The following is a 123,458-nucleotide window of genomic DNA, read 5'->3' on the forward strand; positions in this document are numbered from 1 at the left end:
GCTGAGAGTAAAAAGCAAGCGGGAAATGGTGGGGCCCGCTCAGCTGGGTAAGGACACCACTAGCAATTCCGCCCCTCTCGTGGACAAAAAGGTGAAAGGGTTTGCTGTAATTGGGGGGGCGGAGAGACATGGAGGAGGCCACACTGTCCTTGAGTAACTGAAAGGCTTGAATAGTGTCCGGGGACCACTGCAAAGGGTCAGGAGCAAGGTTAGCAGTGAGTCGGTGGAGCGGTTTGCTTAACTCCCCACAGGACGGCAACCAGGGGCGACAGAAGCCAATTAATCCTAAGAAACCTCGAAGTTGTTTCTTGGTGTTCGGTAGAGGGCAGTTTTGAATAGTCTTTATGCGGGCTGGGTCCATTTGTCTTCCCTCTGGGGTTAACAGGAAGCCCAGATATCGGACCTTCTGTGAGACCCACTGAATCTTTTTAGGGTCTACCTTGTGGCCTCTGGTGTGTAGGTATAATAAAAGTGCCTTACCATCGATGCGGAGGGCAGCTTCTTCGCGATTACCTAATAGGATGTCATCTACGTATAGGACCAATGTGGATCCCTGCGGACTGGTGAAACCTTCCAAGTCGTGGCGGAGGCACTGGCTGAAAATCGTGGGGCTGTCTCTGTAGCCTTGAGGAAGTCGTTGCCAGACATAACTTTGTCCCTCCCAGGTGAAACCAAAGAGATACTGAGAGTCTGGGTGCACAGGAATGCTGAAAAAAGCTGATTTTAAGTCAATAACAGTGAACCACTCAGCATCCCAGGGGATTTGGCTGATGATAGTAGCTGGGTCAGGAACTACTGCATGAAGAGGGACCACATACTGATTAACAACTCGTAGATCCTGTACAAAGCGCCAACGAACAGGGTCTCCGTCCTTTTTAGGAGGCTTTTTGACAGGCAGTATAGGGGTGTTACAGGGAGTGCGCTGAGGGCGGACTAGCTTTTGTGCAATGAATCCCTCGATAATGGGGCGGATGCCCTCCCGGGCTTCCAGCGACAGGGGGTATTGAGGGACTGACGGGGGGGTTAAGGAAGGCTTCACCTGAATCCTTACGGGCTCTGCCAAAAGGAGCAGGCCAACATCAGTGTCAGAAATTCCCCAGAGGGTTGGAGGCAAGTCAGTGAGGTCAGGGGAGAGAGAGGGGGGTGTTTCCCAATTACCCTGAGTAGGGGCCGAATCTCCTAACACTGTCATCAATAATCCTACCCCTTCAGGAGTGCAGGTTAAAGTAGCCTCAAGCTTACAGAGTAAATCCCGGCCCATCAAAGGGATCGGACAAGCTGGGGAAAAAAGAAAACGGTGAGGAAAACATTTATCAGAATAAATAACATTCAAAGGCAAAGTGAGTCCCAGAGACTGTGGGTTGCCCTCCACCCCAGTTGCAGTTTTAATCTCAGAGGATAGCCAGGGAGAGGGGGCATGATTTAAAAGAGAGAAAGTAGCCCCAGTATCAATGAGGAAAGAGACAGGCAGTCCCTGGACTAAAAGGGTTAAACGAGGCTCTTTGCTGGGAGGGGAGAAAGTGAGAAAGGAGCCGCTAAAGACATTAAGGAAATAAGACCATCACATTGTTTGCCTTCGCCCCCGGGGTACCGTCATTGAGGAGGCTGAGTTTGCTGCGGCTGCTGCTGTTTCCCATAGTTGATCCAGGCCTGGGGAATGGGCTGAGCTGGTGGTGCAGGGGTGTATTCCTCACTTGTGTAAGCATCTGCGGATGCAACCAGACCCTCTGGGCGTCCCCAGGGGCATTCACGTTTAAAGTGACCGGGCTGTCCGCACTGAAAACAATTTCCTGATGGCTGGGGTCGCCAGGACCCTCTTCCCCGAGCACCCTGGAATCCCCTGCCATGGCCACGGCCTTTGCCTTGAACACCGCCGTGAAAAGCTAAAGCCATCAGCTTATATTTTTCCTTTTTCTCTTTTTTTTTTTTACTACTTTCCCTTTCTTTCTCCCAGGCAAAATCAGCTACGTCCAACACTGAAGTGACTGACTCACCTCCCCAACCAGGGCGAAACTTTAAGAAGTAATCCCTTACAGGGGGCACCGACTGATTCACAAAAAACGAAATAAGAGTAGGGTGGTCTGCTTCTCTCTCAGGATCCATCTGAGTGAACATTCGGGCCCCCTCCAATAGCCTCGACCAGAACTTTCTGGGCGGCTCATCAGATTCCTGCCGAATCTGCATGAACTTAGCCTGATTAGGCGAGCGGCGAGCCATTTCCTCGAGTCTCTCTAACAATCGCTCTCGATCTGTTCGCAGCTGAGTCAGCCTTGGCTGAGTCCAGTCTAGGGGATTCCAGCCAGCGGCCAGATCCCGCCTATCCATCCAAGTAAGATTAACTGCATTGCTATCTCCCCATGTCCTTTCTGCCATTCACAATCTACTACGTTCCTCTCCGGTCAAAACTCTACTTAACAACTGATCCACATCCGTATAAGTAGGATTATAACTTAAAAACAATCTTTCTAGAAGTTCTATGATCTTTCGGGGATTTTCCCCAAAAGACCCTGACAACCGTCCCCACTCTTTCAAATCCCATTCTAGCCATCCTTTATATTCCACAATATTAGCATGTTGTAACCGTCCATCATTGCCCATATAAGGTTGATCGTGCACCTGTAAAGGCATCTCTCTAACTATACTTTTATTACTCGCAAGAGATTTGACGGGGACATCCTCTGGGCTATCCTCAGGGGGGGGGCATGCACCCTGCTGTATCTGCTTGGATATTAGCCTAGTAACTACTCCTCCCGAGGTTTGCCCCTTCATTTCCTCCTCATCCTTCTGCAGAAATTCCAATCTGGGATCCTGCAGATTCCCCTCTGCTACATGGAGAGAGTCCCCCTGCGGAGGAATAGGGGCAGGTGCAGAGGGGACCAGCTGACGAGTCAAAACACGCCGTGGTCTACACCCTTCATCGAAATAACCTGGAGGGGGTTCACGCTCGGGAGAGTACCTGACTGCCATAATTTTTAAAGATTTCCACAGCTCTGCTGCTGTGTCCCAACAAAACCAGTAACATAACTGTCCCGGATGGTCTTTTTCGATCTGGCTCTTTACTCCTCTTAAGGCAGCCTGTTCGAAAGAGCCATACGAAGGCCACCTCATCTCCGGGTCGGCCAATACCGCGGTATACCCAGTCCAATTCCTTACACATAGTGTGTACAACTTCTTCCTAGACATTCCTGTCTGTACTGGGAGTTTCCCTTCGTTCCATAACTTATTTACAATCCCCAACGGACTCTCAAGAGGCACGCTAGTCCCTTGACCCATGGTGTCTGACAGGAGCCCTCCAACTGGCGTTTACCCTGCTGTCCAATACACGACCCCTCAATATTGAATTGGCTGGGAGAAATCTCCTGTGGCGCCTTGCCAATTCATATATGAGTGGTCTGACCACTGGACAGAGGTACTGCACCAGAAGGAATCCCGGACGAGCCCCCAAATTGTTAGGTAAATAAAGCAAGTCCTCACTCACCTCTCCAGCACCCGAGTTCGTGCGGAGTTGGTATGGGGCACACAATTCTGTCAGAGACCAGACACCAATGCGTTGATCAACGGGCTCACACTAACCTTAGCTCTAAAAGCTTTAGACTAAGTGTGGCCCCTTTATTAGGGGTGAGCATCAATATTTATACACAGAAGTAAACAAAGTGATTAACAAAAGATAATGGTCATGCATAATCAATCAAGATTTTACAGGAAAAGCAAGTTAACAAGTAAATGCATAGAGATAAAGGCTAATGGCTACTTGATAAAGGGGGTGTCATGAGTAGTTTGCAGGTCAGTGTTTTGTTCAAAAGGGTTCAGGAAGGATTATGCAGAGACAGCCAGTCTGGGTGTGTTTTGGCTCCCCAAAGTTTACCAAAAGTTTAGACCCAACAACAGGGTGCTCCCCCAAGATACAGAATGTCACTCCTGCTGATGTAACTGCTCCCCTACACTGATAACTCCAGCTCCATGAGAGGTGTAGAGTCAAGGCCAGTGCAGTTATGTTGATGTAATGTTACTGTGTTGCCTAAGTTGACTTTTACTGGATTTCATGAGCCATTCCACAATACCCCACTTAAGACAGTACAATAAATACAAGCACTCTGGGGGAGGATGTGCACAGCCAACACACACACAAATTATGTCATTATTACGGTGGCTGTTTACCGACATAAGTTGGTTCAACTTAATTTTGTGGTGTAGACATGGGCTGAGGTAGTGTAGGACCACATAAGTATGAGAGACACTTTGCAGCATGGTCTTAGCTACCTAGTAAATGCTGCAGTCAGGCTGAGGACGCTGAAGGCTCTCAGACTGGACTCCCTCAATCACAATTTACAGACCTTATTCAGTGCTCCTTAGCATGACTGAGTCTGAAAACAACACTCCTCCTTCCTTTAGAACTAATCTACCAAGCCCTGGTATCCTACTCTACAACACCACTCCTTTCCATCAGCGCACCAGTGAAGAGCATGCGCCATGAACTTGGCTGCTATAAATCAGCCTGACTCATTCACGGCACTGGAGCTGTGTGGACTTACACCAGCAGAGGATCTGGGCCCATAGATCATTTCTGTCACCCACTCAGCTCCAGTCCCTGCTGCTACAGAACAATGGAGCTTGATTGCTTCCTTGGGGGAGGGATAGTTTAGTGGATTGAGCATTGGCCTGCTAAACCCAGGATTGTGAGTTCAATGCTTGAGGGGGCCATTTAGGGATGAGGGGTAAAAATCTTTCTGGGGATTAGTCCTGCTTCAAGCAGGGGGTTGATTAGATGACCTCCTGAGGTCCCTTCCAACTCTGATATTCTATGATTAAGACACCTCATTAGCTAGGAGCTTTGCCTTTCTTAATTCACACCCCTGTACACCAGGCTAAATCATTCTTCCCTCTCCTAATGTGTCAACACCCTTCAAATAGTTGCAGAGCATTGTCATGCTATCCCTTAGCTGTTCCTCAGCCAAACTCTACAAATTTAGCCCTTTTAATCTTTCCTCCTACGTCAATCTGTCCAGCCCTTCCAGTGACTGTCACTGTTTCCCTGCAGGTTGTCAGCAGGAAAAGATACTGAGCACATAAACATCCCCTGAGATCTAAACCCGTCTCAAAATGAGCCAGGCCCATTTCCTCAGCTGCTCTTCCCCATCACACAGGATCCGCATGGAGGTTAGACCGCTTTCAGCGAGGTGGAGCAGAAGATTGATTTAAGCAGGATCTTCACCATGCTCTTGAGGCACGTAGCTACAATGTATGCTTGGAAACCACTCATCTGTTGCAGAAGTGCCACAGCAAGCATTATGTGACTGTTGTCACAATTCACCTCCTCTCATACAGGTGTCCCATTTCCTGATAACCACAAGTGCCACGCTGTCTGCCCAACTTAATCGATAAGATTCTCTCACAAATCCTGCAGCCTTCTGTAAATCCTGCTGAAGGAAGCAGCAGCACTGTCTAGCACTTACAAAACTGCAAATCAGACAGCAAGGAACAGGACTACATGTCAGAATCCTCCCATTGTGTGCAGCCATCACACTAACATTCCACCCCCCCACACCTCCGTGACCTCTTTCCAAATGGCCCAAAGAGCCCCATAGCTGCAACAGCTGTCCAGATTTTGAACTATCTGCAACTCATCATTAAGAGCAATGCACAAGCAAACATAGCTGCTTGCCAAGTAGGTTCTACAGCTGGAGGTAGGCCCTGGGAGGTGGAGAACACCGTACCTGCCCTATCTCTAACATTAAACCACTTCATGGGTAAGTGCACAAGCTTGGCTTTGATCTCCTAAGCAGGGAGGAAGATAGGATCTGTTGGATGTTTCCAGTTATGTGCAAAGGTCCTAGAGACGTTTATGCTTAGCCTCCCTTAAAGCACCCATAGGCAGGACAGTGCAAAGCTCATGTTCCAGTTAGCTCAGCTTTGGAGAGCAAGAATCAGTGCTCAGTATGAATATCTCTGATCTAAGAGTCATAACATGCACTGGACATTTCACTTCAGTTCTGGGCTCTGAATAAAATAATATTTAGCACTTATCTTTTCTCTCCAACAGACTTTATCTCAGTCAGTGGCTCGCAGCCTTTCCAGACTACTGTACCCCTTTCAGGAGGCTGATTTGTCTTGTGTACCCCAAGTTTCACCTCACTTAACTACACCTCTACCCTGCTATAACGTGGTCGTGTGGAGCCAAAAATCTCACCTGCGTTATAGCTGAAACTCTGTTATATCAGGGTAGGAGCAGCAGGGCTCCGGCGATGATTTAAAGAGCTCTGGGCTCCAGCCGTTGCGGGGAGCGCCGGGCCCTTTAAATCGCTGGTGGAGCCCCGCTGCCACAGCCCCAGGGGTGGCAGGGCTCTAGCAGTGATTTAAAGGGCCCGGGGCTCCCCGCAGCAGCCGGAGCCCCGCTGCTAACGCGCTATACGCGAACCAGTGTTATATTGGGTCGCGTTATAGCAGGGTAGAGGTGTACTTGCTTATAAAATCAGACATAAAAATACAAAAGTGTCACAGTCACTAGTACTAAAACATTGCTGACTTTCTCATTTTTACCATAAATTATAAAATAAATCAACTAGAATATAAATAATGTATTTACATTTCAGCCTATAGTATACTGAGCAGTTTAAACAAGTCATTGTATGAAATCTTAGTTCGTACTGACTTCACTAGCACTTGTAGCCTGTTGTAAAACTAGGCAAATATCTAGATGAGTTGATGTACCCCCTGGAAAACCTCTGCGCACCCTCCGGGGTATGTGTACCCTGTGTTGAGAACCACTGATCTAAGTCTTGAAACTTCTCTGCACTAGGTCGGGGAAACTGAAGCAAAAGAGATGAATTCTACTGTCCCAAAGAACAGCCCAAAAGGTGAAAACTAAATTAATTTTTTTTTAATTCAGGTTAATAATGGCAGGTGAGGAATTTCAAAAGAACCTAAGGCAGTTAGTCACTCCAGATTCAAAGTGTGCCTACCTCCCTTGTCAAGTATCAGAGGGGTAGCTGTGTTAGTCTGGATCTGTAAAAAGCAACAAAGAGTCCTGTGGCACCATAGACTAACAGACGTATTGGAGCATGAGCTTTTGTGGGTGAATACCTACTTCGTCAGATGCATGTGATGGAAATTTCCAGAGGCAGGTATAAATATGCAGGCCAGAATCAGTCTGGAGATAATGAGGTCACTTCAATCAGGGAGGATGAGGCCCTCTTCTAGCAGTTGAGGTGTGAAAACCAAGGTTGCAGGAACTGGTTTTGTAGTTGGCAAGCCATTCACAGTCTTTGTTTAATCCTGAGCTGATGGTGTCAAATTTGCAAATTAACTGAAGTTCAGCAGTTTCTCTTTGGAGTCTGGTCCTGAAGTTTTTTTTGCTGCAGGATGGCTACATTTAAATCTGCTATTGCGTGTCCAGGGAGATTGAAGTGTTCTCCTATAGGTTTTTGTATATTGCCATTCCTAATATCTGACTTGTGTCCATTTATACTTTTATGTAGGGATTATCCAGTTTGGCCAATGTACATAGCAGAGGGGCATTGCTGGCACATGATGGCGTATATTACATTGGTGGATGTGAATGAACCGGTGATGTTGTGGCTGATCTGGTTAGTTCCTGTGATGGTGTCGCTGGTGTAAATATGTAGGCAGTGTTGGCATCAAGGTTTGTTGCACGGATTGGTTCCTGAGTTAGAGTTACTATGGTGCGGTGTATGGTTGTTGGTGAGAATATGCTTAAGGTTGATGGTTTGTCTGTGAGCGAGGACTGGCTTGCCTCCCAAGGCCTGTGAAAGCGAGGAGTCATTGTCCAGGATGGGTTATAGATAACTGATGATGCGTTGGAGAGGTTTTCGCTGAGGCCTGTAGGTAATAGACAGTGGAATTCTATTGGTTTCTTTCTTGGGCTTGTCTTGCAGCAGGAGGCTTCTGGGTACACCTCTGGCTCTGTTGATTTGTTTCCTTATTTCCTCGTGTGGGTATTGTAGTTTTGAGAATGCTCAGTGAAGATCTTGTAGGTGTTGGTCTCTGTCTGAGGGGTTGGAGCAAATGCGGTTATACCTCAGCGCTTGGCTGTAGGCGATGGATTGTGTGGTGTGTCCAGGATGAAAAATGGAGGCATGAAGGTAGGCATAGTGGTTGGTGGGTTTTCGGTATAGGGTGGTGTTAATGTGATCGTTGCTTATTCGTACCATGGTGTCTAGGAAGTGGACCTCTCATGTAGATTGGTCCAGGCTGAGGTTAATGGTGTTGAAATTGTGGTGGAATTCTTCCCGAGTCTCCTTCCCATGGGTCCAGATGATGAAGATGTCATCAATGTAGTGTAGGTAGAGAAGGGGTGTGAGTGGACGAGAGCTGAGGAAGCATTATTCCAGGTCAGCCATAAAAATGTTGGCATATTGTGGGGCCATGCAGGTGCCCATAGTGGTGCCACTGGTCTGGAGGTATATATTGTCACCAAATTTGAAATAATTGTGTGTGAGCATAAAGTTACAGAGCTCAGAAACCAGTTGTGCTGTGGCATCATCAGGGATACTGTTCCTGATGGCTTGTATTCCATCTGTGTATGGGATGTTTGTGTAGAGAGCCTCCACATCCATGGTGGCTAGGATGGTGTTTTCTGGAAGATCACCAATGCATTGTAGTTTTCTCAGGAAATCAGTAGTGTCACGGAGTGTTGGTGGCGTAGGGTCTGAGTAGAGAGTCCACATATCTGGACAGTTCTTCAGTGAGAGTGCCAATTCCAGAGATGATGGAGTGTCCAGTGTTTCCAGGTTTGTGGATCTTGGGTAGTAGATAGAATAACCCCGGTTGGGGCTCTAAGGGTATGTTGATTTGTTCCTGTGTTAGTGTAAGGAGTGTCCTGAGAAGATGGTGCAGTTCCTTAGTATATTCCTCAGTGGGATCTGAGGAAAGTGGCCTGTAGAATTTGGTATTGGAGAGTTGTCTGGCAACCTCCTTTTGGTAGTCAGACCCGTTCATGATGACAACAGCACCTCCTTTATCAGCCTCTTTAATTATAATGTCAGGGTTGTTTCTGACCTCCCTTGTGTGCCCTTGAAATTCCCAGCCAGAGAGTGTAGAACGGCACTGAACCAAAACCCCAGAGCCCAAAACATCTGGACTTTGTGGGGGTTTGAAAATACAGCAAAGGCCATTTAAATTAGAATGATTGACATAGCACCCAAAAGTGTGCTTGGAGCTTTACAGGCATATGAAAAAGACACATCACTGCCCCAAAGCACTTACAATCTACGGGACAGATTTTTTAGAAGTTCAGCAGCAGCTGCCTTTGTCATAAGTGGGGGATTCTGAATTGTTCCTCATAGGAGCTGAGAACTTTTTGGAAAATCTGGAACCTATCTCTATGTTTTATATCAGCGGTGTCCCTTTAAATATTGTCTTCTTATGTTAAGGTCACAAAGCAATGTTTCGTGAACAGGAAATGCAGGGAACTCTAACTGTTATATTTAACCCAACAGCGGAAAAGTGAGTTGAGCAAGAGAAAGAAAATGTCAGATCATGCCCGAGCCAGGTTGATGAAACATAACAACAGAAGCAGCACTCCTCCTCTGCACTTACTATGCCAACTTACCGCAAGAAATAAAGGAACCAACTCACTTCAGAGAAGGTGCCCTGCACTTTGCAACGTCTGAAACCCTCTCTCAGAGGCACTGCTGAAAGGTAAGTGCAGTTTACACCTTGGTTGCTTTTTTATTCCTGAGGCAGATTTAGCCCCAAATCTGCTGCAAAATCCTGAACTGATCTACTCTTCTGCACAAAGAAATTGTTTCCATGTTGCTTAAAAAAAAGTTTGTGTAACTTGGCTCCCAATTTGATTTAATCAGGGCTGGATTTTTCAGGGGTGCCAAACATTTCCAAAATCAGGCCCCTAGTAGAAATGTTTTGATCTTGATATTAATGGGCTCATGCAAGCGTCTCAAATGCAATCAGTCATCTAACTGCTGCGGCTGAGTTAGTGCACGTCTTGCTACTTGAAAAACCCAAGTAACAACCAGAGAGATCCCAAACCCACTCTGCTCTTTAGCTGAATAGGATGCCTCATGAGTCCTCTTTGTTGTCAGGGTAGCTTGCCTTTCTGCTTGTCACCCCTCTCTCCCGTGGATAGGTATCGGTCCAGGACAGTTCAGTAAGACCAGACCGAGGAGGCAGCATACTCTGGAGAAACAAACAAGAGCTTGGGAGGGTGTCCAGTTCTAATCCTGGCTCTGTCAACCATCTGATGTGTGACCTTGGGCCCACTCAATTTAGGTGGGATTTTCAAAAGCTTCTAAGGGAACTAGGCACCTAATTCACTCTCCTTCACCCAGGCATCTAAACCCCTTAGGCATTTTTAAATGCAAACTCTTCCCCAGTCTGTGCCTCAGTTTCTCCATCTATAAAGCAGGGATAACACTAACCTTTCCCATCTACTTCACTGTGGTGGTGTGAAGATAAGTTGCCCATAAAGCCCATACAGCATGCCTATTTGCTAAGTGTCATTAAAGCCACATGACCTGATCTGCTGTAGAAGCTTCTGTTTCATTTCCATTATGGGCAAAAGACAGATTCACATCACAAACCACCCAGAGTTAGGAGTCAAACTCTGTGGACTGGGCCAGACCTTAAATAGCAGTGTTGCTTTCCAGATCGGAACCCTTTTATGTTGATATATTTTTAGGGGAAAGCCTGTAAAAATTGGTCTAAAAGCGCCTGTTTGAGCGATCTTTATTTTAGTTTATAGACAGTTTTCTGGCCTGGTAACTCATTTCCTATGAAGTCCGGATGCTTATCAGCATCTTTGCCTAACCATTACAAAACACACAACATGCTGAAGTTAATGTGCTATCTCACCCAGACCCACCTAACCTCCCCCTCTTAGTGTGAAACGGTTAACTCCTTTAGTTCCCATGCAAATATCATTTGTTTAGAACGAACAGAGAAGAACAGCCTCTGGGGACAGCCTCAGGCAATGTATAATGAGAGGAAGGGCAGCCTGGGGGGTAGGGTGCTAACTTGTATTCAGGAGCTCAATTCCCTTCCCTGCCACACACATCCTATGCGACCTTGGGCAAGTCACTTATGCTGAGATTGTCAGAGGTATTTAGGTGCCTAACTCCCATTGAAACCATAGTCTCTGTGTGACTCAGGGTACACCTACCCTGCAAGAAAAACCCTGCACCAGCAAGTCTTAGCGCTCAGTTCAACTGATTTGAGCTTGTGCGATGAGGCTAAAAATAGCAGCCCAGACATTCCCACTCAGCCCGGAGCCCAGGCTTTGAGACCCACCTCTCTTGCCAGGTTTCAGAGCCCAGGCTCCAGTCTGAGCTGGAATGTCTATGCTGCTATTTTTTTAGCCTGTAGCACAAGCCCGAGTCAGTTGACCCAGGCTCTGAGACTCGCTACTATGGGGTATTTTGCTGCAATGTGGACGCACCATCAGTTCCCCATCTGTAAAGTGGGGATAATTATTATATCGAGCTCTTATCTAGAGCTTTTCAACAGCAGATCTCCAAGCACTTTACAATGGAGGTCAGTATCTTTATCCCTGTTTTACAGCTAGAGAACAGCATTTCCCTACCATACACGGACATTGTGAGGATCAGTATATCAAAGATTGTGAGGCGCTCAGATAATTAGGGTCATGGGGCTACAGCAGGCTCTAAGACAGAGGGGCTCTGAGCAGAGGGCTCTGGAGACTCAGAGCCACAGTTCTGCCAACACTGATGCACACACTCAAAGTTCAGCATGTAAGTTGTTGTAGGATGGGGGCCCAAAAGGATGCTCCCTCAGAATTTAGGGGGAAGCTGTATCTTTTGTAGAACTTCTCCTATATTTCAGAGCAGTTGCTTATGTTTTGAGATGGCTCAGAACCGTGAAGCCCATAGGAGGGATTACAGAAGAAGAAGGATATGCACAAAATGAGCAAAGATTAACAGCACCATCAAACTAGGCAGAGGCTTAATCTTATCTACTTTCTCTATACCACTCATGATTTTATAGACCTCTATCATATACCCCCTTAATTGCCTCTTTTCCATGCTGAAAAGTCCCAGTCTTATTAATCTCTCCTCAGACAGAAGCCGTTCCATACTCCTAATCATTTTTGTCGCCCTTTTCTGAACCTTTTCCAATTCCAATATATCTTTTTTGAGATGGGGTGACCACATATGCACACAGTATTCAAGGTGTGAGCGTACCATGGATTTATACAGAGGCAATATGATATTTTCTATCTTATTATCTATTCCTTTCTGTCTTATTATCTATCCCATTATGTTTGCTTTTTTGACTGCCACTGCACATTGAGTGGAAGATTTCAGAGAACTATCCACAATGACTCCCAGATCTCTTTCTTGAGTGGTAACAGCTAATTTAGACCCCATCATAGTATATAGGATTATGTTTTCCAATGTGTGTTACTTTGCATTTATCAACATTACATTTCATCTGCCATTTTGTTGCCTGGTGACCCAGTTTTGTGAGATCCTTTTGTAGCTCTTAGCAGTCTGCCTGGGACTTAACTATTTTGAGTAGTTTTGTATCGTCTGCAAATTTTGCCACCTCACTGAGTTTACCCCTTTTTCCAGATTGTTTATGACTATGTTAAATAGGCCCAGGACGGACACCTAGGGGACACCACTATTTACCTTTCTCCATTCTGAAAATTTGAAAGGCCCCTGCGTGGCCAAAGCTTACAAGGAGCACAAACAGGATTTGAAGCCACCTTTGCCCCATCCTCGTCATCCCTTCCCCAAGGGTGGGAATGGACCAATTGAGAATCAGGCCCTCAGAATCCACATGATGCTGTAACCCTCATCTCTGCTATCCCCTCTCGTTAAGTCAGTCTAAAGCTAACCTGTCAGCTCTTTAGAAAGGAACCTTCCATTGTAACTTTCCTGCTTTATCTAGCACATATTCGGGGGCGTTAACAGTGAGCATAGTTTATAACGACACCATGAGATCAGCCTCTTGGTTTTGCTTTAACTTTCAGTTTCAAATCAATCTAACAAACTCAAGATAAAACTCCACCCAAACTGCCCGCTTTTGACTCGGTTGGGGAGCTGAAGCCACCAAAATTCCATGTGGACTCTCCCAGCGTTGCCTACTCTTGTGAATCTATCACAAGTCTTGTGATATTTGGTGTTTTTCTGACTGCCCAGCTCCAGGACTCTGTGATTATTATGTGAGAATCATAGAACTGGAAGGGGCCTCAAGAGGTCATCTAGTCCAGACTCTGCACTCAAGGCAGGGCTAAGTATTATCTAGACCATCTCTGACAGGTGTTTGTCCAACCTGCTCTTAAAAATCTCCAATGATGGAGATTCCACAACCTCCCTAGGCAATTTATTCCAGTGCTTAACCACTCTGACAGTTAGGAAGTTTTTCCTAATGTCCCACCTAAACTGCCCTTGCTGCAGTTTAAGCCCATTGCTTCTTGTCCTGTTCTCAGAGGTTAAGAAGAACAATTTTTCTCCCTCTTCTTTGTAACAACATTTTATGTACTTGAAAACTGTTATCATGTCCCCTCTCAGTCTTTTCTTCTCCAGACTAAACAAACCCCATTTTTTCAATCATCAATAGGTCATGTTTTCTAGACCTTTAATCATTTTTGTTGCTCTTCTCTGGACTTTCTCCAATTTGTCCACATCTTTCCTGAAATGTGGCACCCAGAACTGGACACAATACTCCAGCTGAGGGCTAATCAGCATGGAGTAGAGTGGAAGAATTACTTCTTGTGTTTTGCTTACAATACTCCTGCTAATACATCCCAAAATGATGTTTGCTTTTTTAGCAACAGCGTTACACCATTGACTCATATTTAGCTTATTATCCACTATGACCCCAGATCCCTTTCCGCAGTACTCCTTCCTAGGCAGTCATTTCCCATTTTGTATGTGTCCAACAGATTGTTCCTTCCTAAGTGGAGTACTTTGCATTTGTCCATATTGAATTTCATCCTATTTAATTCAGACCACTTCTACAGTTTGTCCAGATCATTTTGAATTTTAATCCCATCCTCCAAAGCACTTGGAACCCCTCCCAGCTTGGTATTGTCCACAAACTTTATAAGCGTGCTCTCTATGCCATTATCAAAATCATTGATGAAGATATTGAAGAGAAACCGACCTGGAACTGATCCCTGTGGGACCCCACTCGTTATGCCCTTGCAGCATGACTGTGAACCACTGATGACTACTCTCAGGAATGATTTTCTAACCAGTTATGCACCCAGTTTATAGTAGCTCCATCTAGGTTGTATTTCCCTAGTTTGTTTATGAGAAGGTCATGTGAGACAATATCAAAAGCCTTACTAAAGTCAAGACAGACCACATCTGCCACCCCCCCCCGTATCCACAAGGCTTGTTACTCTGTCAAAGAAAGCTATCAGGTTGCAGCAAAGAGTCCTTTGACACTTTATAGACTAACAGACGTATTGGAACATGAGCTTTCATCATATTCACCCACGAAAGCTCATGCTCCAATACGTCTGTTAGTCTATAAGGTGTCACAGGACTCTTTGCTGCTTTTACAGATCCAGACTAACATGGCTACCCCTCTGATACTCAGGTTAGTTTGACATGATTTGTTCTTGACAAATCCATGCTGACTGTTATTTATCACCTTATTATCTTCTAGGTGTTTGCAAACTGATTGCTTAATTATTTGCTCCATTAATTTTCCAGGTACAGAAGTTAAACTGACTGGTCTGTAATTCCCCAGGTTGTCCTAATTTCCCTTTTTATAGATGGGCATTATGTTTGCCCTTTTCCAGTCTTCTGGAATGTCTCCCGTCTTCCATGACTTTTCAAAGATAATTGTTAATGACTCAGATATCTCCTCAGTCAGCTCCTTGAGTATTCTAGGATGCATTTCATCAGGCCCTGGTGATTTGAAGATATATAACTTGTCTAAGTAATTTTTGACTTGTTCTTTCCCTATTTTAGACTCTGATCCAGCCTCATTTTCATTGACATTCATTAAGTTAGACTTCTAATCGCCACTAACCTTCTTGGTGAAAACCAAAACAAAGAAGTAATTAAGCACTTCTGTCATTTCCACATTTTCTGTTATTGTCTTCCCCCCCCTCATTGAGTAATAGGTCTACTCTGTCCTTGGTCTTCCTCTTGCTTCTAATGTATCTGAAGAATGTTTTCTTGTTTCCTTTTATGTCCCTAGCTAGTTTGATCTCACTTTGTGCCTTGGCTTTTCTAATTTTGTCCCTACATACTTGTGTTATTTGTTTATATTCATCCTTTGTAATTTGCCCAAGTTTCCACTTTTTGTAGGACTCTTGGCTGTCATTTTTTTAAAATAAATTTTTAGCCCTGACGGCAGACGTGACAAGCTTGGGAACATGACCTGAGTGCACCTTAAACCTCTCCCAAGATTATCAAATTTATATATTTAAAATCTCATTATTTTTAAGCCAATTTCCTGATTTTTGGTGGCCTGACTCGGGGGGGTTGAACTCCCGTGAGAGGCAATGCTACATTCGTTTCATTCTGAAGCCCTTAGCAGAGCCAGTTTCACTCTGACCAAACTCACCTAACAGTTCAGGAACCTCAGCAAAGCTAGCCAATCCTAAGCTGTTCATTTGTACGCCACTAAGGCCTTGTCTACAGTACAGGGAAAAGTTGATTTAAGCTATGCAATTGGAGTTACGTGACTAGCGTAACTCAAGCTGACATAGCTTAGATCTACTTAGTGCGGGGGCTCTCCCAGCGACTCCCCTTACTCTTATCAATCCGGTGGAGTACAGGAGTTGATGGGAGAGCAATCTGTGGTCGATTTAGTGGGTCTTCATCGAACGCCATGTGTCAATCCTCTGGTAAATGTAGACAAGCCCTAAGATTCACAGTGTTCAAAGAGAGAGGCTGAAGCAGGGCCTTGGGCAATGGGACCAAATCAGGGACCCTCTGGATACATCTACACTGCAAAAAGAGAAAAAAGCCAAGCCACAGCAGCAAGTTTCAGAGCCCAGGTCAGCTGACTGGGGCTTGCACTACTGGTCTAAAAACAGCAGTATAGTTATTCTGGCTTGGGCTTGAACCCAGGCTCTGAGACTTTTCCCTTCACTGGATCTCAGAGCCCAGGCTCCAGCCCCAGTGGGAACATCCACACTGTCCAAGTCACTTGACCTAGGCTCAGAGACTCGCTGCCGAGGGTTCTTTCCTGCTGTGTAGACGAACTTGCAGTCCTCTGTCTGTGTCGGCAGAGTGGTAGGATGGTCTTGGGAGCAAATCATTGAGCCTGGGAGTCAGGAGATCTGTGTCTAATTCCTGGCTCTGCCTTGAATGTCCCGTGTGACTGAGCAAATCCCTTAGGCCTAGGTTTGCCAGCTGCAGTGAAGAAGCCACTGGGTTGAGACCTAGAGACTCACACAGGGACCACAATCATACGGTGACATGCTCTACTCCAAACTGATGAGGACCAGGTCTGCACTGGACAATCAGAGACTGTCCCACTGCCAACCCTCAGCCATTCAGTCCCCATTAGTCTATTCTAATTCAGACATAGTCCATTCCCCTTTTCGTCACATCAATAGCAAAACAGGCTTGTCCCCCCTCTCAGTGTAAGAGTTCTATGACCCTTTGAGCTAATCTAATTAAAAGCCCGTTGCTAAGAGAACTCGAGAAGATGAAGGGGAGCACGGTTCCCTCTGATTTCTCTCTTACACATTGAAAGAGCCATGGAGGAGCAGAGGAGGCCCAGGAAGCTGGGCTCAAGCCGACGAAAGCAGCTGCGAGATGTGTTCGGTGGTGCAAAGACACCCTCGATCCCGGAGGAGGAGCCGTTCCCACCTGAAATAATGGAAAAGATTCAGGAATTCTTCCAGGAATGCGACAAAGACCAGAAAGGTTTCATCACACGTGCCGACATGCAGGTAAATTGCAGGTTTATGCAATGAACTCACTGGGCCAAGTTCGGGCATTAGTGAAAAGCCCATAGAAGCCAAGGAGGTATAACTGAGAGCAGGACTGCCCTGATGGACAGCATGTGGGAATGGAACTCAGTTCTGTTTCTGGGTCTGCCATTGAGCTGCGGTGGGAAAGTCACATTGCTCTGTGTCTCTGTTTCTCCATCTATAAAATAGGGAGAATGCACCTTCCCTGCCTTCATAAAGCACTTGGAAATCTAAGGTTGACATGTGCTATGTAATTATTAATCATTATTGTGTTGCAGATATAGATATATGAAACTATTAATCATATAATGTCTGGTTCTCTAAGGTATTCTGCTCCCCTCAGTACAAGTTTAGGACAACTAACGCTGCTCAACGTCAGGCCATGTTCAGCAAATCACCCAAGTAAAGGCTGAGCCAAAAAAACATTGAGCAAGGGAGGCCATGTTGGCTTGTGGTTAGACCAGGGGGCTGCCACGGACTCACGGTTTTGGCAAGTCACATCATTTCATGCCTCAGTTTCCCCCACTGTAAAACAGATCTAAAACAGGTCACTAGCAGAGCTAATAAATACAGGAGGCCCTTGGATGGACAGTGCAAGGGAAGGGCAAAATGTAACCACTGGTTATTGTTCAGCTTTGGTCTCAATACTTCACACTTACAGTGTCTATTTATTAAGGAGCTTCCAGTCTCAATAGAGAAGGGGAGAACAGAGGCACAGTGAGGTGAAATGACTCAGCATATCACTGGTGGAGCTAGGAATTGAAGTCAGGCCTCCTGAGACCCAGGCCAGTGCCCTGTGCACTGGATCAAGGTGCCTCTCTTGAAATTAATGGTGTAAAATGGTGAGGAAGTGGAATCAGGCCCAAGCAATACGACAGACCAGATTTCTAAAGCCGCGATCACACCTCGTTGCTTTAAGCACAGTGCCTTCACAATGGGCAAACAGGACCCTACACCTGAGCTCCTTCACAAAGTCAATCACATCTCTATCTAATCAAACATTTGCACTGGTTTTAGAAACTGAAGAAGGAGGATTTCCCATGCAATGCAGCAGAGCTGGAGCTGGTCTTTGATGGTCTCGATACCGACAGGAATGGATATTTAACTACGGAAGAATTCACCACAGGGCTCAGTAGGTGCCACTTTACTGCCTTTCACTGATGGGACATGGGAAATTCATCAAAGAGTTAATACTATAGCGATACAAACAACAGTGATCAGGGCTGGCTCCAGGGGTTTTGCCGCCCCAAGCAGTCAAAAAAAAAAAAGCCACGATCGTGACTGTGATCGCAATCTGCGGCAATTCAGCAGGAGGTCCTTCGCTCCGAGCGGGAGTGAGGGAACCTCCGCCGAATTGCGGCCGAATACCTTAAAGTGCCGCCCCGCTCAAGAGTTGCCGCCCCAAGCACCTGCTTGGTAAGATGGTGCCTGGAGCCAGCCCTGACAGTGATGATCATGGTAGAAGGCTTGATGCTGCTCCCAGTTTAAGGGGCATGGATGGACTCTATGGCAGTGATTTCAGAACACATGCAAAGACGCAGCCCTCAGTCATGCTCTTCAAAGCCTCAAAAGGCTAGTGAAGATTTAAAGTTCACTTACCACAGCAGGGTAACGCTTTGCTGCAATGATTTTATTAATGCCCAGAGAATATTTGCCAAACTCTTCAGACTTGCTAGCTGTCTCTTTCATAAGAGCAACAGGCTTTTCCCCTCACTTAGCCCATTATCCACGCCATGTGCCTGACATGCCCACAGGCTGCCCCAGGTACACAACATAGTACTCCTTCTGCTTCAGGTGCCTGGACTCCCTCGCATTGCCCATGTGCCTCGAATGCCCAGCATGGCACACCTACCCAACCTTGGGCGTTGGCCACCTGCTGCGCAAGTAGCATGGCTCACTGGCCCAAACTTGCCTGCTGTTCTAGGTCCCTGTTCAGAATGTCTTCCCATAATGCACCATTTTCTTCCATTCTAAATCTATCAGTCAATCCAACCCAAGCGTGACTGTGCCGGGAAGCTGGCGAATGGTCACTCAGCTGCTCCCTTTTTTTACATGGGGAAGGTGAGACTGATGTCCTAGTCTGACAGTTTGCTTCTCCACCAGCTTTCTGAAATGACACCCTGGGCTTCTGAATCAGGAGGGCTGATTTTCAGAGGTGCTGCGCATGCAGAAACCAAAAGGAACTGCGTGTTCCCAGAGCCCCTGAAAACCACCTTACATAGGCATCTAAAGGTAGATTTAGGTGTCTAGCTTTGAGCACCCACATGGGAAGATGTTGGCCTTGGTGCTTCACTGTTGTATTGCATCCGGCCATTGATATAGTTTTGGTCGTCTATTGGCAGAACAGTTCCTGAGCTTGCAGACCATGACAAGGCAGCACAGGAGGAGGAAGACAGCTTCCAGGAGGGTGTACATGTCCCGCATGGACTACTCCTTGGAGGAAGCAGACAGCGAGGAAAGAAAATGCTTCAGAGCGTTCATGGACCAACTGGGAGCAGAAAATATCTTTGAAGAGTAAAAGTGCCCCAGCCACACCTTCATTTAGCACCTAGCAGGGGGTTCAGGGCTGGGATGGGGCTACATGATATTAGGGTTAAAGCTTGTGAGAAGGGTGGAATCCATGTGTAACACACTGGTCAAGCTCAATTCCCCATACAGGCTACCATGTGTGTGAATCTAGGGAGTTCAGGAATGGCTTAAGGCCACCTTTGCCTGCCCTCTCCATCCCTGCTCCAAAGATAGGAACAGAGGAACTGAGAATCAGGCCTTGAGCATAAACACAATCTTACCACTTGTCTCTATGGGAGGGTCATCATCAGGGGTTGAACTTGGGATCTCCAGCTTCATGAGCTCCTACTGCTTGTGCTGAAGGACCAATTCCATTAACTCAGAGGCAGTAGCAGACTCAAATCTCTTACATGGCTTGGCACCAGAGAGGGACAGAGACACACTTGGCCTGTGTACTACATGTGTTATTATTGAATCCTTCGAGAAGGGCATGTATCCCCCCCTTAGCAAGTTCTGCAGAGTACCCCAATTCATAGGCACCAACTTCATTGGTGCTCCGGGGCTGGAGCACCCATGGGGAAAAATTAGTGGGTCCTCTGCACCCACCGGCAGCGAAGCTTCCCTCACCCTCCGCCCCACCTCACCTCACCTCCTCCTCCCCCTGAGCGCACTGTGTCCCCGCTCCTTTGCCTAGCTCCCAGTGCTTCCTGCCACCAAACAGCTGTTGGTGGCGCTTAGGACTTTCCAGGAGATGGGGGGGAGGAGCGGGGACACAGTACTCTCAGGGGAGGAGATGGACAAGAGACAGGGTAGGGGCAGGGATTTAGGGAAAGGGGCTGGAATGGGAGCAGGGTGAGGGCGGTGCAGGGGTGGGGCCATGGATGGGGGTGGGGTCGAGCACCCACCGGGAACAGTGGAAGTCGGCGCCTATGCCCCAGTTCCATTCCAGGTCCATGCTGCTGATGGACTGTCACTATGGCTGTGGACAAACTTTTCACTGAGACATTTTGTCCAATGAAAATTGACTTTTTGAACAACACAAACATTTTTGTTTTGCTGGCGATCACCCAACTCTTCAACAGCATGAACAGTTTCATCCAAAAAGCTGGAAAATGTCAGGAAAAATTTTGAATGAGCAAACAAACATTTTATGTTGGAAACTTTGGTGGAAAAGAAAACCCATTTTTAACAAATCCAAATTCTCACCCTTGCCCATGTTCTCTATCCACAACCCTTTCCTCTAGCCTTCAGCAAAGTCCTTTAACAGACTTTTTCCAGTCTTTACAACCCATCTGTCCACTTACCACTATGGCAGTGATACAGTGGTTCAAGAGACAAATTAGCAATCAATATGACCTAAAAGAGCCACAGTCATGTGAATTCATTGTTTCATTTACTTTTTTTATATAGCTCTATGTTATTCTCACAGCAAAATGACTGACCAAGTATTCTACGACTGCTTAACAACACAGTAAGAGCATCCCAGCTGGTTAATTACTTAGATTGGTTAATAATTAAATCACACAGGGTTTTAATATCATGTGCTGCGAAGAGCCGCAGGTATTGTTAGGGGATCTTTCCTCACATCTAACCAGCAACTAGACCCCAAGGCAAAGATTCACCCAGCTATCACCAACAGATCAAATCAGGCTCCGACTTTGCTTAGCTTGCAAGACCCAATGGGATCTGAATGCTATTAAGCATGAAACATCCTAGTGCTTCATGCCTGAATGGACAATTCTATCATCTAGCCTGACCTCCAAACAACGTCTCTTTCTCTCTTTCCTCAGTCAGTCAGAGATTTGGAGGCTGTGGGTGAAGCTCCGTCAAGACGAGCCTCACCTGTTGGGGAACTTGGAGGAGTTCTTGGCCACAATGACGCACCGGATCAAGGAAGCTCAGAGGGAAAAGGTGACGTTGGAGCTGACCTTGAACAAGTGAGTGGCATGGTGGGGCTGGCGTGGAGGGATCCGCTTCCACAGACAGAGCCTTACAGAAGGGGAGATGAGTGGAGAATGGGGCTGTGAGAAACAGAAACCAAAGGAAGGAGGAGCTGCTTTCAGCATTCGCAGCTCTGGGAGAATGGATGGCTGCAGGGGTTAATAATCAGCTAATAATTAGTGTAGCCCAGATCAGATGTTGCCAAGGCCTATTTGTTGGCCCATATGAAATGGCCTTATGGACAGATTTCCACATTTCAAAACCACCTCTGCAGCGGGTCCTCTTACTGCAGTAGTGAGACAAAGGATTCAGGGCCCGATCCACCCCCATTGGAATCGATGGAGATAGATGTGTGTCAGATCAGACTCTTGAATGGAGACTGAATGCCCCTCTTACTTCTGAGAGTGGCCCTGGCCCCTGCCAGGTTGAGGTTGAAGCCAGGTTGAGACAAGGGCAGTGTGGAGGAGGAGGAGCTTGCCCAGCTGCTGCCCAAGTTGCACTGGTTCTGTAGGGAAAGAGAGGTCCCCAGGGCTAACGACTGGTCCCCTTTCACCAGTGCTACATTCCCCCAGTGCATACAGACCCATATTAAAGCTGCCTGCTCATTCCCTTGTGCCAGACGGGTCACTGATCACAACCGGGAGGTGCAGAAGCTGTATGAGGAAATGGAACAGCAAATAAACCGGGAGAAGCAGCGCCTGCAGCATGAGGTGGGTTCACAACCCAGACAGGCCTGGTCACAACCAGCTCCCGTGCGTGGCAATGGACGGAGGGAGGTATAGTTCCCTCCTAACTATGGTGGTATTCCCTCTTTGGGGATCCAGCTGTGGGGAGGCCTCTCAACCCAAACTATGGGGTTGGGCTCGAGTGTTCCCCGTCTGGGGCTCAGGTCCATCAGCAGAGCAGTGCTCTCACAGCCTCTCTGGCCTCACGTTTGGCACATGGACTGGGAAGAACTTTGCAGAGGAGCTAGGGATTTGCTCAGGGCCGCCCAGAGGATTCAGGGGGCCTGGGGCAAAGCAATTTCAGGGGCCCCTTCCATAAAAAAGAGTTGCAATACTATAGAAAACTATATTCTTGTGGGGGTCCCTGTAGGACCCGGGGCCTGGGGCAAATTGCCCCCCTCTGGGCGGCCCTGGATTCGCTGCTGGGATGTGGCCAGCTTTGGGATTTGGCCTTTTCCATGGTATTTGACCAGAGGGTTGGACACAGTCAGACCTTTCCTGAGAAAGGGAAGAACAAAAACAGGAGCCAGCCAGGTGCAGGGGAGGGTCATCAGCTTCCCTGCTGGTTGAATAGCCACACCCACATTTCCTGAACATTTGCAAGGATGAGCTGGGGCTCAAAAATATATCAAACCTCAAACCAGAGGATCAGCAGGATCAAATCCATCCACCACCACGAGTAACTGGGCTCAGGCCTACATGGTTCCCTCCTGGGCAGTCGTCCCTGACAGGTCTTGGCAGGGCAGGCAAGCTGCTCCATGTCCCCCACTGCAACTCCCTCCAACCTGTTTAACCGAAAACTTCCCCCAAGAATATACCTGCCAGAATAGGGGCCCAATTAAATGACTCTGCAGAGACTCACCAACCACTCCGCTCTGATGGGTTTGATCTAACCCCACATTCCCCTTTTATTCTTCATCTGTCCTTTGGTTTTTACCCTGCTGCCTTTCACTGCAAACATACCTGTTTCCTTCCACTCTCTGACCCCAGATTGTATCTGAATTCAAAATGCAGGGCAGCCTATTTATAAAAGGAGGCCCTCCCATGGGTGTGGTTATAGTAATTATGGGGTGGAGCTAGGGATTATATATACTGGTCTGATGCTGCCCACAGGCGATCTCAGGTTAGAAAGAGGGAAGACTCTGTTTACTGGCACTCAAAAAAAATCTCTCTGTGTGTTCACACATTCCTACCCTGTGTGTAATTTTTACAACTGTTCTTGGGTCTCCTGGATTTTGGGAGCCAGAATGTGACTTTGGGATTTCTAGAGTGAACGGATTCCTCCTGGGAGGAGAATTGAGGACATAAAGCTGAGGATATTCTTCCCTCACCTCTTGTCATAATATGGAACCTATTTGCCTTTAACAAAGATGGTACATGCACCAACAAAGCTTCCAGTGATTATTATTTATATCCCAACAGCGCCTAGTGTCCCCAGGTGAGATCTGGGCCCCACTGTGGTAGGTGCTGTACAAACACATAATAAAGCAGTTCTGGTCCTGTAGTGCTTTCAGTCTTAATAGACTAGTGGGAGAAAGGGAGTGACATCACATCCTTTTTACTGGAGGGGAACTGAGGCCCAGGGAGATCAAGTGGGTTGCCCAAACTCAGACCTCAGATTTCCTGCACCTCAGTCATGTGGCATCATCACAAGAGCACCCTTCCTATTCTCTCTTCCACGACGATTTGTTTTCAGGGACCCAGCTTCACAGCACCAGTCTCTCAGCCCCCTTTGAGCTGGCTCTGAAGCATGCACCATTCCCGTTTCTGCTGTGCGGTCTGACGTCTCTCCCCGCCCTCACCCCAGACACATATGTTAGTCATTCTTGGTGTTAAACGTATTGTTCAAAATCCCTCTGCAGCCACGTGGATAGATGGCCAACTAGACCCACTCTGTCCAGTTCTCCAGGCTGCCAGGGGTTTGCCATGATGGAGTGTTGCCACCAACCTGCCTATGGGGTCTAAGGAAGTGTAACCCCTGCTTGCTTGGAATGGCACTCTGTCCCCTTCTAATGGTGGCTGAAGCCTAGACCCCTAGAGCTTGATGAGCATGCTACAACCTTGGCTAAGAGAATGATGTATTTTGGCTCATGTAGCAGAAGCTCATGCATTTAGCTCCAGAGATCCAAGGTTTGATCCCCGCTGCTGACGCCCCTTTGTGGGTTGGCGTTACAGAAACAATATTTAACTTTCAGCTTAAGATTGTGGATCAGATCCTCTGAGCTATGCCTGTGGCCCCTGAACATAAAGGGTGAAATTCCCCCCTTAGAGCTGTGCAGCAGCCCTGCTGAAATGAACAAAGCCATCAGGATTGCTCGGTGTACTGAGTTCCTAGTGTGGAGAGGATTTGTTACTCTGGGTAGCATCAGGGAATTGTCCTTGAGTGGCTGGTCATATAAAGAGACTGGCATTAACATTTCCTCTGTGATTCCAGAGTAAAGCAAGAAGTCACCTGCACACCACGGAGGTGCAGAGAGCACTAGACGTTGTGGATGGGGAAGTGCAGCGCTTGCTGGTGGTTCAAAGTGAGGTGAGATGTTCTGTGGCCTGCAGAGGACTCAGTTGAGTTCCTAGAGGGGCGAATGTCCACATCATCGCAGTTTTGGGTGGCAGACAGAGCAGAGAGGGCAAGGACTGCTTGGGCTGCTCCTCATGCAGCACAGCTCCTCTTGGCACCATGCTGAGCACTGTTTCTGTACTAAGATGAAAGAGCAGCTCCTACTGAGTCACTCCACAGAAAGCATCTCCTGTGCCCGCCTCCATTAGCCCAGGCTACAAGTGTCATAACCAGATCCCCGGCCTGTTAGCTCAGCCAATCAAGTCCTGTTCCTCAGGCCCCTTTTATTGGAGCTGGTCGCTGACAGAAGTATATAATACCAAAATACCACATATTAACCCTTTGCTTGCTGCTCGAGTGTCCCAGCTATATCCAGATGCAATGCACTTGCTGTGCTGAAGACCATACCAGGTGTGCTTCTGGGTATGCTAAGCACATCCAAGCAAAAGGCACCTGCTGTGATGCTGAATATTCCAGGCATGCCTGAGCAAAGACACAGAGTTGTGCTTCTAAATGTACCAGACATGCCTGGGCAGAAGGAACCAGGTGTGATGCTGAACACACCGGGCCTTGCAGTGCAGATCTCTGTTGCACAGTCTTGGTCCATGGATGCCTGTGGAAATTCCACCCACAGAACCAATGCAGAATACACTGCAAAGGTCTGCAGTGCAAATCGCCAGGGACATTTTCCCATCCGTTGCACCGTTACCCTCCTGCTGAGTTGGGGTACAATACTGGGAGGCTAGGACATTCCACACTAGTGAATAAAACCCAGGCCTTAACAATCAGCCTCACCAATTCTAACCAAGCAGAGCACTAGCTCCTGGGAGAAGGTAGAAGGTAGAACTGTTTCTCCATTGTGTCATTAGTTTGGGACCCAGCCTTCAAGCCCTGTTTGAAATAGGAGTTGGTGCATTTTTTGCAATGGAGACAGGTGCCTTGAGCTGCGCCAGTTTAGGCCAGTGGGGAACTTGGCCCCAGGGATTGCTCAGTTCATTGTTAACAGGTTTCCACATATGCAGCTGGCAAATCTAACACCCTCCTGCAGGCTCCTTTATGAGTGCCTGAATCTGCCACCTCTTCTCTCCTCCAAGCTCGAGACCCAGTTCCATAGCCTCAGCACCAAGCAGCATGCTGCCACCAGTGAGAACCAGAGGCTGAAAGAAAACAACCAGGACCTGGAGAACCAGCTGCAGCAAATTCACATTCAGCTCCAGGAGACCCAAGGGCATCTGGGTGCTATGAGGGGCAGGATATCTCAGCTTCACGACAAGGAAGAGAGGCAAGTACTCCTCTGTTCATTGGTGGTATCATTCCCTATGGGACACATGCCAAGAGAAAAGTAGTTTACTTATCCTGTGGCTAAGCTGAGCTCCATCCTCTCCTCAGAAGGTTCTCCCAGTGCTGGAGTAACTTGAATCCCCTTCTCTCTCATATAAGAGTCATTTCCACCTGAACACTGCTTGGGGGCTCACAAGAAAAGAAGTTTGTGGGTCTGAGTCCATATCCTAGGGAACAGGTCTCTACAGCATCAAGGGAGGCAGTGTTTCCTAGTGGATAAAGCCCTGGACTGGGACTTGGGAGACCTGGATTCTATTCCTGGCTCTGTCACTGGTTTGCTAGGTGGCCTTGGGCAAGTCACTTCACCTCCCCATGCCTCAGTTTCCCCATCTGTAAAAGGGGAATAATGATAATTACCTTCTCTGTAAAACTCTTTGAGGTCTGTGGGTGAAAAGTGCTATATAAAAGCTAGGTGTTACCATCGTCATCATCACAAAACTAATTAGCTGCTTTTGGGCCAGTGTCAGCAGAGAGGCTAAGGGCTGAATAGACTTCCAGATCACATCTGAGGCAAGGCCCAGTGTGTGGGGAAGATGCTTGCCTAGCTGCTGCCCAGGCTGTACCTGCCCCGTGAAGAGAGCATTTTACCTTCTAAGGCTGTCCCCTCTCATCATTCATATCATATGTTCTACATATCATCTCATTCACATCATACGTTCTACATAACAGCCACTCTTCAAATACATCCCTCTTCCTTTCTGCACCGTCTTCTCAGCCATGCGCTGTGAGCCTCCTGTCTCCGATCTCACCAGCTGTCCCATCACAAGATCAGAACTGCTGCCAATGCAGACAGCAGCACCCTGTGGCAGAGGGCCCATAGTGCAAAAACAGCAGGGGTGTGAAAAGGCTTAGGCGTAGGAGTGGTACATTGTAATTCTTGCCACCACCTCTTTCTATTTGCAGAGACAAACCATTGGCTCAGGCGACCTGTGAGATCCCTTCGCCTTCCCAGGTATCTCATCTGTGCAGGGGGAAAATGATCCTGTTTTCATGCTACAGGTTACGGGGAGGGGATGGGGATGGGGAGGATCAGTTAGCTTCTCCCTTCTCCCATGTAGCACGGCTTTTGCCTTCCACCTCAACATGGCTGCCTCCTCTCACACTGGCACTAACCCTGCCCTCCCACCATGCGAGGGGCTGACCAGCTGCAGTGGCCCCAGTACCACCAAAGACACTGTTTCAGCAAAGCCTTCTGGGACACAGCCATGCTTGTGGTGGAACCTTACCTCATTTTCTGCATTTCTGAAACTAAGCAGTGTGAGGGATGGGTGAGGCCATGTAAGAGATGTACATTGCTCTGAAGTTGCAATTCCGGCTCTCAGGCCCACCCCCTCATCCCAGGCTCTAGGGCCTGAGTTGTAAGGTCAAAGCAATGTCTACACAGCTATTTTTAGCATCCTAGCCCCATCCCTGCTTGCACAAGGCTCTCTCCCAGATGCAGTGTAGACAGACCCATAAAGGGAGTCGGTGTGGCTGACTGGATAGGATCCTGAACCAGAGGAGGAAAGAGTTGGGTTCAATTCTCAGCTCTACCCCTGATGGGCTGCAAGTTGTTTCCCCTCACTGGGCCTCAGTTTCTCCATCAGTGAAATGTGGATGATGATACTGGCCACAGTAAAGCACTTGGAGATTGAGGGGTGAAAAGTGTTACGTAAAAGTATTTTTAGAAGGTCCATTCATCACAATCTGCCTACCAGAGGGACAGGATAAGAGAGTTTATGCTGCAGAGAAAGGGCTGTAGCCAGCACAAGCACAAAGCGATTTTTCCTTTTAAGTTCTCGCACCAATGATGTTTTCTCTCTCCCTTTTCCCTGGCTTGTTTAAGGAAACTTTGAACAAGGATAAAATGTTCTGCTCTGAAATGTATATTAGACTTGGATCCCAGCAGAGCGATGATACACCAGACAGCTCCCGTCAGCCGTAAGTGGCCCAAATGGAGGCGATTTGTTTAGATAAGGCAGGATCAAAGGAGTGATGATTACCTCCCTGGTGATACCTCAGTCCTACTCCATGACATCTATCATGTTCCTCCCATCTGCTGAGGTTCTACTGAAACCCCAGTGGGACACTGTGTTGTACCTAGCACATGATGTGAGGGAACGTTTTGCCCAATGTATCTCATACGCTGAGCAGCACTGGAGGGGCATTTTTCCCTGATGTTCCTTGTATTTGGAGCAAATCTAGAGGGGGATTTTGTGCACTGTATCCCAAGAGAGAGAAGGATGATATTTTGGGGGAGGGTTTTTTGGTGGTTTCTGCATTGACTCATGTAAGATGCTGACTAAGTGGACAAAGCACCCTTCCAGTAGCTAGTCCACAGAGTCCTACTGCTGCCACTGGACAATGGGGTTACTCTTTAGCCCAAGTGGTAGAGGCCTGAGAGGTGGTGCTGAAGAGGTTCTATCCCCACTAACCCCCCAGCACAGGGCATTGTTAACTTACCTCCTTACCTATCTAGCAGTCTCTCTGCCAACCTTTATCCTTTACAAAGCTCGGTTATTTTAATTGGATGCCCGTGATCATCCCTTTCTGCTGTTTTACCTTTGCATCAAGCCCTCATCATGTTTTACCGAAAGGCTTCTTTATCAGTGGTTTGGGCCATTTACTTTTCTTTTAATCTCACCCAGTGCACAAGGGACTAAACAATAATCCCTCAAGCCAGGTGCAATTGTTTTTATTGCTGCATTAACATACATGAGGAGCGAGTAAGATGCCTCTTACCCCCCTGCTTTGCTCCCCATGCAGGGTGGGAGGTGAACTCTGCAGATGCACCTCTGAACTCTGGGTCTGCACTGACCAGGGGCAGCAACCAGGGGTGCATAGAAGGGTTGGGCATGTGAAGGGGACTTTTGGGTTGCTGGACTTAAGAACCTGAGGGGAAAAGGACACTGCCCAACCTAACTGAGGGGGGTCTTTACTTATGGTTTACGTTTATGAACCCTGTTTGTGGTGGTTTTGCACATTAACACTGAGTTACTTCCTTCCTTTTATTAAAAGTTTCTTTTCTACATTCAGATGCTATGCTTGCAAGTGGGGAAGTATTGCCTCTCAGAGGCGCCCACGGGTGAAAGTAACTTACAGGACTTACCGGTACTGCGGAGTCCTGAAGGGGGCATGGCCTCATCCAGAAGAGGTGTGGCCTCAAGATTTAAAGACCCTGGGGCACTGGCTGTGGCTGCGAGCTCCAGGGCCTTTAAATCAACCAAGGGCTCCCAGCTGAAGAGGTGGCTGGGAGTCCCCGCCCCCCGGGCTCAGGGGCAAATTAAAGGGCTCTGGGCTCCGGCCACTGGGGGTAACCCTGAGCTTTGTGGGGCTGGGGCAGGGATTTAAAGGGCCCAGAGCTCCTGTCACTGAGGGGAGCCCCGAGCCCTTTAAATCCTGGCCCCAGCCTGGCTGCCAGAGCTGTGGCTGGGATTCAAAGGGGTCTGGGCTGCCCGCAGCGGCAGGGAGCTCTGAGCCCTTTAAATCTCAGTCGCGGCTGGGATTTAAAGGGCTCTGGGCTGCCCACTGGGAACTCTGAGCCCTTTAAATCTCAGCCGCCTTTTCAGAGCCCTTTCAATCCCCACCATGGAAGCCGATGTGGTCCAGCACAGCGTACCGGACCGGACCAGCTTACTTTCACCTCTGGAGGTGCCCAGGGGTGATGGGTAAATTTCCCAGGTTACTGGGTGAGGACTCGAGCTGGTTATGTGTTGAATCGATGGAAAGGAACCCCTAGATATGGAACCTGGCCCTGGCTGCTGCTGGATCCACCCAGCAGAAAGTTAACATACAAGCACGGCATGCCTGCTCTCTGATGTATTTCACAGCACTGGTACAGTCCATAGAGCTCAGTGCAATGTAGTGTGTTCGTGTGTCCATTATGGCCTTACTTTCTCTCTCCTGTACATAGCATATGCCATTGTGTATTATTTTGCAGGGTGCCGTACGGTATTTCATTTGGTCCTGAAGCTGATTTGGGACAGAGGACAAGAGTGATCTCCATAGAAGAAGACCCCTTCACAGAGTTTATGAAAAAGGGAGAGGCATTCTTCCAGCAGGAACTTTCAGGCCAAAGCTCTTTGCTCAGTGAACTGAATGATGCAATAGCAGCTCTGAACAAGGTGTCTGAACCACAAGTACCAGGGACAGATGACCTACTGCATGGGGATGCTTCTTTACAGCCAGCCAGACAAGGTGGGGATTCTGAGCAAAGAATCAAGCAGGTCAGAGATTCAGAGCATCAGGTGCTCTCAAGAAATGACAATGAACTTAAGGCCCTGCCTGAGGCACTATCAGTCCTTTCCACCAGTCAGGCTACATCCCAAAGAGAGGCTCTTAAACAGGGACCAACTCAAGCAGAACCTCACACACAGGAGGTGAAGCAGGCTTGGGCTTCTGAGCCAGCAACACATGATCAGGCTCAAAAACTCACAAAGAAAGAGGTTGTTTATGCAGAGGTACAGCCCCCTGCTGTTTCAGAGCCAGCAATGCAAACCACCATTCACAAGCAGAACCCGCCAGAGGGAGGTGTTCTCCTGCCAGGTGTATCGCAGCCTGGCATTACAGAGCAGACAGATGAAATTCAGAAGTGGGTATCAATGAAGAGAGATGTGGTCCTTGCAGATGTGTGGTCACCTGCTGTTTCTGAGCAGGCACTGCTGAAGGAAAAGCCTCCAAAAATGAAAGTGCCGGAGAAGATATCTGAGCAGAGAGAGACACCAAAACAGGAGACACCACCAACTTATTTCCCTCACGTGGGAGCCCTGCACAAGGAAGGTGTAGAAAATGAACAAGGAGAAGCCCTTCTCAGAGCAAGCCAGCTGGGGGATACACTCCAGGCCAAGATGCAGCCCCAAAGCACTGGGAAACCAGAAGCAACACGGGCAGAAGAAACAAGAGGAGACATGGATATTTTTCAGCAAGAGGAGAAGCAAATTAGCAGTTTGAAAGTGAATGAGGATGCAACCCCCAAACTGGGAGGCCAGGGATACCAAGCTAATGTGACACCAGAGCAGCCAGGAGGAGCTGCTAAAGGCACCACAGAGACCTGCCCTGATCCAGACCATCTTTATAATGTGTTGTTTGTGGGGGACTCAAATGTTGGCAAAACATCGTTTCTGTACCGGTTACACGAGGATTCCTTCAACCCAAACCTAACTGCTACTGTAGGTAAGAATTCCACAGCTTCCATTAAGCATAAATACAGTCCTGTAGGGACATAGGACTTGCCCTGCCAAATCAAACCAATGATGGATTAAGTCAGGGAATCCAGGAGTGGCCAATTGTTGATGCATGAGAGGAAGGTGAGAGACACACCTCCACATATTTAAGATGGATTTGTACAGATATACCTTGAGCTTGGGTACGTTACCAATCTCAGGCCCCAATCCCGCAGTCTGATCTGTGCATGGGCTCTCACTGGACTCTGCAGCAACAAGGGGCTGGCTGTGCGGATCGGACTGCAGGATCGGTGATAAACATTAAATAAAGTACCCGATCCATTGTACAGGGGGGCAATGGAGCAGAAAATCTCCCTGGTCCATGAACCGGTTAGCAGAACATGCTCAACTGTTACTCTTATTAGTCATCACAAAACTAACCAGACCTTCTTAAATCCCAGCCACTATTCTGGGATTTTAATCTGAGAAGAGACTATTGTGATCATCTAGGCTGGCCACAGAATATCACCCTATCACGCCTGCCCCATGTCCATATCTCATGGCTGAATTATACTGCATTACAAATGTGCTGTATGCCCTAGGAATGGATTATCGGGTCAAAAACCTTTTTGTGGACAACAAGTGCTTTGCTCTACGCCTGTGGGACACGGCTGGCCAAGAAAGGTAAGGCACAGTGCTATATATACAAAAAAGAATGCGTACAGGGAAATACAGCTTTGGATAAGGAAAGCCACATAAATACATGCTCACACAAGACGTTTGAAAGGATAAAGTCCAGATGAACAATAAACATCCAAGCTCATTGGGGCAAGACTGAATTTAGGGAGACCTTTAGTCCCCAGGGCTGTCAGTAGGACCCCTCTCATAAGTACTGAAGGCCAAACCTCGGTACCACTCAACTCAAGGCAAACTCCTGCTGATGTCAGAGAGGCCAGAATTTGACCCTAAATTCACAGATATGTGCGTGTGTATCTACTTAGCATATCAGGGTTGGAAGGAACCTCAGGAGGTCATCTAGTCCAACCCCCTACTCAAAGCAGGACTAATTCCTACACAGATTTTTGCCCCAAATAGCTCTCTCAAGCATTGAACTCACAACCCTGGGTTTAGCAGGCCAGTGCTCAAACTACTGAGCTATCTCAACATATACACATAATATGGAGTGTGTGTATTTACTCTATTTATATATGTATATACCTAGACACAAATATCTGTATGTATTTTGTGTGTTTATCTGTATATGGTAAACACAAAATATAATGTGTGTGTATTTACTCCATGTGTATGCATATACACATACACACATAACTATAATTACCTGTTATCTATCTATAAACAGATGCACACACAGTTAAGGCTTTGCAACATTGTAATAAATTTTGAAATTTATTTCTGCCAAAGCTTTGCAACCCCCTGCCCATATTCTCCCCCAGTTTCACTTATCTGTCAAACTTTGCAAAATGGTGTCTTTGCTTCACACCCTTGCTGGAGGGAATATTTGCATATTTTTGCACATTTGCATTTTCAGTTTTGTTACCATGGTTTTGCACAACCCCTACCTGAAACACACTTTGTATGTACTTGTGGGTTTTTTTATACCTCTGGATTGCTGTTAAAAATGGTGCAAAAAGAGTAAGTACCTAAGTGTAAAAAGCAAAAGTGCTTTCTGACAGGTACCATAGCATCACCAAGCAGTTCTTCCGAAAAGCTGACGGAGTGGTGTTGATGTATGATGTCACTTCAGAATATTCCTTCGCAGACGTGCGGTACTGGCTGAATTGTATCCAGGTAAGTATAATGGGTGAAATCCTGGCTCCACTGAAGGTAATGCCAAGACTCCCAGTGACTTCAATGGGACGAGGCTTCCACCCTATAATTCTTTATGCTTTATTAGTTCTTTCTATCTGAGGATTTCCAAGTACTTCACAAACATTAATGAACTGAGACTCATTTCTCTCTTAAGAGGTAGGTGAGTATTATTATCCCCATTTTACAGCTCAGAAACTGAGGCACGGAGAGGTAAGGTAATATGCCCGATGCTGCACAGTGAGTCAGTGGAGCACTATGGCTAGAACTCAAATCTCTGCTTTAGCTACAAAACCATCTGGCCCATGTGAATGCTGTAACGGAATCAGGATAGGCACAGGGCCAGATCTGTAGCTGGTTGAAATCAGGATAGCTTCATTGAAGCGACGCCAATTTACACTATCAGAGAATCTGGCCCAAAGAGTCTACATGTTTCTTCACTCTGGCTTTCCCTTCCTTTCATGCGGGTGGGTGTTACAGACCATATTCTGCTCTCTGTGACAGAAGTGTAAACTCAGTGATGCTGTTCTCTTCAACTGAGTTACTCCAGATCAGTGGCCCCCAAACTGTAACAACCCATGAACCCCTTTCACTAAAATGTCAAGTCTCGCGAACCTCCTCCTAAAAATGAATATTTCCAGGGATTTTCTCCTTTACCTGAGTATAAATTATAAAAAGCCGTAATCTTGGAAATATAAAAAAAATTATGACATGCTTATTACACACTATTTATTATTAATTATTATTTATCATTACAGTATTTTTATTACATTATGAAAACTCCTCCAAGATCTCACTTTCGTAGCTTGTATCACTTTGAATAAGCCTGTTATAAGACAAGGCTCCTATGTTTCATCAAGGAGTATCAGATGTGAAACAGCATAAAGGTATTTAAGAAGCCAACTCAAAAAGTTCCTCCTACACAAGCATTCAGGTCTTGAGCAGTCCAGGCAAATAACGCTCATTACAACAAAGCTTAAACTTGTTCTTCATAATAATTTTAAAAACAATACTAGCTGCCTATTTAATTTTAAAAACAGCAAAAAATATCCACCTCCCTTTCCATTTCATAAAAGGAGTCTTGAAGTTTAAATCTCAGTGTGATAGATACACTTGCTTTGATCTGCTTCTCTCTTGAAAGTCCAGGGGCTCTGGGCTGCTGGCCCCGTGCTGCCTGGGGTCCCTAGGGACAGCTCTGTCTGCCATTAGGGATTTTTTTTCTTCAAGAACCCCCTGTAACATTTCATGAATCCCCAGGGGTTCACGAACCCCAATTTGGGAACCACTGCCCCAGATTAACCCCCGTGTGATTGGAATCTGAATTTGGCTGGGTAATAAGTCTCCCCTCCTTCCTGGTTTTAAATGCACCAAGTTGAAGATAGGTTCTTCTGGGATGGCTACCCTGGATGATACAGCTGCTATCAGAGGGAGTCCAATGGTAGGGTCATTGGATGCTCATTATTGCACTGGCTTGCTCTGTCTCATGCATGTGTCTACACAGCAGGCGGGAGTTGTAATAGCCCACTTGAGCTAGCACCTAAAATACCAGCATGGCCACCGCAGAATGGGTAGGGGCTCGGGCTAGCCACCAGAGTACAATCAGTCCTGCCTGACTCCTTGGATACCCAGCCCGAGCCACCATAGCCACACTGTTTTTAGGCACTGGTTTGAGCAGAGGTAGTGTGTACAGGTCTACTCACGCTGGGGATTACATCTCCCAGTTGCTGTGTAGACATACCCAGAGACATAATGCCATAGCCTAAGGAACTATTTAAATATCTCTACGAGGCATAACCAGGAAATATGTCTGTCTGTTCAACTAGGAGAGGCGGTGAGCTTTAAGGTACGTCTCTACTGCAGAAAAGGAGTGTTCACCGGCAGTGAAGCCATGGCAACTCGACTTTGAACGCTGGGCTTGAATTCATGATGCTAACCCAAATTAAAGCCGAGTTGTCATGTCTTCATTGCTATTTTAATCTGAGTTAGCTAATGTGGTTTAGTTAACCTGAGTCAAGAACACACCTTTTTTTGCAATGTAGACATACTCTTAGCTGTTGAGTGGGGAACTGGAAACAAGGACCCCTAGATTCTATTCCCAGCTTGGTCTCAAACTTGCTGTTTGCCTCTCAGTGAGGCACTGCACCTTTCTGTGCCTCAGTTTCCCAACTGTTCTATGGGAGAGGGAGGGTTGTGAGGCTAAATTAATTAGTGCAAGAGGCTCTGAGATCTTTAAATGCTATATTCTTAAAAAGAAACACGTAGTCATTTTAGAAGACAGGACCAAATTCTGCCCTGACCTAAACGTCATCAAACCCAACTATACTCAGCCAGGTTGATTGGAGGCAGAAATCAGAGCAGAACTGGGCCACCTATATTTTATGAATCATGTTTAGGATGACTATATTGGTCCAAGAAAATAGTCAAGAGAGGAACAAGGGCATTGGTACTGGGACTATTCATTTTTTGAAAAAGACATAAACAACCCACGTACTTGATGCCATGAAATTTTATCAGCCCTCAGTATCATTATCTAGACAGAGTCACCCATGATGTAATCCCCATCAAACATAGTGGAATGACATAAGGAATGAATTCGACCCATGTCTTATGCTAAGCTAGGAATGCAGATGGAAGAAACATTTGTGAATTTCAACCTATGCGGCTGTATCTGGCCAGATCCTCAGATGGTTTTAATTGGTGTAACTCCATTATGTCAATGGAGCTACCCCTATTTACATTATTCTGCCACATGAGGGTTGGGATTTGCAGTAGCAAGTAACTGAAGAGTGGCAGAGTCTTTCTTTCATGTCATAATAATACTAGCTCTTATATAGCACTTTTCATCCACAGATCACAAAGTGCTTTACAAAGGAAGTCAGTATTATTATCCCCATTTTACAGATGAGGAAACTGAGGCACAGCGAGGGAAAAGGTTACCCAGCAGGCCAGACCCTGGAATAGAACCTAGGTCTCTTGAGTCTCAGTCCAGCGCTCTAGACACTAAGCAAAACTGTTACATCAATATGGGCCAAATTTTGCCCTTGACCACACACCCACAGTTCCCACTGAAGTCAGCTGCAGGCACCTACATGAATATGAGGGCTAAATTGGCCTTATCTCTTATGGGGACAATGCAGTGGTTGCCAAGATGGGTGTTTTAAGAATTCCCTGTAGAACTATACCACTGACAGCCTTATTCTTGTTTAGGGAAAAGTTTCACGGGTTCTTTAATAACCATGAAAGGTCACAGCCTTGATTTTGCATCTCATCCATAAGCTGGCTATAACTGAAGCAGGTGGAAATTTTTCAGATTTTTTTTTGACAATTGGCCACTGGCATTGGCCACTGTTTAAGAAAGTATACTGGGCTAGATGAAGCTTTGGTCTGACCCAGTATGGCCATTCTTATGTTAATCAATAGCCTTTATTCTATCATTCATTTATTTATTTTGTAATAAAGGTTCATTTTTTCTATAGTTTGCACAATATTTTCCTGATGTTGTTTACTGAAAACATTGTCAAAATGGCTATCAACTCTTTTTTGTTTTGATTTGGGGGAAATGAAGGATTTTGAAAATGATTTCTGCAGTTTTTTTTTTATTTAAAAAATTGCAAAAAAAAAGGTTTTTTGTTTTTAAAGAAAATGGATCAGCTTTGAACCCTGAGGAATGGAAACAAAGTCAGTTTTTTCATTAAATGTTTACATTAATTTTTCAATCTACTCTGGGGTCGGTTGGAACTATTTTAACAAACTTCCAAGGGAAGTGGCAGATTCTCCATCTCTTCATGGCTTCAAATCAAGACCAGATGCCTTTCTGGAAGAGATGCTCTATCACAGGGGTTGGCAACCTTTCAGAAGTGATGTGCCGAGTCATCCTTTATTCACTCGAATGTATGGTTTTGCGTGCCAGTAATACATTTTAACCTTTTTAGAAGGTCTCTTTCTATAAGTCAATAATATATAACTAAACAATTGTTATATGTAAAGTAAATAAGGTTTCAAAATGTTTCAGAAGCTTCATTTAAAATTAAATTAAAATGCAGAGCCCCCCCGGACCAGTGGCCAGGACCCAGGCAGTGTGAGTGCCACTGAAAATCAGCTCGCATACCGCCTTTGGCACGCATGCCATAGGTTGCCTATCCCTGCTCTATCATGTAAACCCAAGCCCCAATGGACCAAATCCATGCAGGTCAGTGGGGTTACTCTAGGCTTTGCCCTGATGTGTTCAGAAGCTGTGTAGGGTTATGATTTGAAGAAACTGGAGATCCCATTATGGTCAATGGCAAAACTTCCACTGACCACTGACCACACCTGACCTGCTTCACAGGAAGGAGCAGGAGATGGAGTTGTCATCCTTCTACTTGGTAACAAAACAGACTGTGCCGCAGAAAGACAGGTATCTACTGAAGAGGGTGGACGCTTGGCTAAGGTATGTGAACAGATCTATTGGAGTTTGCCATCCATTTAAATTCTTTCACCATCCTTAGTTGGGGGTCGGGGGGTTTAAAGAATAAAGCAAAACCAAGGCTATAATTAAGCCATGATGACTGACAGGATAGGCATTTCCTCCCATTAATGATTAGTGTGGGAATTGAGGACCTGAGGCAAAGCAGAGAGCCCTTAACTCATCGGGCTGGTCATTAATTGCCAGGAAATGACCACAGAACCATATCTTGTGCCCTCCTGCACCTTGTGTTTTTGTCTTCTCCTGCTGGCCTGTTTCAACTCAGACCATGATCTGGCAAGCTATTCCCTGGCCCTCCTCCACTGAACTGAACCCCAGCAGAGCAGCTTATAGGATCAGGGCCTCAGGCTGTAACGTTTTTGAGGCAGAGAATCTGGCCCAGATCCTCAAAGGTATTTAGGTGTGTAATTCCCTTGATTTCCATGGAAATTAGGCTCCTACATGTCTTTGAGGATCTGGGCCTGTCTGTACCATAACATGCCAGGAACCTCTCCAGCACTATGTAAACAATAAAACATAAAGCAATTACTGACTCATCCCTTTGGAAAGATGCTTTATGTGTCCAAGCACTGATTCTTGTAACAGTCTGTGAGATGGACAAGTATCGCTCTCCTCATTTTACAGAACCTGGGACAGAGAGATGAGGTGACTTACCCAAGGACACACAGCAATTCACTGGCAGAGCCAGAAAAAGAGCATTCTAGCTGCCAACTCTGTGTTCAATCCACTAGGCAGTGCTGCCTCTGTGTATGTCTATAGCATGCCAGGCTTTCCTTTGCCGTTAAAGATTAGCACTGAAGCTGCTGGGGAAGCTGGGTTTCATTCTCAACATTCCCATAACTTAATAATTACAATGCACAATTTTATTCACATATGAATTCTGTGCCACAGCAGCAAGGAGACCCTCTGGGCTGTGCACTTCCAACAGATCACCACCTTTCCTCGCGTAATTAGTCCCTCATGCTTTTTTAAAAAATCCTATACAAACCATGATATTGCTCCAAATGCACCGATTCCCCCATCTTTGGTTGTTTGATGAGTATCTGAGAAAAATCACAACCCTTGCGCTCCACCTGTTTTAAATCTATGCAATCTATGGCTTGAACCTACCAAATAGTTTTGGAAGGGAAGTGCATTTGTGTGTGCCTTCTTGTGTCTTCCAGGAGTGTGAGCTCTTGTTTTATGAATGCAGTGCTGCGTCAGGCGACAAAGTCTCTGAATCCATGATTGACTTCGCCAGGTGAGTGTGCCATGGGATTGTTGACTGTCCTGAATTAATGGGTTGGGTCCTGATTTCCACTGCTCTTCTTCAGCTTTGCATGCTGACGTGACCCCTGCAGCTGAAAGCTGTATATCCCCATGCTCCATAGATAATGTACACAGCTCCTATGTGCCCACCCAGGGCGTGTCAAAACTGGAGCTACACCAGTTTACCACAGCTGAGGATCCGTCCACAGATGCAAAGATAAGATCTGTTCTAGCTGGCACAAGTTTTTACACTGCAGAGTATCAGAGTACTTTCCAGTCATGTATTAAGCAACGTGACTAAAATCAGTCACTTGTTTGTTCTCTCATCCTCTCCCTAAGCAGAGAAGCACGTGCAGTGGCATGGCTTGTTTTGGCAGGGAGAGTGTTGTTTTTTCCTTAAGTATATATGTTGGTCTGTGTTTATGTTGGAGAAGACAAGCTCAGAGAAGTGCATCTTGCACTTGGTATGGAAGTTGGTGAGGTTTGTGATGGTCTTTAGTTCATGGGGGCAGGGCTGGCTCCAGGGTTTTTGCCGCCCCAAGCAGCAAAAAGGAAAGAAAAAAAAACCCCGCGATCGTGATCTGCAGCTCTACTGCCGCCGCTTTGTCTTTGGCGGCTGGTCCTTCACTCCGAGAAGGAGTAAGGGACCCGCCGCCAAATTGCCGCCGAAGACCTGGACGTGCCGCCCCTCACCATTGGCTGCCCCAAGCAGCTGCTTGCTGGGCTGGTGCCTGGAGCCGGCCTTGCATGGGGGAGTTCATTCCATTGTCCTGGCCCACAAAAATGGGCCCTAAATGGATTCTTCACTGGAATGTCAGGCTGAACCTCAAACATTCAGCCCTGAAAAAGCAGATTAACAAAACCATCAATAGTATATTTTTGTGCCTAGAACAGACTGTTGGAAGGAAGAACGGAATAGGGAATACCGGGCCCAGATCCACTTATGCTCCCCCACTAAAAACGTCCAGTGTGACTTCTAGATGCTGCCAATCCAATCCCCTTCTCCCCATCAGAGAATAACACAACCTGAGGGCACAAAAGACCTTAGCTATTTCTCCTTCTCCTGGAGTGTTGTACAGAGAGTAGGTGGCTAGCTGAAAGCAACAAGCCAGGCATCATTCTACCTGCTGTTGTTAGGTTTACTGCTTTGCCTGGAGACAGCTCGCAATCTGGGCTCCAGTCCTCAGGATGTTGCTTAACTCCCCTATGGGTTGATTGACGTGAGCAGGTTTGTTTTGACTGTGGCTTGATTGAGGTTGGAATTTTCAATGGAACCTAAAGGAATAGGTGCCCAAATTCCATTGAATTGCTGTGGGAGTCGGGCATGCAACTCTTTTCAGACCCTTTGAACACCTCAGCCCTACCCTTTACTAGAGCTTTCCACGACAGATGATGATGTAGATTCCAAACAGCAGGGCAATTAACTGGCTAATTTGTTTCATGTTTATCATGCCAGATCACTGAAAGCTCACGAAGACAGATTAAAAACTGAGGTGATGGAGGTACCAGCGCCACCAAAGAAGAAAAGAGGTTGTTGCAGATGACCGAGAAACTCGGTGCTTTGATCAAAAAATACAGCCTGAAAGCATAAGAATGGCCCTCTCTTAACCTTCATCTCTGCTCCTCCTGTCTGACTTTACTGATTCCCCTTAAGTGTTACAAAACAAATGCAGTTATGAGAGAGTGAGTTGTAATCTATCTCATTCACAGCTAATCTATTTCTCTGATTGCCTACCCCCACAGAATGTTAGGGCCTAACCCATTAGTGGGCAAACATTATTTCTTTCATTAAGAGATCAAAACTGTGCTCCTCCATTGCTGCTCCTGATGCAAGAAGCAGAAAAAGCCCAGATGGATTTTCAGATCTCAGAATGAGTTTTGCAGCCAGTGGATAAAAAAATCCTCTTTGAGGGTGGAATTCATTCTTATGCAGAGGGTCTGTGCAACGCCTATAATGTATTGCAGGAGATCTCACAATTGGTTTAAGTGGTGCAGGCACCTCTGCACAGTGGTGAATTTCACTCAGAATGTGTAAACTCAGAAAATCTGATCCAGATTCAATTGAGAGAGAATACACAATATGCCTCAATCTCATTTTTACAGTCATTTTTCCGATTGCACTTTATAAAGTATGTCATCAGTTTGAAGTGTCTTCACCTTTATAATATCTAGCTTTGCCCTCGCCTACGTCTCGTATTGTACTACACCAGCGGTCAATAGAGGATCCCTACAAAAAAGGCTGCTAAAACTGTGATTAAAAAAACAACGCATAGAAAGATGGTTAGAAGGTACAGGATAATAAAATCACTTTGGAGCGATGAGTCAATCGAATAGTTTGATCAGCGGAACATTTGTGAGTCTATCATTTTCAACGGAGGGTACTTTGAGCAATGGAACAGTCTCCAGGGCAATGGATCGTTGCATTAGAACAGAGGTTCTCAAACTGTGGTCTGCGAGCTCCATTCAGGTGGTCCACGGATAGTTTCCTCTAAGGTACATGCGTGGGGGGCCGTACACAAGAGAATGAAGGGCCAGCCACCTAATAAATGGAGCCTTGCAGGTGTGGCTCAACTAATTAGGTGCCTGGATCCTGGAGAAGATGCACATGTAAGGTGAGGGGGTGGCCTTGGGAGGAATAGGGGATAGGTGGGAGGGGGCAGTGGGGTGAAAAGAGGGGGTGGGGGAATTTGGGATGTACAGGGCTGCAGTGGCCAGAGAAAGAGGCGACTTTCCCCAGCTCCAAGGCTATGACTGTCAGGGAGACACCCCAGTCCTTCCCAGCCCCAGCTTGGGGGCTGCCACAGCGGGGGAGAGTGGGCACATCCATCACATTAGAAAGGCAAGACTATATTAAAATATGAGTTGTGTGCTTTTATTTGTAGAACAAAAAATGTTAATTATTATTAAGTTTTTTAAAAATACAATGCTTTTATCTAAAGCGCTTTACAATAGTTAGCTAACGGTACAAACAACATTTGGAAAGATCATTAAGTGGTCCGCTGAGATCCTCAGCTGATTATTATCATCATCAATGTTATTTAACATTTATATCCCAGAGACCTCAGCCAGGTCGGGGGCCCCATTGTGCCAGGCCCTGTACAAACGTAGAAACAATGATGAGTAATTTTTCAACACCATAAATAAAAAGGTATTTTAACTTATTTCTGGTTCTGCTTCTCTTTTGATTTGTGTGTGTTATTCATAATGCTATCACACAAATCGGTGATGTCAGTTCTGCTCAAGCTACTGAAATTTAGTGAAGGGAGCTGGGACACTTTCACAGAAAGGCAGAGGATGTTTAGGGACCTAACAGAATGGAATTATCCATTTGTTGGTTACAGTTGGAGACAATGACCAATATAGTTACATTACAGGACAACTGTGAATATTCCAAGAATAGACCAAGACCAAAAAGATCTCAGATAAAGCAAAGCTGATTAGCAGATGGAGAGATCCACTGGTCACATATTAACAAATGGTATCAGATCGTAACCAGTGCTAGTTTGGGTAACAAGGTTAGCCAGGTACGACAGGATCTTGTAATTAAGACAAAGGATCACATCTTACAATGTCAGAGCTCAGGTGTTTCAGTGTCTCACTGACGGGCTGTTTCTCTCTGTTAGCATTGTAACATTTCAGAACTCCATCTCCCCTGAATCACCAAAACATTCTGTGTATGTCAGGTTTACCTGCCTCCTGACACTTACTACAGCAGAGGGGTGAACCTCCTGCATTAGCGTCTTAGCTGCAAAGTCATTGGCTGAATAATCTGTTTTCTCAACATTATGGACACTTTAACAATCTCTCTTCTAATCAGAAATTACAGCCTCTCCCTGTTCCAGTGTATGCATCAATTTAATTTCACACTGAATGGAGTTGCCAGTTTCACTTCCTGCCACATAACAAATTCCTTCAAAGGCTGCCTTTGAGCCCTCTGCCTGCCATTCATTCTAACAACCTTTTATTTACATAGCTTGTCTCATCTCTGCCCAAACTGGTATATTCCTATTCCTGATTAGGTGGCACTAAACTCTACCTGCATTTGTGCTGTATCAGGGCAAGTCACACTCTTTAATGGCTTAACCTCACAACCTCTCCTGTGAGGCAGAGCACTGCTATTAGCCCCAATGTACAGATGTGCAATTGAGGAATAGAGAGACTATAGCCCAGACCTTCAAAGGTATTTAGGTGCCTAATTCCTGTTGATTTCAATGGGAGCTAGATGTCTATACAACTTTGAGGATCTGAGCCCAAGGGACATGCCCAAGGTCACACAGGAAACCTGTGGCAGAGGGGGGAAATGAGCTCAGGTACCTCAAATCCCAGGATAATGCCCTAACTCCTTTCCTTACCTTCTGTTGCCTTTACTGTTAATGCCAGCTAGAAGACAACTGTCCCTTAGCCCTAATAATAAAAGGACTATATTTTCTTAATCCAATTTACATAATTCCTCTTGTAGGCTGTCCTCTCTTATCACACTTCACTATAAAATGATATTATTGTATCTAGTACTACGATCAGTCTTTGGAAAATATTCACTAAAGAGGGACTCTAACAGCACAGTTCAGTTCCAGCTCTGGGGTCTTCAGATCCAGGTTTAATTTGAGCCAATCTGAACTATTTCTATTTTAAAAGTCCCTGTATATTGCCTTGAACAGAATAAACCCAAATACATTGGAAATTCTGATCAACAATGAAAGTAACAAAATCTCAGTGTACATCAACCAAAACAGACCATCTGTTCACTTTATGCAGCTGTGCAGCTGCATGTAGACAAAAGCTGCCCACAAGAGGTTTGTCTTACCCTAAATCTTGTTTGGATTATGTACGGAAGATGGCGCTTTCCCTACTTCAATCGGTCAGCAAACAGCTTTATTTGCCTACAAAAGAAGATTAAATTAGTTAAGGTTGCTTTTCCTCAGTTTTTCCATTAGATGGTAGTAAATACAACAATGCATTCCAACTGCATAATATTTGAGCTGTATAAGAGATGCTGATAAGCTGAATTTGGCTCAAAATGTAGATCTGTAAAGCCAAACTTTTATAAAACATCATACACAGAGAAATGGTACTATTTTATTTCCAATGATTCCAATGGCATTAATTCTGATTAAAAGATATTTTTAACCAAAATCACTCCCGCTGATGTGTTGGCAAACTAAACATTGCAGCACTAAACTGTAAAGCAAAACTGAATACAATATAAACAAAAGTCAAATTGATTTTTCATTCTCCAAGCTGAGAGAAATGCAAGAAAGTTAACAAAGAGCATAAGTAATTACAATAATTTTGCATTTTAACAATTCTTTCACTTTTAAATAAGGCCTGGGTCATGCAAACACCTACATACGAGTCACTGAAGTAAAACGGGACTACTCAAATAAAGTGCATCTGTGTGTTTGGAGGATCAGGGCCCAGAGTCATAATAATATCATAGGAAAACACATTTTATTTGCTTGCACCATATGACTTTTTAAGCTGTGTCTCTTTAAACCTTTCAGAATTACTATAAGTACTTTACCAGTAACAGAAAATTTTTCAAAATTAAATTCCATTTCAGAGCACTGCAGAAAATCATAGTAAACAACAATAAACCAGCTGAGTGCCTGCAGCCATACCACTTTGCCAGCTGCTACTTAAAAGCAGAGCACAACTGGACTGAACAAGCACTTAGATCATGACACATTTTAACAGATCATTGTACAAAAGTTCAAATACACAAACTATTTGGTCTCAAAAAGCCACTTCTTGAATTCTCTCTGTTTTCATCGTTTAAGGTATTATTTACTCTTATTGTTATATAAAATATGCACCAAATGAAGCACAATAACTAGCACTTTTCATCTGCAAATCTCACAGTGCTTTACAAACGAGGTCAGTGTCATTACTCCCACTTCAGGGATGGGGAAACTGAGGCACACATCCGTGAAATAACTTGCCCAAGGACACCCCGCAGGCCAGCAGCACAGCTGAGAATTAGAATCAAGCTTTTCTGAATGCCAGTCCAGTACCCTATCCATTGGATGCAGAGAGTCCTTTGCTTGCTCCATAAGCTACAGTTTAAAAGATGGAAAATTAAAAACTGATAAAAGGAAATACTTTCTCATTGCCACCAGAAAGCACGGAGACCAGTCTCTGTACAGAAACCCAGAGTCTGTACTGATCAGATGCCCCCACATGGTATTAATGGACACTGCCCTGCTTGGCTTTCACATGTGTTTGAATGATGTCAACGTTTTAGATTTGTTCATTGTTAAACTTTTGAAACATTATCAGCTGTGAAATGGGTAGACTGCAGGTTATGAAGGTTTTCCACAAACATTGTTAACTATTTAGGACGATGTTTACTGTCGACTGTAAGCACATCGCAATAGGGACTGGTCCTGTATAATCTGTACAGTGCCTAGTACATTTTGGACACTACTGAAAACAAAAATGAGGTGGCGGCTTACTTTTAAATGCAGCAAAGAATCCTGTGGCACCTTATAGACTAACAGACGTTTTGGAGCATGAGCTTTCGTGGGTGAATACCCACTTCCTCAGATGCATGTATCTGACATGCATCTGAGGAAGTGGGTATTCACCCACGAAAGCTCATGCTCCAAAACGTCTGTTAGTCTATAAGGACATGCATCTGAGGAAGTGGGTATTCACCCACGAAAGCTCATGCTCCAAAACGTCTGTTAGTCTATAAGGTGCCACAGGATTCTTTGCTGCTTTTACAGATCCAGACTAACACGGTTACCCTCTGATACTTACTTTTAAATGGCACTCCGAGCAGAGTTTTGCAAAGGTTGACAACGAAGCAAGTGACTGCAGTTTTACTCAGCGTAATGTACTGAGACAGGCCAAAAGCAACAGACACTGGCCACATTCTTAACTGTATGTAGCCAACTAGATAATAGCTTAAGCAGCAGAAGACAGCAGCTATAGAGGGAGACGGTGCATGGACAAAGCAAAGGCATAGAAGGAAAATGGGTGAGGCTGTACAGTGATTGGGGAAGGCAAAAATATATTCAGGGTAAGAGCACTTAGAGCAAAATAGGGAGTGCTGTGGGTGGTCAAGGCAGCTGGGCAGAACTTGGGTGGAAGGGGTGCTGTGGGGGGCAGAGCTGCAGGGGGGCTTGAACAATTTCTATAGTGGGCATGCTAAGAGCCATTGAACCAAACTGTCAACCCTGTATATCATGGAAACCACTTCAAGCCAGGGGGTGCAGCAGTCCCCCTTTTCCCAGTAGTTCCAGCACCCACGCAGAGCAGCCAGGTAGGAGATGTGTGGGTGACAGGGCAATTGGCGAGGGGGTGGGTTCCTCGGAGTGGCAGGGCAGGGGGAGGCCACAGGGTGGGTGAGAGGGGCACAGTGGGATGGGATGCAGTGGAGGTGGGACAGTGGGGCAGCACATAGGGGCAGAAGGCATGGTGGGGCTGGGGCAGTGGGGTGAGAGGACACAGGGGGGCAAGGGACACAGTGGGGCAGGGCAGTGGGGCGGGGGGGGCAGAGGCCGGGAGGCGAGGTAGGCCGGGGGGGCGGGGCAAAGGCCGGGGGGAGAGGCAGTGGGGTAGAGAGTGCGGTGGGGCAGAGACCGGGGGGCATGGTGGGGCAGGTCAGTTGACCAGAGGGGGCACGGCAGAGGCCAAGAGTCGCGGTGGGGGCGGGGAAGTAGGGCAGAGGGGGTGGAGCAGAGGCCGGGAGTCGCGGTGGGGCGGGGCAGTGGGGCAGAGGAGGCGGTGGCGGCGGGGCAGGGCAGAGGCCGGGGGGGGTGCGGCGTGGCGAGGCAGAGGGGGCAGGGCAGAGGCCGGGAGTCGCAGTAGGGCAGAGGGCGCGGTGGGGCGGGGCAGGGCAGGGCAGAGGCCGGGGGGGGGCGGCGCGGAGGGGCGAGGCAGAGGGGGCAGGGCAGAGGCCGGGAGTCGCGGTAGGGCAGAGGGCGCGGTGGGGCGGGGCAGAGGTCGGGGGGGCGCGGTGCGTGCGGGGCAGTGGGGCACTGAGTGCGGTGGGGGCGGGGCAGGCGGGGCAGAGGCCGGGGGGGACGCGACGGGGCGGGGCAGCGAGGCAGAGGCTGAGGGGGCGCGGTCTCGGCGGCCCTGCGCAGCTCCCCGCGCCCGAGTCCCGGCCAATCTGCGGCCTCGGCAGCAGGAAGCAGGAAGCGCCGGGCGGAGGCAGAAGCAGCCGGGCCTGAGCGTGGATGGGGTGAGGGGCACGGGAGGGGTCACGGGTAATGGCGGGGCAGAGAGGGAGCGGCCCGGGAGGGGTAATGGGGGGCAGGAAGGGAGGGGGGAAGGTCCTGGGGCAGAGGAGAGGGGCAGGAGGGGGGCAGAGGGGAAGGTCCTGGGGCAGAGGGAAGGTCCTGGGGCAGGAGGGGTGAGTAATGGTCAGGGAGATGGGAAAGGTGGGTAACGGGACATGGAGAGAGGCAGGAAGGAAGGGGGGGCCTCAGAGGGGTGGGGTTACTGGAGGGAAGGAGAGGGCAGGGGGGCAATGGGGCTAGTGAAGGGGGAGCCTGGGTCAGGGGCGCTGAAGGTGCTGGGGACAGGGCAGAACGGTGACCCTGATGGCCCGGTGCACCTGGCAGGTGGAGGTACAGACAGATTCCCAGGACACCCTGCCCATTTGCTGCAGATCCCAGTTACGGAGCCCATGTGCATCAGCTGCTGGGTGTCATAGTTCCCTTTTTACCCCGCTGCTCTCCAACTGAGGAAAAATGAGAAGTGTGGAGCAGAGAAAAGGCCTTGGCCTTAGTTCAATAACAAACCAACTTGTAAGCCTTTGCGCTACAGCTCTGGGTGGGGGGAAGTGATCCCTTAAAGGGGGTACCTTCAGGCAACGAAGGTCCAAAAATTAAGTATTGTACCAAAATAACAAAATTTCAAGCTAACCTGGTGTCAGCAGAAGTAATCTAATTAAGGAGCAAAATTTCAAGGCAAATATTTAGGGGTTTTGTCTCTTTGTTTTTGGCCTTTCAACTTATTGCTGTCGTGTTTTGCAATCCAGCGTGCTATTGCATGAGAGCCAAATGCTGACAAGGGCTCTGATGCTGCAGTTGGAGCCCTGCCCCCATGCAAAACCCCATGATCTTAAAAGGGGCTCTGTGCGAGCTCAGGTGCAGGATTAAGTCTAGCTTTTTTTTCCTTATTGCTCATGCAGAGTGAGGCACAGTTGGGAAACCAACACCATAAATGGTGAAATGTAAATTTGATTTTTAAAATTTGTTCAGATTTAACAACCTTGGGTCTTATTAGTAATGTAGGTGAGGAAACTTGTCTTTTAAAAAAACAACAAGGAGTCCAGTGGTACCTTAAAGACTAACAGATTTATTTGGGCATAAGCTTTCATGGGTAGAAAACCCACTTCTTACCCATGAAAACTTATGCCCAGATAAATCTGTTAGTCTTTAAGATGCCACTGGGCTCCTCATTGTTTTTGTGGATACAGACTAACATGGCTACCCCCTGATACTTGTCTTTTAAAAATTATTTTTAATCCAATAATATCTCTTTTAAAATAGATTGCCCTTGAGCCCAGATTCTGCAAACACTTATGCACACGTTTAACTTACAGCACGAGCATTCGCATTGAAGTCAATGGGACTGCTCACATGCATGAAGTTGAGCAGATGTTTAAATGTTTGCAGAATTGGAACCTAAGGGCATGATCCTGAATAGAGCCTTGCAACCCAACCTGAACCTGACAGAACCTGATTACAGGTGGCTGGCCCAGGTCTGGTAATTTCTGATCACCTCTTCCTGCCTGTGGGCTCTGCGCGTTTTTCTACTGTGTGCCTCACTCCTGCTGGCCGCCACATCAATCTGCTTTGTATGCTTCAGCTCCTGTGTGCTGACAAGTCACGCTCCCTCTCCTGCTGCAGGAGGTGGCCAGATTGCCAGCACTAGGCATAGGGTGTGGGAAGCCCCCACCAGGCTGAGCCAAGGATGAGGCAACACTGACACAGGCTCAGGGCGAAATGTCAGGTTTGGGTCTACTAAACACTCTCAGGTTGGGTTTAGGCCAGTTGTCCTTTGCTTGGGTTGGGTTCTGATCCAGCTTTAAAATTAGGCTTGAGCAGACCTCAAATCCTGAAAATATCTGCATGTGAATCACTTTAATCTCATACATAAATATTTGCAGGATTGGGGCTTTAAACTATACATTCTTTAGTTCAGGAACCTTCCCCGCTGCTGTGTTTGTACATCACCTAGCACAATGGGTTCCTGATTCTTACTAGTTCACTACCATATATAAGTACTAAATAATAGTAATAATTAATAACAGTAAACCTGATGGCTTTCCAATTAAAAAAAGTGCCAAAACAAATGTAAAGATTATTTCTCTAGTAGGCTTAGTTGAATAAGAGAGAGATGATTTATTTCTTACATGTATATAGCAACTAAGTAGAAGAGTTAATCTGTCATTCTTATTTCATAAATCATGTTGCATTGATCTGAGAGTAAATGATGGATATTTTTAAGGCATCGTTTATTTTTAAAACAACGTTAGAAAAGGATTTTATTTTCCAGCAGAGAACACAGATTACTCTTGACTTTTGTTAAGGAAATGTGAAAGGTTTTCAATAGTAGTATGCGATTTGTAGGTGTCATCTTCAATTATGCTCCCTAATAGTGGATACTCATGTAGAGTGGGCTAGTCTTATGACATATCTCAGCTTTTTTTGACACTGATGAGCGTCTGCTACTAGAGAAAGGAGAAAAATTGCACGATGTGACACTTTCTGTAAGGATATCTGTCATGAGCTGCTGCATGGAATTGCTGTCAGCAGTTACAAAACAAGTGCACGATTTTGCAAGCTCTTTGTGCACAGCTCTCATAGAATTCACTGGAATTCTTTATGTGGAGGGCTCGCAGGACTGAGCTCTGGCATTTCAGCAAATGCTACAAAGAGCTATACAGGAGCTACAGCGAGGCCCAATGACCTTTCAGTCCATTTAGTACATCACTTGCGGTTCCAGTACCAAGGCAACTAGAACAATCATAAAAGTTGAGCAAAGACAGTTTAATTTTCTGCAGATGCTTTGGCTCTTGCTTAGTTCGTGAATCAGTGTATTATATAAATGAAAGAGTCAGTAAAATAATAATATTTTTATGGAGCCAGCTGTTTGTAAAGCAGCTAGCACACAAGTAGAAAAGGTACCTTTCCGGGAGAGCTTGCACTCTACAATCCAATCTTCCCCATGCTAGCTCCTGGATGAGGGTGGAATTCACAAAGGTGCTTAGGCTTCTAACTCCCATGAAATCAGTGAGAGTTAGGCACCTAAATATCTATGGAATCCCACCCAGAATGTTTACTACTCAATGGTGCTACTCATAAAAGTAAGAACTAATTACATCTTGTAGTAAACATTTACCTGATCAGGTCATAAATAAGCATGAGGAATGAAGAATGGTGTATGACAAGAAGTAGAGCAAACTGGCAGTATGGTGTAGCATATATCCCATTCCATCTTTTTTTTCAGATTGCTTGTTAGTGTTTCTGATAGTGCAGGAATGGAGGCTAGAAATGTCATCACTTGGTTCTAGTTAATTGTTAAAGCTGGCAGGCTAGGAAACATTTTCAGATGTCTACTTAAAGTACAACCAGATTTCAGATTTGGTTGCCTAACAAGGAAATGTGATTTATTGAATCTTTTTTTCTTGTGAGGGGAGGATTAGCAAAAATGAGTTGTTGTTTAAAATATTTGCTTCACTGTGTGTTGTGCTGCCCTTTGCGCTCTCAAGGACAGGCTGCCGAATTGATCTGTGGTTTTTAAAATACCGGATGAGTTGAGCAATTGGTCAGCAAATACATGTGTAATTAGCCATGTACACTGGTCTCATAATAATGCTGTAGGGGGTGTATCAGACTGAGCGGAGCCAGAGGAGGAATTTCATGACATCGTGGACAAGCTATCCGCTCCTGCTGTTGAGTGGTGTTGAGAACAAAAGTGAGGCAGCCTGTTCTCAGCCTGGGATGAGCCTGAAACAGTCTGCACACCTAGGATTTTCACATGCAGGAAAGCACCCTCCGTGCTGGGCTGTATGTGATTAAACTTCCTCTCTCCAAATAGATTTTGGGTTGCCCTAGTCTAGTGGATAATAGAATTTTCCAAGCTCAGAATTAAGAGCTAGGGGAAGGCCCTATATCCAGTCCCCTCCTCTCCAGTGCAGGATATTCACAAGTTTTTATGTGACTCTCTAATGATGGAATAACCCAAAAAGGCTTATTTCCTTATGTCTTTCTACAGCCCATCCCCATTGTACAGTGCCCAGTACAGTGGAATCCTGATCCATGCATCCGATGAAGTGGGTTTTTTACCCATGAAAGCTTATGTCCAAATACATCTGTTCATCTTTAAGATGCCACCAGACTCCTCTTTGGTTTTGCCCTCAAAAGCCATGTTGTCTCTTTCTTATATTTGTGATGAGTCTCTCACTGCAGTACTTGGTTGTATAGAGATGCTATATGTGAATCAGTTTCAAGGAAACGTAAAGGAAGAGCTTACTACTGGGAACTCTTCTTGCTTGCAGCTAGCAGATGTCATATTGCCATTACCCAACAAGGAGCTGGCCTTGGAATTAAATTGTAAGAATTTGAATAATAAAATCGTGACCCTCCACTCACCCACACGACTTATTTTTAACAAGGAAGAGGACAGAGGGACAAGGGATTTAATGAACAAAAGATGTGCCGGTTAAAATAAGTGACTCACTAAAGCTGTAACATAAGAAAGCTTGGCCAATGCACATGCTTATTGTCTTCCATAGTGTTTACAGTGACCTTCAATGAGCAGTACACTTTATGGGCCAGATCTTTAATTTGGGTAAATAGATGTAGCTCTGTGGATTTCAGTGAAGCTGCATCTGTTTACACCATCTGAGGTTCTGGCCTTTTATCTCCATTGTCTGCCTAGTATCCTTATTAAATCCCATGACCCATAAGGCTATAGTTTCTTCTTTTCTATGACCCCTAGAAGGCACAGATGCAACAAAGAAGGTTAAGGCTGCAGCTAACTGCTCTCAGATGAACTCCCTTGATGTTTGAATGAACTATTGCTTTCTTTTGCGACAACCGACTTTGTAGCTGTGCTGCCTTCCTTTCTCATTGAACCTTGAGGAAGTGCACCTTTCTGTGGAGGGTGGCCTTGGGCTCTGTGTGTGCGCGGGGGAGTGATGGAGAGCTTCTGAAGGTTTCTTGTTGCTTGACTGTGTTCAATCCCCTCACAGGGATTTTTCACTGGTGGCTATGGAACTTTCTGCCAGCGAACTCAGCATTTATGACAAGCTGTCGGAGACCATTGACCTGGTGAGGCAGACTGGACACCAGTGTGGAATGTCAGAAAAAGCCATTGAGAAGTTTGTCAAGCAGCTCTTGGAAAAGAATGAGCCCCAGAGGGGACCCCCCCGGTACCCTCTCTTGATGGCTCTCTACAAGGTGAGCCATCTTTCTGACCTGCAGGGATGGGAGATGTTGACGCTTATACATACATGCCTTTTGAGGGTTTGACGTTCTTCCTCTTCATAATGGCAACTGAAGCTTGTATTTCCCCATGATTAAATAATAAAGGCAAACTATCCCAATGAGAGAGAGAGAAAGAAAAGAGGTAGTTGTCCTGTTCTACTTGACACTGCTGAGGCCTGAGCTGGAGTACCCTGTCTAATTCTGGGTTCCATACTTTAAAAAAGTTGTGGGCAATTGGAGAGAGTCTACAGGAAAGCAACCAACATGCTAAAAAGTTTAGAAAATCTGACTTATGAGGAAAGGGTTAAAAAAAAACGAAACACTTGGGCATGTTTACTCTTGAGAAAAGAAGAGTGAAGGAGTGGACCTGATAACAGTCCTCAAATATATTAAGGGCTGTTATTAAGAGGACAGCGATCAATTGTTCTCCATATCTGCAGAAGGTAGGACAAGGAGTAATGGGCTTCATCAGTAGGGATGAAAGGGAGATTTAGGTTAGATATTAGGAAATACTTGCTAACTATAAGAATAGTTGAGCACAAATAGTACTCCTGGGGGAATTCTGCACCAAAAAATTAATTAAATTTTGCAAAATTTTGAATATTTTATTTGTTAAAACAATATAATCACTCCAGTTTCAATTATTTTGGTAATTTATTTCAAAATACCTGTCAACAAGTATGTCAACAATACAGACAACAGCAGGAAAGATTCCCCCAGGAGTAGAGAGTTAAAGAAACACAACAACCCAGTTCCAGTTGCGGGGGAAGGGGAGAGGACTGTGTGGGGTGCACAGACACCAGCATCCCCCTTCCCAAAGAGCCCAGCCGCGGGGCACCGTCTGCCTTGACACTATCACCCCTTTCCCCCACAGATTCCAGCCACAGGACACCCCTCAGCCGAGACCAGCATCCACTTCCCCCAGAGCCCAGCAGTGGGCACACCCAGATCCCAGACACCAGCACCCTCCTCCCCCAGAGCCCGCGCACCAATACTCCCAGAGCCTTTACTACCCCCAACTTCTTAACTGTCTTGCCAGGGGACATGGTGTGGTGCAGCCCAGCCCTTCCTCACCCTTTGCCAGAGCTGGGTCTTTGGGGCCCTCTCCCATCCCTGGGAGAATGAGGATCAAGCATAGCAAGCAGCCACCATCTTAGCCAGGCTGCGTGCTCCACTTACTGCGAGCTGGATTCTGCAGAATCCAGCAGCTGTGCAGGTCCAATTCTGCGGGGGAAATGGAATCCTGCAAAATTCTGCATTGTGCAGTGGCGCAGAATTCCTCCAAGAGTAAAATAGGCTTCCAAGAGAGGTTGTAGAATCCTCCTCTTTGGTGGTTTTAAAGAACAGGTGTCACAGTGCTTGAGGTTATTTGGTCCTGCCTCAGTGCAGGGGGCTGGACTAGATGACCTTGTGAGGTCTCTTCCAGCCCTACATTTCCGTGATTCTATGATTTTCTTGAGGAGTCTCTCAGACTTTGCTATAACTAGCCACGTTCATATCCCTGACCCATTCTCCAGTGAGATTGCTTGAGGAAGATATGTTGACTGAGCTTTGGAACTGCCCTCAGTATGTTGAAAGATGAGTGTCTAGGCATCCCCCTCTTAAAGAATGTGGCTTCACCTCTGAGCTAATGAAGACTCATCACATCAGGACTTTTAGTGGAAACTTTAGTTTCCTAGCGTGATTGATATAGAGGAAGGATGGGACTTGTGTTTAAAGCTCGGGGTAAGGACTCGAGATCTGTGCTGTACTCCTGGCTCTGCCACAGACTCCCCATTGACCTTGCACCTCTCCGCATCTGTTTTCTCATCTGTAAAATGGAGATGCACCCCTCAAGAGGTTTAATGGTGGGAAAGTGCTTTGAAATTCTTGGCGAGAAAGTGCTACATAGTTTCAGAGTAGGGTATTTATTGGATAGGGGTGGTGGGTAAGAAGACAATTTCCAGTAGGGAGTGGCCAGATATTTGCTACAATGATGAGAAATTTCCTATTAAAAATACTACTGGATATAATTTTATTGTCCTCTTCTACAACGGACTCTAAAGATTTTTTTTGTCATCAAAAGCCGTCCTGTTTTGTCTTTCTCAAGAATACACAAATGCTGCGTAGTGAGGCAGGGGTGTCTTCTGGTTTGTATTCCTAGTACTGTCGACTAACTGTGATTTCTTTGGGGCTTATTTTGGCTGATTGTACCAATGAAGTAACTTCACCGGAATGTTTTGAGGCTTGGTTAATGCTTGCAAAGTGCTTTGAAATCCTTGCATAAAAGATGCTGTGGAACTGCAAAATATCTGATTAGAGACTTGGAGTCTAGAACTGTTCGTGGAGATCCCTGGCTTTTCTGATGGAGAATGTTAGTACTTAAGTGTTTAAAAACAACCCCCCACGTTTGCAGATGTTTGTTTAAATACCAATTATCTTCATTCTTGTACAGCTCCAGTGAACGGAACTGAATGAGAAGTCTATACCTGTATGTGACTAGCATTGCTGTTTAAACGAGGTGTCTCAGTGGAAGTTAAAACACATGCAGCTCAGACACTAGAACCCTTCTTCACACCTGGACAGAGAAAGTTTTCATTCTGAAGACGTCTCCTTCTTTCAGTGTAATTAATCGCTTGCCTGTTTTCTCCCACAGGGCCTGCTTACGCTGGGCTTAATCTTGCTAACTGTGTACTTCGTGATGCAGCCGTATAGCCCTTCGCCACCTGAAACCACTCTCTCCAGGGCCCATGCCTGGGGCTTCCTCGTCGGTCACATCCGGCTGCTGTCTTTGCCTATTGCCAAGAAGTACATGCTGGAGAGTAAGGAAATAATTTCTTTGCTGTTGCTTAACAGATGTAGTGAGGCCAGAAAGACAGTTGACTCTGAGTTGGATAGTAACTACACACGCCCCCTGAATGTTTCACTTTCCACCAAACTAATAACACTTTACTGTGATTGCACTAGTCTTGTTTCTAACACCGTATTTACATGCCATCTGTTTTATCAGTAGCCAGAGCATGAAGTTAGCCTGAATAAGATTCCCACAAGCAGTTTCCAGTGTGTATCTTCTGTATTAACTTTTTATATCAAATTCTTTTCTTCTTCTAGTACCAAAGCTCTTGGTGGAGAAGTTCACTTTCCCTCTACCAGCATATAAAAACAGTGTTCTTGCTTGAAGTGGCTCAGTAAGATACTCAGATGTTGCAGTGATAGATGGATTTTCCTGTAAATGCTGCCTCTTCATTCTTGGTTAAGCAAGTGGGAGGTAACTTTGTAAATCGAAGACCTTGTTGTTCGTGAATAGAGGTTTGAAATGCCAGCCTGCAGGTCTGATTGGTTTAGGGACAGGCAAGTTGTGCCCATTAGTGTGTTGGGAGGAGACTCTGGGATTAATAACTGCAGCTTTTGTACACCTAGAACTCCTAGGGAAGTCAATGGGAGTTCCGTGCATGGGATAGCTAGAGCATTGAATCTCTGAGTAGGTTTGTCAGTGTCACAGTGATGAACACAGTGTAAATGCCTGGATAGACGTAATAGGAATGGAAAAGTTTGTGCTAAGCTCTCGTTTCCATTCTAAGTCAATTTCCACCGACCCAGCGGGACCGTGGTTGGGCAGTACTTAGGGTCCTGGGGTAGTTTTGATAAATCCCTCCTCCAGACCCAGTAATGGCAATAAAGTTTTCAGTTATTCTAACTGAGAAGGTGGCGCGATAGTGATCGTCTTGCTGCCCATTGTAAAGCAGAGGCTCAAGTTCTTGCCCTGAGTTGGTTTAAATTTAGCGTCAGAGGTTCATTGTGTTAGAGGTCCATTATCTGGCTTTGAACTTCCTGCATCTGCTAAAAAGGACCCTCTGAAATGCCAGCTCCATTCTGCCTTTTTGCTGAGTGTCTCTTTCTGTTCCGTTGACATAAACACTAGACGGGCTATTGATTGAATCCCAAGTGGGTGAGTCATGGTATCCCTTGTTCATTTCCTAGCTTGCAAATTGGGATTTCATGGCCAAAAAAACAGAGGTGAAGGAGAGGCCTCTGATTCCATGTTGGCATTGGTAGCCTGCTTCTCTAACTCTCCCTACATGTACTTGCAAAAATGTCCTTCATGCCAGTAAAATGTGTCTCAGCTTCTCTGCTGGAAAGAGAAACACAGCAGATAGTTCTAGGCTTTGAATTTTTTTAACTTGATCTAGTTAATAAAATGCCAAAATACTTTTTAAACACTTTCAGATGCTGCAGTTTATATGTACGCGGTTGTCTTGAGCGGGGAAAGGACAGTAAGGTTTCCTGACACTGTGGGAAATATCTATGAAGGAGGTGAAGTCCCAATTCAGCCTCTGTTGAAGTCAATGAGCATCTTCCTGTTGAGTTCAATGGGAGCCAGATCAGCCTTTTTGTGTTGGGGTGAATGGTATGAGATGGAAAGGCATCCTATGGGAATAGGGAAAACCAGGGTCTCTGGGAAGTTGGGAGAAGAAGTTGTTAAAAAATTTTAAATACTGTAACTTTGCACGGATTTTAAGGCTATGCTAGATGCAAAACCCACCTAACTGGCACTATTGCAGGCAGCATCTGTATAGAGGCAAGAGGCTGCCAGGCGCCTGGGAGTGTTGCGAGGATGTATTATAAGGATTGTCAGGCCCTCATACTATGGTAATAGGGGGGCCATACAAGCACCTAGTCAAAATAGATAGGTGCTTTTCCCAGGGGCATGTGGAACTGATAAATGGTAATGGACACGATATAAATAGCTTGACAGACAGACTGACCGGCTGGTTCTCATAAGGTTCCTTCCCTACCCCCTGCCCCTGCCCGCCACATCAAAGTAGCTGCATACTTCTGATATTTTTATTCCCATTTCAATGTGAATTTAGATGCCAGATTGACAGCTGTGGATAGCTGAACCCTTCTCAACAGAACAGGTGCAGCCTGGGCTGCGTCAGCTCAAGCTTCCTTCACGCAGCCTGCTTGCCTGCCACACACCTGCCCTGGAAGGAGCTGCTCTAGGGGCAAGTGGATAATCCACTGTCAGTGACCCACTAGTGGTGTTCTTTGTGATGTTGATTCCTGAGAAATGGCCTGAGACCTAGTTCACCAAACTCATTTCACACAAGTCCTCAAACAACCTTCAGATTGTTGTTGTATTACTGCGGTCCCAGGAGTCTGAGTCATGGGCCAGGACCCGTTGTGCTAGGTGTTGTCCAAATACAGAACACAAAGCTAGTCTCTGCCCCAAGAAGCCCATCTGGGGATGTTAATAACTTTCAGTTACAACTCAGGCTGGATTTGAGCCAGCGAACTTGAGGGAGAAGATTCCATTGCCCGTTTGCGATCTCCTGAGCTGCCCAGCTCACTGCAAGAACCTTCTCTTTGAATGCTTATTTTCTGCTTCACATTTTGGTCACATACTAGAATGAAAAGAATAGTGAATATGTTCCACCCTCTCCATTTCCCATAGGAACCCTCAAATTGTCCCTGAATCACTTGGACACAATAAAGGGTTGTTTTTTTGTTTTTGTGTGTGTGTGTATATTTAAATTTTCAGTGGGTTGGAACTTTATTCTCAAATCTTTCTGCCCCCCAAATTGTTAATGAAAACCTCAAGGATTATATCCTTTTCCAAATGGTGTTTATGCTAATATTACCTGCTGTCGGGTCCACTAAATGCTCTCCTCTACATGCTTTGCAACTGCATTTTATTTGGTGTGAAGGCAGCCACACTGAGGTGAAACAAACAAGTCCTGAATCATTGCTTCTGTGGTTAAAATAATCTTCCGTGGTGGTTCTGCCACGAAATTGAAAGAAATGCCCATGTTGGCAGGAGGAGCTACCCTTATCTAGGGCCTGATCCTGACTGAGCATCCTCTACCCTGATTTAAATCAATGGGATCTGCAGGTGCTGAGCACTTCTGAAAATCAGGCCCAAGACATCTCATGCTGAGCACACAAAAACTGCAGCATATAAGGTCAGAGACTGCTTGTGAAAACATTAGCCCATGTGACTCCCCGGCCCCCAGAGGGGAGTAGGTGTTGGAGGTGAGATTAGAATTTGGAAGTTCCTGGTTCCCAGTCCTATGCTCAGACTACCAGGCCATCTAGATCGGAGGAGTCTAAAAATGTATTAAAATAGAGTATTCATGAAACTGATCAAAAATTAGCCTTGCCACAGTTGTCATGTTTAAGCAACAAAATGTAACTGAAGTGTGGTTATAATGTTACAGAGCTCCTCTCTGGTGCTGTTGAGTGCTAAGTGTGGGACAGATCACAGAGGGAGTGGTTAGCTGGCCCTGAACAGCTGGGAGAAAGTACAACAGCAATGTTTGTCTTTTGGCTGGCCACCTCCAGTTTTGCTTGAGGCTTATTTGGCTCCCAACCATGTTCCAGCTTCCCTGTGAGCTTAACCCTTTCCAGAGCAGCCTTTGCTGGGCCAGCCACCCACAGATGAGTATGTCTATAGGATTTATATGGCTCTGATTACTGTAACATCAGAGCACCTCACAATCTTTAACGTATTGGTCCTCACAGCCCCCTGTGAGATAGGGCAGTGTTATCATTATCCCATTTTACAGATGGAGGACTGAGGCATTGAGGGTATATCAGTACTACAAGGGCTACAGTATTGTACCACTGACTGTAGCGTAGACACTTGATACAGCACTGAAAGGGGATTTTCCGTAAATCCATCCCCTTTGAGAGGCAGTAACTAGGTTGATGGTGCCATGTGATAAAACGACCTAGCAGCATTTACACCGAGACTTAGGTCAGCTTAACTGTGTCTCTCAGGGGCATGAATTTTTCTGGTGGAGCAGGAACCGAACCTGGGTCTCCCATGCCAGCGCACTGACCACTGGACCGGCCTTCCTTTTTACCATCAACCACAAACCTTGGTGACAGACAGATGATGATTTTTGTTCGCTTCCCAGCAAAAAGCACTTCTGCCTAATGGGGCACTCGGCTTTTGCACCGACTTCGCTATGCCCCAGGACTCCCTCTGAATCCTGTTGCTGCTGCAAGCTCATGAGACATAATAGCAGACACATGTGTTGGCTCATGTTTTTAAAAATAAAAAAGGAAAAGAAGTCAGGCTGGCTTTGCAGTGAAGGGTGGTGTAGAGAGAGACTTTGTATTTTTCAGCTTTACTTTGGCCCTCATTCAAGCAGTGGGGTTGTTTATTTGAAATAGCTGACGGTAAACTAACGCCTCATTATTTTGGGATTGTGGAATGCAGAAAACTTGCTATATTTTTACATTTGGAAGACTCCAGTATCTTTCCCATTCCCTGGCTCCCTCCTCCGCCCCACTCCCCCTGCCCTCGTATGTTTGTTAGCAAAGGTTTCTGGGGGAAGCACAGATGTGCTACACCTGTGAATGATACCTGCCTCACAGGGCTATTGTGAAGCTTCATGTGTATGTTGTGATCCTTGGATGGAAGCAGCTGTAGAATTGCAAAGTGGTGGTGCAGTTTTCCTGTCCGAGTTGTGCTGGGAGTCAGCGTTGTGTATGCTGCCTTACAGGGCATCTGCTCATAGCTGGAGGTGTAGGGTGGAGTGGATTTCTTAAAGAGTTTTTCAGCCACCAGAACTTTTATCTTTCAACGAACAGATTAGCTGCTGCAGAATTGCCCTGCTTATTCTGATCACTTGTTTACATGAATTGTGAATCTGACCATTCAAATGAAGTTGGAGATTTTATTTCCCCATTTTCAGCTGGATCAGAATGATTATTCAGTCCCTCTAGCTATGAGTGAAAGATGTTCTTTGACCAGCCACTTGCCCGTTGGTGAAATGCATGACTTTGACCCATGAGACATTGACCCAATTGACCCAGAACGAACCGTAGGCTATTTTGTTAGCAGATTTCCCTTGGCAGATGCTTTCCACCAGCTTTGAAGGTTGTTGAGCTATATCCAAATTACCCAGAGGTAATGATGAGGATTGTGAGCACTAGGCAGCGGCCATCTCTTTGTTCTGTTTGTACGGTGCCTAGTCTGGGTCCATGCCTGAGTCCCTTAGGTGCTACCACAATATAAAACAGAACCTGGCACACGTGGGGAGAGGTTCCCTTAGGTGGACGCATTCTCCTCTCCTCCCCCCCAATGCTGGCACACGCCCAGGGGAATGGGAGCAGGGCTCAGACACCACCTGAGAGGCAAGCCCCTCCCCATACCCCTGCTCACATGAGGGGTGCAGTGAGATGGGCTCAGATGCCCCTAGAGAAGTAGGGGAACCCCAGGTCCCAGTACACACACAAGGGGAGAATGTGGGGCTGAATGGCATCTCTGCCCCCATTCTCCCTTAGTTCCTCTGACACTCACCCTCTTGTCCCCTTCCCAGTGTCCCTCCTTCGACCCCTTCAGCCTCCCCAGAATCCTCCCTCCCTGCCAGCAAGCTTTACACATCTCATTTCTTTACTTTGATTACATTCCCCCAAAATGAACCCCCCCCCACGACACAGCCAGATTTTAGCAATGTGCTTTCCCACCCTTTCCAGATTTCTGACTGAGATGAGACTTGACCTGATGCTGGCTGGGTAAGTTCTTCGGGATCAGAGGCTTACTACTTAGCCCCTCAAGCTATCCAGCTGCCATGAAAGTTTTCCACCTACAAATCCTATTAGCCTTGCTGTCTGCACATGCTCAGTGATCTGTTTGGTGCTTGACCCTTACTCCAGAGCCCAATGGGAGAGCCAAATTCTTGCTAACAACATTCTGAATTTTGTTCCCCCACCAAGGACTCGTGGGTACCATGCGCTCTGGGGGTAGCCCTCAAATGAGTGAGACCCTTGTGTCAGGATCAGATCCAAGGTTTGATCCTTAGGTCTGGGCAAAAAAACATTGGCAGAATATACCTTTTCAGAAGCTGTTTATTTGGGGTGAGGGAGCTGTATCTTTGGAACCCTTTGGTCAAGTGATCTCAAATTTGGATCACTACCCATTCCCCACACGAAGCATCTGGATTTTAGAGCACTAAGAAGAGCCTTTCATAGAATCATAGACTATCAGGGTTGGAAGGGACCTCAGGAGGTCATCTAGTCCAACCCCCTGCTCAAAGCAGGACCAATCCCCAGATGGATTTTTGCCCCAAATTCCTAAATGGCCCCCTCAAGGATTGAACTCACAACCCTGGATTTAGCAGGCCAATGATCAAACCACTGAGCTATCCCTCCCTCCTTCCTTTTGTTTAAACAGAAATTACCTTTCAGTCTTAACTGTAGTGCAGCTAGTGCTCCATTGTAATAATAAACACTCCTGTGAAAATAGACCTTTCTGAACTCATCTGATGTCTACCGCACCAACTTGGTCTCATTCTGACTTTATATTATAAATGACTGAATTAATTTTTAGCCTAGTTTAAAAATCATTTTATTTATGGAGGAAGGATAGTCCTCCATAAATAAAGATGCGATTTCGGGCCCTAGCTTGGTCACTGTCTTGCTGTGTGATTTTGAGCAAAGTGCTTCGTCTCTGTGCTCTTAGTTTCCACAGCTGTAAAAAAGGGATGATCATCGCTTCCTTCCTCAGAGACTAAATTGCATTAATTAATTAATATCTGTAAAGTGCTTTGAGATTCTTAGGTAGCAGACTTTTCACAGAGTCAGATTAGAGGATCTTACAGTTACGAAGTGCTTGTCATCCCGATGGATCCCAAAGCATTTTGCAAGCTGAATCATTGGGTATACGATGTAGAAACTGCAGTAGAGATAGCAGAAAAAAAATGTACACAATACAAATAGGTGAGTGAGCCACACGAGGGGGCGTAGAGGTTAGAAGTCGGCAGTGGTGGCTAACCTGGCCGTTGGCTGGTCGTTTCTTAGGCTACGTCCAGACTACCCGCCGTATCAGCGGGTTAAAATCGATTGCTCGGGGATCGATATATCGCGTCTAATCTAGACGCGATATATCGATCCCCAAGCGCGCTTATATCGATTCCGGAACTCCATCAACCCCAACGGAGCTCTGGAATCGACAGGGAGAGCCGCGAACATCGATCCCGCGCGGTGTGGACGGGTGAGTAATCCGATCTTAGATATTCGACTTCAGCTACGTTATTCACGTAGCTGAAGTTGCGTATCTAAGATCGATTTCCCCCCTGTAGTGTGGACCAGTCCTTAGAGGCAAGCACAGATGGAAGATGAGATGACGATGACTCTGGAATGGAGGCTAAAGGCAGTTAAGTGCTGTCAGGGCTGGCTAGAGGAACTGAGAGCCTTTGTTTAGCCGTGCTCAATCTTGGCCCAGAAATGGGGTGTCTAGCAACACCAAGATGAGGCCTGCATCCTTCTGCAGATTTAATGAAGCTGTTTTTTAACTCTGTATTTTGTCCAGATAAAGGATTCTGGTCATAGGCATGAAGACAGGTTTCTGTGACTTTGGCCACATATTCTTTTGCTGTCATGGCAGTAGTGGTTCATTTAGAACAAAGACTTTACTTTTAGGTTAAGGGCTCCGTTCTGCACATCCCTACTTCCAGAAGGGCTTTTTAAACTAGCAGAAAATGACATGACATAAGCTCCCGGGCTGAAAGTTGAAGCAACTGGAAACATGGAGTGCATGTGTAACAGTGAGGGCAATTGACCATTGGAATAATTAGGGATGCAGTTGGAGTCTTCATCCCTTGCAGTCTTTAAATCAAGATCAGATGCCTTCCCCAAGGATCTGTTCTAGCTCAGCGGCAAGTTATTGGGCTCAGTGCAGGAATTAAAAATCCTCTGCAGGGGGACACACTAGATGACCATAATGGCTCTTTTGGCCTTAGTCTAGGGAAATAGACCCTCTTTCTTGTTATGTCTCCCATTGACGTCCATAAAAGTACTTGTGAAATAGGCCTGCAAATGGGAGTAAGGAGTTCTTGGGTCTCAGGCAATCATCAGAAATTGGAGACCCTCTCAGAAATTTGTTGGACTGTTCAAAATATTCCCCATTGTGCAGGGGTCTCATTAAAGCCATTTTGAAAGGCCTGTGGTTTAAGCAGCTGTATAGCAGTACGCAGATGTTGTTATGGAAGGATCAGCAGATGTCCATTTCAATCGCATCTAGTGCACCTAAAATCTGAATAGATAAATCATCCCCTGGCTCTCAAAGCAACAGAATAGATGAGTCATTTTGCCATGCTTGTAGGGGTCCACCTGAAGCCTGAATTCACCTTTGAGTAGTCTTGGGTTAAAATTAGTCACGCTTATTCCACAGCTGATTTGGAACCTAGATCTCTGATGCTTATTTGTCAACCCACCCAGATTTCCACTGCTCTGGTACTGTCTGACAATGCAGCTCACATCCTGTGAGGAAGCTGCAGCATTGGGTGGTGGTTATTGAAAACTGACCAGCACAATAGACTTAGAAGGAAAAACAAAAATTAAGCACACAGACCCAGCATATAGACCAGCACTCTTTAAGGGCCTGATCCAAAGCACATTGAAATCAATGAAAAGACTCCTGTGGAACCAAGATCAGGTGGGTTTAGTGCTATTACTGTTTAAGACTTCCTAGGACTTATTCAGAGAGAGGAGGCAGGAAACCCAGAAGAAAATGTGTCTGAAATCAGGTTGGGAGGCTTCTTTGCTTGACTGTCTCACTGCTGTGTCTGCTTGGTGCAGGGAGCTTTTTTCCATTAAGCATGAATGATGGTGGCCGTCCCTTTCTCTAAAGGCAGCATCTAGAATAGTGACTGCAAAAAAGCTGGGACCTGATCTAAAGCCCATTGAAGTCACTGGGCCTTTTCCCATTGCCTTTGAAGCAGGCTTTCTGATGCAGAGAACTCATCTTCGGTCCACCTAATAAACTGCCAGTAGTTTGCCTAAAGGAGCTTTTCTGAGTCTTGGGTGCTTTGTGGCCCTTGTGGAAGCTTGTAGAGGCCAACTGGCTCTGAGGTTAGCCAGTGAACTGTCAGCTCTTTAAAAGTTTTGATACACATAAAACGTTGCATTCTGAAGCGCTTAAGTATCTGAGCTCTAAGCTGCCTTTGCTTCCACAAGCATAACATTTTCAGCAGAGTCAGGGACTGCCCCTAGCTCTCCGCATCATGGCGCTACAGAACTTTACAGGGTCCCTGAACTAGATTTCTGGCCTTGTCTCAGCCTGCTGCTGTTGACTGATGTTAAACCACAACACGGTGCCTTGACTAAGGAGAACAAGTTGGTACTGAGGCCTCACTCTTTCCGTGTGAGTGGGTCGCCGTTGACTTCATTGGGGTTCTACACAGGCACGAGGGTGGACTCGGACAGATCCAATTGCAGGAGCAGTGCCCAAGCTTGTTAAGAACCTTTTAGTTTCAAGTCCAGCTGTGTTGCACACAAGCCCTTATTGGCTTCGGCATTCATGTGCATCTGCCGGTTTAAAGACCGTTGCATTCCTTGGTGAGGAGAGGGCCAGATACTGAGATATTTTGTGGAAATGTAAAAGAGGGTGGGGCGGTCATTTAAACTGATTATAATTTGAACTACTTGTTCTATCATGGAAATGTTGACCCAAAATCCCTCTTACATTAATTACAGTAACATTCAAAAAGAAGTTGTTACTGCATCTGTGTGTTTGCATTAGCAGTAGCATATAAGAGCCCTGTTGCGCTAGGTGCTGTACAATTACAGAACAAAAAGACAGTCGGTGCCCTGGAGACCTAAGTTTAAGACAAGACAGGTGGTGGATACCACATGCAGGCAGGAGAGAGTGATGTGAGAATGAGGCAATATTGGTCAGCATGATAGGCTGTGGTTACCGCACAGCAGTTGCCTTCCTGTGAAAAGCGAGTGCGCTGTATAAAATACAGCAGAGGAGGGAAGGGTAGTTGCAGCTAGACCATTGCCTCTGCAAGGTATATGTGTAGTAGGACATATCAATACAGCAGCCACTCCCACTCGTCCCGGGAATAATTACGCACACATGCAGCTTTAAGTTTGCAATGGAGCTTGATATAATCGCAGCCCTATGGTAACAGTCTGTCCTTTTTGTATGAAGGTGCATTCTGTTAAATCTACAAACAGATCACACACCCAGTGTGCTTCACTTAAAACCCCAATGATCCCCCAGGGTGGCTGGACAGAGTCATAATCTGAAAGGAATGTAGGCGTCTAATCGAAATGGAGAACAAATATTTTGTGAAGTGCCTGCTCCAATCCCTTGTGTGCTCTTACAGGCGTGTTGTCCTCCTTTCTACATGCAGTCTACGAGCCTTTCATCACTCCCTCCTTTCTTAGCAAGGCCTGGCCCTCCTCTCCAGTCACACTTCTCATGCAGGTCACATGCATTCTGATGCGCAGACTAACACCCTCAACGATAAATCTAAAAGATTAATTAAAAACAAACCAACCCAGCCCCACTGGCAGCACTGGGAATACATCTCGAATGCTTTCTAGATGGCTTATTCATGGCAAAAATAAATAACCTCTTCAGTCGGGCAACTGAGAATGCAAATATCCCGTGCTAATTCAAAAGAGAAATTGGGCTCTGGACTGGAGAGCTGATTAACATACAATCATGCAGGCTACTGCGCTCTCATCTCGTATAGAATTTCAGCAGACCGATTGGCTACAACACCCTCGGACAGTGTTTAGAGGCATTCAAAATAAACAGATTATTTTAATGTACCTTGCTTTATTGTGAATTGCCGTTGTCTAGTCCCAAGATACGTTTTATTATTCTCTGCCCATACTAATGGCGACCGCAGTTACTCCGATGAGATCGTTCAGGTCTTTGTTTCCCATCAGCGACCAGATGGGTTTTTAAATTCACACTCCCTACTGCTGACAAAACAAAGATTTTCCTTTTCTCTTTTGTAAGCTGGGAGGATGGGAACAGCCCATTGAAGTGGCTGCTTCTTCTGTCTGTTAAAATATCATGCATGTGGAGGGGTGGAATTGACCTTTTGCTGGGAATAAAAATGTTACACTTTCATATCTTTTTAACCAAAAATTGTGTGTTTTCCAGTGAGAAACATGAATTCTATCCTGATCCTTCTTAGTCCATATATCAGCAGTAATATGTGAAATGCACTATTCAAGCCTTACAGATTCCCACAAAATAAAGAATTGAAGCCTGGGACCTGCATGAATTAAAAAAAATAAATAAAATCGTTCCAAATAACCCTCCCATATTGTTATCCCTCAATGAACCTTAAACCTCCTTGACTGTTGGCAAGGAGAGGAGCTAAGGTAGGGGAAATACATCTAATGCTTTCTCATCGTATGATGCCCACCAGATATAACCTGTTACATGTAATAACTCCAATGTTCATTCACATTTGGGAGCTGCTTATTTTTATTGATTTTAGTATTAAGAAAGTCTCCAATTGTTTGGTTGCATGTTCAGTAGAAACACTTAGGCTATGAGCTTCAAAGCCATCTGAAGGAGTTGGGTATCCAGTTCCTGGCCATCCCAACCCTCCAGGTGACTTGGAAAATCACAGCTTAAAGGCCCTTATGGCATGTCCGGATTAAAGCGTAGGCACTGTAAGCCCATACCTGGGATCTCAGCTGCTGGAATTACATGAGATGAGAATCTCAGCGTTGGTTACAAATGTTTCCAGCCCTCTTGGATGCAAAGAAAGACTTGAAAATGTGATCTGAGTGTTACTAATGTCTGTCTGAGTCTGCAGGTGGCATGAAACAATAGCTCCAAGAGACTGGCTCCATTTGGCTTCTCTCTGAAATGTGCTAGCACCCCAAGGAGGGGTCAGGGCCACAGGCTGGGAGCAGGTCTATGGGGTACCATGTGAGCTGTGTGTAGGGCTCTGTTTTGCTTTAACTCAGCCCTGCCTGCTCCTGCAATCTGAGGTGTGTGGGCCATCCCCTGCACCCACATGGAGTGCTGTTGACTTCACTGGGACTCCATGAAGGTATAAATAAGGGTCTCCCTGTACAGATCAGATTGTATAATCAGGACCGTAGCTTTTACCAGCAGAGACCCTGATCCTACAATTTACATATGTGGACCCCTGAACATTGTGGTCAGTCATTACCTCTTCTGTGCCCGTTTATCCATCCAAAGTAGCTTGGATCATCCCCATAACTCAGACTCCTTTCTGGCAGGGATTGACTAAGAGTTCAGCACCCAAATTGATCTTTTTAAAAAAAAATTACATAACCAGATAGAAATAAAAATGTTGATGATTTAAAAGAATACATTTCAGCAGAGTGTCTATCTTGTTTAAATCCAAACCATTCCCTTGCAAGCCCCGCAACCAAGTCCTAGCGGCACTGTGCTACTGTATAATTGAAACTGGCTTAGGGACACAAGTGGCACCTGCCCAAGCTGAGTGCCAGGTAAAAAGCAAATAGGCAGCTGAGGTTGTGAAAAGCGAAAGATTTTGATAGTCTAAGGTGGTGGTAATGACACCAGTAAGGACATTTTAAACCTGGCGACTTAGTTTTGTCTTCTGGATGTCTTTTAAACGGAAGAGCAATCCAAACATTTTCTTTGTGGATTTGTTTCAGTTTAGTCACACAATAATAAAGGCCCATCAGATTTCCTCAAAACTTCTGTAGTAATGGCATAACCTAGCCCGCGTGCCTCACACTTTTACAGACAAATGGAAATTTCCATAAAGCTCTTCCATGCACAGCCCCAGGACCCTGTCTCCAAAAACATCAATTCACTGCCTTTTCTAACACCAGAGGAAAAAGAGTCTATTAAAAGCAACATTGATTACTCCAACAAAGCTTGCCCGATTAATTATTCTTAATAGCTAATAAACCTTAGATGCCATCAGTAACCTGACAATACTTTGTGTTGGGTTTAGAGATAACGAGTTTATAATCTGGATTCCGTTACCTTTCCATTTGACTCATCTCGATATAAAGCTTGATGTTTCTTTTTCCTCCAGAGTGCCATGACTGGTGGGGACTAGATTGCAGGCAGAATGGTTCTGAGATTCCTGCCAACTGCTCTTGCTGCGCTGCCATTCAAAGCCTCCAGGTAGTGACTGACCTAGGACAATTATCAGAAAACCTCCAGAGGCCTCAGCCCCTCTTAATCAAGGTAATGCATATGTTTTTAATGCCAGAAGGGAGGGTTGTGATCATATAGTCTAACCACCTGCATAAAACAGATCAGAGAACCACTCCCCATGTTATCTGCATTAAGCCCATCATTTCTGTTTAAGCTACAGCAGCTCTTATAGAAAGACATCCAGTCTTGAAGACTTAAAGTGATTGAGATCCCACCACATCCCTAGGTGAATTGTTCCAATGGTTAATTGCTCTTCCTGTTAAAATGCAAAGCCGAGATGGCCGCGCCTGTTTGATGTGATGGCCGGAAGTGGAAATGGGAGAGAAAATAGGCCAGGTTAATGCTGCTGATCTTTCTCTTTTGCTGTTATTAAGACAGGGCAGCATCTGTCTTATGATGAACTGAAGCATTTTCAGTCCCAGTACCCGGAATTGACAGAGATCACAATAGAAGAGAATTCAGCTGAACTCTGGCGCTGCCTTCCAAGACAGATGTTTCCATTTGCCTTCCCATGGTGAGTTGAGAGAAAACACATGGAAATTGTATGCCACCCTTTTCCAGGGGTGCCCAAGCTTTGCCGAGTTCAGAAACGTATTGATGACTTCTCAGAAGCCTGAGGGTTGCACCTGATTGGCAGAGACAAGATAGGAGCAGAATTTAGCCCACCATTGCTCCTAATGGAAATGCAGTCCATGGAGACTGCTGGCCTCAATGTGGAATGCTGCATCCTGGGACTCTGTGTGCTGTTCCTCACAGTAAAGATCAGGCTGAACTTGGGTCGCATGGTACAATTTCTTGGGCATAATCTGATCTCAGTCCGAAGGAAACCATCTATGTTCCAGATATAACTGTGTGGAGTCTTGAAGTGTGACGGGGGCCTCAGCTTGTGTTGACCATGTCTGTGAGCTGTGTTAAAGCGCTACACTTGTCCAAGGCTTTGACACAGTGAGGGAGCGTGATAGGGTCCCATGTAGGGGCAATACCATACTTTTACAAACACCATTCCACTCTGCTTATCCAGACTTCATAGAATATCAGGGTTGGAGGGGACCTCAGGAAGTCATCTAGTCTATCCCCCTGATCAAAGCAGGACCAATCCCCGGACAGATTTTTGCCCCAGATCCCTAAATGACTCCCTCAAGGATTGAACTCACAGCCCTGGGTTTAGCAGGCCAATGCTCAAGCCACTGAACTATCCCTCCCCCCAAGGTCATGGGACCTTTCTCAGAAAGGGGCAGAGGAAGGGAGTGTGAGCAAGCTCAGGGAAGGGTGTGATGCATCTATGCTTTGGTTAATGCTTAGTGGGATTCTTTTTGCAGAAAACACAGTGTTCCCTTATCGATCAAGAGTGATGTTATGATGAGTGATTTGGCTGCAGGCTACAGAAGGATTAATCATGTTAGTCCACCAGGCAGAGATTTAAAAATAACACCCCCCACTCTGCCAAACTATCTTGTCCTCACTGGCCTAGTGAATAGACTTGGATACCCTAAACCTTACATGTGTGGTTTCAGTAGCTCTGAACTTGTGGACTTTTTGTTCTGTGTTTGTACAGCACCTAGCGCAATGGGATCCTGGCCCAGGACTGCGGCTCCTAGGCGCTACCTCTACACAGATAGATAGTTAATAATAGTGCAGGGTGGATTCTCCCCATTTTGATAATGATTTTATTTGATTAACGACTTAGAACAGCTTTTTCTAAGGGAACGTAGGGAAGGGAACTCCTTAGACATCTCTGATGAAGAATGAAGCCTTTTTCCCCCGGCTCATCATATCCGATCTCCTGTTCAAAGATGCATCACTGTATAAGGGAATGGTGTGACCAGGGCACAGGCCGAGGAGCTGGGGAATCATAAATTCTAATCCCAACTCGGACAATGACTCTGTGGAAGCAAGAGCCTACACCTGGCTGTGCCTCAGTTTCCCCATCTATAAAATGGGATTAATAATAATATGTAGCTGCCAACCTCACGGATGTCGGGGATAAATGTTTGTGAAGACCTTTGTCATTGGACAGAGGCTATATAAGTTCTAAGTATTATCATAAAGTGATTTTTTTTTAAATGTTTTATAGGTACAAAGCCCTGAATAAAACTCAGATTCTCCAGGAACTTTTCCCTGCCTTTTCTTTGCTGGCGTTCCCAAAGGCAATCTCCCTGGAAAGCTGCTTTCTCATTCGCAACCCAGAGTTAGGGAATAAGGTGAGAAATCCATCACGGGGATGCTTTCCTCTTTTGTGTAGGTACATGACTGGCTTCGACACAGGGAAATCACCCATGTTCAGAGAGTCAGTGTAAGCCCTATGCACCACATGTACCAGGACGTGCTCACATGTGGCTTGGGCTGTACACTGGTGCTCTGCACAGGAATACATTTCTCCCACTAGTGCAATCAACTGCTTTTCCCAAGCACACTGGGAAATGGAGATTCTTGTCTGATGGTTCAAGCATGGGGAAAGCAAGTTGGGATGGGTGGGTTTTGTTTCGGCTTCTGTCCTGCCTCACTGTGACTTTGGGGGCCAGTCATTTGACTGCTCTGTGCCTCAGTTTCCCTATTTGTAAGATAAGGATCTGACTTGGGGTCTGTCTACCCTGCAGTTAAAAACGTGCGGCTGGCCTGTGCCAACTGGTTCAATTGCAGTGTAGGTATTCAGGCTTACCCTGTAGCCCAGTTTCTAGGATCCTAAAGGGGGGAGGGTCCCAGAGCTTGGCTGCAGCCTAAGCCCAAATGTCTACACCGCGGTGAAACAGCCGCAAGCCTGAGTCAGCCAGCACAGGCCAGCTGGTAGTGTCTAACTGCAGTGTAGACACACCTATAGCTACTTAGGAGGAGGATTGTGAAGTTGGTTTAATGCAGTAGCTCCCAACCATTTTTTTTGTTGGCACAGATCAGTGATGGGTGCTCCTGGGCACATCCCCTTACTCTGGGCCTCTGCCCCATTCTCTCTCCCACCTCGGGGCCCATTTTTCCTCCTCCTCTTCTTGTGTGTTTTTCTTTTAGTGCGGAGGAGTGGTGGGGCTGTGCTGCTTTGTATAGCTGAACAGGGGGCATCAGCAGCTTTCAGGGTCTTGGGTTTGGTATGATTTCATATTGATAACCCCGTAATAAATAGTCCTTTAACATCAGCCACTGGCCTGGTTGAGTCATGCCCTGAAAGGACAGGAAGAGTTTTTGAAGCTCCTTCATCTATATCTTTCCTCCTTCCTATCTGTTACAGACCCACAGACTGCACAGCATGTTTGCTGTTGGAAGTGGCCAGCTAACCCTGAATATTGCACCTTCCGCTGAGTGCAGAGGACACTGCAGGACTCTGTTAGTGGAGTTGGAAGCTGGGGATTTCGGTGAGTTCCAGTGCTGCAGTGCGTAGACCTAGGAGATTCCCTCCCGAAGCAGGGCCAGGCACCTGTTCCCGGTTGTGTCTTGTACCAAGTGCCTCTAACAGAGATGAGCATCTCTACTTCCAGCATCAAATAATTGCACCCAACCAACTGTGCCAAGCCTTCTCATGTAGTGGGAGAGAAAAACTATTCCCCAGACCCCTTTGAGGGCTCAGTTTATGACCTGGAGCAGAAGCAGCAAAATGCCTTGAGATACTCTGTATAACTTCATGTCTAAGTTCTCATCCCCCACTGATTTCCAAGGATCATTTAAGTCTCCTTTCCCTTGAGGTCCTGCAGGCAGAAGAGTTTCATAGCCTTGCATTTATCAAGTCCCTTCTAAAGCCTTGTCATGTCACGTTGCCAAAGACGAGCAGGGGCAGGTTAGGTGAGTGCTTAGAGAGGAAACCACTCAGAAATAGCCAGGATGCTGCAGGAAGTGGTATGGATGACTTACTCGCCCCTTTCCCTCTGAGTCTGTTCTGAGTGATGCCCTGATGTGGTGCTGAGGGACGCGGTGCTGCTGGAGGTGCTGTCTTGTGATAGAGATGTAAAACGGAGGCTCTGATCAACTTCTCTTCTATCTACATATTTATCACAGTGGGGTCTGAGCTTGTCCAGTGCAATAACCAATCATGGGCCCGTCTCATACTGCTTCCTGTTGTGTTTCCCAAAGGCTATGCCAGCGCAGATTACTGGAAGATGAGCTTTAACTCCAGAGGAGCAGAGCCCATAGTTATTTGCGATGGATCTGCTAGCTAGGAACTGTGGGAGGCTGGAGTCCACTCCACTGCAAGAAGAATGTGCAAGGGGCACAAAGAGATGGGCGTATAGAAGCGATGAAGCTGGTGCAACTGAAACATCCAGGGAAGCAGCTTTGCCCACCCTGCCCACAGTGTGGGAGGCCTTGTGTTTCAAGCAACCATTTCCCTGTCCTCTGAGGTAAAACTTCCCCTCCTCGGACGTACCTAAGGAGAGAGGCAGTTGAACGGATCACCCCCCTCAGGTAAGCCCTGGGGGTGCACACGTTTGTTTTCCTGAGTCCAGGCGGCTGCATTTCTGAGAACAAGCTTCTCCTTGTGTTCTTTGTTACTATTGCACTGTTAGAATTTCACAGGGAGCCCCAGAGTGGGCAAAATTGTGACTGAAACCCTCCTGTGCATTCATCTGGGAGAGGTAACATTGGGCCTGCCAATTGAGGCAGCTCTGTCAAGAGGACACATGATTGAAATGTTCCATGGTTCCTCCCCCCACATCACAATCCAGTTCCATGCCTCACAAGGAGGAGAATGAGCCCCACAGCCCCCCTTCACAGACTCGGGCCTGGCTCCATGCCACAGGAAAAGAATGGGCCTTACAGTCCGGCCACCACACACAGTAGCTTTCTTATACCAAATGAATCTGTTTAACCCTTTCCTCCCCGCCCCCTTGTCTCGTTGTGATCGCTCTTCTGCATTATGGCAGCCTCAGAGTGTTGCTGGTTCCAATAAGTAGTCCCTATGCTTTTTTCCTCATGGCTGTCCAGGTTCTGAGAGTGCAGAGAGCTTTGGCAAGAGCACTGCCTAAGCTTACCCTTTCAGATCAGTGAGTGAACTGCACTACCCCTGCTCCCCCACATCTCCACCTGGCTCTGACTTGGAAACCCCTGGTTAAGATTTTCAAAAGGGATTAGTGATCTTGAGCCCCCTGATTCTCAGACAATGCTGAGCTCCCACCCTGTGAAAATCATGCTCCCTTGAGGTATCCCAAGTTGGCCACTCAAAATCACTGATCTCCTTTGAAATCTCGGCACCTGTCTACATTGGCGAGGCAAACTGCATCAGCACCTTACTCACAAATCTTGCATGCATATACTATGCAGTTATTGTTTGAAATGTGCTGGTTTGCTTTCCTTGGCCAGTATGGGAAGGACTTAAATGAGGGCAGCTTTTAGGATCTGGTTTACCTGGGAAGTTCCTTCTTTCCCCACAATCATTTGTGTGTTAACGCCTTCCAGCCCCCAAAGCTCCATCTCTCTCCAGAATGAATGTTAGTTTGGTTTTTTTCCTGATTCCCTTCCGAGATTCCTCTGCATGTTTCCTGTTGCTTTTGTGCTCTCTTGTCCGGTGCCTTTAGAGAGGATCAGTTTCGTCATGTGCCGGCTGCAGTTACAGCCGTTCCTCCCAAGTCTGATCCTAAGGGTCTTTGTTCCTGCTGTGGAAGATGGCTTACAGATGTGTCAGACTGAAGTGATAGCCCCGGGCTGCGGTTCAGGACATACTCTCTCACTTGTTCATATGGTATTGTGAGAGCCTCTTTTGTTTTGAAGCAAGTTAATCATGTTATGAGACACAAGAATCTTTTCATTTGTAAACATCTTTAGGTCAATTAAAATAACGGAGTGGAACGATTTCATTCCACCCTCTTGCAGTTTTTTAACAACAGCTGGAAAATGGGTGTGAAGCTGCTGCTGGTATTTATTAATTGTGTTACAGTAATGCTTAGAGGTTCCAGTCCAGGTCAGAGCCTTATCTTGCTGGGTGCTCTACAAAACTAAAATAGAAGACAGTTATTGCCCCAAAAGAATTTATAATCCAAGGGCACGATCTTGTATGCATAATGCTAATGAGTTACTCTGGGGGGGTGTTTGAAGAATCATCCCTAAAGAGGGAAAAGACAAAACAGGTGGAGGAGAACACGAGATGGTGGGTGTTATTTTAGTTGGCTTTGAACAGTAAAGGTCTAATTTAATTAGCAGGAAAATATCACAGGGAATTAGGTTAACACAACTCACAGTATTGTTTAATTTTTGTTGGTGGGTTTTATGCTAGTAATTGTACACACACCCTACACTCTCACGCATGTGTATCCCTCTGAAGGGCTGGATCCTGTGCAAGTTACCCTTGATTTCAGTAACAGAAGGATCATGCCCTAAACACACACATTAGTGACAGATGTTATTTACATTTTGGCAGCTTCTCAATTTAAATTCGGAGGCTAACAAGGTTACCTCATCAGCTCCCAGGTTTTTCTGTGCCTAGCTCTGTTTTTATTAAGCATTCAGTGAGATACACACACAGGGAATATATTGGTCTCAGTGTTGTTAAGATCATGAGTGAGTTAGTGCTGCTATTGCTTCTAAGTGTCCTTGAATGTGACTTGTAAAAAGTTACAAAGAAAATTGTCAGCAGTCTGTGAAATGCCTGTGTTTTGTGACCCACGTCAGTGCCAACACGGTTCCCTGGCTTTATGGAAGGAGAAGAAATCAGCCAATAGGACAATCGGCTGTCAGGCTCTCTAACAAGCAGTGGGTTTTCAAGGTGGTTTGTGTCTACTCTGCAGACACTCTCCCATAAAAGCGGCTTCGCTCCAGCTCAAACACAACTAGCAGAGTGTTACACCAGTTGGAGAGAAAATGGCGAATCTGTCTTGCTTGCAGATCTGCTTTCCAAGTGCACTTTTGATCTTTGCCTAAGTTTCCAGAGCTGTGTCTGGGAGACACAGTGCTCACGTGTCCAAACCTCACTGCCTTTGGAATTTACATCATTTGTTTTTACACTTCTAGTATGCTTTCTCCTCTGCTTCCAAGAGCCGTAAGGAATTAAAGGCAGACTTAGCTGCTAACCCAAAACAGGAGGAGGCTGATTTTACTCTGCTTGTTAAGATCCTGAAGAACCAAATGTGGCCCCATCAGTACTAGAGTACAAAGCCCTGGTGGTTTCTAGCTCAAGTCCATCCCTGTCTCCGGCAGCCAGGGAAATAGTATTCGCACCTTGCTGTGATTCAGTACAGGCAGGGCTGTCGGGGTTTGATAAGGCCAATGGAAAATGAGGCTGGTGAGTCTGAGACGCAACATGCTCCTAGTCAACAATTCAGCTCCTAGTCAACACTTTCCAGGCTAGATAGTCTGATAACTGCTGGCAAGAACTGGTCCCATCCCATCCCCTACTCCATTTGTGTTTTGGAGACACAACTTCTCCCACCCAGAAAAGAAGCAGCACTTCCAAAGGCAGTGACAGGCTTGAGAGCTGGGGAAGGGCAATTCTATTCTTGCCATCTGCCAAAACAAGGACTTGGTAGAGAAAGGGTTATATGTCACCCCAACAGCTAGCCGGCTCCTGTGACTCTGGAGTTTGTAACAGAGTGGAGTGACCTGGCTGTCTTCTCAGTTACTTAGGCATCTTAGCAAGTGGATGAAGTTGTTGAAGCTGTATATTACATCACGGATGTCCATGGCATCCAGCGTTGCCTGACATTTGTGGGCTTTTTTGCATACAACATGTCTTAAACAGTCCCTGTGTGTGGCTAGTTTGACACCTTGCCCTGCTCTCTACTGGCATCTGCCAGGGGCCCAACCTCATTTGCCCAGTTCATCCCTCTTTTGAAATTCACTGTGTGCCTAAATGCTTCATGTATGAGCCTCCCTGAATGCCATGGCTTTGCAAAGCTGCTGTGAAAATTCACCAGTCAAGGCACAAAACTTGCCCACTTGCCCTTGCCCATAATAACTGGAGATAATGAAACTGTCGTATCTTACTCACCTGTAAGGAAAGACTCTCTGCTCCAGGGAAGGGGACAGGTAGAACTTCGTAGAGGCTGGTTTAAGGCCTGTCTTCAATAATTGAAGACATTGTCTATCCCGATCGCTCTGGTTTCTGAACTCAGGGTAATTGAATGCAGGAGAAAGGAGTCTGACTACTTTGCTAATTTCAGCACTGGGAAACTAGGGGGATCTGGGCACCCAGTTCCCACTGATTTTTAATGAGAATTTTGCAGTGCTGCAAATCTGAACCTCCGACTCCCATTGCAAAACCCCTGGAGAGTTTTCTAGGGTAAGATTCTACTGGAGTCAGATGGCTTTTGGTGCATTTACCAGCCTCTCTCTCAACAGCTGTTGCAAAATGCCCACTCTTCAGATGGGAGGGGAGGGAGGTACTGGCTGTGCTGTATGGTGCACTTTTGTCTTGGCATATGTCTACACTAATTTTAGCTTAGGTACTCGTCTCCATGCTTGCTTTAATCTAGCTAGCACCGGTAACTATAGTGGTGAAGACATGGCGGCATGGACCTCAGCGCGGACTAGCAATGCAAGTACATACCCGGGGTATCAGGCGGGCTTGTACAGCCCACGTTGAAGTCCGTGCTGCCAGGCCTTCACTGCTCTTTTTAGCTGTGCCAGGCAGGTTAAAGTTGGCATGGCTATGGCTACTCAAGCTGCAGTCACATCTCTGATTGCAGCGGTAGATACAGCCTTCAACGAACAGAGAAGAATATCAAGTTACTAGTGATTTGAATGGTAACCGCGCTACGCGGTATGAGGAAGATGAGCCTACCACCCTTTCTCATGCAAGTAGACTGCCTCGCTGCAGTGGGACTGCTGTCATGAGGATGGGTTGCAGGATTGGCCCCGATCCTGCAGTGTGCTGAGGCACCCTTGGCTCCCTGTTAATTCAATGGGAAATAAGAGAACTCTGCACTTGCCAGGATCAGGCCACAAGCAATGAGCAATTCCAGCAGCCATGCTAGCAATGAACAGAAACCTTTCACCTCTCAGAGAATTCAACTTTCTTCTCTTTGTCTGTTTCTGTCAAGAGCTATCTCTTCTCTTCTGGAATGCCTGAAAACAGGTATCTTAAAGGACTGAGGGACTGTCGTGTTGAGTTAAACGTGGGAGGTGCTGGCCTTTCCTTTTGCGGTGCAGATTCCAACAAATGAGCATTGATTTATTTTTAATGTTCTCTCTTTGTGTAGTGGGAAATGGGGGGTAATATGGTTAATTGTGATGTATTACAAAGACTCGGGTATGCTGGGCAAACTATTCTATAGATATATGCATAAAGACTGTTGAATTATGTACACTATACATTCAAGTGGCTGTTAAAGAATGTAAATATGCAGTGAATTTTATGGATGATTTTAATTTAATATATTGCAAAGTTTGTAAATACTTGGGAAAAGCCTGTAAAGAGTGTAAAGAAATCAGCTTTGTACGTAAGAAGAATTTTAAAATTGTTTTTACTTTTTGCATTTAAATACAAACATTGATGCACCTTTTTCCCCAGTGTGAATTTTCCTTTTATTTTAATTAAAGAAACAGTGTCCTGAGCGAGAGCCGTGGTTTTGTGACTATACTTGAGCATATAGGCACCGACCTTTTGGTTCCTGGGGGATGCTTGACCCCTGCTCTGCCCAGGGGCCTGCCCCCTCTCCACCCCTTCTTCCAAGCCCCTCCTCTTCCCACTCCTCTCCACCCCACCTCTTCCTGCCCCTGGTCTGCCCATGCCCCACATCTTCCTGCTCCTTCCCCGCCCCTCCAGAACCTCCTGCGTGCTGCGGAACAGCTGATCACGGTGGGTGGGAGGTGCTGGGAGGGAGGAGAAGGCACTAATCCGCAAGGCTGCCGGTGGGTGGGAGGTGCTGATCTGAGCGGCTGCTGGTGGGTGATGAGCACCCACCGTTTTTTTCATGGAGTCAGTGCCTGTGCTATGGTGGCAGAAGTGGTGGAGGGGGGTATAATAGAGATCTGCATATGCTGGGTAGGTTGATGACAGTCAGTGTACGGCATTAAATATCTGACAGTCTGATACTATTATGTCTTTACACCTAGGTAACATTTTCAAAAATGTGTAAGTGATTTGAGCCTAAATCTCAGTTGCAAAAGTGATTTAGTATCCTAAAGTCTTGTCTGCACTTAAAACTTTGCTGCTTTACCGGTACTACGGTAGTTAAAGGTGGCAAACCCCACCCCTAGTGTAGGTGTGGTTATGGGTAGAAAAGTGATTATACTAGTGTAGCTTATTCCTGTTTGAGAACTCAAGTAAGTTATGCCAGTATAAGGCACATACTAGTATAACTGTATCCACACTAGGGCTGTTACTGGTATATCGATGTCAGCAAAAAATCAGCCGACATAGCTATATCAGTAAAAGCAAAGTAGCTTTTGAAAATTGGATTTAGGCTCCTAAATCACTTACACACTTTTGAAAATGTAATGCAGGTATTTTCAAAGGAGCCCAAGGAATTAGATGCCCAACTCTTGTTGATTTTCAGTGGGATCAGGGTACCTAACACCCTCATTTTCTTTTGGAAACGGTAGCCATTTGGCCTGATCCAGAACCCACTGAAGTCAATCAGACCCACAAACCCCATTGTGTGTTTTATATCTCATACGTTATGTAACAAAATTATTTGTTCCTAATGATCCCTGGGTTTATTGGAGCTGCACAATATGTTTCTATATTGAAGCATTTGAATACCAGAAAGCTGCATTCCTCACACGCTTACCTAATGCGGCCTGCGGGAGACAAGCTTGTCAGCAGAGGGGTGGGAGCTTGGTGCTTGTTTTGCAGCATCTCAGTGCTACCAATGTTGGTTCCAAAAAGAACAACTGTGGGTGGGATCCTGGAGTTGAGAAGCTGTCCTTGATCAGTTTAAAATTTGCCTGCAGCTGACCCTGCCAAAACCAATGTTGTTACTAGTAGACAAGCCATGCCGATTCTGAATGGGTTCGGGTGCTGCTGGATACCCCGCCCAAACCACAAGCTTCAGCACCTAGAGCACACCAGGAGAGGCCCCATGGGGCAGTCAAAGCATAACACACAGCCTGTGGCTTGGGTGGTGGATTCAGGCCTCCCCCCTTGGCCATAGACAGGGACAGGAGGGGATGGAAGGGAGAAAGGTCCAAGTAACTTCCCTAATGCCTTCCTACTTTTTTTTTTTTTTCCATAAACATCCCTAAACATCCCAGAGCAAGATTGGCGTTTGTGTTCAGGGTAGGAAAAAAAAGAGGGGTGAGAGGTGGGTTGTGTGTGTGTGTGTGTGTGTGTATAAATGGATATATATTAACAATTCTTTAACTCTGTTATTAAAACTCTGCAATTGTTTTGTCAACTGTATTTAGAATAGCAATCACTGCATAAAAGGCAAATTTCCCTCTTAAAATGAGGAAAGGACATACATTCTTTATTTATGCTGCTTCCAGTAAGAAAAAATTAAATACATGTTTCAAAAAACATCCTATTCTTTTCAAAATGGCTGACAACACGTCTCCAAAAATGATACCTAGGGCCCTGGAAAGGCCTGAAAGAGTAGGAGGGACTTCCAAAACCATAGGGCCAAAAAGAGGGTGGGGCAAAAGGCGGGGACATGATGTGTAATACAGAGTTCTGACTGGCATAATGCCATGATGCGGGACAAGGAAACCTGTCAAAATTACGTAGTGATGAAAGACGTAGAGCTTTTACTACTCTCCCTTAACACCTCTCCTTATGCAGTTTCATAAGGTTTTTCTCACTGCCTGTCCAACCCAAAACATTTGGGAAGGGCTATAAGCTCTCCTCCTTAAGGGTATAAATTTATCTGATGAGGGTCAGGAGGAAACTTTCTGTGGGGAAGGTTATTCCATAACTGCCCACTGCACCTTGCTGGGGTGCTGGCAGCTCTAAGACATGATGATGGACAAGATGGCGGGGACCCCAATCTAAACTAGAATTACAATTCCTGCATGTCTAATATTGCTGCTTGTTGTTAAACAGCTGCCATGTTCTGCCCCAGAGTTGGCTGCGTTTCAGTGGCAGGTGAAATGATTTCTGTGTCTAGTCTGTGTTTCAGTTTGGAAAACATTTGGGGATCCTCTGGAAGGAAAGGGGAGGAAGTAATTACATAAGTAATTATAGGACATCACAAAGGGTTATATTAATTTTTAAATCTGAAATTACAGCAGTAGCAGGGCCCCAAAACGGAGCTCCTTCAATTGTGGAAAAAATTAATACCACGATTTCACACACATGATAGCTCTCAGGGAGTGGGCATTGCTCACTCATTGGCCCCTTAAGCAGCATTCCTTTTTCATCAATGACATTACATGGGTGTGTTCCCTGTGGCTCTGAAATGTATTATAATAAAGAGATACATTTCCTCCCCTAATCTCAGGCTTTGGGTGTTCCTTATTTTGGGAAGTGCTTTAAATGTATCTGCCAGAGGCGTGGGCTGCTAAAGCCAGAGACCGACTGCCACAATGCTGAGCTCTGGGCTTCCTCCCCTTCTCCTATTGCTCACAGCTGTGGAACTGAGCTGGTCCCTTACAGATGATGACAAGAGGTTGATCGTGGAGATGCACAACCACTACCGCTCCCAGGTCTCCCCTCATGCTGCAGACATGCTGAAAATGGTAAGTGTCCCATGGGAAACCCAGGGTCTGATTCCAGTGGGATATCTCGAGTCTTCTATATCAGTGTTTCTCAGTGACCAGTCCGTGAACTGATGCCAATCCCTGAGATTTCCCTCACATAGTTCATCAAGGCAGCAAGCTGGTCCCTGGTATCAAAAAGGTTGAGAAACACTGTTCTATATGATAGAAAGGTGTGGGATATCTGGAGGTCTCCTGTATGATAGAAATCCTGTATCTTATTGCATCTTATTGAATAGCTGAGGGTCTCCTACATTTCTTCTTAAACTAAGAACATCCTTTGTTATGAAATGTACTTTGAAAGTTAAAGTTCATAAATGTGATTGACTCTAGCTGGAGATCCAGTGTAAAAATTGTTTCTTTTTTCCTCATGTAGCAATGACCAAGCTACACACCATGTGCAATAAATGTCATGGCTGTAGTAAACAAATTTGCAATGAACAAATAACCAAAACTTAAATTCACCATCCAGAATGACAAAATCTCAGCTGAGCTCAGAGAACTCTTCTTAGTGTTGCACTTGTGATTACTGATAGACTCTTTTATCTATAGAATGGAGTATAAAATTGAACCTCAACCATTGATTTTGGCTTTATAGGTATCTTTATACTAGCCATTTTTCATCCAAGGTGCTTGTGTATGTTCCTTCTCACAACACCCCTGCAGAGTAGGTTTGGCAAATCAGTACTATCCCCATTTTATAGATGGGAAAATCTAACGCATGAAGAAGCAATGTGCCTAAGGTCTTCTAGTGTGTCTAAGCTATAAATAAAGCCTCATTCTTTCAGTCCCTGCTCTAATCATAAGAGGATGCTGCTTCTTGTATTAGACACCTTGATTTGAGTAAGATGACTCTCCACATTTGATGAATTACTTAATATTTGTAAAGTGTTTTGAAGAGGGAAAGTGCTACTTAAAGTGCAAGGTGTTAGTATTTGGACAGCATTGTCCCTTTGGCTAAAGACAAATTTGAAGCTGGTTCTTTATCATGACTACAGTCAGTTGGGGATTTTTTGATGAGCACTGGAAAATGTCAATTTGTCAAAACCAGAACTGTCAAAGAAACAGAGTCAATTTTGATGATTCTCATGATGCCAAAATATTTTTTGGGGAAAAAGGTTTCATTTTTTCAATTTGAAACAATTTTTCATTTTGAAATTTTAGTAAATTTCAAGTTAAAAGAAGATTTTTAAAAGGTCAACATTGAAACAAAATGTTTCAAAATTATAAAAACAAAATGGTTCGATTGACCCAAACCAATTTTTTGGGGAAGATTTTTGGTATGTGAAAATTGTTGAGATTTTGATTTTTCATCCTGTTTTCGGGATGGGAAAATTTTTCAATCTCTCAAAAATGTTCATAGGACAAGAAAACCATCCCCCCTCCCCCTAGCTCTTATCATGACCTGGTTATTTTAGGCCTTGCGAGCACACACAATTTGCACTGATTTAACTAAACTCATTTGTGTAGACAAAACCCAAGTTAATTTGATACTATTTTAGTTAAGGGGTGAAATTTTTAAAAAACGTCTAAGTCCCATTTTCAAAAGGGACTAGGAGTCTAAATCTCATTGAAAGTCAAAGGGACATAGCTGCCTAAGTGCTTAATTCATTTTTTAAAAATGAGGCTTGGGCATGTCTACACACTGAGGTAATGTGCTCTACTGGGGTGTGATTTCTAACAAAACGCTAGCGTGTTGCACATGAATTGACCCTGCTGGTGCACTTTAATATATTACTGTTTAGATAATGATAGAATCCCCCAAACAGTTTTCTAGGGTGAGCTGAAACTTGGAAAGCACAAGAGGGGTGGTCAATGAAAATGCTTCAAAGACATTATTAAGTAGAATCTGACCTTAATTGACATAAATATTGATAATTTCAAAGACAAAGCCAAGGCCAGACCTGAATAGAGAGCAACTACCAATAAAGGTAGTAAACACTTTGAGGAAGAGAGACATGAAAAACGGATCAAAAAAGGGGCAAGCGTCCTGCCAAGTCCTCAATGGGACCCTTGCCTGCACATTCTTATGTGACATCTGTTAGCAATCTTGCTCCTTATGGATTGGACTGTACAGCTGTATGAAAACGTGTGATGCTGTGATGTCATTGTCAGACACGCCAGCCAGCCATACAGTGCTGTCTGAAACACTAAAGTGCACGAGGAAACCTTTAGTGTGCACCAGCAGGGCCTATATACAGACCAATTAATACTCAACTCATTAGTACGCTTTAGAAATCAGACCCACTGTGTGGACAAGCCCTTAGGCTCTTAATCATTGAAGAAATTTAGAAAATGGCTTAATGAAGTATGCTGCTGCTTACTGTAAAAATGGGATGATGACTTAGGCATACAACAAATGTGAACATTCAATCCTATTTGTTGGAAATAAAAGCTTGAAGCCAGACTTGATGCTTTGTAGCACTTTCCGCCTTGACTCAGATCTTGTCCTGAAAAACGTATTGATCTTGATTGTGGTTTACTCTGAGTCTTGCCTTTGTCTTGAATTTGCCATGAATAGATGTGAAATGCATATGCCCATGCTAAATTTACTATTATAGAACTTAAAAGACCTGATGGCCAGCAGCAGCAGTTTTTCCGCAGCCTGGTAAACTTTGGTAAACGGTTCAGCTTAGAAACAATCCCTTGAGTCTCTGACTGAACTCCTAGTGTCTCATAGACTCATAGACTCTAGGAGTGGAAAGGACCTCGAGAGGTCATCGAGTCCAGTCCCCTGCCCTCATGGCAGGACCAAATACTGTCTAGACCATCTCTGATAGACATTTATCTAACCTACTCTTAAATATCTCCAGAGATGGAGATTCCACAACCTCCCTAGGTAATTTATTCCAGTGTTTAACTACCCTGACAGTTAGGAACTTTTTCCTAATGTCCAACCTAAATCTCCCTTGCTGCAGTTTAAGCCCATTGCTTCTTGTTCTGTCATTAGAGGCTAAGGTGAACAAGTTTTCTCCCTCTTCCTGATGACACCCTTTTAGATGCCTGAAAACTGCTATCATGTCCCCTCTCAGTCTTCTCTTTTCCAAACGAAATAAACCCAATTCTTTCAGCCTTCCTTCATAGGTCATGTTCTCAAGACCTTTAATCATTCTTGTTGCTCTTCTCTGGACCCTCTCCAATTTCTCCACATCTTTCTTGAAATGCAGTGCCCAGAACTGGACACAATACTCCAGTTGAGGCCTAACCAGCGCAGAGTAAAGCGGAAGAATGACTTCTCGTGTCTTGTTTACAACACACCTGTTAATGCATCCCAGAATCATGTTTGCTTTTTTTGCAATAGTATCACACTGTTGGCTCATATTTAGCTTGTGGTCCACTATGACCCCTAGATCTCTTTCTGCCATGCTCCTTCCTAGACAGTCTCTTCCCATTCTGTATGTGTGAAACTGATTGTTCCTTCCTAAGTGGAGCACTTTGCATTTATCTTTATTGAACTTCATCCGGTTTACCTCAGACCATTTCTCCAATTTGTCCAGATCATTTTGAATTTTAACCCTGTCCTCCAAAGCAGTTGCAATCCCTCCCAGTTTCGTATCGTCTGCAAACTTAATAAGCGTACTTTCTATGCCAACATCTAAGTCTGCGTTGCTCATCTGGATTTCCGAGGACATTTTTCTTTCGGAAGAACCAGATCTCAGCTTCTGAGTTCACCTACTCCTGTGGCTAACTGCCCATCTGTAGTCAACCTGTTCTTATGTTTGGGACAGCAGAGCTGTTTACCATGGAAATGGTTATACAATGGGCATACGCAGGCCAAAGCCTTATTTTTTTAATGAAGCAAATAACATAGATGTTAGTTCTTTACTTATGGTACCTGGCTCTCTGCCACAAGGAGGGGATAATGAGCCCCCACACCAAGACCTGCAATCTACCCTCTTTCCAAAGCACCATCAGATCCCCACGTCCCTCCCCCGGCCTCTGCCCCTCTTATAAGTAAGCAGAGAGCAATTTGATAGAACAGTGACTGCATCTTCTCTGATCCTTGCTACCTATGCTTGGGCTCTGACACGTAGGAATCAGTGAACCAGGAATCCTCCTCACCCCAACTAAGATAATCACCTTCCCTGCAAAATACTGAGGGTTTCCCCATTGGATCACACTCCACTCCTGCTCCCATCAGCTGCTAAACCCACCTTCCTCACCTGCTGCTCCGTCCCGTGATCTTTCAGTGGGCTTGTATGTCTGGGCTCTCCTCCCACCTGCCCTGCTATCTCTGCTGCTTGGATTTCAGAGAAGCTGCTGCTCCTCTAAATAATGTAATGAAATACCAAGCAGTTGCATCATAGTGTTCCCCTTAATGCTTCTCTTGTGCAAAAACTTCTCCCTCTCTTACCTAGCAACCGCCGCTAGGTAAGATATGGAGCCCAGGGGAGTTCAGCTGGACAAAAAGCAGTTGTCAGTCCGGGCACTGGAGGGATCACTTGGGAGGCAGCTGTCAGACTGAGTCTCCAGTGGAGTTTAAATGATGAGGTTACCAGATGTGTGCGCTGGCTCCTGTGCTCTGGCCTTACACAGCTGTTGAACTGGGCAGGTCCCTCTCTCCAGGCATTCCCACAGTTTGTCCTGTTCATTGTGGTCAGTGGTTCCAACAAGGGATCCAGGTCTTCTGGGTTCCATTCCCAGCTTTTTGCCAGGTGACATTGAATCAGTCACCATGCTGCTCATTGCCTCAGTTTCCCCATTGGTTAAAACAGGGAACTGATTCCAGGGACGGAAGCTGCTGTAGAACTGCTGCTATTTTATTACTGCCCATTGACAAGCAGCATTTTATATTCACGTTTGCCTTAGGCTGGTATGTTCAAAGGAAACTAAAGGGGTTAGATACTAAGCTCCAATGAATTCCACTGGAATTTGAGCAGCTAATGCCCATGAGTTCCTTTTAAAACCCCATCGTAAAACATTTTAAGGCTCCAATCCAGCAGTTGCACCCCTAAGGGGGACTCCATCATCATCATGGCAAATCCCAGGAACATGTCCTCCTTGCAGATCAAGCGCCACCTGGATCAATCTCTGGCTAGATCCTCAAGGTGGTCTGCTGGATATTCAGTCTGTGCCTATCACTGGCATATCTGTGGCACCACCAAAGCTTTTGATGCCCTTGTGGCGGCGTTCCTTGGTGAACACACTTCAGAATTCTCTGGTCTTCCATTATAATAATACATATCCACCAAGAAAGCTCTGAAACTGAGCCAGTGCTGATGGGTGCAGGGTTCAGTTTTGAAAATCTTCATTTCTGATCTTGTCCTGCTATGTAATATGAACCTGCCGACAAACATGGTAAGAATCGGAAATGTCACTTTGGGGAGAGCCATAGTCTTTTGCCAGTGCTTGGGAACAGAACCCAGTATTCTAGGTTCTAACCTCTGGCCCCACTGGATAAGGGATAGGTTCTGTGTGTCTCAGCATGTCAGAGCATGTGATCCATGTGACGAGGGACTCAATTCTGATTGACAATCCTTGCCCCGGCCTCATGGTTTATGATGGTGGCAGCTTTGTGTTTGTTTCAGAGCTGGGCACCCGACCTGGAAGCCTTTGCCAAAGCCTATGCAGCAAAGTGCATCTGGGGCCACAACAAGGAGCGGGGCCGGCGGGGTGAGAACCTCTTTGCCATTACCGATGAGATGGACGTGGAGGTGGCCTTGGAGCAGTGGTACGACGAGCACAAGCACTACAACCTGACCACGTCCAAATGCACCGTAGGACAGATGTGTGGCCACTACACCCAGGTATCTGGCTACAGGGCATGAAGGGCTGGATTCCTGGGAGGGAGTTGTGCTTGGGACATGACCCACTGTAGAAATATTGTTTAGGGGCTGCGATACCATAGTGTTGGGCCCAGTATAAGAATCTCAGTTGGACAGGATAGAATTGATTCTTATTCTGCATGATGGCTCAATTTTGTGGGCATCATGAGCTGCTGTGATCATTACAGGCCTGCTGAACAGTTTCCCTTTAGGGGAAAAAAAAGTCTTTAAAGTCATCTGTGTATTTTAATGCTGCACCATTTGGTCACTCAGCAAGCCTGGTGTGGCTTTCAAGTCCCTGTAGCAGATGGGCTCTGGCCTCAGAACTAGGATCCCAGGTCAAGCTCCATGTTTTGAACTCTCCACTACTCCAGGGTATTTGGATCTGGACTTTTCATTTGGCTTAGTATAAAGACAGGGGCCTCTTCCAAAATTCAGATCTGGATAATGAACAGCACCATAATTCAGGAGCATGTGGGTTATGTCCAGATGGACAGAGAAGAATTGTTGATGGGGATCTCTCATCCAACCACTAACAAGGCCTGACTGCTTAGATGTAACTCTGAAATGGTGTGCTCTTCATGCACAGAGTCCATGAGTCTGCTACAGCTCCTAGTTTGGGGAGTTGGTCCCTTAGCCCAGGCTATAGTGACTCATGCTTTAGCTTTGGAGGTCTGGGAAGAAAGTCCTGGTGACGACTGAGCTGATGCTGGTTGCAGATGACATCACGCACACTCGTCTAAACCTCTTCTCACAGGCAGGGTGTCTCACGGTCGCCCATCGGTGCTCTTCCTGCCTTGTGCTGACAGACATAACCCTTCTCTCTTCCTCCCTTGCTTTAGGTGGTCTGGGCAAACAGCGAACACGTTGGCTGTGGGATGCAATTCTGCAAAACCCTGCATGGTGTCGAGGAACCTGATCTCTACCTGCTGGTCTGCAACTACGATCCCCCGTGAGTGTGTGCTTCCCAAGGATTGCTTTGATTCCATCTTGGCCCTGTCACATCTACTTACTGTAACCTTCATCCCCAGGCTGAGAAGGAAAATCCTCCCCCAGGCTCTGCTTACCTTGCTTTCAGGTAGCGAGTGGACGCCAATTCTAAGAAAGCCCTTTGTTGTCATTTTCCTGTGGCAACAAAGAGAGGCAGATCTTGTAAATCCAGCCCAGGTCTGGGACAGAGGAGTCCTTGGTTCTATCTGTGGTGCTGCCCTGGACCGTGAGTCCTTGGGTGTGTCATGAAAAGCCACATAGATACAGGGCTGTAAATCTAAAGTTGCTCCACGTAGGTCAATAGAAGCACCCTGGGTTTACACCAGTGTCACTAGGAGGAGAATTTGGCTGTTACTTTCTCTGTGCCTCATTTTCCCCAGCCGTGATATGGAGAAAATTAGCTTGATTCTGCTCTCAGTCTGGTGTCATGCCACTGACTCCATGGAGTTCCTCGTGATGAGTTACCTCAGTGTACTTCACGGATGTGTATAGGGAGCTTTGAGGTCCTCTGTCGATGGGGCTGTATAAATGCAAGGGCTAACTGTCAGACCTGGTCAGAGTGTTCCCAGTTTGATAACCTCTATGGAAATATGCATGGAAATTTTAACGGAAAAAGGCAAAATAAAACGAACATTCAGGAAACTGAGGGGTCATTTTTTGAGCAGCTGTAATTTTAAGGGCCTGATCCAAACCACTGCTGAAGTGAATGGAGAGGCTCCCAAACTTAGGCTCAGGCCTCTAGACAGTGTTCATAAGCCCAGGTGCTATTAGTAGCACAGTCAAAGCTCTCCCCACTTTTTAAGTGACCTTTGATTTATATCTTAGCAAAATCTGATTTGAATTAAAAATCTCCCTCCTTTTTGAGATGGGGAGGGGATTCATCCCCTCTGTTGTCATGAGCTGTTCTCTTTTCATCTGCATATTCTGCTACCAGCGGCAATGTGAGGGGTCGCAAGCCGTACAAGGAAGGACCTCCGTGCTCCAAGTGCCCCGAGGGCTATACGTGTAGGAATTCAATCTGTGGTACGTGAAGGGAACTGAAGGAGCCAGTGTCTGCACTGGACAGGCCAGAGAACTGGGGGGAGGCAGGTTCCACCCATGGGACAATTCCCCTAAAAGCAGTGGGGTTATCTTCTGAATGAGGTGCTAGTCCAGGAGTGAGGGGGCAGAATCTGGCTGTATGTGGGGATCCCAGCACTTCCTCAGCCCTGCCGGTAAAGTTCTCCCAGGTCTCAGGGTCGGGATTCTAAGGCTTTCCCCAGAGGTGAATCACCTTTTTGTAAGTATATATTAGTATTGTCAAAAAAGAGCTGGAGTGGCAGACTTGGGACTGGAGTCCTGTGTTTATCTACAGACAGGGCCAGCTCCAGGGTTTTTGCCGCCCCAAGCAGCCAGCTGTGATCATGATCTGCGGCACTTCCGCCATGACTCTACCACCGCTGCTTCTTCGGCAGCAATTCGGCAGCCGGTCCTTCCCGCCGAGAGGGACCGAGGGACCCACTAACAAATTGCCACTAAAGAGCCAGACGTGCCGCCCCTTCCACTTGGCCGCCCCAAGCACCAGCTTGCTACGCTGGTGCCTGGAGCCAGCCCTGTCTACAGAGCAGGCATAGCCTAGGCAGCAGCAGAGTAAGCTTCCCTCACACATGCTGCCAGGCCAATGTGCCTCATCCTGATCTGACGGGACCCCCATTACCCTCTCCTAGGGGTAGATCATTTTCACATTCTGCAGCCCATGCAGTCCTTGGCATCTCTGCTGCAGACACCAGTGTGTGGTGGAGGTTCTAATCACTGGGAGCTCCCCCAGCTTGTTCCACTGTTCAGCCACCAGGAGACAGGAAAGACTCACTGTTCTCCAACCTGGGCCATGTTTATGCTGGTGACAGATGGGAAAGGCTTCCTATCCCATTAGCAACTGCCTGGGCCTCTGCTGCCAGGAAATACCATTCCAGAGGAGTGGCGTTTTCCCATATCAGATCTGAAAACAAATGTAGTCTTGGGACCTGCCCGGAAAAAATGATGTCCCTGCATCTGATGGGCTACCTGCTAAGCTCAGTTCCCACCAAGGGACGGGGGGAAGGGGAGTGTTTCCCCAAGAGCCTAGTGAAAGTGCCTGCCCCTGCTTTCTCCAGCTCTCCTTTGCTGGTTTTCATTGGGCTCCGAGTGAAGCTGGTGGTAACCCACAGCCCTCTTTGTCTCCCATCAGAACCCAGTGTAGACTCAGAAGAGGCCTCTACATCCTCTAGGACAACAAGGCCAAACCTCATCACTAGGCCAGCTCTCACCACAGCTACCATGAGCCCAACCACTACCGCTACCATAACGCCACCACCCACCACCGTGAAAAAAAGGCTGGCACCCACCACCACCACGAGGCCTGCACCCACTACCACAAGCCCCACCACCACCACTACTCTAGGGCCAGCACCCACCACCACCACCGCCACAACAAGGTCGAACCCTACCATGACCACAAGGCTGCCACCCACTACCACCCCCACCACAAACCCGCCACCTATCCGAACAGCTAGGCCCAGCCCCACCACGGCCACTGGGCCAACATCCTCCTTAGAGCCCACCTCAGACCTGGGCCATAAAACATCTCCAGAAATGCAAGTGGACTCTGAGGAGACTGGTGCCCCATTGGTGACCTTAGAGGCTGTGCTCTTTCTGGACCTGGAGTCAACCCTCAGCCCGACTGCCTCTCCAGAAATGGAGGAAGACTTGAAGGAGTCTGATACAGCCTCCGTGAGAGCTGAGCCAGCCCTCTCCTCAGAGCCACCTCCATCCTTCAGCCTTACAACTCTAGAAACCAATCTCAGCTTGGAAGATACCAAGCAACCCCCACCTGCTCTAAAGCCAGCACCTGCCACTGCTAAGGAGATCTCCCTCCTGCACTTATTACCACCTTCCAAGGCTGCAGGGGGGCACAGCCTCACTATCAAGTCCTCCCTGTCAGGTAAGGCAGCTGTGGAGGGAGTCTTGGACGTAAAGGACATAGGCAACCCCTAAGAAACATAAATGCGCTTGGCAGGAAACAATAGCAGACTGGCCCTCAAACTCCTCCCCCACACAGCACCGACCCCCTTCCCTGCACCTTCCCCTGCACTGTGTCCCCTAACATTATCAGGGACTATCTGAGCTGCCTGGTTCGTGAAGCATGAGCATGGATTTGGCCGGTTCCCCACTAACCCACGAGCAGAGTCATGAGCTGTGTCTTGCCTTCTGAGGGACTCTGTGCTGGTGTCCTGCGCTATGAATCATCCTTGCCCATGTGGCAGCATGTCGCAGAGGGAGCAGTGTGAACTGGGCCGGTCCTTTGCCTGTGGCTTCAGCTTTGACTCCAGGTTTCCTTCCTTTCTGCACACAGGTGCCAGAGAGACCGAAGAGCTGATGACGGGCCCCACAAAGAAAGACTTGGACCAGCAAAATGGTTCAGCCACCAGCAACCTTCTGGAGTTCTCTCTCTTCCTAGTGGCCGCTCCCCTGCTGACAGGCCTTCTGCTCTGAAGGGTCTGCCTCGACCCTCTGTGCTCCTATCCTCAAACTCTCCTCCAGTACTGATTGTCCTGCTGCCCTGCTAGGCATGGGGCATATCAGTCAGGTGAAGACCCCCTACTGGGCCTTCTTGTCACTGGCTAAGTCCACTCCAATCCAGATATATTCAGCAGTGCCTGGCAAACCACACCGACCACTCTGTTACGCTAGCACTGCTGAGACCCTGCTATCCCTGGATACCAATAAAAGGGGGGTAGCTAAGTTTTAAATGCCCAGCTCATCTGTTAAAGGGGCAGGAGCAGCTGGGTGAAGAGAGGGGAATTTCCTTGGTGCCTCTTCCCCCCCAAGCTCTAACTCTAACCTGAAGTTCCATAATTCCTACTCCAGTCTGACTCAGAGATGGGACTCCTTAATACTGAAGATCCTGGATCCCCACCAGTCTGGAGGCATGGTGCTTCATGGCCCTCCCCCTAACCGGAAACAATGAATGATCTACTATCTTTGTGGAACTGTAAGGTCCTTCCCCACAAATCCTATATGAAAGGCAGTGCAGACATGGATGGTACCACCCTATCTAAACTCCTCTTGCTTCCTCCACCAAATGTGTCTACAGTGCACATGCCCCCTTCAGGAGAGCCAGGAATTGAACCCTGCTCATCAGTTTTGCTTGGTCCACTGCATGCATCCCATTCCAGAGTTACTCCATGTGGCATGGTTCTTATTTTTTTGTGCATGGGAAAAAATATTTCTGCACTAGAGAGGCGGTGGTGGCTCATTATAAAACTCCTGTTGGCATCCTCTATATCTTGTGGCATGACTTTAGACTAGCTTCTCTTGAGTACTTGAAATGTACGATGTATTTCAAGTTAGATACAGATTTTGGCCGCCTGTGGTGTATGTATCTTATACACACAGTGGAACCTGACCCAGCAAAAATCAGGTGGTGTGGTGGAGTTCAAAGCAAATTCTGCTTGGGGTTATCCACTGAAAGCACGACTTACAATAGAGCAGCTTTCACTGTATGTCGCATTCATGTTTGTTTCCCCTCTGCGTGTCTGCTCCATGTATCTTACATTTCCAAAAATGGTGTATTAACTACACGACAAGCCTCAGGTGGTGCAGTGGAAGGTGCCAATTGATACGAACCTTTTAGCAACCATAGTGTCCCTTGGTTTTGCTACCTGATGAGGTGGGGACTGAAGTGAATCCCATAGCCCCTTGGCTATGAGGGACACTGTTTCCAATACCCCATGAGGTCCTGCTCTCAATAAATGCTGTTCTGAAACCATCATGCTGGAGCGTACCATGTTTCACTGAGTGGTGGATGGAGTCCTGCGGCTGGGAGCTTGGTAACTTGCATGTGAAAGACTCTTGGCTGTTTTCTTAGTGGAGAGAGAAATGGCTTCTGTGGTCACTCCCTTCTTTGCAGTAGTGCTAGGAATGAGGCAAAGTCCCTCGTTCATTTCCTTCAGGATCCCCGAACATTACGAGAGTGGGGGTGTGCACAACATGTAACTCGGTAGCTCTCAACCTTTCCGGACAACTGTACCCCTTTTAGGGGTCTGATTTGTCAAGTTTCACCGCACTTAAAAACTACTTGCTTACAAAATCTAACATAAACATACAAAAGTGTCACAGCAGGTTATTACTGAAAAATGGCCGACTTTCTCATTTTTACCATATAATTATAAAATAAATCAGTTGGAATATAGATATTGCACTTACATTTCAGTGTATAGTGTACAGAGCCATATAAACAAATAATTGTCTGTGAAATTAGTTAGTACTAACTTTGCTAGTGCTTTTTATGTAGCCTGTTGTAAAACTAGACAAATATCTAGACAAGTTGATGTACCCCCCAGAAGACTTCTACGTACCCCCAGGGGTTGAGACCCACTCATGTAACTGACCTTCTGTCTATCCCTTTCTATGGCCTCTATTCCCACCATTTCTGAGCACTTCACAATCTTTAATGTATTTCTTCTCATAGCCTCCTCCCCCCACGAAATAGGGCAGTGCTATTATCCCCCGTCCCTGGAGGGGAATTGAGGTACAGAGAGACAAAGGCCTGGATCCTCAAAGATATTTAGGTTCCTCACTCCCCTAGATATCACTCATTGAAATCAATGGGCCTTAGGTCCTTAAATTCCTTTGAGGACCTAAGTGACATGCCCAAGGTCACTCAGGGAGTCTGTGGCAGAGCAAGGAATTGACTCCACGTCTCCCCCACATCCCAGCCTAGCGACCTAATCTTTGGCCCATCTTTCCTCTCAGTATAGTCACAACTGTGTGTACATCTGTTGTGTCTTATGGCCATGCTGCTCACCAGTCCATAGTTAAAGGTGAGCTGAGTTTTGCTCCACAAGCAGGGATGCAGCTACTTTGCTACGTACAAAGAATATTCTGTACCCTACTCAGCATCACAGAGCACTCGTGGAATACAGAATGGATTTTCTGAGAATTTACAAGTAAAACAGTTCATTGGTTTAGAAGTTCAAATTCATTTTAAAATGGGGCTTTAAAAAACAGTAGCACTTTGGATCAGCCCTTTGTCCTGAATTGCAGAATCAGGGCTTCCATTATATTATTGCCCATAGTACTACGGAGCTCTAGACTCCCACAGTGGAGGACTTTGTATTGCTCCCAAGACCTGTTTATGGCAGCACTTTAAGACCTAGGGAGTGGTCCAGCAGCAACGGAATTACACAACTCCAGAGTGCAACAGCCAAAGTTTTCTCCAGGGGGTGTGTGTCTGTGTCTGTGTGTCTGTCTTTAAAATAAAGACATTACATGCAAATTCCACCCTCCCCCAGCAGCAGTTGGACTGCAGATTTAAACCAGAGCAGCTTTGCAAACAGGAATAGTGGCTCAGCTTCATTGCACTTTATGGTTTGAAGCTTAAAGCTGTTAAATGTATAATATCATATATGATGTGTAATATGGGTAAGTAAATGTTGTTATTTAGACCATCACTTTTGCTTTTCCTGATCCCTCTGAGCCTGCTTTGCTCTCTTCATGATGAACTGAGCTAGATATTAAAGAAAGAGAAAACTAGCCTATATTAAAAACTCCAGTTACATAACAGGAAGAAGTTGGGGGCGGGCGAGTCGGGGGGGAGGTGTTCAGGTCACTCATGGGCACCGGCTGTTCTACCTTGTGGCCAGCAGATGGCAGTTGCTCAGATACAAGTGAAAACTGGGCCACTTTGAAGTAAATTGCTGGACAAACCTCCAGAGACTTGAGTGCTTTATTTAATCAGAAATATCAGAGGTATTTAAGTATCAGCTAAAAATAAACTGGTGCCCAAGTGATCTGGTTTGTTCGTGGCCTCAATGCAGGCTAAGTGCCCATAAAGCAACTGCTGAGGCACGTTCAATACAAAATCTAGCCTTGGCCTATCTGCAGTGAGTCCTCCCTCAAAATGCAGATTTAGCTATTGCCATTTGCTTATCATAAAAGTACCCGGGTGTTTCCCAGGTGCTACTAGAGAGGGGTAATCCAGGAAGAGCCTTTCAGGCCTGTAATCTTTAATCTGTGCATGGGCCAAGGCTAAAGACGTGTTATAAAACCCCTGCAAATCAGCAAAATAACCATCTAAAACAACCTAGACCAGGGGTAGGCAACCTATGGCACGTGTGCGAAAGGTGGCCCGCAAGCTGATTTTCAGTGGCACTCACACTGCCCAGGTCCTGGCCACCGGTCCGGGGGCTCTGCATTTTAATTTAATTTTAAATGAAGCTTCTTAAACATTTTAAAAACCTTATTTACTTTACATACAACAATAGTTTAGTTATATATTATAGACACAGAAAGAGACCTTCTAAAAATGTTAAAATGTATTACTGGCATGCAAAACCTTAAATTAGAGTGAATAAATGAAGACTCGGCACCCCACTTCTAAAAGGTTGCCGACCCCTGACCTAGACCAAGGTATCAGATCACAGGGCTATCCACTGACCAGAGAGCCACAGCATTGCTAACTCTTCCAAGTGTATCCCGAGCCTCTCTATATAATTCTAGGGTCTTAATTTTTTTTTTAACATGATTCAGCATTGCTAACACTTGTGAGAGTTGGTTTTTCCTTAAAGCACCAACACCCAGAGGTATGTGATTACACGAGAATCTGTGCTTTCATATATATTTAATCTAATCTAATCTATCTATCTATAAAGCTTCTAGCCCTCCTGGTTGCTTGGAAAAGTGAACCTCAAAGGCTCAGAAACTAGAAAACAACCCCCCAACACACTGTTTGCTTTTAATCTCCTGATTTAAAAGGTAATCTGATGATTTTCGCAGGGAGAAGAAGGGACTAGCTCAATTTTTGAATGCTTGGCAATACTGAAGATAAAATGGTTTTTGTTTGTTTGTTTCTTTAATTCCAAATTTATCTGGAATCCAAGGTAAGAGTTTGAAGATGGCCACTTGGCAAAGGCAATGCACCAGCTTCTGACAGATTAAAAAGTAAGATCATTGCACAGGGAGCAGGCTACAACTCCATGCGGCTCTTATGTCACCAACCGCCCCAAACACTGGCTTGCACAGATTAATTTCTAGGGGCTGAAGAAGGGGCTGGACAAGGTTGAGGTGCTCAGAATGACAAGTGATTCTTAAGGGTAGCCAGATAGTTACAGGGATGCACATTACTGGGATGTCATATCACAGGTCAATTCCCAGGGGAACAAGACAGAAAGCAGCTAGGCTGTAAAGCCCAAGGTAATTCCATGGGGTAGTGGGGGGGGGTGCAGGGGGGGTGTATGCGTGTGGTTTAAAGGCCCCAGGTCAGTCCCAAAGGCAGTGGGATAGTGTGAGGGACAGGTTTGCAGGTCACAATTCCCAGGGGAAGGGGTGACGAGGGACGCTGAAGGGGAAGCTCATAGCTACATCCCTGAGGCAGGGAAATGGCATAGGGGTGCAGAGGGAAGATGCTGAAGAATATTGCACTCAGGCCTCAGCTTGCTGAGATGGGGTGAGGCAGAGATAGTCAGTCAGGAGCAAGATCCCACGCTAGGCTGGGAGAAGCCAACGTACCGACCCACCGAGTCCGACACCCCAGTACAGCCAGGCCTTGCGGGCAGCAAGGAGCCTGCTGGACAGGCTGCCTCATGATCCCCTGCTCCTGGAGACTAACCGCTTCTCGTCGCCTGCGTTCGGTTCCCCAAGTTGTGTTGCAGGCTGCAGAATGGGGCAGCTTGGCCTCTTTCTCCTCAACCATGTTGCTATGGCAGCTGGAGCCTTCGAACACAACCCCTTTTGTTAACGGCCAGCAGCTCCGCTCCCTCCCGCTCCCCCTCCCGCGCTCTGGGGCTCGGCGAGTCCCTGCCTAACGTTCCAGGTTCTTCGCACAGTGAGCGGCTCCAGGGCAGGGCACGGTGGGTTTCTGGGGAGACCGCTTGCTATGGTGACCATCAGGCAGAGAGAGGCTGCCTGCAGCAAGGCACTGGTGAAGTGGCCTTCGGGGCATTCATCACGCAGGACCCTTGTGTGCCAGAGAGGCTGAGGTGGTAGTGCCCTGCCACTGCGAGCTGGCCTAAAGGACTGGCAGGTGGCACCCGCAGGGAGCCCAAGGCAGGAGACGGGCACATCCCCATGCGCGCCTAGCATGGAGAGCAGGGTCAGCTCCAACAGCCAAGTACAACTCACGTAGGAGCCCAGGAAATGTTGGATTCATGGAGGCCCATTTTTTGGCTCCCCTTGAGGCTCATGCTTTTTTCATCCCTTCCCTTACACACAAGACTCCAGTCAGCCCCAACTGCAGCCATCAGGGGCTAGTCGCTCAGGGAAACCCCTTGAGTAGACAAGTTAAATGGCTGTAAGCTGTGATGTCTTCTGGTGCATGCCAGCAGCGCACATAGCCTGTAGCCTAGGGGTTTGCCCTTTTTTGCACTCGGAGCAAATCCCCTCGTGGGGATATGGCCTAGATGCTGCTTCAACTCCTTTGTGCTTCATTCTCCTCAGCCATTTATCTCCTGGTAGAACTGAGCAATTGCAAATAAACACGGTGACCAGCTGTGTCCCGTTTTCCACCACCGAGCTTTATTCATAAGGATTTGGTGGACAGATTGAAACAAACCCATCCCAGTCTATGGGTCCCTTCACGGGGATTATTCACAGTGAGTGAGTGGTCACCAAAGTCACATGGTATTGTTTCTGCTCTATGATTGGAGGACTGATTTGTAAACGGACAAATAATAAAGAAAAAATAACTAGAGCAAGTTGAAAAATACATTAAGCGGGGGAAGAGAGAAGGGAAAAATCTGCATCCCTATTTTTCATATTTTATTAGAATTCAAAATTTCAGTGAAATTCTCCAACTAAGTCAAAACCAAATGTCGAACATCACTACAAATAACGAACAGCAAGTTTTCTTGTGAGCTAGTGATTATCCTTGTGGTTTCGAACAGCATCCGGTCCCCAACCAAGAACCTAGGTGTGTGGAGCAGGGATTCAAACCAAACAGCTGGAGCTCCCTTCATAGCTCTTAGCCTGGGTTTTATATGATGATTCCTTCTATTTACATTCTGATTCCCTCATTATAACCTTTGTTTCCTAGTAAGCTTTATGACACCACCTGAAAATACAGCAGGTGCCCAGCTTATTATCTGTGTTGTCATTTATCTCCCAAACTACTATCCGCTAGCTATCCATCTGAGCTGGAGCTGGGTGAAATGTTTCAGTCAAACAGTTTATTCACTGAAAAATTCAGTTCTGAGGTGACCAAAGCTATCTGTTAATTCAGTTTGAGTTCAGCAAACAGTTTTAGCTGATTAAACCGATGGCAAACATTTTTCTGAAAAGTCAAAGTGGTTCATTTTGATTCTTTTTTAACTGAAATGTTTCAACTTTTCATTTGGAAAGGTTTCATTTTGAAATTTAGCTAGATTGGTTTACAAAAAATTAAAGGGTAAAAAACACCCGAAAATATAACAAAATCAGAAATCGGGGGAAATAGATCTGTGTTAAATGTAACATTTCATATGACCCAGAACAATTTTTCTTTGTTTTGGCCAAAAAAAACAAAAAAATCAGTTATTTGCTCAACCCTACTACATGTTATTAGAGTCCATTTAGCTCTGAACACCAGCCTAATGTTATTGAAGCCAAGAACTTACCAAGATTCAAAATGGGATTGGACAATTATGTGAATATAGAGAATCATCATTATTAATTACAATTTTTTTTGGCAGGAATACTAAACCCGGTCAAGGGACACCCTTGGATCCAAATCCAGCTCCGAACTCTGCGAGTTGGGGCCTGCAGGCCAAAACCAGAACAGTCCCCAGTGCCTTCAAACCACTAGCTAAGTTTGGAACTGGATCCAGATCCAGACCCAACATTCACAGCTGGGCCCAGCTGTATAAAAGTCTTAAATTAGATGCCTAGATCCAAACTCAAACTTTGGTTCCTGTCCTGAACTTTCTAGGGCAGACCCAGAGCAGAACAGTGTATCCAAACACCCCAAAATTCTGGGGAAGAGTGGGCTGGAGTTGGGGACCAAATCCTTCTGAGCTTGGTCTCATCTCCTGGAAAAGAGTGAGCTCTAAACACAGGCATCTGATGACTCTATCGAATAGTAATGTACCACCTAACCTATGCTTTCGCTGCCCTGGCACCTTACGCTTTTGAAATGGATGAATGGGCATTAATTGAAGCAGATGGCTTTCTATTCCTGTGCCTGAGATCAGTGATAGGCCCAGAATGACAGGACCCTGGACGCTGCAGGAGAAGAACGTTGAGAGGTTGTTCACATCCTGGTCTGAAGCTCTCATTGGAAAGAGGAGATGTTTCTGGAGATCTGTGGCTGAGCCGTTCCTCAAGCTGTTTTGCTGCTCTTTAAGGAAGGCAATAGACTGTATAGTTATCACCTGAAATGGGATGAAATCCCTCCCACCAAACTATACAACCTACTACCTCACCTCCACAGAGCAGTACAGAGGCCTGCTGAGTGCCACAGCCCCAACCTGGCACAGGGTTGCGCCCGAGCTTGGCTGCACTCTACAGGCAGCACTGGGGTGGTTGTGTGATGACCTGACTGTCTCCTTAGGAAAGACAGTAGATTGTATAGTTAGCTCAAAGGGAGGGTAGGACTCCACAACTATTCAATCTACTACCTCAGCCTCAAGGACAGCACAGGGCCGTGATGGCCCATCCTGGCGGCGACAGCTCCGGGACGAGGTGGGCCATGTGGGTTCTGCAAAGAGAAAAAACAAGCAGGGTCAGCCTTCATGGTGACTGAGGCAACAGCGACTGCAAAGCATTAGTTCTGCCCGCATTGCCCCTCACTCGGGCTCCCTCTCCTTCCTTAAATGCCCTTTGATTTGCACAGGCCAAATGAACCCCAGACAGCAATTAAGTTGCCTGCAAACTTTAGCCACTTGAACTATCTGAGTGCTTCTGAATGTACCATCGGTACCCAGGGACCCATTGTAAACTGCATCAGGGCGACTGCGGAATATAGGGAGATCCATGCAGGTAGAATGTCCCTGCTGCAGTACCAAGTCTACCAGGTACCATCTATCCAGTTAGAATGCAATGTCTGAATGTACCAGGTGAGTTTGGAACACACCTGCAGGGCCACAGAAATGGAGCAAGTCAGACAAGGCAGAACACATCTGCTGAGGCACTGAGCATACCAATTAGATGAACAGACCAGATATAAGCAGGTACAATGCAGCTTCCCAATGTACCTGGTGTCAGGTACATCTAGGTAGAGCTCATTTGCAGAGCCAGTGAATGCACCAATGCAAGCTACAATGTTCCTTCAATGTTATAACAGAGGGCGGCAGCACAGGAGGGCAAAGTTTAACAAGGGATGAAAACATGCTGGCTTTCATCCAGTCCCAAGTGCTTGATGTATTTCTCCTCCACTTAGCACACAATGAGCACCATTTTTATTCCCCAGCCACCCAAATACTGATGCAAACTGGCTGGGGGGTGCATTTGATTTAAAGAAAATTAATGAGTCTGGGTGTAGTAACAATAGCCAGCTGCAAACAAACTAAAGTTCTCTGGAAGGGCAAAGAACATCTGGGGCATAAGCAAAAGACTACTCATTTTAGCACAACAGATGAGGTGAGCATGTAGACCATTTTTTCTAAAGAGATCAGGTCCAAATCCTCCAGATTTCAGCACCTAATTCCCATTGATTTCAGTAGGAATTAGGTGCCTAAATATGTCTGAAGATTTGGGCCTCACCTCTTATTTAGGCACTTTTTTTGTAAAGTGGCCAGATTTTCAGAATTGCTCAGTATGTTGGATGCACATTGGGTGCTGAGCTCTTCTGAAACTATGCCCATAATGTGGGCCAGTGAGAGCTGAGCCCTTGAAAATCTGGCCCTCGGTGTAGGTTATAGTACTGGTTAAAAAATGCCAGTTATTTTGGTGGAAAACTTTCCAAATAATGTGGAGAGTTGTGGGTTTTTTAAATTTCCTGTGAACGTTTCATTTTTTCAATGAAAAAATAAAACCTGAAAAAAATCACTTTTTGAAAACTGTTTCCAGCATAAAATTTCCTTTTTTTAAAAAAAAATATATACATAACCCAAAGCCAAATATTTTTACCAGAGCCTTCTCCCCCAAAATTTTCAGCGTTTTATTACAAAAAGAAAAGAAAAAAGAAAAAATTTCAACCAAATCAGGGGAAAAAATTGCTTTGGTCAAAAAGATATTTTTCACCCTCCCCCCGAAAGGGTTGATGAAAATTTTTCAACCAACTCTAGTAAGTTACTGTAGTAGTTAAGTTAATTCAAAGCAATAGTGGGGAAGGTGCAGAGGAAGAGAGAAAGTATACTGTGGAAAAGTGGGCAAGCACCAAGATGCCCAGATACCTTCAGCATATTCTGTCCAACTCATCTATTCCAGCAGTCGCTTGTTCTGGAGAAATTGGTTGAAATTTCCCAGTTTCCTAGCATCTCCCAGCTAACAGTTGGACTGATCAGAGCTCTGATAAACATTTTCCATCTCTGCATCCTCAGTGCAAGCATCTCCATAGTTAGACCCTTTCATTGCTCTCATTTTAGGAAATACCAAGTCTAGATTCCAAATGCTGAATGGCTGCAAACTGGATGGTCCCCCAGGGCATCTCAGGACATTAAGGTCCAGATCCTCAAAGGTATTTTGATGCCTACCTCCCATTGATTTCAGCGGGAGTTAGGCACCTAAATACCTTTTAAAATCTGGTCCCACTGTTTTGAAAACTCTCTCCCACAGAGAGTTCAGAGGAAGTGACACCAGCTTCTTCCCTTCCAGATGCACATACAAATGCACCAGAATCAGCCCAAACTGAAAACCTACATGAATTTTTAAAAGTTTGGTTCTCCGTCTTTGTATCTAACAGTTTCTGAGAGGAACAACCCCAAGATTTCAATACTCACACTATTACCTAGCCAGGAATCTGTAGCATTATACATGGGAATCTAAATTCATTTGGGGATGAGGACTTGGGCAGAAATACTAATAAGTTCCCCCAAAGCCCATAGTAACAGAAAGTTCCTCAGGATAGCAAAGAATTTGGTGCATACTCATTTCTGGGGGAAATGACTGCTCTTCTTTTGTTTGGGATCAATAAACCACTGACCATGATCAGCACTTCAGATTCCCTAAGAGAAGCCCCATAACGGTGTCGTCAGAGTTTTTAAACATCAGCATATGAGGCAAGTTTGAGCACGAGTCAATGATCTGATCTGAAAACATTGGAGGCACGGCGAGATACTGAGGTCACCTCAAAGGCTCTGAAAATATCAGGAAAGGCTCTGAAGGTCTGAGGTGCTGATCTGGTTTATTAAAGAGTCCTGAGTGAAGGGGAGAGGGTGGACGGGAGAGCCAAGAAACAACAAATTAGCTGCTTTAAAAGCAGACACTGCTTTCAGCTTTTGTTTAGTCACAGGCCTTGCGAGACGGTGCCAAAACGATCTGGGGACAGGTGGAGTTTTCCAGCAAGAAATCAGGGCCTTGCTTCTCTTACAACTTTTTCAATCTCCTCAAGCAACAGCTGAACTGGGACAGAACCAGCCTCAGCTTTTAAAAAAAAAATCGGCATTAAGTCAGCTGTCTGCATTGACACAAAATGGCTGCCCGTCAGCCATTTTGTTTCCTTACACTTACCTATATGGAAGCATGCAGCCCCTTAACATTGCATTCGCCTCACTGTTTTGCTAAAGAGGAAAAAAAAGTGTCAGTCCCAAACTTTTCAACGGCCCGAGAAGTTCTTCTTGTTGCAGTAACATCATTTGTCTGTATAAGCCCCTTCTGCTGTGTCTAGTTCCTTCATTTCCTCAACTCACAGCAGCTGTTTACATGTTTTGATTTGCCGTGCTTCCTGTGACAATACGGTATTGGTTTTGTGCATCTGGGCATGGCACCATTTAGATCTGGCTCAGTTGCACATGCCAGCAGAGTGAGAAACCTGACTATAGAAAGCAACCCGTGGTCTAGCATTCACCTGGAGTTGTCCCCACGTGAAGACAAAAAGATCATTTCCAAACTAGCTAAAGAGAGCAACAGGTCTCCCTTAAGTATTTTAGTTTAACTTTGTGTAGAAAAGCAACAGAACCTAACTTCATTTCACACGCCGCACTTAAGAGTGTGACTTAAACTAATACACTTACAAGAGTTAATCAGACGTGCAGTATACAGGGAAAGAGAGAAGAGAAATGCAGGCAGAGATTCTTAAAATTCATTCTTAAAACCGTCTTGGTGCATCTGTGGTAATTTTTCTCCTCCGTGTTTTATTAATGAAACAGATCACACTTTATAATAAGGATACATTTATAAAGGGCTCATCCATGATTAAAAGATGTTTCTATAAACGGCTAATCAATTGTTAGAAATTGCTCTGGACTCCAATAGGTTGTTAATAAGCATCTATATCATCTTCTATGGATGTACTATTCATATCTGTAACATGCTTATCACATCTGCTCATCCTTTATTAACCTTTTAGAAACCCTTTGCAAATGTGCCTTAAATATAAAGAGTGACCACCAAGATAACACATTGGCTAGACTTCCAATCAGTATCTTTACCATATATTCATATATTCTGCTCTCCCTTGCAAAAAAGTTCTATAGAATTTATTAGAATGAAACCAGCAAAGTTCTGTTGACATTTAATAGAAGTCTAGAGACATTTATTCTAAAATAGAGTAATTTTAATAGAGAACGGGACCCTATGGATTGTTCTATTTTAACAGTTCTATAGATTTTGATAGGAGGGATAGAATTCTCTATTAAAGTCCATATGCTGGTTTGAAAATCCTACAAAAATAGGGTGACCAGACAGCTAATGTGAAAAACCAGGACAGGGGGACAGATAGGTGGCTGCCTATATAAGAAAAAGACCCAAAAATTGGGACTGTCCCTATAAAATCAGGACTTCTGATCACCCTATACAGAAAGAAGATTGCTTTCTGTTAAATTCTATAGAGCTTTTCCATAGAGGTTTCATTCAGGTATTGTTATAATTCAGACATTACTCACACACGGTGTCAAATAATGCAAGCACCAGTTGTATACCGTCCAAAGTATTTTCATTTAAAATCAGAACTAAACACCCCAAGCCTGCAGATACAGTACCAGCTGCATGATCGCCATTTCCGTTGCAACCATCCACCTTGTCCTTTTATGACAAAGCTATTTACATATGGAGGCAAATCCATTTTCAAAAAATAAGTCTCTGTGTGCTGCCCTCAATCCGGGCTCCTTTTTCAAAGTATCTGGGGCTGTAACGTACTCCCCCAAAGAAAGCTGATACTATCACCAAAAACCAATGAACCGCCTGTCTTATCGAAATCTGATTGCTGCTGGACTGAGATATGTTGATCTGAAAGTCCACGGACCAACTAAGCAATGTGATTGTTAGCTGATAAACACAATCATGCTACTGGGGGGGAAAATGCAGACATACTACTCTTTTTTTGGATGCACCTTTGCCATGATTCGGCACAGAAACATATGGGAACAGCACCAAGTTCCCCTCAACTTTCACAGCATACCACTTTTCATGGCGCCTCCACCATATATCACACCTTAAAGGTCACATCTTGGTACTGGAAATGTCTTGTTATTATAGTACCGCACCAGCAGCATGATAAATAACTAAACTATTAGCAGTCAAAAAGCAAGAAAGACATGTTTTTAAAATAAATTCACCTATTATAATGCTGAGCTGAAAATTTTTAAGGGGACGCATTTAAACTAAACCAAACCAAACCAAACAAGAGAGATCACTTTAGCTAAATCCATGTGTTATTGGATCCGAGGAAAGGTCAAATCCTTTTTTCATCTACAGCAAGAGGACACACAACAGGTTAAAGGCATTGATCGGTTCTAATCATACCGAGCCCCTGTGTAATACTGCCTGCCCGTCCAAAAACAAATTAGACAATAGCACTTGCTGGTATTTTATAAACACACAAGAAAGGAGGGTTGCTTTATTGAATATACCGAACAAACCTTTCCATCCGGCTATACTGTGCAGCCACACATTTCTGCATGCCCCAAGTAGCGCTATATTGATAACACAATAGCTCAGTTTGGCAAACCTAGGCATTTTCAATGCTCAGCATACGCCAAAACTACCCACTCTCTGTCTCCGACTTTGGTCTCCTTCCAAACAGGTCCCTTTTTTTTTCCGTTACAGCCGGTGCCACGTAGAGACAGAAGCGTTAGGCTCGAAAATGGCCACCGTCTCTGACAGGAGCCAAGTCCCAGCATCCTCGCTTCCCCTTTCCAGACCGCAAACAAAATGGCCCAGCAGCAGCCATTTTGTTTGCTCTGGAATGGGAGGGAGACGGGAAGGGAGGGGAGGCGCAAACGGGGGGCGGGGGAGTATAAATTAGACAGGAATCAAAGCTCCACAGAGATGTACTGCTGCATGTTTGCTTCCTGACGCTGCGGAGCGAACGGCCCATCCAGCCCAGCAGCAGCAGAGAAACTGATCAGGTCCTGAGCTTTCTAACTTCTTATAGGCAACTGAGCTTGAATCTGCTGAACTTAAAAAGGTAACACAGCATTCCCAAGGTCAGCTGGGTGCCCCCACCCCAGCTGTCGGCACAGGCAGGGGTTCTACTCAGTCGATCCACCTGGACAGAGGGGATGCCTGGCTTGCTCTGTGTAAAAGTTCCTGATGAGAACACAGCAGGAGAACGGAAATCAACCCGGGAATGTCAAACTCCTGAACTTCCCTGGACAGGAAACTGTGCAAATAACACCCACGTAAGGGCATGGGGCGGGGAGCCCAAAGCAAGCAAAAGGGCCCTCGGGAGAGAGATTCATCGGCAATAGGGACAGTACAACCTATAGACTGGCTCCTTATGCCAGCTGCGTAGCAGTTGCGGGGGAAAACGTTTTTCTGGCATTTATTAGCTAGGTTAAGTTTTCCCCAATAAACCAATTGTTTCTGATACAGCAGCAATACAGAATGGTTTGGCTTAGTACCTGCCACTGTTCTGTGCTCCCAGAGCCATGTATTTAGTAACATCCCACTTACTGGGAGCTTCTTGAACTAGGGCCGGATCCTAAGCCTAGTGAAAGCAATGGGATCAGGCCCTCAATGCTTGATATTGAAGTACCTAACGGTGCTAGTGAACACGTCCTCTTGGTAGTGCCCTATACTGCCTGAAATAAAGGCCCCACATTCCCACTCAGGCACAGGCAAAGGGCATAAACCTGGGGCAGATTCTTTTGGGGCTGGTGGTCTGCTCTGGTGGAATCGGGAGAAGGATCTTTCCCAGGACCTTGCAAGTAATCCAGTGCTGTTGGCTTTCATTAGCCGCCCTGCACTCTCTGGGGCTAGAGCGAGCCCGGTCTGACTTAATGCTGGGACTGTGATGAAGGAAAGGCACTTGTTGCATGCATCATCTATGCCTCCTTTTCTATTCCACCCTGGTGAGGAGGCAGCAGCCCGGCCTTTCACAGAAGTGAACTCCTGGTGAGATAGCTACCAGGGCGTCAGCCTGGGTATGTGAAGTGCTGCTGTCAAGCTAAGCCCATGGAAAGGACTGGAGCCCGAGAGAGCAGGGGTGGCCCTCGCACCATTGTCCCTCTCACTAGAAGGGAATCTGGATGCATTCTGAGCACCTGTCCAATGTTACGCTACAGACAGGCCCACGGGGGGAAAGCTGGAGCATCACCCCAGTAGATCACTCCCTGGTCTACTGCCTGGGGACATAGCTCACAAACCAGGCTCAGTTAAAGTCTCCCTCCCTTTGGCAGCAGAGAGGACAGGAGAGGTGCAGAGCGAAGCCCGAATTGGGGTGAGGCACCTCTCCAACACACCACTCGTCTCCGCCCCTCATTGACAGTCTTAGCAGAGGCCCAGGACTGAACTCACCCTGGAGATTGACCTCACCCTAGGCATGGATCCTTCCAGTTCTCAAGCCAAGGGCGATTCTGAGACCGACTGGACGAAGAGGACTGTGAGTGGTAGCAAGTGTTGAACCTCCATAGCTTAGAGGTCTTCCATAAACAGGAGAAACACAGCGCTTGCCTGACACACCATGAGAATGACAATGGCCGTGAGTTTTAGGATTCTGCCAAAACCCTCACTGCCCTCACCTCCTGCTCTTGCATTGTAATGGCCCATCGCATCGTGACATTGTAAGGACGCAATGAGATCCGGAGGTGTCTCGTGTGTAGCCCCGTATAAATTAACTCTCAGTCTTTAGGTTTGCAAGATGCAGGACAAACCTATGGGAATCAAGACTGTCCCCTCAGGATTTGGAATGGGTGAGAGCCCTGCTCCAACTATCAGCTCCAGCACCCAGGCTGAAGCAACTGTAAATGCCAAAACCTGGTGGAGAGATTGAAAACCTTAAAGATGCCATGGCAAAATCTCCAAAGAAAGGGTGTTAATTGGGCATGTCACTTAGTCACCCAGTGCCTCAGTCTCCCCATCTGTACAATGGGGGTAAAGAAACTGATCCACCTTTGCAACGTCCCCCAAGATCTTCAGATGAAAAGTGCTATGCAGGACATGGGCCAAGTTCTATTATCTTTTTTAAAAAGCCCTCCTCTTTCTGTCCTGGTGGGGTTGCAGCCTGGCTGTTAAACATCCGTCCCTTGCACCCATTCACACTCTCCTTGCTCATGCAAACACACCTTCCAGCCCCGTCACTGGCTCAGGCACACACACACTCCCTCCCTTGTGCAGACACGCACCCACTTGGGTGGCCAGATGTCCTGATTTTATAGGGACAGTCCCTATAAAGGGCTTTGACTTATATAGGTGCCTATTACCCCCCAGCCCCATCCCAATTTTTCACACTTGCTGTCTGATCACCCTAGCACGCACACACACATGCATTCAATGTCCCTCACACATGCATGGACCCTCTTTCTTGCTGGCATCCTTCCTTGTACAATTGTCCCTTTCCCTGTGTATACACGCACGCGCCTATAGTGTACATGCACACAGTACCTGGACTAAATTGTACTGATGACACAGCAAGCACTCTGGGGCAGAGTGTGACTCAAGCACTAATTGTCTCTGCCATTCATGCACCATCTCCCTCATGACCCTCATCCCCACCCTCACTGGTAATGTTGCCTGGGAGGCTGCCTCGGCGGCCCATAGCCCGTGTTCTCAGAGAAGGTTGCCTTGCAGACAAAGTGTCCTCAGTGTGAACTCTTCTGGGCCCGGCTGCAGCTGTTAAGCTTTTATTTAAAATGAGGCTAAAAATAAAACCTGGTGCAAGTTCCTCATTCATCAGAGATCCACTGGGTTTGTTTCCCTCTAACTGAGAGCATGGCAACACGGCCAGATGGGAGTGGCTCCAAGCTGCTCCTGTTTGCTAGTTGAGCTCTGTACACCGTGCATGTAATAGCACCAGGATCACTTGGCTCAAGAGCCCAGAGCCTTCTGTCTAGGCTCAATGCTCTTTGTTCTGCAGGCTGCCTTGGCACTTCCCTGGGGGGACTTTTGCACAGTCAGTGAAATATACTTTGCCCACAATGGCTGGGATTTCAAATAAGCTTCAGTTAGGCATCCAAATCCCACTACAAGTGACTAGGAGCTACCTCCTGTTCGTTCCAGGAAGAGCTAGGCAATGGCAATGCACATCAGTTCTCGGTGCAACTAATAGAAACCCCAGAATATTTTACATGGAGGTAGGCAGTGACTAAACCAGACACCTCACCACCCAAGTTTTGAGAGACATACTGCAAAGGGTATTGCCAGACGGGAGCTGCTAGGGATTGGCGGAGCAGAGCAATTGAATGGGAAAGGAACAGCCTGGCCCAACCTTGTACTGGGGTGGGAGAAAGTAAATACCTATCACCCCTAACAATCTGCGACTGAAGCCCTTAGGGCTGGATTTGCAAAGCTGCTTTGGGGATCTGGATGTGCAGTTCCAAATAGTTACTGTGGGAGCTGGGATCCAAATCCCTGAGTCTCAGCCTTGGTCTTTCCCACTTAGGGTGACCAGTTGTCCTGATTTTATAGGGACAGTCCCAATATTCGGGGCTTTGTCTTATATAGGCTCCCATTACCCCTCACAATGTGTCCCAATTTTTCACACTTGCTGTCTGGTCACCCTATTCGCACTGCAACTGACTAGGGCTAATGAGATCAGCTGCTCACCATCTTGTGGTCCAGCCTTTGGGCCTCCCCGGCATCAAGATCTCATTCAGAGAAATCCCACAGTGAGGATGTTTGCTGGAGTCCCTCCCAGGCTTGTCCTAAATCCTTCTGGCTTATCCAGGGTTCCATGGGCCTTCTGGGACACATCTCTAGTGTCTCTTTGCATAGACGTTCTTCTGTGATGCTCTCTCCCCACAAACACCGACCACATTGCTTCTGGTTTATGTAATATACAACTTCTGCCCATGTGGACAGGTAACAAAAGGGCTTGATTGGTTTCATCAGTGGAAGATGCCTCATGCATCCCCTATAGAAAGGGAGGAACAGGGCTGTTTTCTCCTCACACAGTACAAATGGGTGGATGCAGAATTAAGTCTTGTTAAACGGATGGAGTTATATCTGTCCAGATTCTTATGGCAGCACCTTTCATTGTAATATTTGAGCACCTCCCACCCCAAGAGTGTTTAAGAATCCTAGAATGGCAGCACTTTATAGTAGGGTGTCTTCACAAAGATCATTTGTGAAGAGAAGGCAGAGAGGCAATGTGGTCTGTCAGTCTGAGCATGGGACTGGATTGCATTCACCCCATGTCCTATCTGCCACCGACTTACTGGGTGAGTCACCTTGCCTATCAGTGCCTCAGTTACTTCATCCGGGAGATTAACACCCGCTCCCTGTGGTGCTGGGAATATTGATTAGCTAATGCCCTACTGTGCTTTGAACAAGTAAAACACTTAAGGTGCTAAATACTGTGAAGCTCTGAACCCAAGACTGGCTTCAAACAAGGGTGGGCTTCCAACTAGTATAAATCTGCAGAGTGCACCCAGTCCTGAAACGAAAAATCAATCTTGTTTTCATTTTTCAAGATCTATTTCCACAACTCTTGAAGCTACTAAGTAAGAGCTGTACCCAGAGCCCATTCTAATTTACTGAGCCACTGACCTAGTTCAGAGCCCTCTCCTCTGAGGATCCATCACACAGGAGCCTAGAAATGCAGTTGAGGTTCTTCTCTTCCTGGTATTGGCATTGAGGGTCCCTCCCAGCTGGGCACAGAAATCCAGTTCAGGGTCTTCTCCTATGGCCTACAGCCAGAGCCCATTCAACTTGTACATATGACTTTGCCTCTGAACTGTGCCCTGAGTCCATTCTGGATGATTTCCCAATCCCAGCTCCTTCTCTTCCTTCCAGAAAGCTCACCAAATGAGACAGACCTCCACCAGCTAGAAAGAGTGATGCTTTCACCTGGATCAAATAAGCGGGACACATTCCAAATTGGATTTGGATGTATAGTAGATGTGGATGCTGTAGATCAAACTTCTTTAGACATAGGTCTGTGTTGGACACATCAAAAGAGCAATCAGACATTCTATGCAGCCTCAGACCCATCCGGATGTCTGCCCAGGATTTCTAATAGGGGTCACCTAGCAATTAGATCTACGAATGACTGCTAAGGTCCAGAGTCAACTCTCAGGATCATAACCTAGCTCTGACGTATCTAAATCAAACACGCGACAACCATGACTGGGTGTCATAGCAGGGGCAGACGTGTTGGTTGTGACACTCTTGCACTGATCCTTTTCCATTCATTCCATCTGAATTCTGCACTTCAACATTGCAGAGAAAATCGCCTCCCTAGAGCAGAGTTTTTGTACACAGGTGGGCATGGGGTGGAGAGGGGGAAAAAAGCTAGTTTTCTATCACAAAGAATGTTTTGCTTGGAGATGCAAAAAAAAAAAAAAGGTGTTTGTGCCTCAAAGGGAAATCTGCCTTCATATGCCTGGCTTGCAGAGCTAGTTTAAGGGGTCTAACAGATGCATCTAATATGTTAATGAAGAAAACAGATACAGCAGCCTCGATCATTCCGCTGCAAGAAATGGCCATCCAGTGATTAAAACCGGCTTAACCGTAAGCCATCAAACTGCATTTCCAGTTAAAGAGCTTTCAGGTATTTGCTGCACAGGTGTTTAACTCATTAGTTTTCAGCACACGTAGGTGGCCCTTGTCTCTTTTGGCCGATCCTGGAGCTGGGTCTTCGATCATGCAAAGAAACATCCTAAATGGAACCTCTGAAAGTCAAGATCTCCAGTGGGTTCTGCAGGGCTCTTCCCAGACAAGAAGACACAGATCCTGCCCCAAGGGTCTCCCCATCTAGGCTGGACAAATGTACTGGCCATAGTGGGAGGGATGGATGGATCATGAAGTCGTGACAATTTGCCTTGTTGGGGACTTGAGTCAGGCACGTCTGTGGCCCTAGAAAAGAGATAGAGCCTGATTCTCTTCTCTCAGCAGTTATGTATATCCATGGATTTCAACTGAGTTACTCCTGATTTGAAAGAATTGTACAGGGACGAGAATTAACTTATTTTTATAGGTCAAATTTTCAAAATTCCTAGAGTTAGACACCTCACTCCACAGTTGGAACAACTAGGCACTCACAGCCTGATCCAAAACCCTTTGAACTCAATGGAAAACTTTCAATGGATCAGCCCTTACGGCTGAATTTTTGAAAGAGCTCAGATGCTTAAATTGGAACTAACTAGGAGCCAGATTTTCAAACATACTTAGCTGTTCCTAGCGTGACACTATGGCTAGGTTTTCAAAAGAGCCCTGCACCCGAAGTGCTGAGCTCTTCAAAAATCTGGTTCCATCATTGTGCATGCAAAGTTCTTAAAAATTTAGTCAGTAGTGCTAAAATAAGTATATAAGGGGACTACCTTTAGCTTCCACTTTGCAACACACATACTTACAACATAGCCCCAAAACAGCTGCATTTCTCTTTCCTTGCCGTTGTGAATAACAACCTCACAGAGGCTTGTCGTTTATATTTCTTTGCCAACTCACAGAATCCTGTTCAGTTTTGTCCCATCAGCTGTTTGGACGACATCGACAGCTTTTAACCCAGTGCTTCTTATGTTGTTGATCTTCCATACCCTTCTGTGTGTCCTGCCATGCTCCAGGATGTCAGCAGGGCCCAGAGAATAGGGTGGATCTCTTGGAGTTCAGCAGTGGCAGAGCACAGAACAGTGCAGGGCCTATGCAAAACAAGGACTGCAGCTTTTGTTTGCTTTTGTTCATCCCTTGTTGACAAACGAGTGCATATCAGAATCATAGAATGATAAAATTTAGAATCCAGAGGACACTCCCATCCAATTTTGAGAGGATTTAAAAGAGGTTAAATGTTGGGCCTAAGCTAGTAGCATCCCTCGAACATTGAGTGAAATGTTTAATTCATAACAAGTCCCTCAAATTGTTTCTGGTTGAAAATGATGCAGTTCCTCTTCAGTATGAATTATGGAACAATGAGGAAATGTCAGAAGCGCGACGGCTTGGGACGTTTAAAATGACACTCAGCCTAGAGTGTCGACTCTTTGGGGAGGAATTGTCTTTTTGTTCTGGGTTTGTATAGCCTCTGGCACAGCAGGGGCCTGGGCCAGGACTTGGGGCTGCTAGGATGTACTACACTGCAAATAATAAATAATCAAGCACTGAAGCATAATATGTGGGGGGAGGCATAGCTCAGTGGTTTGAGCATTAGCCTGCTAAACCCAGGGTTGTGAGTTCAATCCTTGAGAGGGCCATTTAGGGATCTGGGGCAAAAATTTGCCTGGGGATGGGTCCTGCTTTGAGCAGGGGATTGGACTAGCTGACCTTCTGAGGTCTCTTCCAACCCTGATATTCTATGATCAAGGGGATGGGGCACAGGGGTAGGAAACAGAAGGGCTGGGTGACCTTTCAGAAGTCACCATGCTACTGTACCTCACAGCAGTGTTGTGAAGAATCATTAGCTAATGGGACAGATCCTCCATTAACTTAATTCATACCAGCTGAGACACTGGCCCAGCAGTTGTAAAGCACTTTTGACAAGGTGCTACATAAATGCCAAGTTTTTATTATCAGGGTAAGATAAGTCCTGAATAAAGACAGGCTCCAAACTCCATTATTTAGGCCTGATGGGAGCTGCTGGATACTCACTGCTTTTGAAAAGCAGCCCCTTATTTAGACCCCTGTACAGTATAAGGCCTTTGGAACCTAACTTTAGGCCCCCTTTTAAAAAATCCTGGTGATGAACAGCAAGCTTGCACTGGTGTGCGTGTGTGGGGTGGGGGGTGAACATGATGACATCATCCACCTTGAACTTCTCAGAGTGAAGTCAAGGAGCAACTAGCTGGAAAGCTCAGAGCCTACAACTGTCTTAGAAAGGGCACCCCAAAGACAACTCAGGGATCATAAAGCAGATTCTGATCCCCCCAAATGGGATATCTGCTCTTTCATGGGTATAGAGGACATTTTACCCAGGTCACTACTGCAATTCACAACGGCCATACTATTACTGACACTGCCATTCAATTAGCCGTAGTTCTCATTAAGCCATTTCTGAGCTGCTGAATCACTGATCAGCATTGCTGGCTGGGAGGGGAGGATTGGACTGTGGTAGGGTGTCCTGGCTATTGATGTCAAGCTGTGCTGGTCAAATGTCCCAGAGTATAAAGAAGCCTTCTGCCTGTGACTGGGGAAGCACTGCTGATGTGTAAGGACAAACAGATGGGTCAGTTTCACAGGGAGATTGTGAACTCCAGACTCACCAGCTGAAAGATTTCCTCCTAAGTCCACCTCCATGTCTCTGGGCATTAGTCCCCTTCACCTGGAAATCCCATCTCAGATAATTCCCAAAGATGGGCCCTGTGCTGCAGAGCTGAGATCCAGATGGGAACTCCCACAGAGTTCTGGGGTGTTAGGTCCTAAACCTTAGCCTGGATCCAATCTCAAACAGCAGTTTCAAATGCTCCATGCTATGTTTTTCCCTTACTTTGCAGCCTCATGTTATGGCTCTTCCTTCCTCCCTGCATCTCCTAAAACCTGGGGAGCAGGCTGGATTCACAGAAGCAACTCCTTCGGCAAAGAAACCTGCAGGATTCCTGCATCCTGCAGGACTCAGGAGCATAAACTGCTCCCACAAGTCTGATGTTTCTGTTGCCCTGGCCGTCATCCCTGAAGAATGCCAAAGTGCTACAGACTGTGCTGTCAATTAATATGTTCAACATAGGTCGGCAAATGTACAGAGTAAGGCAGGTACCTTGGGCAAGACACAGGAAGCGCTGCATCCTCCACTGAAATGCAGCCACCTCTGGGGTAAAATATAGCAAGCGTTGAACAGTGCACAGCAATCCTGCACAGTAAAGGAGTCAAGAATCCCTCAATGTATTGAAACTTCAGAGGGAATCTAAAGGTAGGTGGAATATAATGGATCAGACCCAACATCAGTTCTCTAAGTAATAGTCTTGCTCTATACAACGGGAACTTTAATGCTCGCAAGGGGTTAGGAGCTCAGTTTTACAACTCACTCAGCACTGGTGCATTGGTACAGTTCTGCCTCAGAGGGAAGAGGCCCAGAGGCTGAATCATGAGCCTTGCAGTGCTCTGGGTTTCCTCTGCACACCTCTGGCAGCCACCTACCATCTCGGCCCCCACTTGGCTTAGCTCATGAGACAGATGAGCCCAGCATGCCTGCAATGCTGGCTGCAAAGAGCAACAAAGATTCTGTCTGCATGTATTTTTGCTATTCAGCTTGTTTGTTCCCTCGCTAGTCGGCCAGCTGGGCACCTCTGGCGCAAAGGGGAAGCTGAGGTGGATTCCAGGGAACTCCGCTGTATAAATAGCTGCCCTTAAATCAGCAGCTACAGTCCTCTTTAGCATTTGTCCCTCAATGATTAACTCTGCCTGCTGGAGACCAGCTGCTTGAATGGGAGCCCAGCCTGCATTCCAGTGGGGCTGCCGGGACTCTCCTCCCACTGCACACACAGGGTTCTCCTTCTTCCTCTTCCAGAGAGTTCCTTTCAAATGCCCCCTAGATGCCTGCTGCAGGGTTGGGACAAGCTAATTCCCCCCTCCCTGCCCCCATACACACACTCCCCCAAAGTCATTCCTTGGGTCCCTGCAGCTGAAAGCTTGAGATTCCATGCACTGCCCCAAACTCTCCTATCTCCCTTCAAGCCCCTAGCTGGCACAGATTGTATCCAGAGCTTGTATGCAATGGGGATATAGGGGTCCAGCCCAAGCCAGGGCAGAGATAAAGGAGACACACACCCTCCCTGAATCCTCGGTGGCAATCATGTTATTCCCATGAGTTCTCAGGCCAGCGGAGGTCACTCACACTCTTCACCACCTGGCCCATGGAACATCCCACAAGTTCTGTTAGGACCCCATGACCCGGAAAGCCCTCGTGCCTCCAGGGCAGCTTTGGCTGAGCTGAGCCTGGACACTGCCCATCAGGCAGAGAGAAGAAATGAGGTGCCCCCGTGCTCTAGTGCACAAACCCTAGGATGGTGGGGGAGGCTGAAGGTCCATGTGGAGCAATCTATCACGCGAGAACCGTTCACTCGGACAAGCCGAAGGGACAGGGCTGTGCTGCTGTGCAGAGAATCCTGGGAGTGGGAGCCTCTCCTTAAGGATCAATGTATTTTTCACTGCTCAAACCTAGAGCGGTGAGGACAAGGTAAGCAGCAGAGCAGAGCCAGTCATGAAGCAGTAATTGCAGGGGGACCTCCAAAGGTGCTGGTCCTCCCACTGCATTAGGTGCCTAAAGACCTTCAGCCATCTGGGCCCCACTCCTTACTCATTTTACAATGCAACACCATCACCACCGCCACAAAGGTCTTTTTGAGCAAGTTCCAACTTAAGGCCAGTAAAAGACACAATGATCCAATTGCAAATTCCCTCTTAATTTAAAGAATTTATTATTATCGTTTAGCCACGGTCTGGGAGCTCAAGTCTTATTTTGCTGCTCGCTGTATAGAACACAACAGCTGCGTCCCTTGGCAGAGCCCTGAAGGGCGCTTGCAGGGGTGCCAGATGTTTTGCTTAGGACACGTCAGAAATTTCTTGCTCCAGCTCAGCCTCGCCCTGAGGGCCTGATCCAAAGCCCACTGGAGTCAATGGGCGTCTTCCCGTTAACTTCAGTGGGCTTTGGATGAGGTCTCATGACTTCTTATTAAGAAAAAAAAGGGAGGAGTAGCATTTCATGTAGCTTGGGAAATTAATGTCCCTGCCCCTAGGCTGTATTTATAACAATAATCTGCTGGGGAGAATGGAGACTCTTAAGAGTCCCCTTCTCGTTATCATTGAAGAGTCAGATCCTCTGATGATGTAAACTGGCCTAGCTCCACTGACTTCAACTGAGGCCTGGTCAATCTACACTAAAAAGTTAGGTCAACCCAGCCACGTTGCTCAGGGATGTGAAAAGTCCAAACCCCAAGTGACATAATTAAGCCGACCTAACTGCCAGTGCAGACAGTGCTCCCTCAATGGACGAATTCTTCCATCAACCTAGCTCCTGCCTCTCGGGGAGGTGGATTAACTATGCCAACAGGAGAACCCCTGCTGTTGGCGTAGGCTGTGTCTACAGTGATGTGCTACTGTAGCATTTCAAGTGTAGACAAGCCATGAACTAGGCTGATTTAGACCAGATCTTCAGCTGGCACCAAAAGTCCTGTTTGGGGCCTGATCCTGAGAACTCCTGAGCAGCCCTAGCTCCTGCTCAAGTTAGCATCAAGCCTTGACTGCCAAATGTATCTGAGGTGAAATCCAGTGACCTGTTTTTCAGAGGTGCTGGGCATCTGCAGCTTTCATTGCCTTCAGCTGGACTTATGGGCACTCAGTGCTTATGCAAATCAGGCCTTGGGATTGGACTACTGTCCTTTGAGTCGAATGCATTATTTCTAGGGTCCGATTTACATGGACGTCATCAGCACTCAAGTCACCACCCACAGCACTTCTAAAGGGATTCTCATCGGGGGGCATCTCAAAAAACAAAATGATCCATCCTGTGTCCCTTCAGATCATTGAACAAATGGAGAAACTGAGGCTTTGAAAACTTATGATGTATTAATTGCCTGTTGTATGCTCAGCAGTGTACAGAATATGGCTTATGGGCCAGTTTGACTTAATGGGACTTGGCCACCTTGATGCTTTTGAAAATCTAACTAGGCAGCTCTCTGCATCTTCAGGGGCCTAATATCTTTACAAATTTGGCCTTACGTGACTTATCTACAGTCACGCAGTACTGGCACAATGGAGTCCTGACTTGACTATTGCAATAAAAATAGTACATTACCGGGCGAGGAACCCAGGAGTCCTGGCACCCAGTCACCTTATTCTACTATTCCCCAATGGCTTCCTAACTGGTTCACATCCAAGGGGACCAGAAAAGCATTTCTCTTTCCTTCCTCAGTTGGATATTTTAATGCTACCTTAAAGAAGAGGTTTGAGTGTCTTACACATTTTGCCAGGGCAAGCCTAAGGTGAAGAGGGGATCGTTTCACCCTCACTTCCCATTCGGGAGCAGACGGTGAGTGTTCTGCTGGGAGCGGGTGACAATCTGGAAGTGAAAAAGGGGATTTTCAGAGCCCAGTTTGTGTCTCTGTAGGAAAGGCCTAGTTCAATGAAAGGCCTAGTTTTCCAGTGCTTAAAAGGGACCCTCAGTGCATTTCACACGTTTCTGTTTGGGTTCTTCTATCACCTCAGCACCATAGTATCTGAGCTCCTGCATGCAGCACTGGTTAAGAGTGCAGCAGTGCTGGGGAACCCAGGCCCAGGTGCTTAGTATTCAGCATGCATGCTCCTTAAAAGAAAAACCAGAGGCCAATTTTAAGATCTCACTGTACACACGGCAGGGGCTTTCTGAGGGATGTATTTGGAGGTGTAGGGGGCGAGGGGGAAGAGGGATGTCCTTACTGCTTTCAAACATTTCCAGAAAGAGTTCAGGAGGGAGGGAGGCGCAGTGGGTGTGGGGGGGGAATCTGTTGCTCTCACTGAAACAATCTGCTTTTGTTGCGTACAAAACAGGCCTAAATTAAGTTTGACATAAAGAGGCCAGATTTTTAGAGGCCAGGCCAAAATCCTGAGCTCTGTTATACCAGAGTCTGGAGTGGAATTGCTCTGGATTTACACCAATTGCCAGGGAGGACAGGGTCTAGCCCCATAAAGGGAGGAGCCCTCCAGCGGGAGACACAGTGTGCACTCTACAAAGTGCCCTCTGTAATCCTGCCCAGCATTCCCAGATGCCTCTGTTATCTGGGCAGATTCCGCTCAATAAAGCCCCGTCCAGGTCCTTCCCCAAAGGCCACCACTGTGCTCCAGAAACCATCCCTCCCACACGCCTCGCTCTCCCTCACGCCTTCTCTTGGCACTTTAACAACCCCTGAGCCACCTCTGGGCAACACAAGTGGGCAAACCAGAGAAAGATCCCCAGGCACCTCCCACCCCGCTGAGACCTTGCATCCCAGTAGGCCCCCCTGAATCTCTGCCAAGCAAGCCAAAGGGATGGAAAACGAGCTAGCTTCTAAACAGTTAACGCATCACAAAATGAAGAGAGAGAATCCAGCCATCTTATTTCCCTCCTCCTCCCTCACTCCAGATTAAATTCTCCCCAAAATATTCTCCCCCTCTGCCCCAGCTTGTGCTGGATTCCCTCCCACCCCACCCAGCATGATGGAAAAGGAGCACGGGCCCAGGGGTCGGCTCCGCATTGTAAGCTTCTACCACGTTAGCTGCGGCTGCCATGTTGAATGGCAAATCCGACATGATTCAACATTTTCCCTCTGCGTTGCATAGGGTGGCGAAAAGAAACACACACCCAGCCCCAAGCTCCTCTTAAGAGCTGCAAATGGCCCAATCTGCAGGTGGAGGGGAAGGGGAGGCCAAAGAAAAACGATCATGGAATCCTGTTTCAAATATGTTTTTTTTAAAGGCAGATGTTTTAGCCCCAAGGACCAAAGGAGCAAAAGGAAGAGGAGGGGTGAGGGTTGCAGCAACAATAAAGCAACTGAGCATTTGGACAAATGAAACATTAAAATTAAAAATAAAATAAGACAAATGTAAGAGCTAGGTTTGATTTCGTACCAAGCCAGCAAGAGAGACGCACCGTAGAGGAGAATAGTTTGGTTGTTGAAGTAGCCACTGGATTTAGCTCCGCTTTTCCAGACAATCATCGGGGAAGGATCCTTTTTCGAGAAAGGCCAGTTTGAGGGAGGCAGCTTTTTTTTTCCTCCTCCTCCTCTCTCTCTCTCTCTCCCCCCTTTCCTTCTCCTAACAGCTCGGCGCTAAGAAATGGGCGGTGCCTGCATGCCAGGCTTCATCCAAACGAGACGCCAAAGGCCGAGCAGAGGCTGGCACAAAGGGACGCTGGCAGGAATTCCAGCACTCAGGAGCTGCCTTTCCTTGTGCCCTTGGGACAATCTCTCTATTACATAGCTCGGATTTAAAAAAAAACAAAAAATAAAAAAAACCAACCCCATTCTGGCTGCTCTTCCGAGAGCCATGCTCAGAAAAGTTACCCAAGGCCAGTTGAAAACAACCCAAAGGACAAAAACTTCCTTTAGATCAACACAGGTTAAACAAAATGCCAGTTTTTACCTCCCCCCTACCCCGCCCCGACCTCCCCAGCATGTCAGCCCAACGTCTGCGTGAAAATAAATCCTGGTTCCCTCCTTCCTGGTTTTCAGGAGGTGCCGGGGTCCTTTAGCAGGAGAGAGAGAATGAGACACACCCAAACAGAGAGAGATCTATAGCGAAAAACCTTACCGCAGAGGAAGAATCGGTTTTTGCTGCCTTTAAGTACCTGGGGGTGTGCCGATAATAAAAGGGGGTTAAGTAGTGGAGGTAGGAGGTGGGGGGGGCAGCTGAGGCTGGTAACGCAGCTAGGCAGATGCCAAAAAAAGCAGAACAAAACACGTTTTCGTTTTGTCTGCACCAGCCTGCGACAGAGAGCGAGCGAGAGATGCACAGTGAAAAAGCTGCTGTGCTCGGAAACGGGCCTACAGCCACTTTGGAAGCCTCGGCAATAATTCTCTCCCTTCCTCGCCTTCACCCTGCCCACTCTGGCTCGACTGCCAAGTCAGAGAGTTGGCACGGCTTCCTAGGCAGCGCGGAACAAAGCCATCACCCATCCCTGAACAGGCGCTGATGGCAGGCTAAGTGACAGGCGCATCTTCTGCATGTTAATCCAAGGGGTGAGAAGGAGAGAGCAAAATCCACTGGCTCCCCTGCCACCGGCCACTCCTTTCCAACCCAAGCCCCGGTGGGCCCCGTGCACAGTTCGGAAGGCAGGAGCCCTGGAGAAACAGAGCTGGCCGCACCGGCAAGTCAAGCAAACAACAAGCACAGGATTTAAATACAAACCACCACCCGACCCAGCAGCACCCTGGCGAACAAGGCCGCTCGGCATCTGCTGTACCTGTTCCCGCTGCCTTCATCTCGCCTTGGAACCGTGACAAGAGAGAAGCGTCGCCTCTGGTGGGCTCTCACAGCCTCGGGTCTGCAACCCTGTGCAGGAAGTTGGCACTGATCCCAGGTAGGACTTTACTCCCACATCTCCCCCCCCCCCGCCTCCCGCGTCTTTCTCTCCCCTCCCCTCCTCCACCCACCCCATTCCTTGGCAAATCCCCCCTACTCCCATTCTTAACTTACTCCCCTCCCTCGGCTGCACCGGCGCAGGGCATGCTAGCGACCAGACATGTTCAATGCCCTTCAGAGCACCAGCCAAGAAACACGCACACGCACACACCCCTTAAGGGTGACCCAGGCAGCACAGAGAAAGCAGCTGGCTCCCCTAAATGCCTGTTTTGACACGAGGTTGGGTTGGGTGAGTCGGGATGGCGGGTTTGGGGGGGGGGTGTTTTGGATTTTTTTGTCCTTGGCAGTCTGGTCCAAACACAAGAGAAAGGGAGGGGAAAAAAAAATATTACAGCCCCGACTCTGTCCAGGACAATCACTAGGGAAGGTGCAGATTAGTGCAACTCCCAGATTACAACCCTCCCTCCCAGCTTCCCCCCTATCCATTCACCCCCCTCCCCTTCGTCTTTTTTAATATTCCCAGCGCCTGCATTATTCCAGTCCACAAGCGGGAAGGAGTTTACAGTACAGGCTCTCTCTTGAGGCTGCCAGCAGGAAAGAGAGGGAGTTCTCACAATCGAACAGCGAGAAGAGCAAGGAGAAATTAACATCCAATTAGCGCCGTGTTTAACGAGGGAGACAGAGGCAGCCGTTGTTTTATTGCCCTGTTCTTTTCATTCGGATCTGACAGGCAGCGCGGCAGGCACCCCCGGCTGCAGTGACGTCATTTTCCCCCCCTTTTTCCTCCTCTAAGTTTCCCAGAGGTGATCGTCAACTCAGCTGGGGAAATTCGTTACTTTGTTGCATTAAAAATTATTCTCCTTCCTCTCCCCCCCCAAAAACGAACAAAAAAACCATCTCCCTTCGTTCTTGCAAAAGCCAAACCGGGAGAAGATTTCTCTGCGTCTGTCTCGCTCGCTTGTTTTCCTGCTCTGAGACAGCTCTCTCAGCTTGTAAAAGTTTGAGCCATGTGACACTCCACCCAGCCTCCTTTGGCAGCGTGACAAGAACCGCTTTGGTATATCAAAGAGAACCGGCAGCTTTTAAGGAAGAAACTCGATTCAGAAAGATTAAAGAATTATGATGTTTTAATCAAGGGAGAGAGAGTGGTTGGGGAGGGAAAACTGCTCATTGCATCTGGATCAACATGAGCGGCCTTCACAAAAGGCTGTGGCAGCAGGAGTGTTTGAGGAGGTGGTGATGGTGAGGGGCTTTGAAGCAGAATTGGGAAAAACATATTTAACAGTTCCAAGCTTGTCATTTTCCCTGCTCCCGCTCCCCTTCTTTAAGCTGCTGTGAAGATAGGCCAGGAAGCGAGCATCACATTTACAAGGTCTTCACCATCTCTTGTGGAATCCTGCAACCTGTCACAAAACTCTCATGGAACTTTTCCATCTCCAGAGAGGCAGGGACAGAGAAACACACTGCCCAGCACACGTACAAACCTAAGTGAGCTTTGCATATGGGAAGATGCGGCTGCCTTTGCTTCTCCTCCACATCCCGGCTCCTTATTCTGGCACCACAGAGCGGATTTGTTGCTGCTTTCACAGCCGACAAAAGGGCTGGCTCCTTATAATCATCCATTAAACCTTCTCAAAATCCTAAAAACTCTTTGCCACTTCAAAGCTGGTCTTTTTCAGCAGGAACAATAGGACTGGATAAGTCTAACAGGAACCACACAGCTTGGTATTACTTGTTCTGGGTAGTTTCCCTCCAACTCTAGCATGGGGACGTATTTTCCCCCAATTCCCAAACTGGGCTTACCAACCCTGACAGAAAAACCAGCCACCCCCCTCCAAGACACCTGAGCTGTTCCCCAGCTCCAACAGGCAACTCCAGGCTTAAGCGACAGAATCCCAGGTTTCCAGTACTATCTCGTATGAGCTTTAGGTCTGCTCTACACTACATGGTTAAGTCAACACAAGGCAGTTTATGTTGACCAAGTTGTGGATGTGTCATTTAGAAGATCAGTCTCTTCTATATGACTGGCCCCTTCGGCGGTTGCTTAAGACAGATCTTGTTAAGAACATAAGAACGGCCATACTGAGTCCATCTAGCCCAGTATCCTGTCTTCTGACAGTGGTCAATGCCAGGTGCTTCAGAGGAAATGAACAGAACACGGAATCATCAAGTAATCCATCCCATTGCCCATTCCCCGCTTCTGGCAAACAGAGGCTAGGGACAACATCCCTGCCCATCCTGGCTAACAGCCCTGTATGAACCTATCCTCCATGAATTTAGTAGCCTTCACAATGTCCATTGGCAAGGAGTTCCACAGGTTGACTGTGCGTTGTGTGAAGAAATACTTCCTTTTGTTTCTTTTAAACCTGCTGCCTATTAATTTCATTGGGTGACCCATAGTTCTTCTGTTCTGAGGGGGAGTAAATAATACTCCATTTACTTTCTCCCCACTACTCATGATTTTACTCTATCATATCCCCTCTTAGTCATCTCTTTCCCAAGCTGAAAAGTCCCAGTCTTATTTCCTCTCCTCATCGTGCTATATAAGCACAGCCCACTCCTGCAAGATGCTGAGCACCTAGAACTCACAGAGCCAGTGGGACGTCAGGGTACTCGGAAGCTCATAACCAGTAATTGCTACGTCATGGGGGTTAGTACATCCCTGGGTTTTCAAGGGAATTCCAACAAGGCGGAAGGGTCTCAGCAATGAGTCAACCAAGCTTCCTGGCATAGAGGGGATCAGAACCCAGACTGTTGGCCTCAAACAGGAGGCACAACGGAGGAATTAAGCACTAAAGGCTGTAAATTAGCACTTCAGGCCTCTTCAAAGCCTCCTCAAACAGCCATGGCCATCCAAGGAAAGCCACATACTCTTCTGATTGCAAGGAGCACCTATGGTATGGCCTCGTCTTGTCAACATCCCGCTGCCCCGTGAGGATACTCTCTTGGGGAGGCCTCTCCTCACTCTGCTGATTGTAGCATTATGATTATACCTGTACATCCGATGGCATAAGCCCCAGTGAACCAAGGTTCTGCACACTCACGTATTGAGAAGGGCTTCATCTCGACTCAGTGACTTTGCGGTCCTGGACCACAAGCTCTTTGAGATGGCACCCACTTCGTGCTCTGTTGCGATTTGGGTTAGGAGTGAGGAGGCCCCAAAGGGAAGATGAATTAGATGTGATTTGGCAAGATCACCTTGATAGGATTCAGTGCCTGAAAAAAGCCCTGAGACTGGATGCTCAAAAAGGTCCTCTACCTCTCTCCCATCCACCCAAGCTGTCTGCCATTCCTGTCTAGGCCCTGCCATCACTTTCCCCACTCCCTCCTCCCAGGTTCCAAGCACCTTCTCTTCTACCATCTACCCTTCCCCACATCTAGGGTGAGATTCTGGCTCAGATCCTCAAAGGTATTTAAATGCCTAAATCCCATTGATTTCAATAGGAGTTATGTGCCTAAACATCTTCAAGGATCTAGACCTCTGTCCCCATCAGATACTGAATTGGATACCCATATACATACCCAGTTATGCCCCAGGATCCAGTCATTTTGCCCAACTACAAAGGCAGCAATGAGATCCAATTCTATCCCCTCTTCCCATCCCCTCCGCTGTAGATTTTCTTTCCAACACAACATGAGCACCCAAAATGCTGCTGGCTCATGCCTGCCTTTGCTTCCCCTTCATAAACAGCACCTTACAATGCACCAGGGTGACCAGATGTCCTGATTTTATAGGGACAGTC

At 46.4% G+C, this 123,458-nt stretch overlaps 3 protein-coding genes and 2 long non-coding RNA genes across 9 annotated transcripts; 3 read left to right on the forward strand and 2 right to left on the reverse strand.

The window, feature by feature from the left end:
* Positions 1-5,475: 5,475 nt before the first annotated feature.
* Positions 5,476-41,263, forward strand: RAB44 (RAB44, member RAS oncogene family). The gene is made up of 18 exons (XM_030561229.1): positions 5,476-5,747; positions 6,797-6,854; positions 9,456-9,657; positions 16,663-16,861; positions 17,900-18,014; positions 19,225-19,396; positions 21,181-21,327; positions 21,951-22,041; positions 24,491-24,586; positions 25,708-25,895; positions 26,858-26,906; positions 27,780-27,874; positions 29,874-31,105; positions 31,698-31,779; positions 32,790-32,904; positions 37,250-37,351; positions 38,551-38,627; positions 40,092-41,263. The coding sequence occupies exons 4-18, from the start codon at positions 16,667-16,669 to the stop codon at positions 40,177-40,179; spliced, it is 2,844 nt and encodes a 947-aa protein (XP_030417089.1). The 5' UTR covers positions 5,476-5,747; positions 6,797-6,854; positions 9,456-9,657; positions 16,663-16,666; the 3' UTR covers positions 40,180-41,263.
* Positions 41,264-41,688: 425 nt separating this feature from the next.
* LOC115650813 lies at positions 41,689-45,475 on the reverse strand. Its single transcript, XR_004000223.1, has 3 exons — positions 45,395-45,475; positions 43,440-43,515; positions 41,689-41,729 (listed from the first exon to the last, which is right to left on the reverse strand). It is a non-coding gene; the product is annotated as an uncharacterized LOC115650813 (long non-coding RNA).
* Positions 45,476-45,567: 92 nt separating this feature from the next.
* C4H6orf89 (chromosome 4 C6orf89 homolog) lies at positions 45,568-77,463 on the forward strand. Of its 4 annotated transcripts, none has more exons than XM_030561235.1 (8): positions 45,568-45,613; positions 51,849-52,056; positions 54,719-54,884; positions 67,872-68,026; positions 68,371-68,510; positions 70,071-70,197; positions 71,214-71,337; positions 72,050-77,463. In XM_030561235.1, exons 2-8 carry the CDS (start codon positions 51,868-51,870, stop codon positions 72,133-72,135), a joined length of 987 nt encoding a protein of 328 aa, XP_030417095.1. In that variant the 5' UTR covers positions 45,568-45,613; positions 51,849-51,867; the 3' UTR covers positions 72,136-77,463. The 4 variants fall into 4 exon arrangements, with proteins under 4 accessions (XP_030417095.1, XP_030417093.1, XP_030417094.1 ...); XM_030561233.1 differs by lacking the exon at positions 45,568-45,613 and adding an exon at positions 46,710-46,823; XM_030561234.1 differs by lacking the exon at positions 45,568-45,613 and adding an exon at positions 47,151-47,391.
* PI16 (peptidase inhibitor 16) lies at positions 72,293-92,446 on the forward strand. Of its 2 annotated transcripts, XM_030561232.1 has the most exons (7): positions 72,293-72,379; positions 80,412-80,521; positions 86,068-86,286; positions 87,147-87,256; positions 88,229-88,317; positions 89,501-90,253; positions 90,665-92,446. In XM_030561232.1, the coding sequence occupies exons 2-7, from the start codon at positions 80,465-80,467 to the stop codon at positions 90,802-90,804; spliced, it is 1,368 nt and encodes a 455-aa protein (XP_030417092.1). In that variant the 5' UTR covers positions 72,293-72,379; positions 80,412-80,464; the 3' UTR covers positions 90,805-92,446. The 2 variants fall into 2 exon arrangements, with proteins under 2 accessions (XP_030417092.1, XP_030417091.1); XM_030561231.1 differs by lacking the exon at positions 72,293-72,379 and having other exon boundaries at positions 80,303-80,521.
* Positions 92,447-97,030: 4,584 nt separating this feature from the next.
* On the reverse strand, positions 97,031-118,368 carry LOC115650815. Its single transcript, XR_004000224.1, has 2 exons — positions 118,286-118,368; positions 97,031-98,980 (listed from the first exon to the last, which is right to left on the reverse strand). It is a non-coding gene; the product is annotated as an uncharacterized LOC115650815 (long non-coding RNA).
* Between the last annotated feature and the right edge of the window lie 5,090 nt (positions 118,369-123,458).

Source organism: Gopherus evgoodei, chromosome 4 (genome assembly GCF_007399415.2).
Source record: "Gopherus evgoodei ecotype Sinaloan lineage chromosome 4, rGopEvg1_v1.p, whole genome shotgun sequence".
NCBI classification, from domain to species: Eukaryota; Metazoa; Chordata; order Testudines; family Testudinidae; genus Gopherus; species Gopherus evgoodei.

What these genes read in the sequence shown, in the direction of transcription:
- PI16 (XM_030561231.1), top strand. Translation starts at nt 80,369, where the DNA reads ATGCTGAGCTCTGGGCTTCCTCCCCTTCTCCTATTGCTCACAGCTGTG. An exon ending in GTCTGCAACTACGATCCCCC is followed by an intron (nt 87,257 to 88,228) that starts GTGAGTGTGTGC and finishes TTCTGCTACCAG; the next exon opens with CGGCAATGTGAGGGGTCGCA. An exon ending in TATCAAGTCCTCCCTGTCAG is followed by an intron (nt 90,254 to 90,664) that starts GTAAGGCAGCTG and finishes TTCTGCACACAG; the next exon opens with GTGCCAGAGAGACCGAAGAG.
- C4H6orf89 (XM_030561233.1), top strand. An exon ending in TTTCCATTTGCCTTCCCATG is followed by an intron (nt 68,511 to 70,070) that starts GTGAGTTGAGAG and finishes AATGTTTTATAG; the next exon opens with GTACAAAGCCCTGAATAAAA. An exon ending in ACCCAGAGTTAGGGAATAAG is followed by an intron (nt 70,198 to 71,213) that starts GTGAGAAATCCA and finishes TATCTGTTACAG; the next exon opens with ACCCACAGACTGCACAGCAT.
- RAB44 (XM_030561229.1), top strand. Translation starts at nt 16,667, where the DNA reads ATGGAGGAGCAGAGGAGGCCCAGGAAGCTGGGCTCAAGCCGACGAAAG. An exon ending in AGAATTCACCACAGGGCTCA is followed by an intron (nt 18,015 to 19,224) that starts GTAGGTGCCACT and finishes GTCTATTGGCAG; the next exon opens with AACAGTTCCTGAGCTTGCAG. An exon ending in ACTGGCTGAATTGTATCCAG is followed by an intron (nt 32,905 to 37,249) that starts GTAAGTATAATG and finishes CCTGCTTCACAG; the next exon opens with GAAGGAGCAGGAGATGGAGT.